The sequence below is a fragment of the Crinia signifera genome, chromosome 19 (assembly GCF_055691185.1).
Source record: "Crinia signifera chromosome 19, ASM5569118v1, whole genome shotgun sequence".
Classification (NCBI taxonomy): domain Eukaryota; kingdom Metazoa; phylum Chordata; class Amphibia; order Anura; family Myobatrachidae; genus Crinia; species Crinia signifera.
Genome location: NC_139226.1, coordinates 133,949,625 through 134,073,604, shown reverse-complemented (window position 1 = coordinate 134,073,604; position 123,980 = coordinate 133,949,625). Strand labels below are relative to the sequence as shown.

Here is a 123,980-nt window from a genome sequence, read left to right as displayed (position 1 = left end):
GCTGTGCTTTGAACTCGTGAAACAGCATCATGCTACGAAAGAAGATCAAGGATCGAAAACCGACAACCACCATTAACTTCGGCAGAGCAGAGCTGCAGGTGAAGGGAGAAGAAAAAATTAAGAGATCACCAGGAAAGAAGTTACGGGGCTCCAAATACTAGCCTGCAGAACTAAAATGGTGCGCCAGTTCTCCACAGCCGGGTCCCTTGAGAGGGCCACCAAAATGACCGAGGATGTATTTGTTAAATAGAGACGAAGCTGATGAGACCCCTCATGACCCAACCTTGGTCACAATGCAACCCAACACAGGCCCTTCACTGCTGTTAAAAAAGCAACCAGCAGTGTTGTCGCGCTACTCTGGCGCAAACAACAGTTCGCCAAGCTATTTCTAAACAATTCCTTTGGCCATGTGTGCGATCACCTCTGGCACAAGCGTGAACTGCGCAATTGCACCAACGATCACATTTGCGTACTAAGGGGTTTATTCAGGTTGATTCCACCAAACCCCGCCCGACGAACGACCACCCCCCCCCCCCCCCTGCCGCCCCCTCAAAGTGCGGCTTCGTCCGAACAGCTGCGAATGGATGTTTTGCATAAACACCCACATCCTCCGATGGTCACCGACCATCGAATGATATTTATTGTGCACGCATATATAAGTGACTTTTCAGTTACTTACATTTGCGTGCACGCTGGCGTGGATATGGGCGGGAGGCTGCCATCCGGTGATGTCAGCTACCCGCCCCCCACACCCGCGTCACTGCCTCATTACCATGGGAACGCCTATGGGGCAGCCCGGCGCCCCCACCCATCTCCGCCCCCCCCCCCCCCCCACGCTGGCATGTGTGCGTGCACCCGGCGACCTGAAAGGTCGCCGTGGGTGCACGCACTATACGCCTGCACATGCGCAGATACCGCCTGCGCACGCGCAGATGCGCAACATCGGTACTGCATGCGATCAGGCCCTAACTACGGTGTTTGGTGAGATGGAGTACAGAGCAAATGCAGAGGTTCTGGTCTACGGTACGTTCATGCGATCATTGTGACAAAAGAAATTGTCACCCATGTGCAAAGAGTTCGGCTTCAAGTATGCGCCAAAACTGACTCATCTGTCACAGCTCACCGCGGTGGAAGAGATTCTCATTTGTCCGCATCTTCCGTTTATGCAAATACGGGCTGTTGCTTTGCTGACTCAAAATGCCTACTACAATGGCAATACCTTGATCTATCTCACATTCACGCGCAATTTGGACATACAAGCTCATCGATATGTATCCTACCTTACTTATCACCGGCCAATTGTAAATACAGTAGGCTAGTTATTTCTGACAAATAAACTAATCATATATCAAACTATATGTTTCATTCATTATCTGATACCCTAACACAGCCTTTTTCAACTGGTGTGCCGCTTACCGCACGCGCCCCACAGACTCCCTGCCGCCAGCAAGACCGGTCAGGGCCTAGAGGAAACCTTCCACACACGATTCCGTTTGCTGCGGGAACTGGATACCGCTGTACATCGAGGTGGAAGTAGCCGCTTGTGCACTTCACCTGCGTTCCACCAACGAGGAAGGAGGCAGCGGCACACACCAAATAGCCAGAGCCGCAAGTCCCGGCTCAGCCAGCAGATTGCTGCTGCAAAAAGGTTGAAAATCACTGCCCTAACAAGACAGACATGTAATAAATGTTTGGTAGGTGTCACACATGGCATACCCTCCAACATGACCCATTCCATTAGGTACAAAATGCTCTGTTCCTGGACTTCCCTGCCAGTGGCAGATACAGAGGTTGCACTCCAGGACAGTCCAAAATTCAAAGGGGGGGGGGGGGGGGGGTCACATCAACTGCCAGTGAGTCCAGGACAGTGATGTTTGTAGTGACATTAGGTGTGGCTCCCCTTTAATATTGGACTGTGCTGCAGGCTCACATCTGAAGTCCAGAAAGAGAGCATGTTGGACCTAATGGAATGGGCCATGTTGGAGGGTATGCCATGGCAATCTACCAAGGGCCCTTTTTGCTATTAGGCAAGAAAGAAAATACAAAAACCTAGTGCACAGACAAGTCGGGGTTACGTTACTAAAATGAGAGTTCTCTTGAAGAGGGGATGTTATGTTGCCCATAGCAACCAAATCAGACTATTATCTTCTAGTTGGTGTTATAGTAGAATCTGATTGGTTGCTCTGGGCAACATCCCATCTTCAATAGCACTCCCATGTTAGTAAATTTACTCCGTAATGTCTTTTGTACACAATAAAAAAATAAGCATGCGGTATCCCACAGCAACGCAGAGTGAAGCAATGAGTATCAGAAAGATGTTCAATAGTTCTGGGTAAGGTCATCACCATCTGCCTATTGCACTCAGGGGCACCAAGAGGAAAGGAAAGCGGGTATATATTACCTGAGCCTACTGGAAGGGCTCGTTGGTAGCCAGGGCTAGCTGCTGAGGGGAACAATAGCATACCTCCCAACATGATCCATGCCAGGAGGGACAAGATGCTCTGTTTCTGGACTTCCATGCCAGAGGCAGTTGCAGAGTTGCAGGGCTGCAGCACAGTCCAAAATTCAGATAGGGGAGCCACACCAACTGCCACCCTAAACAGCACAGTCCGGACTCACTGGTAGGTGTAGCTCCCCTATTTGAATTTGCGACCGTGGTGCAGTCCCACCTCTGCAACTGCAACTGGCAAGGATGTCCAGGAACAGAGCTTTTTGTCCCTCCTGGAATGGGTCATGTTGGTATGTATGCAATAGTCACCCCTTTCCGAGTGCTGCGTGAGTGCATAGTATTTCCTATTTTTCCCATAGGTGGTGCAACCACACCTCGGGATTCTCCTTTTAGTACCTGGGCTGTGTGAATATCTAAACGGCTCTGTGTGCACCACCCACAAATAATACAGCTCAGTCATAAACGTGCCTTTTGCCCAGTGTGCATGTAGGCAGGACAGCATAAACATGGTGGTCTTGTGCAGTAGGCAGCCGCAGGAGTATGGGGAACTTGAAGTCCTGGATCTGGAACCACTAAGCCGGGTGTGGAGTCTGTAGACTCCCAGCCATTTCGGGAGGGTAGGCAACCCTGATTAAAAATAGATTGCATAAAAAAAACACTAAGTTATTTTTGCACTATAGTTATAATTAAATCTTAAGCAAACACACCCAATTCTTTGTAAACATTGAACTAAGAAAAGTAAACTTATGCTGGCCACAAAGCCCAGTTTTGTCAGGCGACTGAACTGCTGAGTATTAGGATTCTCTTCCATCTTGGGCCCTTCTAAACAATATCTAGCTGTCTTGTCTAGTGTGTATGGGACTTTAGGGCTGCAAGTTCAATCTGATCAGTTGGTGAAACTGGACCCAGACTCGTGTGCTCCGTAAATGAAAGAAAAAAGCTAGTTCTGCTTATTTGGAAGCAACATGGAATTAAGCTCGACCAAAACTAAAAAGTGATACTAGTGCTGTGAAAGGGTCAACACTGGTCGGAGTGCCGGTATTTAAGACCCGTGTTGACCCTTTCACACCAAAGAAAAACCCAGGTTTTTCATTAAATTCCAGGGTTGAAAATCTTTAACCAAGCAATTTGCTTCTGGTGTGAAAGGGGTATTCGAGGACAGTTCTTGGGGATAAAAATTAAATATGCAAAAGTGAAATATGCACACGTGAAACTCAAGTGCATCCTACATTGGCTTCTGGTGACGACAATTCTGCTTCAGTTCTAAATTGCTTCGCAAGCAGTTACATAGGAAAATATAGCAAATTACATTATGTTATCAAAGGAAGTGCTACAATATATTGTTTAGCGTCTGTGGCCTATGATTACCATCAGCAAAGACGTATTCATTTCTGAGGTCATAGATAGTTCCGTAATGAAGTGGAATTTCCATACACCTGTTTTCTTATCTAGATTTAAATCAAGAAAACATGTACTACAAATGGAGATACAAAACCGCAGCATGCCAGAAACTATTTCTTACTGTAAGTTACAAAACAGTAGCCCGTAGAGTATTGTTCTTTCATAAAAACATTACATATAGTAAAATGCCACAAACCGACAGGGGCTCCACTGCTTTTCTTAGCCAATAGGGGTTGACTAGACCTACAGGCCAACCATCAGGAGACATAGCACACCACAATATGATGCCCCCAATCAGCTGCATTCATGGTCCCAAGGAACGTAATCCAGACAATGTCTAGTTGGCCAGTCGATCGGTCACCACCAAAAGGTTGAGATGCACAAGACTGACACCGACAGAAGGTCAACAAGCAAAGAGGTCCACACAAGTTTTTTTTTAATTTTCTTTTACATACGATACCATACACACGGACTCGGATTGTGAAGTGTGCACATGCGGCACATTAGATCAAATTAATCAGTCTCCTACCAAAGCTACTAGCCAATAAATACCTACGTGTATCAGTGGTTTCGGACCACCTACTTATTAGATAGAATCCATAGGCTGGGTTCACACGGAGTTAGGATATATTATCCTTTTGAAATCACATTTGTGTTTCATGTGTGTCAATTGTGTGTCTAAACTTCGCTACTTTTTAATATATTTAATAAAAGTTCCATCTTAATAAAATTGTCCTCATCACATTGCGACATACTTTCTTTCTTGTGTTTCAATTCTAGTATTCACCTGCTCATAGTTGCAAACCAACCAGAATCACCACCTAATTTTTTGTAGCTATTTGTGATACAGCAGCTCTTCCGTGGGGTCAGATGGAAAGCCTCAAGGCTGCCAGGTCTGCCTTACTATGGTCAAAGAATGTCCAGTTTCATTTGGGACAGGTGGGAGACATTAACTTAGTCTAAGGAGAACTATATATATATATATATATATACACATATATATACATATATACATATATATATATACACATATATATATACATATATATACAGATTGTGGGTTGTCGGTCCGGCACTCGCTTCTCATAAGTCAGCTGCCCCCCGGTGCCCTCAGTAGATAATGGATAACGTGTAGAACAAGATAGCGGCAATTAAATCATCCTTCTAACAAGATACATAGACGATCTGTTTATGTTATGGGGGGGCAACGAACATGAATTAAATATCTTAGTTGACGACATTAACAGCAAACCCTCCCCAATTAAGCTTACCATGCAATGCTCCAATCAATCCATAAACTACCTCGATGTACTCATCACCCTGGAAGATGGCAAACTGAAAACATCACTGTACGTCAAGCCAACTGACAAAAACACTCTGCTGAAGGCAAACAGTTTCCATCCTATCCCGCTAAAAAAAGCTCTACCAAAGTCCCAAATGCTCAGGGCAGCAAGAATAGTGAGCAAACCGGAGGAACTTCCAGAGGTGCTAGATACATTTATCACCAAATTTGCTGTAAGGGGTTATGACAGAGCATTGCTAAAACAACAAAAAGAAGAGGTCCTACAACTGGACAGGAACACTTTACTCTCCCCTAGGAACAAAAAACAGAGAGGAGAGACGATTCCCTTGGTCACAAAGCTCAACGTTAGCAGTGCAATTGTGCCCAGAGCATCGAGAGCCTTATGGCCCATCATAAAAACTGACAAGAGTTTGCCTGGGCTCCTCAATAAAAGACCAATGCTCTGCTATAAGAGAGGAAGAAGCATAAAGGACCACATTGTCCATAGCGACATCACTGGCTTTGCAGACAGTAGACCCAAAGCGCACTTCCTATCCAAAGCACCCGGGTGTTACAAATGCCCGAAGTGCACCACATGCGAGCATATGCTGACAGGAAGGTCTTACACACATCCAGGCAACAACAAAGTCTACTATATCAACCATGTATTATCCTGCAGGTCAACACATATAGTGTATGTCATCCAGTGCCCCTGCCGGAAGATATACGTGGGCAAGACAGTGAGGCCCATGAGGGACAGGATGGCCCTACACAGGTCTGCCATAAAGGCAGCATTGGAGGGCAAGGACCAAGAACAACCTGTAGCAAAGCACTTTGCCTCCTACCACCACAAACTGAGTGACCTGAAACATATGGCCATCGATCATGTTCCGGAGTCCATCCGAGGAGGGGACAGAGGAGGTACTCTTCTGAGGCTGGAAACAAGATGGATCTTCAGACTTAATGCCACCAGCCCCAATGGCTTGAACGAGAGACTTCCACTGGGAACTTTACTATAACAGTCTACAACAAGTCGACACAGAAGAGTCGACACATGAACATGTTCCTAGTGAATCTGAGTTCATCCTCCATGAACACTAAGCAGCTAGCTTTATTAATTTAACTTTATAGACCTACAGCAGCTCTGAAAGCTCCGTAATAATTTAAGCAGTTATGCTCACGAATAATTTCCCCAAGTAGTTCCTAGGAACCGATATTATTAGCTACCAGCCAAACGTTTACCCTTGTTTTTTCTTGTTTTTTAACATTTCACGATTTGCATAGCCATTCCCAGCATCAATCCAACACAGTCTGTCTCACAGAGTGTCATTTGTGTTCACAGTTTTTTTCACTTCCCCATTTTTGATTACCCGTCACTCAATTAGCGGGAATGCGCCACAATAGATGCACTAGATTTAATAATTGTTTTATATGAGCTAATATTTATTATATATTAATTGTATTAAGCATCTTAATGTATACTGTTGTTCACATTAGTGCACTATGTACAGTGTGCCTCATCCCTATTCCGTTACTTGCAGGTCCCCTGCCAGCCGAGACGCCGTCAGTCACAAGAGAGAGGTCCCCATGGTGACCAGGAAGCTTGCGGTTCAAGCAAGTCTGTCCGGACGCTCTTCTTATGTCATTTCCGGGTAAGTCAGCCTCTGACTTCCGTTACACGGCACGCACGGCGGGCGGGGACCGGAGTGCGGCGCGGGAAGAAGGACACCCTATTTAAGGTAAGATACATTTGTATACCTTGTCTCACCTGTTCACTTTGAAAACGGGGCCACGAGCTCCGAAACGTCAGTCCACTTAAATATATTTTTTTGAAAGAAGACCCGTCTGAGTGCCGCTATCTTGTTCTACACGTTATACATATATATACATATATATATATACACATATATATACATATATATACATACACACACACACACATATATATATATACATACACACATTTAAAATGCATAAGTAATCGTAACACGCATCGCCAAAAAATGTAATTTAGTTATCCAACACTAAACATGTCACCATTTAACATGAATTAAAATAATCATGAACAGAAGTTCAATTAAGTTGTCCCCATTGGTAGACTCCATGTTGATGACATATTTCTTAAAGGTCCTTTGACAACAGGATTTATTCATCGACCCGGCGCTTCTGAGCGGGATTTTGCCTGATTATAGAATTGAATGAACACAAGTGAGAGGAGATGCGGGTATAGATGGTAGGTGAGTAAGAGAGCTGGGTACTTGTGTATTATAACAGCGCCCGTTAAGTACTTTATGTAGGGCCAGATTCTCTAAGCTTCAAACGTGATAAAATGGAGAGTGATAAACAGCCAACCAATCAGCTCCTACCTGCCACGTGTTTGAAAATTGTCAGACAGGAGCTGATTGGCTGGCTGTTTATCACTCTCCATTTTATCACGTTTGAAGCTTAGAGAATCTGGCCTGTAGAGTCCTAGTCATAAAATGTATATTAGGTACTTGTGTAGTTTCATGGCGGCACTGGGCTGGGATCGCATGCGATGCCATGGTACTTGTGTAGTTTCACGACGCCACTGCCCGCGGATCGTATCACAAGCATTTTGACTATCCACGTCATCACAAAGTGTGGCCTTGCGCAGCGAGCCCCACGAGGGGGACGCAGTACGCATCCTCCTGACCTGTTCATACCCCTACTATCCACGTCAGCGTGGTTGATTTTATAAAGTGTGGCGAGTGCAGCGAGCCCGAAGTGTGGCGAACGCAGAAAGGGGACGCGGAAAACAAGCCTGAAGCTTGGCGAGCGCAGCCAGAATACATGTCAAGTAATCCGCATCTGCTCGCCACGCTTCGGGCTCATTTTCTGCTGCGTTTGCTACGCTCGCCACACTTTATAAAATTAACTCCATGCCAATGTGGATAGTGGGAGTATGAACAAGTGGGGAGGACACGTACCGTGTCCGCTCGCCACGCTTCGGTGTGACGTGGATAGTGGGGGTGTGCTAAGTAGAGTGGCCAATCCCGGGATCAGATTTCAATCCCGAGATTAGCGTTTCCAATCCCAGGATTTCGGGATTAGACTGCGCATGCGCAGTCTAATGCCGGGCAGCGTCTGAGCATGTGCTCAGACGCTGCCCCGCTTCTCCCTTCCCCGGCCTTACGGTGTATGGTTAAACAAATTAAACTTGGGTGGACACATCACCCCATCGGATGCGCTGCACATCATATGGGATAATGATATATTGATACAGACATTCCTCACTTAATGACCTACCTGTTTATCGACCTCCCGGACTTACGACCCGGGCCTTCGTTTAGCGTCAGTGCTGTGACTCCTCGGATTTACGACCTACCCGCCTACCCTCTCGCAGTTATGACCTGCCCCGACTGTTTAGCGACCCGCGTCTCAGAAGTATTAGGCTCATTTAACGACCGGGTTGTAGGAACGGAACGAGGTCGTTAAGTGAGTTACATGCATAATGTCATGTTGTATCATTGTCCAGGTATGCCCCTAGATTAAGCCGTCTTTTGGGTGTTTGGAGAATTTTTAGGTCTAAAAACAATCTTTCACACAGCATTTCTTACACATCAGATGATCACATTTATTGATTGTAAACCGAATACATTTTATAGCACTGCACAAGTGTTGTAACTGCAGAATGACCAGATGAGTGACACGTTTACCTTGAACATAAAAATCTTTCAAAAAGAGCCCTACAGGTATAGATACTCCCTGAAAAATAAGCTCTACGCATAAAGAAAATACCATTGTAATAAACAGATTAATGAAAAGACAGCCACATAGGTCCTGCTCTGCCTCCAAAAACACTTTGAGGGGGGTATTTAATCCCCATGCCACTATTTCCGAAGGGGTAACATCCCGACGGTCGTGACCTGGGAGAATTTTTTATTGACAATGAGAACTACTGATAAATGCGTAGGTCTGTGTAACCTCACAGAGAAAAAAACTCATCATCAGAGAAATAACAGACCACGTCACAAAAACAGACTGCCAAGTCAGGCTCCGTACAACTACGACATGGAACAAATGACATGTTAAGTATGAAGAAATTTGGTATCATCTGGAATTTTGTTGAGTGCTGGTTTTGGATGAAGAGGACAGTCCTCGCACAAGTGAATTAACCAGTAAAACAGAACGAAAATTAAATACTGGGTTATTTTGGATTCTAGCCATTAATAAAAACAAATATTACATTTTTCACATAAGAAAATACAGAAACTTGTCATTTGGCATAATATTTCTCATCCTAAACATAATATGCTACAGCCATCCCTGCACAGATGACGAAACCCAGGACTGGCGTGAGTAAATATTGCATGATATAGTTTGTCATTAACAGCCAAGTTAGTAATATTCAATTCCGATCTTAATAAATACAAACGTATATACAGGAAGCAATGGTAATTGGTTCAACAATGCAGCTTTCCAACTACTCCATAAGCAATACACATTCATTTAGGATTATTTTAGTGTCACAGAAAGAAATCAATATCTATAAACCTCCTTCTTAAATTCTGATTTAACAAATATTTGGTACTCGTTTCCTAGCACGGCCACACCGATTTACATAGGGGTGGTCGTGTCGGAAAAATCGCGTCGATCGCATCGCACCCGATTTTTTGATTGAATCAAATGTGAATAGGGTCCCTGGGACCCGATTTTACATTGGATCCAATGTAAAATATTCCCTAGACCACCAAATTTTTCAACGTAAACCACACCCCATGATAGACGCCAACCCGAAGCGTGGCGAGCGCAGTGAGCCCGCGAGGGGCGGCGGTGCGCGTCCTCCGACCTTTTCATTCCCCTACTATCCACGTCGGCGTGGAGTTGAGAATATATAGTGTGGCGAGCGCAGCGAGCCCGAAGCGTGGCGAGAGCAGCGAGCCCGCGAGGGGACACGTATAACTTCACAGGTATACGCGTCCCCTCGCTGCGCTCGCCACACTATATATTCTCAACTCCACGCCGACGTGGATAGTAGGGGAATGAAAAGGTCGGAGGACGCGCACCGCCGGCGCTCGCCACGCTTCGGGTTGGCGTCTATCGTGGGGTGACAACGGGGCCATATATAATGTGAAATGGGTCATATTGTCCCATTTCACATTTTTTTCAATGTGAGATGGACTTAATCAAGTCCATCTCATCTTGTGCCATTATAATGGCACAAGACCGACGCGATGCTCACGATTTCAATGTTAAAAAATATTTTAACATTGAAGCCTATGGCAAAATGGACCTGATTTCAAAGGAAATCGGGTCCATCGTTGGGATCGTGTACCTTAACTTAAAGGTACACGATCCCAACGATTGTGGCCGTGCTAGGAAACAAGTACCAAATATTTTTCACAGAAGTTAAAACTGAATAAAAAAGAAGAGATTATGTATAAGTTTGTGTTTAGATTAGGGACTGCCGAAATCCATACGCGGCTACTAGCATGAGTCCACAATTAGCAGTGCAAGAAAAGCATTCAGTATTCAAGGCAATAATACAATACAATAGATAATACAAAAAAAAAACAACCAACAACTGCAATGCGGCCTGTAGCATACAAGCAACAATGCTACAGAGAGCATTTTCAGAGTGGGGGTATATATACACACGAGCGGACTGACAGTGGTATTCGCTCCATTCACAGAATGGTGAATGTATGTCAAGATTTTATTTGTGATCATTGGGCAAAATGATCATAAAATGCAATAACACAAAGCCTGTAATGACAATGCTTTCCCTTCCCACGCATACAGATGTAGCAGTTTCGCATGTTACCATTTTGGGGCGGATTCAGTTGAGCACAAAGCAAGGAAAAAAAAACAAAAAAAAAACGGCTGCAATGTAGAGGCCCCCATATACTATGCAACTTCTCTGTGGGGTGAAGTCGCTTAGGATGCCCCTGACCCCTACGATATATTGGGTGCCGGACAGGGTCCCGACAGGCATATACCCAACGTCGGGATCCTGACTGTCAAAATACCGACCGCCGGGTTCCCGACGGCCGTCGGCTATTTTCCCTCATGGGGGTCCATGACACCCATAGAGGGAGAATAGAATAGGTGGCTCATGTAGTCCCATCATGCCTTGCCGTAGTTTTAGCATCCCTTTATAGCGAAACTGTGGCAAGGCATGATGGGACTTGTAGTTTCACAACAGCTGGAGGACAATAGTTTGGACATGTCTGTTGTATGCGATCCCATTACCGGCTGCTGGGATAGGAGCAGAGTCGAAAGTTGGACATGCAGCAGGTCCGACCTGACGCGCGCGGTACTGCGCATCGGATCGGAAATCGAACACCTCCGATGTGGACACTTTTTACCCCTATTTCTTGGGCCAATCCATCGGAATACGGTGAAGGGAGGACAAATCCGACAAGTGTATGGTGGCCTTAAGAGGTGCAAATATAAAAGTGCTTTATTCACTGCTGCAGTATAATTATGGTCTGCACACACACTAATAATCCACAGTACTCTCCTAAACCAGCATAAATTTATACAGATAATAGCACGTCACGTAATGTGCAAAAAAAGGGATTTTAGAACATTAATTGACACAACTGGTAAATTAAACCTAGTTTCGTTTAGAGCCCTAACAAAACACTTTTTAGTCTACCATTGGAAAATGAAAAATGATAATATCTTGATATGTATATGAAAATAAATATAGAATCACAAATAAAAACAGACCAACTAAAATATATCCAAAAGTAAGAATCTCCTGTAATGTAAATGACCGTATAACCAGGATTTAGCATATTACCCATTGTGAGTGGAATTCACTATAGAATACAGTTTGTAGTTCGTAGACTGTTTCAAAATGAGAAAGCAGGGGAATAGCGCAGGGGTAAAACCATACTAAATACAGTGTGCAATGTCTTATACTGCTCCCTATTATAAATTACCATCTCAGAGATGCTCCTCAGAACGGGTGTGGTAACAACTGGGCGAGCACAAAGTAGCCTCTTGCGGGCTCAGTCGATCTCTGTGTTCACCACAGATTCCATTCTGCCTGTATGGGGGTCGTTGACCCCCATAAGGGAGAATAGTCCCTGTAATTTGAGCTCCCGACTGGCTTGTAACAGTTGGGATGTCATCCGGCGTCCCCTGAGAATAAAGTACAACAGAACATCTCGGAAATGACAGGCCCAGAAGCACTTATTCATTATTGGGGACATTTTGAACAATTATGACTTTTACATATTATACCTCATTGTTCATCACTACAGGTTTTAGACTTTTTGACGATGGTTAATAAAAGTTATATTTAAGCATCTTACAGTTTAGAATGTGTGCCCCAAATACAAGTATACTTCTCTCGTTTATAGGTGTTACGTTTGTTTATAAAACTAGCCAAGGATAATTTCTGCAATGTGGTCCTGCACCCAAACTTCCCCTCTGGGTTTATCCCAGGCACTGTCTATACTCTACATCTGGACTACTTTCAGGAAGTAAGCAAGTGAGAACCGGGAATCACAACGTGTAAAAACACAAGTTTTTCCTCTGGAGAGTTTCTGGTTACAAATATCAGAAAAAAAAAACCTGATGCACATTTTGTAAGACACCATGGACGTAATCAACTTTTTCCTCCTATTGACATTAACGTAGAATAAAACTAAGAAAAAAGGTGGATTTATTTTCACATTTTAAAATGCATTTCTGTTTACCAGAGAATATGGTGAACTCATTTAAAATATAAAACGGCGCCATGTGCAGATATGAGCTGTGATCTGTATTACTTGGACGTTGCGTTCTTTTAATAAATTTAACAGGTTATAATAGAAAAAAAAAAAAAATACATATAAAAAAATAGGTACTTGTTTCCTAGCACGGCACCCATCGGGGTTGATCGCATGCCTTAAGTTATGCCCCTTTCAGACCGCACTTTGTAAACGGCATATTGCCGTTTTTTTACCGTTTTAAAACGGTAATCTGTGCGGTCTGAAAGGTGCAGGACCCTTTAACCGTTTTACAAAAGCCGATTTTGCAAAACGGTTAAAATGGAGGGTCCTACCCGTTTCAGACCCAGTATTTTTGCATCAAAATCGGGTCTGAAACGGTATTTAGGACCCAGCCAATGAGCTGGGTCCTAAATTCAGAGCAGCGAATATTTAATGAGCACTCATTAAATATTCGCAGCACTGGAGCCACCCCCCGCCACGTGTCGCCCCCCACGCATGTGTCGACACCCCCCCACGCGGCGCGTGTGTCGACACCCGCCGTGCAGCCGGTACCTTCGTTGTGGATCCCGGCAGTGAAGTATGGTCGGGGAAGCACTTATGAAAAAAAAGCGTCTTTCAGAAAATGGCTGCCCCATAGGAAAACAAGTTTTAAAAAACTGTCTTTCGTATGGGGGCAGCCATTTTCCGAAAGTCACTTTTCTAGCATGCGATGGACGCGATTTTCTGTCAATTACCAGCTTTAATTGCCGGTAAAGAGAAAATCGACGCGACCGACACGATCAACACGATTTTCCCATAGAGAACAAAGTTAAAATCGGGTTGATCGCATGCCATTGTAATGGCATGCGATGCGATCAACGCGATTTTACATAGGGAACAATGTGAAAAGGGCCAATATGGCCAATTTCTCATTGTATATGCCCCCTCATGGGTATCAATTATGGTTAATGCCCCCCCATTGTTAATGCCACCCCACTATTGACGGCAACCTGAAGTGTGGGGAGTGGCAGCGGTACCCGTCCTCCGACCTTTTCATACCCCCACTATCCACGTCGGAGTGGAGTTTACTTTATATAGTGTGGCGAGCGCAGCGCGGCGAGCCCCGCGAGGGGACGCGTATACCTGTGAAGTTATCCGCGTCCGCTCACCACACTATATAAAATCAACTCCACGCCGACGTGGATAGTGGGGGTATGAAAAGGTCGGAGGACGCGTACTGCTGCGCTCGCCACGCTTTGGGTTGGCGTCAATAGTGGGGTGGCGTTAACAATGGAGGGCCATTTCACCCATCAGGGGGGTTTGCTATTAAAATGGGGGGGTTTGGGGCTTTTTACATTGAAATCAATGTAAAATTGGGTCTCAGGGACCATTTACATGGATTCCAATGTAAAAATCGCATGCGATTTGGTTGCCATGCGATGGACTAGATTTTTGCGGCCGCGGTCAATACAATTAAAATCGGTCGCGCCGTGCTAGGAAACAAGTACCAAAAAATAAAAAGACACCAATTGGTTGCTGCGGGTTATAGCAGATTCAGGCACAGTCTATTATGTTAATTAAGGAGTATTACTCAAATCCAGAGGGGATCCCCAGTTTATGAACTGAACCCCTCTTCTCTGGTACACACGAGTCAATCCAGTATTTGGACTGTTGCTATCACTAACCTATATTTTAGCAAATCTTATTTCGGTAATTGTGGGGTTAGATCTGCAGAAGATAGATCATGGGCACACAAGTTTCCGGATGTTGGGGTGACTTGTCCCGAAAGGTGTAACTAATAAAGTATTAATACGCACGCTGCATGACTAACTTTCTGCTAAACAACCAAATGTATGGATTAATAGATTTTATGCAGACAACTCATTATAAACTATATCCAAATATATTATAAAATATATATCATTTTTTTTAAATAATTTTTTTTATCACCAGTTGGTGCAGATTTATGCTGGGCGGATGAGTAACCAAATATTAATACGCAAACTTATGTGCAAACTTTGCCATGAAGGGTGTGTGCGCGCGCGTGTGTCTCTGTGTGTGTGTAGGAATGAATGTATGTGTGTATGTATGTGTATGAATGAATGAAAGTATGAATGAAAGAATGTAAGAATGAATGAATGTAAGTATGAATGAATGAATGAATGTAAGTATGAATGAATGAATGTAAGTATGAATGAATGAATGAATGTAAGTATGAATGAATGAATGAATGTAAGTATGAATGAATGTAAGTATGAATGAAAGAATGTAAGAATGAATGAATGTAAGTATGAATGAATGTAAGTATGAATGAATGAATGTAAGTATGAATGAATGAATGTAAGTATGAATGAATGAATGTAAGTATGAATGAATGAATGTAAGTATGAATGAATGAATGTAAGTATGAATGAATGTAAGTATGAATGAATGTATGTATTGGGTGAAAGGGTTCTATACCTTACACTTTACCGCACACTAAGAATACAGGGGCATAGTAGCAGCAAAACTGGTGTAGATCCTCACATTAAACTACAAGTCTCTTCGCCATGAGCACAAAACCTCCTCTGGTAAGGGGTGGAAAGGTTTGTCTGGATGAACAGAATACACGGGAGGGTCAGAATTCCTCGTGAACGTTCCGAGCGTAGTCCATCAGTTTGCTGCCGGTGAAATACTCGCTATATTTCAGGATCTCGTCTAACCCCAAGTGATGGTCCTGGTTTTCATCTGCCACTGCGATCATCTGTTTCGCTTCATTCAGGGCATTGTAATCATTCATCGGGTCCATGTACTCCTGGGGACACACAGGACAAGTTAGTGGCTTGTAGAAGGAAACACAGAAACAACCAAACACACCAATAATAATGTGCGGATTAGTTATATGAAACCAATCTCCTACATACAGTACAGTAGAAGTACCCCTGGCTTCTGAACACTCATTAGTCATTTCATTCAATGAGCTTTAATGTGTGGGTCCATCTGCCAGGTAACGTGCCCCAATGAGTGACCCATGAGAAAGCTGCGACGAGCCCCAATGTGCATTCAAGGCAGAATTCTTCTGCCGCTGCTGGAAGATGCCAGCAGAACTCATTCTTATTGTAAGTGATCGCCACAGGCCACAAATGAAATCGCATTGGAACATGAAGCTGTGTGGTACAGCCCACAGCAAACGGAATTATTATTATTTATTTATTAGCAGTTTCTTATATAGCGCACACAGAGAGAATATTTGCCCATTCACATCAACCTACCAACCTACCAGTATATTTTTGGATTGTGGGAGGAAACCGGAATACCCGGAGGAAACCCACACAAGCACAGGGAGAATATACAAACTCTGCACAGTTAGGGCCATGGTGGGAATTGAACCCATGACCTCAGTGCTGTGAGGCAGTAATGTAACCATTACACCATCCGTACTGCCCCGTATATATAACACATGGTGGGGATAGAACCCATGACCTCAGTGCTGTGAGGCAGTAATGCTAACCATTACACCGTCCGTACTGCCCCGTATATATAACACATGGTGGGGATAGAACCCATGACCTCAGTGCTGTGAGGCAGTAATGTAACCATTACACCGTCCGTACTGCCCCGTATATATAACACATGGTGGGAATAGAACCCATGACCTCAGCGCTGTGAGGCAGTAATGCTAACCATTACACCATCCGTACTGCCCCGTATATATAACACATGGTGGGGATAGAACCCATGACCTCAGTGCTGTGAGGCAGTAATGCTATAACCATTACACCAATCGTACTGCCCCGTATATATAACACATGGTGGGGATAGAACCCATGACCTCAGTGCTGTGAGGCAGTAATGCTATAACCATTACACCATCCGTACTGCCCCGTATATATAACACATGGTGAGGATAGAACCCATGACCTCAGTGCTGTGAGGCAGTAATGCTATAATCATTACACCATCCGTACTGCCCCATATATATAACACATGATGGGAATAGAACCCATGACCTCAGTGCTATGAGGCAGTAATACTAACCATTACACCATCCGTACTGCCCTGTATATATAACACATGGTGGGGATAGAACCCATGACCTCAGCGCTGTGAGGCAGTAATGCTAACCATTACACCGTCCGTACTGCCCCGTATATATAACACATGGTGGGGATAGAACCCATGACCTCAGTGCTGTGAGGCAGTAATGCTAACCACTACACCATCCGTGCTGCCCCAAATTCTCCTCTTTATTCATAGACTGAATATTGCCTCAAGGAACAAAGTTGCCACATCCACCGTGTGCAAGGAATCCACTTTAAAAGCAAAGCTGAGTGTAACAAATGAGAAATCAATGACTGTCCAGATTATTAAAATACATCTAGGTGGTGCAATCATATTAGCACTCTATAATAAGTTTACAGGCTTATATTGGGCCTCAAGTAATTTCAGCAAGAAGGTTCCATAATGCTGCAGTCTTTGCATGTGATTTGTGTATATACAGTAGGGGAACACAGGGTATGGAGCTTTGTATAGGACCTCTAATATTGTCCTGACTTCTCCTCAACTACATCACCCTGTCTGCCCTCTGCGCAGGTGTTAGATGCAGAGGGGTAGATGTATTACGCCTGGAAAAGTGATAATTAAGCAGGAATAAAGGTCAATAGCGCACCAGCCAATCAGCTGTGTTTGAAAAATGACATGGCAGACGGGCTGGTGCGTTATCACCTTCCACTGCCCCAAAGTGGGATATAAATAGCATGGACACTTATGACAGCACCCTTAAGGGCTTCTCCCAGTAAACCAACTTCAAACATACATCGTCCCTTAAGATGATAAGGTAGTGTGCAAAGTTTGAAGACCATTATTTAAACAGTTCAAGAGTTATCGTGGAACACACACACAAACATTGTCGGGGACAGAGAAACTATTGACCACTGACCAACTACCTACTAACATTATAAAATTATGGAGGCAAAGAGCCTGTTACAATAAAGCACAATAATTAGGATTTCCTAACTAGTGGATTCTTATTAATCACCGTCCGGTCTGTATAATCTATGTGTATTTTATTGACTGTAAATTTTATTTTTTTTCTGTCTACTTTTTTAAAATAAATTTATTTCTACGTTGTCGCGATTGGCTATTTTGAGTCTTTGTAACGGAACACCCAGTTTCGAGCGCTGGCTAATTACCCATTTTCCTCTGTTTTTTTACTACTGGGGATTAAGTACCCCAATCTAGACAGCATCTGAAAGGGGCCATATCCCCCTAGCGCTTAACATTTTTATATTGATTGTTCAGTTATACTCATGTAGATTTTATGATAGGAAATTCAATTGTTTCATCACCATGACCTCCACTAGATGGCGTCCAATGAAGAAACTCAATTGTTGTTCAGCTTTAGCCCTTTTACATGGCTAAACCCAGTCAGGCATTATTAACAACTAAATAGACACCTGTGTGTCACATTCTGGCATCCCAAGAAATAAATAAAATTATAATTTAAGTGCAGACTTTATTCTGAAACCTTTTCACAGCGTCTGTCTTTTTGCTGCTTTGGAAGAGAGGGGGGCAAAGGCCGGGGGAGGGGTGTACACATATAAGGTATCTAGAAATTTTAATTGCGTTTTCCTTTTCCAGAAATAAAATACTGAGAAAAATTCGAAAAAAAAATCAGTTTCTCTCTCTAAAGAGACCTGGTACCAGTAAATCCAAAAACAAATAAAAAATATTCAATATTTTCTTTGATCAATAAAAGCAAACACTGGAAATATTTATGTTGAGACTTATGGTGTGTACACACGCACCGTGTGTACACACCATAAGTCTTGACATAAATATTTCCAGATATGGCTTCCATATATGGCTTCCGATGTTGCCGATATAGTGAACATCGAAAGCCATATCGCATGCCGATTGTGTACTTTTTAGGGCTTGCGAGCCCGATGCGCTGCTGATGCGCGCTCCCGTGTGAGCGCAAATTGGCAGCGACATAGTGAGGGCAGGCAAGACTATATAGTGCAGATCTGCACTATATAGTCTTTGTGCCTTACATACGCACATAGCTCCAGCGGCCGGAGGGGCTTCTCCTAGGGCTGCAGGGCTGATGCGCAGTGACCCGGAAGTCCGCCATATAGAGGAGGGCGGGGTGTGTGGCCTCTAATGCATGCATGGGGGGGCTGGGGGAAGCTGTTGCTGTGCCGTGGCCCCGGGTGTCGCAGCACCCTGCCATCTGTGCCCCTGCCCGGCACCTAGTGACAGGTATCGTATGGTCCTCTCCTCTTCATGCCGTGCGATGCGAGTCCCGATGCGATCAGATCACATCGGGACTCGCATCGCACAGCATGTCGACCGTGTGTACACACCATAATGCGGGCATTGGTATTAGTTTTGTTGTTTTAAGGTTTCATTAAGAACACACTGATGGCGCCAAAATAATAAAGGATAATAATTACTGACCTCCAGCTCATCCATAGTGACAATTCCATCATGGTTGGAATCGATAACTTCTTCAAATTCTTTTTTCCTGTCACGGACCCATTCATCATCAATCTCCTGAGCCTGCTTGTTCTCCACGGTGCCCATGGGAAGAGAAATGAACTCAGACAGGGTCAGCTTTTTATCTCCGTCTTGGTCTGTGTGAAAGACAGGATAAGCTTAAATCAACACAATTCCTTTTGGATGTCTAGGACTTGGTTTCTACCATTCATTTCTATGGTTTTTCTTCTTTCTGTGCTACCCCCAACAGCCTTTTCCCCAGGTGCTCATCCAGAATCAATGGGTTTCCCTGCCTGTTAAAGGGCCTACGAGAAAAAAATCCAGCCTCCAGTAACCAGTGCGGTGTTCCTGCAGCTAGATGAATCGGGCCGCACCGGCAGATAGCTGTGGGCTAATCTTCATGGCTAACTGAAAATGGTTCCGGTTGTTAGGTCCACGGTGTCTAGGTGGACAGTAAACAGGTCAAGCACTATTGGTCGACAGGTAAAAGGTTGACTTGGTGAAGAGGTCAACATGCAGTTGGTCGACACAAGCAATAGGCTGTCGGCAATGGTCGACGCGTGAAAATGTCAACATGAGATTTTACAATTTTTTTTCTTTCAGATAACTTCATATTTTACAATCCAAGTGGACTACAATTGGGAACGGTAAAGCCGAAGCATGGTGACCATGTCCATGTCGACAGACATCAAAAATGTCTGTTGATCTTTCCATATGTAAACCACTTCCGTGTCAATTTAGTGCATGTTGATATTCTTCCTGTGTCGACCAACAATGTTCGACCTATATGCCTAAACTGCCTACAATACACATATTAGAGTTCGTTTAACCGACAACCTACTGACAAACCAGGCTTAGAGCATATACAACATACAAATAAGAACTAAAAGATTAGAAGTAACACTTATATTAAGTGCTCACAAATATTCTGCAAACCATAAGAGTGGAAAACCATACCAATACATTTACATGTACATACACAGAGCCAGAATATTCCGCAGCACTTAACAGCAGAGGACAACCAGTTATACATTTTCAACCTTGGTTGACTAAGGAAATATATTCACCTTGATCTATAAATCACCAGTAGAGGATTCAAGAGATTTATATAATAACTACACCCCTGATGAAGTCTCACTGAGACGAAACGCGTCGGGTACGTGCTTTCTTCTGTGAATTGAGAAACTCACTCCTATTACAAAGAACTGTTGAGACAACCGCTTTCATTTGTTTGACAGAAATGTTAATAAATGTGTTATACATGTGAAGTTCATCGATGTCTATTTAAAGTGTGGAAAGACAGAAATTATTATAATAGGGTGCTATAACACTGGTGGTAGAGTTAAAGTTAAGAGGGCCCACTAGTAGGGGATCAAGTGTTATCAGTGACCACTGTACTCTTTACTAGCACAATTTTAGAGATTTTGTGTGTGTGTAATTATATATATATATATATATATATATATATATATATATACATATACTTGGTGGGGATGGAGCGGCACTCTCAGCAGGAAGAAACGCAGGTACACGTTGTTAGATAGAGCTATATATAGATAGATAGATAGATAGATATATTTATTTATTTGATAGTCATTTTTAATTCACAAGAGTAACCATGTTTATATAGATAGCTTTGGGTGTTCCACCCAATTACTAGAATAGTGGATAGAGATATATATATATTTTATATATATATATATATATATAATACATACATACACACACACACACAGGTTGAGTATCCCCTATTCGAAATGCTCGGGACCACGAGCATTCCGGATAGGGGAATTTTTCGGTTTTTGGAAAAAAAATTTTAGGCATATTTACCTGTCCCCCTGATGGTGTCCGGTGGTCCCTCGGCGTCCACAGCAGGCCTCCGGCATCTTCTCTGGGTCTCCAGCGGTCCCAGGAATACATTGCGCGAGTGTGCGCGAGCGCCGGTGACGTCACCGGATCGCGCGCACACTTGCGCAATGCATTCCAGGGACCGCTGGAGACCCTGGAGAAGATGCCGGAGGCCTGCTGTGGACGCCAGGGGACTTGGTAAGTATGAAAAGAGGGTTAGGGGGGTTAAAAAAAAATAATTAATTGAATGATTCCAAAAACCACGGTTTTTGGAATAATTCGGATAAGGCATGTACGGATACAGGATACTCAACCTGTATATAGTCATTTTTTATTCACAGGAGTAACCATGTTTATACAGATAGCTTTGGGTGTTCCATTCAATAACTAGAATAGTGGTTATATATTTTTGAACTGGTCAATACTTAGCAGCTTTGTAAATGCATCACAAGAAACATTTAACCCTTAGCATGCGACCTCTCTAACACCTTATGTTAACTTTACCCAAACCTTCTTGAATTCCAGCTACCGTCAGCATTTTTGTCACCACTAGGCTGAACGTTTCCTATTGAGAAATTCAGCAGAAATAACTTGATGAATATATTGTGCTTACCAGTCATCACCGAGATCCGTTATGTGGTGGTGGACATCGTTTCACTTCTGCTTCTCCACATATTTTATGAGCAGTTTTCCTACCTATAGGAGTAGCCATTTGTTCCTGGACCACCAACTCGTGACACACCAGGGTACCACGGCAGCCAGTTTGTTTTGTATCATCTGGTTATATAGTGCATGATACAATCTGCACACCTCTGCATAGAGTAACACTTCCTTAGAAGTGACCACATGTTAGGTCTGTGTTGCAGTCAGAGGGTGGGAATATGCAGTGAGACAAACCACACAGACGCTAGAGGTTGCAGAATGTTATTGGTAAACAACAAAAGAGACTTTTCTGCCGCTTCATTCATACTCTCACCTAGATCGCGGATAATCTCTTTCACCATGAATTTGAGCATTCCTCGACTGTGCTCTGGGTGCAGGAAAGACAGGAATTCCTCTTCATTCAGAAGCTGGTCAGCAGGTGGGTTGTCGGCTTGGAACCAGCGGTCTTTGAGATTATCCAAAACTTCCTGTGCTGCAGGAGGTAAAAAACATAAATAAGAGTCTTGACATGGATCTGATATGGGTGCTGAGGGTATAATTCAGGGGGAGAAACAATTTACACCTAAGCCATAATATATTTTTCCATCAAAACATTCATAATGCAGGAACTATACGGTACTTGTGAGTTATCCGGGCTGCCGATTTTTTCATCGCGCCCGAAATCGTGGGCATCGCGTCGGTCGTGGCCGTTATAAGGGGCCGCGACGCGATGCCCGCGATTTCCCATAGACAGTAATGTTAAAAGACGCGATGGACCCGATTTCCCATAGAACGCAATGTTAAAATAAAATGACAATGTGAAATTGGCCAATATGGCCATTTCACATTGGATATGTTTTAAAAAAAAAAGGTTTCATGGCCCCCCACCACCGTTAACGCCACCCCGCTATTGAGACCAACCCGAAGCGTGGCGAGCGCAGCGAGCCCGCGAGGGGCGGCGGTACGCGTCCTCCGACCTTTTCATACCCCTACTATCCACTAGGGCGTGGAGTGAGAATAGAATAGTGTGGCGAGCGCAGCGAGCCACCGAGCCCGAAGCGTGGCGAGCCCCGCGAGGGGACGCGGACACCTGTGAAGCCCGCAAGGGGATGCGGATACCTGTGAAGGTATCCGCGTGCGCTCGCCACGCTTCGGGCCTCAGTGGCTCGCTGCGCTCGCCACACTATTCTATTCTCACTCCACGCCGACGTGGATAGTAGGGGTATGAAAAGGTCGGAGGACGCGTACCGCCGCCCCTCGCGGGCTCGCTGCGCTCCCCACGCTTCGGGTTGGTCTCAAAAGCGGGGTGGCGTTAACGGTGGTGGGGGGCCATGAAACCTTTTTGTTTTTTAAACATATCCAATGTGAAATGGCCATATTGGCCAATTTCACATTGTCATTTTATTTTAACATTGCTGTCTATGGGAAATCGGGTCCATGGCGTCTTTTAACATTACTGTCTATGGGAAATCGGGTCCATCGTGTCTTTTAACATTACTGTCTATGGGAAATCGGGTCCATCGTGTCTTTTAACATTACTGTCTATGGGAAATCGGGTCCATCGCGTCTTTTAACATTACTGTCTATGGGAAATCGGGTCCATCGCGTCTTTTAACATTACTGTCTATGGGAAATCGCGGGCATCGCGTCGCGGTCCCTTATAACGGCCACGACCGACGCGATGCCCCCGATTTGGGTCGGGTGTCCTTAAGTTAACTAAACTTAAGGACAAAATCGGCAGCCCGGATAACTCACAAGTACCAACTATACTTTACAATTTGACATTATTCACCCAGAAATTTTGTGTCATCTCTTGGTCCAGGCGACGTACAAACGAAGTGCTATAAACCAATGGCGCTGTGATGTTAATATGAACACATGCAAATGATGGGGAACATTTTAAGGCGGTCTACAAAGGTTTTCAAATGTAGTCAGATTTGATCATTTTGTGCCGTAATCTGCCCCCAATCCGACTGTGTGCAAAACCTACTTGGCAACAATTACACTGTGCAAACGGCCATTCAAAACATACAACAGGAATGACTGATCTCCTGGGCACGTTTTAATCCATCGCTTTGCTTTTGTGTTTCATAAACAACAAACATACAGATAGATATGATCCCTCCTCTACTATTACTATACAATATATCCGGTATCAGACAATTCGGAAGTTTGCACGGGGAGGGATGATGGGGTAGCATATACCTCATATATGCGATCAAGTCTGAATAACTCCTGTTATGGCGGACAGGGTAGGGAACACTTTTTTTTTTATAGTTATTTTTATTTATTTACTAGTTTCTTATATAGCGCACACATATTCCGCAGCGCTTTAAAGAGAACATTTGAACATTCACATCAGTCCTTGCCCCAGTGGAGCTTCTAGGGCATTCTAGGGTTAATTTTTTGGGGAGTCAGTTAGCCTATCAGTATATTTTTGGGATTGCGAGAAGAAGCCGGAGTACCCGGAGGAAACCCACGCAAGTACAGGGAGAATTTACAAGCTCTGCACAGTTAGAGCCATGAGCTAACCATTACACCATCCGCACTGCCCCGTATATATAACACATGGTGGGGATAGAACCCATGACCTCAGCGCTGTAAGGCAGTAATGCTAACCATTACACCATCCGTACTGCCCCGTATATAAAACACATGGTGGGGATAGAACCCATGACCTCAGCGCTGTGAGGCAGTAATACTAACTATTACACCGTCCGTACTGCCCCGTATATATAACACATGGTGGGGATAGAACCCATGACCTCAGTGATGTGAGGCAGTAATGCTAACCATTACACTATCCGTACTGCCCCGTATATATAACACATGGTGAGGATAGAACCCATGACCTCAGTGCTGTGAGGCAGTAATGTAACCATTACACCATCCGCACTGCCCCGTATATATAACACATGGTGGGGATAGAACCCATGACCTCAACGCTGTGAGGCAGTAATGCTATAACCATTACACCATCCGCACAGCCCCGTATATATAACACATGGTGGGGATAGAACCCATGACCTCAGTGCTGTGAGTCAGTAATGTAACCATTACACCGTCCGTACTGCCCCGTATATATAACACATGGTGGGGATAGAACCCATGACCTCAGTGATGTGAGGCAGTAATGCTAACTATTACACTATCCGTACTGCCCCGTATATATAACACATGGTGAGGATAGAACCCATGACCTCAGTGCTGTAAGGCAGTAATGCTAACCATTACACCATCCGTACTGCCCCGTATATATAACACATGGTGGGAATAGAACCCATGACCTTAGCGCTGTGAGGCAGTAATGCTAACCATTACACCGTCCGTACTGCCCCGTATATATAACACATGGTGGGGATAGAACCCATGACCTCAGTGCTGTGAGGCAGTAATGCTAACCATTACACCATCCGTACTGCCCTGTATATATAATACATGGTGGGGATAGAACCCATGACCTCAGTGCTGTGAGGCAGTAATGCTAACCATTACACCATCCGTACTGCCCCGTATATATAACACATGGTGGGGATAGAACCCATGACCTTAGCGCTGTGAGGCAGTAATGTTAACCATTACACCATCCGTACTGCCCCAAGTCACGAATATAAACATCCAAAAAAATGGCAGCAAATGAGATAAGTGCACTTGTAGCTGATATAGGATATGCAGAGAATGACCTACAGCCAGGACAAAGCTGCCAGGACACTGACAGCCAGGACAAAGCTGCCAGCTAAAATAAAACCACTATCATTGCTAACAGTTTTTATTGTAGTACCTTTAAAAGGTCCTTGGCTGACTACCTCGTAAAACCGGCATCCTGCAAAGTGTGACAAGTACATACAGCCCGCAGAACAATAACACACCTCCCACTTCATAGCAGAGAAGTGGAGGCCAGAAACAGTGTCCCAGCAATGAGGCTCTGCTGCAGTAGCGTCTGTATGAAGAAACCTACTGTAGAGGGAATGGAGGATAGAATCCTCTTTCCAGGCTAATACACAGGTTATCCGCTTCCAAAGGAAACTCCAAAGGGCATCCTATAAGTGAGGGAGACCACCCAGCGAGTAGCACCCATCATTCTGCCACATCTCTAAGCTTGCATGTAATGGCCATTGACATCTGGACAAACTAGGATGGGAGCCAAGCACGTCATTGCCAATCTGTCCTCCGATGACCCAGATCATACCACTACCATTCAGATCCAGTGACTGTGGACACTGCACCCAGGGAGCCAGGACACAGACCTCACTAGTTGTGGCGAGTCCCTTCAGAGGATCCCTCATTGCATGCAGGCTGCATAAAAACTATTGCAAGCTGCACCCAAGCTCCAGCGGAAATAAAATGGAGATCAAGTGGGGTACGGAAGAGGAGGATACATGGTTAAATTATTTGACTATGTGCTAGGCTTCACACATCTATACCCCAGCATACTCACATGTCTCCAGCGGATGAAATAGAAAAAGGGATTTAACAATACAAAGATGTGCTGCATTTAATGATACACATTTTAAAAAGATGAAATAAACCACAATAATCTAAAATTTCTACATAAACAAAACAAAAATGAAAGCAGACTATAAAGGAGGGCTGGATTTACAAATAAATAAAACTTACTTTCTTCATCAATCTTAAGCTCCTCATTGTTCTTCACCTTTTCAGCAACCTCCTTTTCATTGAAGCCCTTGCTCGCCAGGAACTTGATCTTGTACTCATCCCAGGACACGTGTCCTACAGTGAGAAGAACACGCCAGAAAGATGTAACAGAGCCCTTTGCAGTCAGAAAAACATCAACAGATTATATGTGGTGCATTTATCTAGGAGACTGCTTGTAGAGCATGACCATTTTTCCTCCAACTGTACAGCTGTCAAACGGAGCCACCTGGCCAAGGTTTGTTAAGAACCCGGCCAGACCGCTTATGAGAATCCACCAAGACAAACAGAGAATCTGCAGGTGTATCCCTAGTCTGGTTAACAGATGCGGAGAGCCAAGTCCATGTCCAAGGAGGCCTACCATGTTACAAGCAGTGTTTGAAAAAGATAGGAGCCGATTGGCTGGTAATTTATTCAAGGCTTAGTACATTTGCCCAGACAACGTGTTCAAACAGGGATGCAGGTTATACATCTGGAGCAGTAATTCAGTTCATCGCTCTATATGTATGGCTGATCAGCTTGCTGCCGCAGTCGCAAGCAACGTATTTGAGATTGAGGTGCTGCACATCAAACCTGAGGCTATTGATATTGTCCTGCAGAATGCTAATGAAGGAGGGACCATGATGGTTCTGTCCTTCATCAACATCGTTTTAGTGTGTATACAGAACTATCAGAACGATAGCCCGCCACTTCGGTGAGTAGCTAGCATTAGAAACAAATAACTAAGGGGCAGATTTATTACGCTCGGTGAAGTGATAAAGTGTCTGGTTTTTATCACCGGCCAATCAGCTCCTACCTGTGAAGTTACAGGTTTGGTTTGAAAAATGACAGGCAGGAGCTGATTGGCCGGTGATAAAAAAAGACAATTTATCACTTCACCGATCTTAATAAATCTACCCCTAAATCCCTACTTGGCATCAAGTGAATCTGTAATGGAGAAACACAGTACACACCAGACTGTAGCCATAAGCCTTTAGCCCTGGAGATACAAATGAAAATAGAGGAGTATCTAAAGTGGCACAACCATTTATAAATGAATGGGCTTGAATAACCTTCTTATTCTTACATAAGGCTCGTTCCGACATTTCAATATATAAAATAAACGTAGTTAAATTTAAAATGTACTGCTTTAAATACAGTATATATACATTTCTACTGTCATGAATTAGTCAGATTGCCAAACTGTTGAAACAAGTAAATGCAATTCGTACATATGTACTCGGACACAGACTAATTATTTTACCATCGCCATCTGGATCCACAGCTCGGAAGTGAAGTTTATTCTCCTTAAAGGCTTCCTGGAAATGCTCCTCAGTCTTCTCCATGATCCAGCGCTGCATTTCCTGTGCACTGACTTTCTTATCCTTATTACTGTCCACCCTAAAGAGGAGAGAAATCACCAGAAAACATGGATTTGAAAAAAAATGAAGGGTGGTATTCAACTGTTATATCATAACGGTATATCATGCCCGGTGTAAAGCGATGGCAGATCGAGAACCGGTATACCATTTATCTATGTTTTTGTGCATAATGCGCTCATTATTGTGAGGATTATCCCAGCAATTAGCACATTTCAGCTCACCACCCCCGGGGATTGTGAGTGGAAATGCTGGTAAAAGGCAATTAATTACTGCCCAATGTGTTATACTGAAGAACAGAATGCCAAGATGGTCACATAAGTACCAAACTAGGGTGGGTATGGGTCAAAAGGCCGACACAACTTAGGTCTACACATGAAATAGGTGGACATGCATTCGGTCGACATGAGTTTCATGTATGTTAAGTCGACATAGAGAACATAAAAGTGTACCGCTTTGCTTGCCGCGGATCGGGCTCGATACGCTCGACACACTACTATCCAAGTGGGCGTAGAGTGAGGATATAATAAAATATGAAAAACCACCTTAAAAAAAAACAACATGTCGACCTTTTTCATGCCAACCTAATGCTTGTGTTGACATAGCAACTGTCGACTTAATACTTGTAGACCTAGGGTACTGAGCCAATGACTGGAATCACAAGTGACACACCCGTATTTTCAGCAGGAATAATGGCTCTGGTGGGCACTTTGTACAATCCATCTAAAATGAGTGGTTCTCAAACTCGGTCCTCAGGACCCCGCACAATTCACGTTTTCCAGCTCACCCGACAGGTGCACTCATTACCGACGGACACATTTTAAAAAAGATCCACAGGTGGAGATAATAGGAATTTGGTACTCACCGATAATTCCCTTTCTCCGAATCTGAAGGGGACACTGAAGTACTACGCTGGGGATAGTGTGGTGTTATGGAGGAGTTGGCACTTTAAGAACTTGAAGTGTGGTGTGGCTCCTCCCCCTCTATCCCCCCCTCAGACTCCAGTCTTAGTTACTGTGCCCGAGAGGAGAAAAGAGACCAGGAAACCTCTGACAGAGAGAGAGAGAGAATGAAAACAAGACACCGAAACAAAAATAAGTCAAAAGAACTTACATACAGACCATCGCATGCAACACAACCTGGCCACATGCGACCTGTAAAAACCCCTCCCTTACCAGAAGACCAGTGCCGGGAGGGCGCTCAGTGTCCCCTTCAGATTCGGAGAAAGGGAATTATCGGTGAGTACCAAATTCCTATTTTCTCCTTCATCCTCTGGGGACACTGAAGTACTACGCTGGGGACGTCCCAAAGCCATCCCCACGGGCGGGAAGGCGCTGGGCATCCTGAAGCACCGCGCGGCCAAACCTAGTAGAGGATGCCGCGAAGGTGTCAAACCTATAAAACTTAATAAAGGTATTGGGCCCAGACCAAGTGGCTGCCCTACATACCTGAGAAAGAGACACCCCCCTGGCCGCCGCCCAAGAAGGTCCCACCGAACGGGTGGAATGAGCCGAAACTCTAGTAGGCGGAGGCCGGGAGGCCTGAACATAAGCTTGTTTAATGGTTAGACAAATCCACCTGGCCAAAGTTTACTTGGTAGCCGGCCAACCACGTTTTGCGGAACAGTATAGGACAAACAGAGAATCCGACTTCCTGAGATCCTTGGTTCTGTCCACATAAACCTGCAAAGTTCTGACCACATCCAGTAAAGCGAACTCTCCTGTCAAGGCCGGAACCACGATTGGCTGATTAAGATGATAAGCCGTCACCACCTTTGGCAAGTAATCCAATCTAGTCCGGAGTTCCGCCCTATCTGAGTGGAACACCAAATACGGAGAACGACATGAGAGAGCACTGAGGTCAGACACTCGTCTAGCCGATGCCAAAGCCAGTAAGATCACCGTCTTCCAGGTAAGTAAACGTAAATCAATAGATTCTAAAGGCTCAAACACCTCCGACTTGAGATAGTCCAGCACCAAAGGAAGATCCCAAGGTTCTTCCGGAGGTCTTACCGGAGGCTGCAGCCTTAGAACCCCATTCAAAAATGTTTGTATTTCCGGCATCAAGGCTAATCGCCTATGAAAGAAAACCGACAAGGCGGACACCTGGACCTTAAGGGACCCTAAACGAAGGCCCGCCTCAAACCCTGATTGCAGAAACCTCAACAATCGGGACAAAGAAAAAACAGCTGTAGGGCACTTGTGTCGTTCACACCACGACACATAAGCCTTCCAAATCCTGTAATAATGCCGGGAAGTAACCTCCTTCCTGGCTCTCATCATTGTGGGAATGACCTCTTTAGGTACCCCACGCCTACTCAGCAGCTCGGCCTCAACAGCCACGCCGTCAAACGCAGCTGCCTTAATTCTTGGTAGACGAATGGTCCCTGTTGCAATAGATCCTCTCTTTGAGGCAGTAGCCAGGGTTGATCTATCAGGAGCCCCTGAAGATCGGCAAACCAAGGCCGACGAGGCCAATTTGGAGCTATGAAAATCACCGTTGCCTTCTCGCGCTTGATCCGTTTGAGTACTAACTGAATCAAGGGTAACGGAGGGAACACATAGATTAGATGGTAATTCCACTCTGCGGTCAGAGCATCCGTCGCCACTGCCTCCGGATCTCGTGACCTGGAACAATACTGAGCCACCTTGCAATTCCGTTTGGATGCCATCATGTCTATCTGAGGTAACCCCCAACGATTGACAATCTGGCCAAACACCTCCGGATGCAGTGCCCACTCCCCTGGGTGCACATCCTGGCGACTTAAGTAGTCCGCTTCCCAATTGTCCACCCCTGGAATGAACACCGCCGAGAAGGCCAGAGAATTCCTCTCCGCCCATTGAAGGATCGGGCGTACCTCCTGCATAGCTGCCCGACTGCGCGATCCACCCTGTCTGTTGATATATGCCACAGCCGTGGCATTGTCCGACTGAATTCGGATCGGCTTCCCTCTGATGAACAGGTCCGCCTTGAGAAGAGCCAGACGGATAGCCCGAATCTCCAGAATATTTATCGGCAGCCTTGATTCCTGCGGAGACCAACGGCCCTGAAAGTGACGTCCCATCACAACCGCCCCCCAGCCCCTCAGGCTGGCATCCGTCGTGATGATAGTCCACTCCCAGACTCCGAACCGACGCCCCTCCAACAGATTGGCCGTGTGAAGCCACCAGTGAAGGGACAGCCGACTGCAGGGTGAAAGAATTACCATCCTGTGCATGTGGACATGCGAACCCGACCACTGTCTCAACAGATCGAGTTGAAAAGTTCTGGAGTGGAAACGGCCGAAAGGCAGAGCCTCGAAGGAGGCGACCATCTTGCCAAGCAACCGAATGCAAAGGTGCACCGACACCCTCCGAGGACGAAGCACCTGCTTCACCAAGTCCTGAATCGAGGCAATTTTCTCCAAGGGAAGGAAGACCCGCTGTACTTCTGTGTCCAGAATCAGTCCAAGAAACAAAATCCTTTGGGAAGGTACCATCTGGGATTTGCCATAGTTTAGAATCCAGCCATGCCGAATCAAGGTCTGACAAGTCACGTGAAGAGCCTGTTCCAGCTGACTCCTGGATCCGGCTTTTATCAACAAATCGTCCAGATACGGAACAATCTTGACTCCTAGTGTGTGGAGAAAGGCAACCATGACTGCCATTACCTTGGTGAAAAGGCGAGGCGCCGATGACAGGCCAAAGGGCAGAGCCCGAAATTGAAAATGTTGGTCCTTGATTGCGAACCGAAGGAACCTCTGGTGTAAGTCGTAAATGGGAATATGTAGATAGGCATCCTTGACGTCCAAGGATGCCAAATATTCCCCCGGTTCCAGACCTGCCACCACCGAGCGAAGCGACTCCATTTTGAATCTGTGGTACATAATGTACTCGTTCAGCTTCTTTAAATTTAAGATCGGCCTTACCGACCCGTCTGGTTTTGGAACCAGGAAAAGAGGAGAATAAAACCCCTCTTTGCGTTGATCGGTTGGGACATGCATTACCACGCCGGCTGATAACAACCGCTGAACTGCTTGGAGTAGTAACTGGGAGTCTTTTTCCGCATGCGGAAGACCCATCGTAAAAAACTGTTGAGGAGGAGAACCGGCAAACTCTAGTTTGTATCCCCGAGACACGACTGAGAGAACCCACTTGTCCTTGCAGGATTCTTCCCAGACCTGCCGGAAATCCAGAAGCCGCGCTCCTACTCTGGGATCCCCCAGGTAGGAGGGGAGGGCGTCATGCCGCGGGCTTTTCTGGCTGCTTGGCGTCTGCACGCCGGGAGCCAGGGTTCGCGGCGGAGGTGGCGGCACCAAAGCCTCTACCTCTACCACGGCCCGAGGTAAAGGAACCTCTGGACTTACCTCTAAATTTCGGGGCCCCTCGAAAGGAGCGAAAAGCCGGACCCTGGTAAGGTTTTTTCGGAGGAGGCGCTGAGGAAGGGAGGAAGGTAGATTTACCCCCTGTCGCCTGAGCAATTAATCTATCCAGCTCTGGGCCAAAAAGAACATCCCCCGTAAAGGGAAGAGCTTCCACTGCTTTTTTTATATCCACCTCCGCCTGCCAAGACTTAAGCCACAAAGACCGTCTGGCTGTAATAGACAGAGCCGAGATCCTTGCCACCAGTGAAGCCGAATCCCTGGCCGCCTCTCCAATATATACCGCGGATTCCCGCATTTGATCAGCCAACTGAGCTAACTCCTCAGGAGGCCTCTGCTCCTCCAAGCCCCTGGACAAATCCTCTGCCCATTTCTCCATGGCCCTGCTGACCCAGGAGATAACAAAAATAGGACGCAAAGAGACCCCAGCCGTAGAAAAGATGTGCTTAAGCCCCGCCTCCAAACGCCTATCTGGCGCCTCCTTCAGGGCCACCGCTCCCGGAATGGGAAGCGCTGCCTTCTTTGAAAGCTTAGAGACGGAAGCGTCCGCTAACGGCGGGTTCTCCCATTTCGCCCTGGCTTCCGGGGCAAAAGGGTAAGACGCCTTAAAGCGCCTGGATAACAAACTTTTTCTCAGGCACTTTCCAAATGTCCAACAGAGGCTTCTCCAACTCTATGGACTCAGGAAAAGTTACCGCAGCTTTAACAGGACGGCCAAAAATAGAAACCGGAGCAGGAGGTTCTTGCTCAGCAACATTAAGAGTCACCTTAATAGCCTGAATCAAGGCCTCTAAACCTTGAGCCTCATCCTGAACACCCTGCTCTTCATCCACAGGTGCAAAGGTATCATCCAACACCTGACACTCCCCCTCCTCTAGAGGGTTAACTTCCTCCTCATCAGAGGTATCAATCCTCAAAACCAAAGGAGCACCCCTTTTTTTAGGTGGAGGGGGGGCGCTGGACTGTGTAGGCATAACGGTGGATTGTACCAGCGAATCCACTGACCTAATCAACTCTCTGGCCCATGAAGGCTCAGCAGAAGACATAGTAGACAGATGAGAATGTAAAATCTCCCTGTCCCTACGAGATGCTGCCAGCTCAGAAGCTAAGGTAGCTAACACACTTGTAACCCCTTCAGCATTAAGGAGAGCAGCTTGCTGTTGAACAGCCCCTCCTTTATAGCAATCCTTACACAGTGACACACCTTTCACATGTTGTGTAAATTGCTGATTACACTGAGTGCAGGTGAACAGCTTCTGAGAAGCCTTAGAGCCAGAAGCTTTTGTTGCCATAATGCAATCCAATACAAACACTTCCTTCACTCAGCACACTCTAACACAGCCACACAGATAGCAGTGTAAACCCAGCAGTGTAAAAGAAGGAAATACAATAGGGGGAGAGGAGCTCACCTTCCCCGAATTAGCCCACCTGAATACTCCAAGCGGGGACTCCTAAAAAGGAGAACCCCTTCACTCACCCAGCGCAGTGACACAGTCTGTCCAGTCTGGGATGAAAAACGCTTTGCTGTCCTGAAGCAGAAGGGCTCTGAAGAGGCACAACAAACAGAGGAAGGCAGCGTGGGCTTTAGGAAGGCAGCGTTTGCTGCACTGAGGATTTTTAACCTGGAGGAGACGCCCATGACACGCCTCCTCCTTCCTCCGTCCCAGCGCGCGCTGAGGACAGCGGCTCTGAGACACAGTCTGCCCCTCAGCTGGACCAGCGCGTGACTCTGATCCAGCAGTCACCCGGCGCCCAGCGCCCCAGTCCTGATCTCTCCGGCGGGTGACTAGCCAACGGAGCAGTAACACAAGCCGCGAGCGGCTGTGGCTGCTTCCCCACACCTAGAGTGCAGGCGGCTGAGGTCAGCAGCGTGCACCGCACGCAGTGCCGCTCTGACCTCCCAGAGAGCTTTATACACACTGCAGGCAGCCAGTCTAACACTCAGGCTGCCTGCACACTTCTATATAAAACAAAAAACGGACAACCAGAGACCCCTGCGGGAGCCTCTTGCCCAGGGATCCTACTCCTCCGGGCACTAAACTAAGACTGGAGTCTGAGGGGGGGATAGAGGGGGAGGAGCCACACCACACTTCAAGTTCTTAAAGTGCCAACTCCTCCATAACACCACACTATCCCCAGCGTAGTACTTCAGTGTCCCCAGAGGATGAAGGAGAAAATTATTTCACTTGTGATTATGTGAGGAGACCTGGAAAACATGCACCGTGTGGGGTCCCGAGGACCAAGTTTGAGAACCTGTCATCAAAATCATGTAATGTGGCAAAAACGAGTTAGGCTGAAAGGGCGATTTAAAACGCACAGGCAGCTTTAGCGTTAGGGATGGACATGCGCTAGATCCTCTCATAATCACACGGCATAAATGAAGCGGCCCACTACAATACACGGATAAACTGCTAGTCGCCCCGCAGACAAAAAGAGTTTTTGTCCATTTGAACATTTGCCCCCAGAGTGTATTCCAGTAAAAAATTTACAAGAAAAAAAAAAAACCTATGAACTGCATTTGAGTATTACTGGAGGAACCTTCAAACTTGGACATGACCTCCGCTACGCCAACATAGCAGGTCACAATTCCTCTGAGCTAGAACTTCTGTTTTTCCTACAGAAGCTGACATTCTGTGACATTTGGAGGGAGTACAAGCTTCCGCATCCACAGCTCACAAACATAGATCACAGCGTGTGGGCACAGGCTACAAGAGTCATTTTCCTTGTTCAGATATCCACTTGGCAGGAAGAAATACCAGCGGTTATTGTTCTGTCTGACTTTACATAAAGCGCAAGTAAAACTTACCACTGACTATAAAAGGCCCGCATACCTTAATGCCACTTCTACGAAGAGAGAAGTCTCCCACAATCCCCCTTCCGCAGTCCTTTTACATACAATGTATTGTATGGGAGCCTCAGCTAAGCCTGCCAGGAGGCTTGGCTGGGCGAATCATCTAACCCACAGCCCATGTGATCGTCAGGCTCCTACGCGATGCGCACGGAACAGCACAGATGTCAAACACATCAGATTTGGCCACTTTTCACCCAATTTCTTATCCCGATATGTTGGAATCGGGTAAAAAGTGGCCAAATCGCACTAGTCTAGTCCAGCTTTATTACAAAAATAATGTAACAACCCCACCTCAAGGTAAGTGGCTGCTCCCGGCTTTACTCCAGTACAGTGGTTCCCAACCCTGGTCCTCAAGTACCCCCAACAGTGCACGTTTTCCAGGTCACCCGGCAGGTTCACTCATTATTCAGACACATTTTAAAAGATCCACAGGTGGAGCTAATTATTTCACATGTGATTCTGTGTGGAGACCTGGAAAATGTGCACTGTTGGGGGTACTTGAGGACCAGGGTTGGGAACCACTGTACTAGTATAAATGGTGTGCAATCACAACATTTTTGCTGGACCATGTTGTGTTGTGTAACAATGAAAATTAAAGTTAACAGGTGAAAAGATCATTAACCTTCACGATAAATGTATTTTAAATGTTCATCCGCTACGTAAAACCAAGTTCGGCAAAAACACCTTGATCAGCAAAGTGTAAAGTATCCGAAAGCCGCAGGTTTCTACCTGTGCGTGGGAGAACATTCTGTAACCCATGCACAGTCTCAGAAAACCTCAACGCTCAGTCACGTCTCCGGCGTCTGGGCTGCCACAATGATAAAAGGTGTGATTTCTTGTAAAGGTACCACAAGAAACAGCACTTCCAACATGAAGAGTCAACGTTCTATTACCGGCTATGTAGGCTCAGCTTTCTCAGAATGAATCTACTTTCTGTGCAATGGAACGTGCAAATGCAATCAGATATATGGGTTTTACCATAAGACAATGATTTCACATATTCTCATGCATGGGTCATGGAATAAATGTATTCGAAATCTGGTAAAATAGTAAGTACACTTAAGGGATGGATGGGATAGGCATGTGAATAGCCTTAAAAATAACTTTTTTTAAATAAAAGGGATTACATAAGACTTTGTTCAAAGTGCTCAGTGAATATGACTATCCCATTGCACACAGCGATGATCGCCATCATCACTGAGGGGAAAGCCGCTCAGTACATACACACTGAGCGGCTTTCCCCCAGCCCGGCGCCGTCAGCGGGGGTGGACAGCTTTGCATAGTGCAGCCCTGTGCAAAGCCGCTCTTCTGATGGTAATTCCAGCAGACTTTCCTGGCAATGATGCGGGTCATGACTGCTCATGCACACTTGAGCGGCTTAAAATCGCCCAGTGTGTGTGGGCCTTTAGGCAGCTAATCCACCAGCAAGGGAATTTACCCACTGCCCTGGAAACACTTATATCAGGAGTGCACAGGTGCTGCTTATCACACAACCCTACTAATGCTACTGGCTTCCAAAGCCTGGTCTGGATCCTCCACATTAAGCTGGATATATATCTACCAGATTTATTGTCAGATCTGGCTGGTTGGAACAAAAACCTGGTAATATCTGAATGACAGTTTTTGGCAGTTTTCCAGGACTTCAAAGCAAATGGTCAACTGTCATTTGCTCTCATCCTTTTGTTCCAACCAGCCAGATCAGACAATAATCTGTAGATCTATGACCAGCTGTTCTCCCATGTGGAGATATGCTCGCTCTGCCACAATATATAGGATCATTTTTTTTTTTTTTTTAGAGTAGGTTACTGCTCCCTTAGCAGTCAAAGTGGCAAGCAATATCAATTTCTGCAGCCACTTATGTTGGCAACACACTGACCAAACCGGACACACCACTGTAAAGAAAAAGATCCGGTTTGTCTACACGCAGTAGTGATCAAGTGATCCTAGAGTTGAATCACAAAAGTGCCAGCAACATAACGCTTGTACAAGCCACTACTGACAAATGTGTAGTTCACTACTTGTCAATATCAGCACATACACTGCAGTAATGAGAAGTTTTAAGAACAGCTACATTTAAGAAGTGCTTTTTTGTCAATTTGATGGGAGAATGTTTTGTGTAAATGACTAAATATTGCCAGGAATAGGCCCCACTACTGGCATTGATGTGAGGAGGATGACGGTTGTTGGAATGCGGAGTTTAAATAAATTGTTGTAGAGGAACTATAGTAGATCAGTCCATGGAAAATACAGGTTCCCTAATACATCAAAGTGCTTCAAAGTGTCCCTGCTGCCAGAGCATTGCACCATAGGTCTAAAGGTCGATGCACTAAAACCAGAAACAGTCAGCAACAGCCTATTGGCAGTGCTCACTTAATACACAGGAAGAGAGGTAATATACAGCACCTGATTAACCAGTAGGCGGATTAAGGAGCCAAGCCAGGACTGGAGGGGGCACAGCTGAGGAATAAAATGAATGTCCAAATTATTCCATTCTTGCTAGCCATTACCCATCCGGATGTACTGTGTGTGTGTGTGTGTGTGTGTGTGTGTGTGTGTGTGTGTGTGTGTGTGTGTGTGTGTGTGTGTGTGTGTGTGTGTGTGTGTGTGTGTGTGTGTGGGGGGGGGGGGGGGGGGGGGGTGAACTTCTTTAGGTGACTGTCAGATGGCAGAAGTCTCCCTCACATGCCACAAGCATTAGATCCTACATGCCAGTTCTATAACCTGTTACATGGACAGAATGTCCAGGATACGGTCATTTGGTCTACAGTATGATGGTTGGTAAGAATTAGGTCGACACCATTAAGTCAACATGGGACTAGATCAACAGGTCATTAAGTCGACATGGCATTAGGTCGACATGGTATGGTCTACAGTCAAAAGGTCGACATGTGTGTTTTTTTTTACTGTTTCTGGAGCCGACAGGCAGTATTTCATGCCCTACATCCATTAGGGCGTGGAGGGAGAATAAAACAGTGTGCCGAGTGCAGCGAGTCCCCCTGCCCAAAGCATGGTGAGCGTAGCTACATCGCACCTGTCGACCTAGACCCATGTTGACCTTTCAGCATGTCGACCAAATGATCCATACCCGAATGTCCATGAGCGCCCATACACATGTTACCAGGGGCGCCACATGTGAATTAGCCTTTATTCAGGCCCTGGTCATATAAATACAGTGGGTGGATGGGAGGTCATTAGAATGGATTTTGTCCACCCATAAACAAAATATAAGACGCAAACAGTTACCAAAAATCCAGGAAGTGAGTTATGAAATGACTGCACAAAGTGCAAGTGAGTCAGATACAGGTCACATCAGTCTAGCACATTACATTACTCAGTACACGAACAGTTCCAGGAGTTGTAACCATCACTACGACAGTTATAACACAGTGTACAAGGAACTCGTGGGAAATATCAGTATTGAATTTCTGTTTTCAGAACGATCATTAATTCCATAGGAAACTTTATATAACACGGACATAGCGCCAACACCAGTTTGACTTCTGAATCAGTTGAAGTGCTCTGTTTTGCTACTAGTATAGTACAGGCTGAGTCTCCCTTATCCGTATAGAAGCCGTGGTTCTTCAGAATATTTTGCTTGTTTGTTCCCCCCCTTTTTCAATACTTCCCTTGTCCCCCAGTGTCCACGGTGGCCATCGATCCCAAGGATGCATTGCAATGCACCCCTGGGAATGTGGTAAGTATGGAAAAAAAAAAATTCTAAAGCCGCAAAAAAATCCCTTATCCAAAATGAAAATTGTTCTGAGCATTTCAGATGCTCACTAAATGACCATGTCCAAAATGTCTCAAAAACAGTGGCGGCCGATTGAGGTGTTTTTCGGCACTGCTAAAGTTTTCCCCTTTGTGAAAAATCAGTCCTTTATTTCACCTAAGCCTAGGCTAATAATCGTTCCTAATTGAATACCCTTTTTATTGTGTTTCACACTTGGTTGGATAACTGCATTGCAAAGCTCTGACTGCAAGGGAAAAATGGTAGTCCGTATATATTTCCTTTCCCACTCATTTAGGCGCTCAGAGGGCAAATCAAACTAGGTACCATGTACATAAAATGGAGGAGTCAAAATTGTTCCTCCACTGGGGCATCCAATAGCTAAGGGAGAGAGGTCTTATTGCCGACTCCTGAGGCAGCAAATAGAAATGTGCGAGAAGTCTCTGGTTTGTCATCCTATGTTCCATTTGGGTGCACTAACCAGGGATTGTCCCCTCTTCTCAGCTAAACCTGACATATGGGTGCTTAAAGAATGAGCGCCCAATCAGAGTAACAACTGACTTGCTCTGATGAGCTCACAAAACAATATATGAATCAACCCCAAAGTACATGCCAACACAAATCACCTGAATCCGCCTGTGGGAAAAGTTGTGGTTTAATGATCACCACCAGTAAATATACGATGTGCATATCCGCAGAAGTGTCCGGCAAGTGCGCAACAGTAATGAACAAGGAGGGTGTTGCAAGAATACACCCCCGAGGGGCACATTTCCTTTTCGGCTATGTGTGCACCTTTGCACGTACAGAAGTTCCCCTTTTTCATGACAACACTATGTCCACTGTTCACCCAAGGTTGAACACTATCAAAGTGAAATTGATCATCAATTGTTTCAATGCAAAAAGCAAAAATAAGGGGACAAAACAAGCTCCCAAACTGAGCACTTGCAGGGGTGCTTTAGACTGGCGGTCCATGACCAATATTTATGCGTTACGGGCAATGTAATAGGCAAAACCAAAGCTGGTAGCTGCCAATCATAAAATATTTGGTCAAACAGAAGCACATCTGGTCCCTCACCACAAAATAAAACCTAAGGATGACATATAAACACAATTTGCTTAATTTCCTCTTTTTTTTTCTAAATTTCTCAACAATAACTTTTTAACCTAGGGGTGCAGTGAAAGATATTGTGATACTCTAAGACGGCATGATTCAAAATCGTTTGGTTATCGCTGACGTCAGCCAATTTTGTAATTTTCATTAGTAATTAGAAAAGTTCTTCCTGGTCCACAATAAAATGAAAGTTTTGACTGCACGCAATTTAACTCAATCATTGTTAATTTCCTGGGCACTAACTAGTCAAATTAATTGAATTAGATTCTGTTATACTATTGTGTGCAAACATTGAACTTTGGGTCAGTCAGTAAAGAAAAAAAGCAAGAACTATGGGTGAAATGTAATAGGATGAGAGATTCAGAAAGTGAGAGATTTGGTAAGAAATCTCCAGTTTTTTTAAAGCGGCAATCATTTACACTGCAAAACCAGTTTGATTTTGCAGTGTAAATGATTGCCGCTTTAAAAAACCTGGAGATTTCTTACCAAATCTCTTACTTTCTGAATCTCTCATTCTATTAAATATCCCCCTATGGGTCTGAAAAAAATGATGTTGCTACATATTGTTTCTGTGCGTGGTAAATACTTTATTTTACATGGAGCCCACACAGGTTAGACAGCTTTATATTTACACTGCCATTTAAATTTCAAATTGAACACCCAAATCTAATCTCTCTCTGAACAGGTTATACCTGCCTCACCTACACATGGATTTGTCCGTGAAGGAGCCCATACAGGCTCCGATCCCGGCGGTGCGATGTGTGCTTTGAGGTGCGCGCTCTAGCGGCACATACTTTTTGTACTTGCTTTTCATCACATCGCATGCACAAGGCATGCAATGCGATGTGATGGATGCTATTTTAGCCCAGAACGCATGCCGGGATCGGAGCGTGTATGGGCACCTTTAGTTCCAAAGCCTTTGAGCTTAGTCTGATACTCTCATTTGTAGATATGGACTTACTTTGAAAAGATGGCGACCAGCTTCCTCCTATTCTTACGGGGTTCTGAATCTTCATCAAATTCTTCAATCTCTTTACCTAGGAAAACCTCTTGATGGAACTCCTTGTTAAGGTGACCGTCCATTTCCATCTTTACACCATTAAGGTGATCTGGTGGCATAATCTCATTCTCCTCTCTATTGTCCAAGGGCTTTTCTTTTAAGGCAGAATTGTTTGCAGGCCTGGCATAAACATCCATAAGGAGAAATACAAACAAGAGGGATAGGTAGAGGGAACCTAGACTGAATAGGAATGCTTGCTTAGATACCATTGTTCTTTGCCAAATCACCAACAAGGTGATACCGTAGAGAATAGTTTTCTCCCTGAAATAATAAAATCATAGTAAACAAAAAGGTTTCTATAACACACACAAACCTATAATATATAACTCATTTACCCGACGTCGGGATCCCAACTGTTAAAACGCCAACAGCCAGGTTCCCGACGGCCACTGGCTATTCTCCCTCATGGGGGTCCACGACCCCCATAGAATAGGTGGAGAGCAACTGCACCCGCAGCAAGCACGCAAGGGGCTTTGTTGCGTTCGCCATGCTGTCTGAGACCGGCCAGACGGGATCCCGACGTCGGGCTAATGACTGTCGGGATCTCGACTGTCAGAACCATATACCACACCCGGGCTGATTAAGGTAAGGTTAATAGTGTTCTTTCTAGGAACCAAATGGGACAGGGCGCTGGAGGGGTGGATCGGGCACGCCAACGTCACTAAAAGGGGCGTGCCCGGGTCGCCGCATCACAAATGGGGGCGTGCCCGGGTAGCCGCATCACAAATGGGGGCATGCCCGGGCCGCCGCGTCACTGAAGGGGGCGTTCCTTGGGCCGCCGCATCACTGAAGGGGGCGTGCCCGGGACGCCGCATCACTGAAGGGGGCGTGCCCAGCCGTAACTACGTCCCCGAGCTGCCCGGAAAGCGCCGTAATCTATGGCGGTGCTGGGCCTCACCGGTGCACTCAGGCGGGCAGGCAGCAGGCTGTTTTAGTGGGGCGCTGCTAGAGGGGCAGGGCGCATTCTGCCCTTTAAAAATCGGGCAGGGCACAGCGCCCCGCTAAAACAGCCTAGCGGGAACACTAGGTTAATATAGGGTACATACCACATTCCCAGCATTAGATCAGCAATAAGCAGCATTATAATTCTTATTAGCCAGTGTACCAACTATAATGTGTGTGCACATGTTAAACACAATTCATTATTTAAAAATAAAAAATGCATAAGTTCCAATGACAGTAACAAGGGGTTCCACAAGTGAATGGCATAATAAAATATCTCTTTTCATGTTTTCGGTCCGTAAAACACTTCCACTTCTTGTGCATTACATAATATTAAATAAAACCACTAGGGTAGGTAAATGCCATTATATATGCATTATCTATGCTTACACCATATACTTAATGAAATGTCATCAGTGACAGCCATTTCTTGACGATACTGGGAGGAAATAGACAAGTGACAGTCGGGATCCATCGCCACCAGTCATGCGTGTACCACACCCGGGAAGAAACCCACAACGGTAGTAGATGCCTATTTACTACGACAGGAGCACAACACGTTTCCTCCATCTCCTGCCACTGTCCGCTGTCTAACACAAACTCACACTCCACACACACATCCCTGCAGCCATTACCTGCACAGCCAGCCACTGCCACCGGTTCCCGGCACCTGCGCGGCGACCCACCGGAAATAGGAAGTAATGAGGCTCTGGGGGAAAGTTGAACGCAGGACACGCCGGTGACGAGAAAAATGCGTTCCGCCTCCGTCTTGTGTCCTGTCTGTGCCTGTGGTTGGGCTGAGAGCATCGTGGTGGTAGCTGCTGCTGCCGCCTGTGTACAGAAAGAGGTTAAGCAGGTTTTTGTGCATCGCTGAGTTTGTTTGTGACACAACAGTGATTCTAAAACTCGGTCCTCAGGACCCCACACAGTTCACATTTCCAGGTCACTGCAGGTGCACAGGTGTTCTTATTACTCACTGACACATTTGAAAAGATCCACTGGTGGAGCTAATTCAGGGTTGCCTACCCTTCCGGGAGGGTCCGGCCCCCCCAGAAAGGTGGACAAACCTCCCGCTCACCCCCACCGGGTGTTTGTGGCTTCCTCCCCCCTGACCGCGGCGTTTAGTTAACCTGATTGAGTTTGAAGAAACTCAGGGAGCCCGAGGTGTGCTCCCACCACCACCAGTGCTGTGCCTAAACACGTGCAAAGGGGGCAGCCGTACAAACGTGTGGACCCTCTCCCAAAGGAGAAAGGCCACATGGTTCCCCTAACCCCCCTCAACCATAAGGCCGAGGAAGGGAAAAAAGGGATCGGTGGGTCCTCTTCGCCGAAGCTCAGAGAGACCCGCGTTTCCTCCACCCCCGGAAGGGTTTTGGTTAGTTAACCTGATTTGCCGATCTGCAGGAGGGGGTGGGGCTAAAGTATCCCTGGGGATACGTGGTCTTCAACCTAAAGATCCAACCTGCTTCAGATTGAAGCAATTTAGTGTCTCTGTCGCCTCCTCTTAGTTGCGCTGGGATGTGTTCAATAATAAGGTGTCTGAGATCATTAAGGGAATGGTCTGTCTCGGCAAAATGCCTGGCCACTGGATGTTCAGATGTTTTGCCTTTGGTCTTGTAGATCAGTGTAGCTTTTATTGTGGAACGATGCATTGCTGCCCGCTCCCTAAATGGCCTAATGGTTTTACCCACGTATCCTTTGTTGCAGGGGCATGTTAATAAGTACACCACATAAGCTGTGGTACATGTGACAAATTGGTTGATTCTGAATGTTCCTGTGGCAGATGGTAGTGAAAATGATGCTCCAGTCCTCATATATTGGCATGTTGTGCATTGAACACATTTGTAGCATCCTGGAACCTTGGTGAGGAAAGTGCTGCCCTTCTGAGCCCGTTGGATGTCTGCCGCAAAACCTGTTATGTCGGTGTGGACAACTAGGTCTTTTATACTTTTGTTTCTGGTGAAACATGTCATGGGCCTCTTGTCTTTGAAACATGGGAGCCCGCTGTCCGTACTAACAATAGGCCAGAGTGCCCGTGTTGCCCTTGGTATTACCGGGCTAGTGGTCGAGTACCTATTGGTCCAGGGAATAACCTTGGAGCTTGGCTTGGTATGGCCTTCTAGTAGAGTTTGCCTGGGGGTGTTCAGTACTTCTTGTTTCTGCTTGTCCAGTGTCTTACCATCATAACCCTTAACAATGAATTTTTGAACCACAAGGTCCAGGGCCTCCTCGGTCTTATCAGGGTTGCTGGTAATTCTGGCACTGCGAATTAATTGTGATTTTGATAAACCAATCTTCAAAGCCCTGGGATGGTGACTTGAAGCTTTGAGCAGTGTGTTTTTGCTAGTGGGCTTATAGTAGACTGTGGTGTCCAGCAGTCCATTTCTTTTAGTTACAAGGACATCCAAGTAATTGATCGCTGTGTCCTCAATTTGTGAGGTGACCCTAATCGGAGAGTCTCTTGTGTTGATGAATTGGATCAGCTCCTCTAGACTAGCCTTCCCACCCTGCCACAGTAGGAAGACATCGTCTATGTAGCGACAATATAGATCGATGTTGGATGCCCAAGTGGTTTTGGAGAAGAACATGCTTTGCTCTTCTTGCTGCATGAACACATTCGCGTACGATGGGGAGACATTGCTCCCCATCGCACACCCACTGACCTGTAAGTAATACAGGCCATCGAAGAGGAAATAATTCCTTTTTAGAATTAGTTCCAGCAAACACAAAAATAGATCGATGTCTACAGAGAGACTGGGTTCGTTAGTTAGAAATCTCCTCATGGCCAGTAGCCCCTCATCATGAGGGATAGCCGTGTAGAGGCTACAGATGTCCATGGTACATAGCCAGGTATCCTCTTTAATTGTAGAACAGCTCTGTACTCTCTTCAGGAAACTTGTAGTGTCCTTAATGTGGTTTGGTTGTTTTAGTATAAGTGGCTGCAGGATCCCGTCTAGGAAGGCTGAGATAGGATGATATAGGCCATTCCTGGCCGATATAATAGGCCTACCGGGCGGGTGTTCACTGTTCTTGTGCATCTTGGGCACTGTGAAGAACACCGGACAAATGGGGAAGTCCTGTTTAAGGGCTGCTGCTAATTTACAAGATATTTTTTTATTCTTGCAGGCTTCATCCAATATGCTGTCCCGTTCGCCCTTGTATTCCTTAGTAGGGTCCTTAGAGAGCTTCTGGTAGGTTTTTGTGTCGTTCAATTGTAGGAGGGCCTCATTGCGGTAATCTTCGGTATTCAAAATGACGATGCCCCCCCCCTTTATCCGCTGGATGTATAACGACACTTTTGTTGTTGCCCAGCTTACGAATGGCTAGACGCTCTTCATTGGACATATTGGAATGGGTGACTTTGTTAGCTTCTGTATATTTGGTTACTGAATCGCCAAGGAGCCTCATGAATGTTTTGATGGATGGGTTCGTGGAAGGAGGGTCAAAGTTGGAGTGTTTTCTGGAATTAATGAATGCTTGATGGTTGTCGACCATGGCTGAAGTTTCAGAGTGTTGAAAGTATTCGCCTAGTCTTAATTTGCGACCCAATTTGTAGGAGTCGATGCCCCATTGAAGGTCATTGTGCTTGCTCGTGGGTATAAATGACAACCCTCTCTCTAGGGCAGATTTTTCAGCTGGGGACAAAACATGAGATGATAAATTGTAGATTACCGATTCCTCGGCGTGGATCTTATTGGCGTGCCTTTTATTTTGCCCGCCCCGGCGGGTGGCCTGCCTCTTCCTCTTGGGGTGGGAGTGGGTATGTGCTGTTCGTTCCCTAAAGGGACAGCCATTGAGGACTCTGGAATTGTATCCATATCATTATATGCAAATTCGCTGTCGCTGTTGGATGTGGCGGCTTCACGTCCTTGGCCCTCTCGTCGCCTACGCCAATGGTGTTTGGCCCTGGCGTTATATGGGCGTTGCGTAGATTGTTCGCCCCCCATGGCCCAACGGTATACTTTGTTTGTATCGTAGTCTTCCGTTACTGTGGCGTGTTTTGACCTTTTGAATTTGATCAGCTTGCGATGGTATTTATCGACCTGAAGTTGTAACTTGTTAAGCCATTGCTGGCTAGGGTCCTCCTGTGCTGCTGTCTTAAAGATAGGTTCGACCTGGCTGATTTTATCTCTGGTCAACGCTAATTCGCGTCCTGCCTCCTCTATGACGAGGAGGACCAGGTCCAGGCTGCAGCGATTTAATATCCCCACACAGAATTCAGGGTTGTAACGCCCGATGGTCGGGACGTTACGAATCCTGAATCCCCTGGGAATCATTTTTTCTCTAAAGTAATCCGACAAGGCTATGCCATGCAGTAGGAAGTCGGACTCCCTCTTCTTAAGGCGTAGCAGTTGTTGAAATAGGTCCTCAGCACCCTTATTATCTTCTTGTGCTGATAACTGATCAGAAAATAGGACTTTGGATATTTCATCCTCTGAGAATCCGTATGTGAAGCCCCTGGATAACTGAATGTTGGTGTAACCCCTTGTGTCACTTGGTTGCTGCATGTTGATAGATGTTGACAGTCGACACCAAACGATGGATAGTGTGGACTGGTAAATCCGAGGGTGCAGGTACTACTTTGCTGAATGGTACAGCCAGATGATGCGAGAATCCGGGACGCTGCTGGTGTCCGTGAGTGAGTGGAAGGGAGAATAATCCTTTATCCAATGGTGCTGCCGGTGTGTCGACTGGTGCTGTCGACTTCCACCGCGTGGTGAACAGGTGCAGGTTAAAAGGTTGCTCCGTTCTCTGCCTTGGAAATACTTAAGAAATAAGATGGTCGGGGTGCCTTGTCCCAAGCGGAGACCCTGGAAGGGGGATCCAATCTGTACACGTGTGGGGCGGACCGGCACTCAACTCCTAAGTGCATGTAATGTGCTGCGGTGCCTTCCGATACATAGCATAGCATTCAGAAAGACAATGGCGGCACTCGTAGACTTGGTGGAAAAAATATTTTATCAAAGCATTTAGTTGTGCAAAAAGATAACCGACGTTTCGGGGATCAACCCCGTTTTCAAGGTGCAGGAAAAAACAACAACGATAAAACGTGTAAGATCTCTTACCTAATACCCCTTTCACATCGCACTTTTAAAACGGTAAATTGCCGTTTTTTTCCCTTTTTAAAACGTTTAAGCCTGCACTGTGAATGCACCACAGCCGATTTACCGTTTAAAGTTAACTGGCATTTCGAACCGTGTAAAAAGCAGAGTCCTACACGGTTCCTTGCCGTTTTTTGTGCAATGTGAATGTGTACATCACAGTGCAGGCTTAAACGTTTTAAAAAGGGAAAAAAAAAAACCCGTCCCCCATGTACCTGGAAGTGTCGCTGCCCGTGGCTGCCGGGGATTAACATGGAAGCCCCTGAAATGAATTGAATAATAGTTAAGCAGACACTGTGTAGGGCAGTGGTCGGTGAGTGTCCTTTGTCTGGCTGCTCGCACTGGTTCTGCAGAGTGAGTGAGACATTGCGGTCTCTCATCACACGACGCGTTCCCAGATGGTTTCCCCTTCCCTCTCTCAACACAGAGACTCCAGACACCGAACAGCAAAAGCTGCTTAATCGTTCCGCTTGCACTTTCACAGCTGGTTTTATCCGGAATGATCGCTGCCATCGGCGGCTGCACAAATGACGCATGTAATCGCAATTATTTGTGTTACAGGGATGAAGTCTCTGAGCTGCATGTTGTTGGGTTTCCGTGCGCTGCAGCAGGCTGCTGGGGATCTGGGTGCGCTGCCGCAGTTTGCTGGGGATCTGGGTGCGCTGCCACAGTTTGTTGTGGATCTGACACTCTGCATGAACCTTTCCTCAAAACGTAAAAGTAGTAAGCACTGAAATGGATTGGCCCAGTCGTAGAATCAGCACATACAACCCCCAATTGTATTAAGCTTCAAAAAAAAAAAAAAAAAAAAAAAAAAAGGGGAAAAAAAAACGGCAATTTACCGTTTTAAAAGTGCGGTGTGAAAGGGGTATAAACCGGTATTTAAAACGGTAATCTGCAGCAATGTTAAGGCTCTGACCCGTTTTAATTACCGTTTTAAATACCGGTTTTTAAAACGTGTCGGCGATGTGAAAGTGGTATAAGTAGGCTGAGAGAAGACTGAGGCGGGAGCCTGTCCCCCACGTCCGTGGCCGGCGTCTCACAGGAAGTCGCTGGTGTTGCGCTTCCGGTTCTTCCGCCGGACAACGCGACAAAATGCCTGGCCACTGGATGTTCAGATGTTTTGCTTTTGGTCTTATTGATCAGTGCAGCTTTTATTGTGGAACGATGCATTGCTGCCCGCTCCCTAAATGGCCTAATGGTTTTACCCACGTATCCTTTGTTGCAGGGGCATGTTAATAAGTACACCACATAAGCTGTGGTACATGTGACAAATTGGTTGATTCTGAATGTTCCTGTGGCAGATGGTAGTGAAAATGATGCTCCAGTCCTCATATATTGGCATGTTGTGCATTGAACACATTTGTAGCATCCTGGAACCTTGGTGAGGAAAGTGCTGCCCTTCTGAGCCCGTTGGATGTCTGCCGCAAAACCTGTTATGTCGGTGTGGACAACTAGGTCTTTTATACTTTTGTTTCTGGTGAAACATGTCATGGGCCTCTTGTCTTTGAAACATGGGAGCCCGCTGTCCGTACTAACAATAGGCCAGAGTGCCCGTGTTGCCCTTGGTATTACCGGGCTAGTGGTCGAGTACCTATTGGTCCAGGGAATAACCTTGGAGCTTGGCTTGGTATGGCCTTCTAGTAGAGTTTGCCTGGGGGTGTTCAGTACTTCTTGTTTCTGCTTGTCCAGTGTCTTACCATCATAACCCTTAACAATGAATTTTTGAACCACAAGGTCCAGGGCCTCCTCGGTCTTATCAGGGTTGCTGGTAATCCTGGCACTGCGAATTAATTGTGAATTTGATAAACCAATCTTCAAAGCCCTGGGATGGTGACTTGAAGCTTTGAGCAGTGTGTTTTTGCTAGTGGGCTTATAGTAGACTGTGGTGTCCAGCAGTCCATTTCTTTTAGTTACAAGGACATCCAAGTAATTGATCGCTGTGTCCTCAATTTGTGAGGTGACCCTAATCGGAGAGTCTCTTGTGTTGATAAATTGGATCAGCTCCTCTAGACTAGCCTTCCCACCCTGCCACAGTAGGAAGACATAGTCTATGTAGCGACAATATAGATCGATGTTGGATGCCCAAGTGGTTTTGGAGAAGAACATGCTTTGCTCTTCTTGCTGCATGAACACATTCGCGTACGATGGGGAGACATTTAGGGAGCGGGCAGCAATGCATCGTTCCACAATAAAAGCTGCACTGATCAATTAAACCAAAGGCAAAACATCTGAACATCCAGTGGCCAGGCATTTTGCCGAGACAGACCATTCCCTTAATGATCTCAGACACCTTATTATTGAACACATCCCAGCGCAACTAAGAGGAGGCGACAGAGACACTAAATTGCTTCAATCTGAAGCAGGTTGGATCTTTAGGTTGAAGACCACGTATCCCCAGGGGCTTAATGAAAGAATGCCGTGGAACGTGTTTCTTAAATGAAACAACACAAGTTGACATCCCCAGCCAATTTCTGGACTATCCCCTCTACACACCCAGCGATTTGTGACCAATTGTGTCCCCATTAGTTCACCTTATTTGCTGGACATTATCTTATCCACAGATATTTCCCTGCCCATTAACAATTACATTGCTTTCCTATCCGATGGGGATTCAGTTACAGATGCAGGACTCTCTTGTCATAGAGGCGCAGCGCGCCGCATGCACCTATAATGTGTGTACTCAGCCATTAATAAGCAGATTATGCAGCATCTTGCGAACGCTGCTGTTTTAATTTTTTCTTCACTGCAACATGATTATGTTTCACTGTCACTAATTGTGTATATGTTTACGCAGGTTGCCTAGGGAACCCTAGTCGCGTTGTCCGGCGGAAGAACCGGAAGCGCAACACCAGCGACTTCCTGTGAGACGCCGGCCACGGACGTGGGGGACAGGCTCCCGCCTCAGTCTTCTCTCAGCCTACTTAGGTAAGAGATCTTACACGTTTTATCGTTGTTGTTTTTTCCCGCACCTTGAAAACGGGGTTGATCCCCGAAACGTCGGTTATCTTTTTACACAACTAAATGCTTTGATAAAATATTTTTTCCACCAAGTCTACGAGTGCCGCCATTGTCTTTCTGAATGCTATGCTATGTATCGGAAGGCACTATGTATCGGAAGGCACCGCAGCACATTACATGCACTTAGGAGTTGAGTGCCGGTCCGCCCCACACGTGTATATATATATATATATATATATATATATATATATATATATATATATATATATATATATATAGTGTGTATACAGTGTGTATATATATTTATATATATATATATATATATATATATATATATAAAAATCTGTGAGTTTTTGGGTACTTATGTAATATCTGGGCTCCCGTTTTTCTTATGAGACCGCGTCCCCTCGCGGGGCTCGCCACGCTTCGGGCATGGTGGCTCGCTGCGCTCGCCACACTATATAAAATATACTCCATGCGTAGTTGGATAGTAGGGGTATGAAAAAATGGGGTGCATTTAACATGGGAGTCCAGATAATACATAAGTACCAGTTTTTGTTTCCCTGAGGGGAAGGAAAGATGGCATGGTACTGCAGTGTGGTAAGGTAAATTAAGTGTAATTGTATTAAGGGTCTCAACGTTTCGGGGCTGATATATTCCTCGTCTTCAGTAGAGGAAAGAAGAAGTAAGTAGTGCAGTTTGCCTATAAACATGGAGAAGAAAGCAGGAGTGTGCAGCATGTGTCTTCTGGGTCACGTGACGATGGCAGTGGCGCGCGGTGAGATAAGTGGTTGGTGAGGCACTGGCTTTGTGGAGCCGGCGCTGACAGGCTCTGTGGGGAGTGCTGGGTCTGGGTTGCTTCTGCGCTGACAGGCAGGTGTGGGAGCTGCCTCCTGCCTGAGCAGCAGAGCTTATGGCAGAACAGCTCCTGTCTGTCGCACTTCTCGCAGACCCTGTCGGTGCTGGCCTTACCAAGCCGTCACCTGGTCTGCCAGTTATTCCGTCATTGTGTCCAATCACATCTGCCTCAGTGACAGGGGCGTGCTATTATATAGGCAGTAAGCATGTCCCTGTCACTGAGGCACTTCTAATAGTGCCGCTTATACACCTTTTTGGGAATGGGCATTTACAGATTGCTGCTTGGCTCCGCCCCACTGCACATCCCCTGTTCTGGTACTTTAATATTGACAGTGGGAGTTACCGCTCTTGGTGCTTGCAAAACCAATTAAAAAAAATATGGGGTAAGAATGATTAGAACAATATAAAGCTGGGGTAGCCAACCCTAGTCCTCGAGAGCTACCAACAGTACATGTTTTGCAGGTCTCCTCACAGAATCACAAGTGAGCTAATTAGCTCCATCTGTGGATCTTTTAAAATGTGTCAGTGATTACTGAGTGCAGCTGTGCAGCAGCTAGGTTGTCTGGAAAATGTGAACTGTTGGTAGCTCTCGAGGGCTAGGGTTGGCTACCACTGATATAAAGCATATACTTATGACACATAATATGTGTCAAAAGTACTTTCTCTGAATTTTATTATGTTAATTAATGACAGGGGAGCACTGCCTCCCCTGCCTGCACATCCCTGTGGGAACTGGATGATGTCCATCCCCAGAAAGCTTAGCGTACTTTGCTGTGCCGTGTGTCGCCGCTAGAGGTCATTCTCCCTGTATGTTGCTGTGCCATGTGCTGCAGCTAGAGGTCAGTCTCCATGTGTGTTGCTGTGTCGTATGCTGCCACCAGAGGTCAGTCTCCACGTGTGTTGCTGTGCCGTGTGCTGCCGCTAGAGGTCCGTCTCCCTGTATGTTGCTGTGCCGTGTGCTACCGCTAGAGGTCTGTCTCCCTGTACGTTGCTGTGCCGTGTGCTACCGCTAGAGGTCAGTCTCCCTGTACATTGCTGTGCCGTGTGCTGCCGCTAGAGGTCAGTCTCCCTGTATGTTGCTGTGCCATGTGCTGCCGCTAGAGGTCATTCCTTCTGTATGTGGCTGTGCCATGTGCTGCCGCTAGAGGTCATTCTCCCTGTATGAGGCTGTGCCGTGTGCTGCCGCTACAGGTCAGTCTCCACGTGTGTTGCTGTGCCATGTGCTGCCGCTAGAGGTCAATCTCCCTGTATGTTGCTGTGCCATGTGCAGCCGCTAGAGGTCAGTCTCCACGTGTGTTGCTGTGCCGTGTGCCGCCGCTAGAAGTTATTCTCCCTGTGTGTTGCTGTGCCGTGTGTCGCCGCTAGAAGTCATTCTCCCTGTATGTTGCTGTGCCGTATGCTGCCGCTAGAAGTCAGTCTCCCTGTCTGTTGCTGTGCCATGTCCTGCCGCTAGAGGTAGGTCTCCCTGTATGTTGCTGTGTTGTATGCTGCCGCTAGAAGTCAGTCTCCCTGTCTGTTGCTGTGCCATGTCCTGCCGCTAGAGGTCAGTCTCCCTGTCTGTTGCTGTGCCATGTCCTGCCGCTAGAGGTCAGCCTCCACGTGTGTTGTTGTTGGTCCGGCGGTTGCCGCTAGGCAGCGGCTAGTGTTCCCGGACATCCATCCTCACTGCTGGCACTTGGTTACGGGCCGGCGTCGCTATGGAGGACACCATCTGTGGGAGCCGGGGATATTCGGTGAGTACCCGCTGAGCAAAGTCTACATGAAGGGGACCAGGTTTGGACCTCCGCCAGCCCCCGGGCGCTGCAGCCAGTTCGGGTGTGCAGTCACTCCAGTCCCCGGCTTGTGGAGAGGGAGCAGGCCCATGCCAGGTTATCTGAGCCCTACACGCACACTATATATGTAGTTTGGGGGGCTTTAAACCCGTGATGTGACAGCAGGTCTCCCAGGCGCGATGTGCTGCAGGGTGAGAGTGCAGGGTACTTATATACTACTTGTGTAGTTAGTAACATGCTGCTTGTCTAGGTGCATACATGACCACATACAGGCACCAGCTCTTTGTCCTGGGTCTGTATTGTAGCTTGTACCCTGTAAGCGAATCGCATGCAACTAGTGGTGCCCCCACTGCTGCTCCAGTCTTTCATAAATGCACTCTTTAATCCCCCCCATAATGAAGTTGTAGTGTGGTGGGAAATGTGCTTTATGCAGACTTATTGCCACTTGCCAATGAGGTCAGTGTTATGTAATGTGTGTACTGATAATTATACTCTACATTATCTATACTTTGGCCACACAGTAGAAGCTCTTCCGCTTTCCTGTTTGCTAAGTAGTCCGTACTGACAGTATGAGTGGATGGATGGGGTGTCTGCATTATTATTACAACTCCATGTTTATCTTAGGATTAGTTACTGGTTGTGTGCTGGTTCTTCTAGCTCTTGCTGTAAATAGTGTAATAGTGTGTACACATGGTACAATTTGCCTTACGATGTTGACGATATAGTCAACATTGTGTCAGCATCGCATGCAGATCACAAGGGGTTTAACCCTTGCGATCCCGATGTGCGTTCACGTATCGTAAGACAGATAGTCTTGGCTGCATTGACTATATAGTGCAGATCTGCACTGTATAGTCAAAATTGTGCCATTACATGCGTGCGATGCGATCAGATCGCATCGGGAATCGCACGGCACATCTCACCGTGTGTACGCACCACAAGGCTCTGTATTCATCTCCTTCCCGGCCGGACAGACCTTTCTGCAAAACAAACATAACTTCTGATGAACCGTTTCTTGAGGCCTGTGTATTAATAGTCATGGTACTGCCCCAGTGCCAGTGTAGGGGTGCTCAGTGACCCCTGCAACCTATACGTTTCAGTCCTTCCTCCCATATTTAGAGTGCGCTTGGCAGTGAGTGGACTGTCCCACGGTGCCCGGTCAGCACTGCTCACTCCGATCATGTCACCCTAGTCCCACTCACTCGTATCATCTCACCCTAGTCCCGCTCACTCGTATCATCTCGCCCTAGTCCCGCTCAGCACCGCTCACTCCGGTCATCTCACCCTAGTCCCGCTCAGCACCGATCACTCCGGTCATCTCACCCTAGTCCCGCTCAGCACCGCTCACTCCGGTCATCTCACCCTAGTCCCGCTCAGCACCGCTCACTCCGGTCATCTCACCCTAGTCCCGCTCAGCACCGCTCACTCCGGTCATCTCACCCTAGTCCCGCTCAGCACCGCTCACTCCGGTCATCTCACCCTAGTCCCGCTCAGCACCGCTCACTCCGGTCATCTCACCCTAGTCCCGCTCAGCACCGCTCACTCCGGTCATCTCACCCTAGTCCCGCTCAGCACCGATCACTCCGGTCATCTCACCCTAGTCCCGCTCAGCACCGATCACTCCGGTCATCTCACCCTAGTCCCGCTCAGCACCGATCACTCCGGTCATCTCACCCTAGTCCCGCTCAGCACCGATCACTCCGGTCATCTCACCCTAGTCCCGCTCAGCACCGATCACTCCGGTCATCTCACCCTAGTCCCGCTCACTCTGGTCATCTCGCCCTAGTCCCGCTCAGCACCGATCACTCCGGTCATCTCACCCTAGTCCCGCTCAGCACCGCTCACTCCGGTCATCTCACCCTAGTCCCGCTCACTCTGGTCATCTCACCCTAGTCCCGCTCAGCACCGATCACTCCGGTCATCTCACCCTAGTCCCGCTCAGCACCGCTCACTCCGGTCATCTCACCCTAGTCCGACTCACTCTGGTCATCTCACCCTAGTCCCGCTCACTCGTATCATGTCATCCTAGTCCCGCTCAGCACCGCTCACTCCGGTCATCTCACCCTAGTCCCGCTCAGCACCGCTCACTCCGGTCATCTCACCCTAGTCCCGCTCACTCCGGTCATCTCACCCTAGTCCCGCTCACTCCGGTCATCTCACCCTAGTCCCGCTCACTCCGGTCATCTCACCCTAGTCCCGCTCAGCACCGCTCACTCCGGTCATCTCACCCTAGTCCCGCTCACTCCGGTCATCTCACCCTAGTCCCGCTCACTCCGGTCATCTCACCCTAGTCCCGCTCAGCACCGCTCACTCCGGTCATCTCACCCTAGTCCCGCTCAGCACCGCTCACTCCGGTCATCTCACCCTAGTCCCGCTCAGCACCGATCACTCCGGTCATCTCACCCTAGTCCCGCTCACTCTGGTCATCTCACCCTAGTCCCGCTCAGCACCGATCACTCCGGTCATCTCACCCTAGTCCCGCTCAGCACCGCTCACTCCGGTCATCTCACCCTAGTCCGACTCACTCTGGTCATCTCACCCTAGTCCCGCTCACTCCGGTCATCTCACCCTAGTCCCGCTCACTCCGGTCATCTCACCCTAGTCCCGCTCAGCACCGATCACTCCGGTCATCTCACCCTAGTCCCGCTCAGCACCGATCACTCCGGTCATCTCACCCTAGTCCCGCTCACTCGTATCATCTCACCCTAGTCCCGCTCACTTGTATCATCTCACCCTAGTCCCGCTCACTTGTATCATCTCACCCTAGTCCCGCTCACTCGTATCATCTCACCCTAGTCCCGCTCACTCCGGTCATCTCACCCTAGTCCCGCTCACTCCGGTCATCTCACCCTAGTCCCGCTCAGCACCGATCACTCCGGTCATCTCACCCTAGTCCCGCTCAGCACCGATCACTCCGGTCATCTCACCCTAGTCCCGGTCAGCACTGCTCACTCCGATCATGTCACCCTAGTCCCGCTCACTCGTATCATCTCACCCTAGTCCCGCTCACTCGTATCATCTCACCCTAGTCCCGCTCACTCGTATCATCTCACCCTAGTCCCGCTCACTCCGGTCATCTCACCCTAGTCCCGCTCACTCCGGTCATCTCACCCTAGTCCCGCTCACTCTGGTCATCTCACCCTAGTCCCGCTCAGCACCGATCACTCCGGTCATCTCACCCTAGTCCCGCTCAGCACAGCTCACTCCGGTCATCTCACCCTAGTCCGACTCACTCTGGTCATCTCACCCTAGTCCCGCTCACTCCGATCATCTCACCCTAGTCCCGCTCACTCCGGTCATCTCACCCTAGTCCCGCTCAGCACCGATCACTCCGGTCATCTCACCCTAGTCCCGCTCAGCACCGATCACTCCGGTCATCTCACCCTAGTCCCGCTCACTCGTATCATCTCACCCTAGTCCCGCTCACTCGTATCATCTCACCCTAGTCCCGCTCACTTGTATCATCTCACCCTAGTCCCGCTCACTCGTATCATCTCACCCTAGTCCCGCTCACTCCGGTCATCTCACCCTAGTCCCGCTCACTCCGGTCATCTCACCCTAGTCCCGCTCAGCACCGATCACTCCGGTCATCTCACCCTAGTCCCGCTCAGCACCGATCACTCCGGTCATCTCACCCTAGTCCCGGTCAGCACTGCTCACTCCGATCATGTCACCCTAGTCCCGCTCACTCGTATCATCTCACCCTAGTCCCGCTCACTCGTATCATCTCACCCTAGTCCCGCTCACTCGTATCATCTCACCCTAGTCCCGCTCAGCACCGCTCACTCCGGTTATCTCACCCTAGTCCCGCTCAGCACCGATCACTCCGGTCATCTCACCCTAGTCCCGGTCAGCACCGCTCACTCCGGTCATCTCACCCTAGTCCCGCTCACTCTGGTCATCTCACCCTAGTCCCGGTCAGCACCGCTCACTCTGGTCATCTCACCCTAGTCCCGCTCAGCACCGCTCACTCCGGTCATCTCACCCTAGTCCCACACACTCCGGTCATCTCGCCCTAGTCCCGCTCAGCACTGCTCACTCCGGTCATCTCACCCTGGTGTGGCCGGCATACACCTGTCTGTGGGGGTCTCCCTGATCTGACCACAGTTTTTTTTTTTTTTTTATTAACTCATATCTTGCATCCCGGACCCACTTTGTGTAGTGGCCTGGACCCGTTTCTGGGCACCAGGGACCCTCAAGGGTTTGCTAGGGGTGTCTTACGCTCTCAGTATTTTTTCCATATTGTAAGTGATATGTGTACCAAGTTTGGTGTAAATCGCCCCAGGCATTACAGAGTTATATTTAGGGGGAGGGACTCTTTCCCCGTTTTCTCTCCAGACTCCCCCCCCCCTTCATTCCTCCAGTTCAGCCTTGGCATTCTGTTATTCAAGTGATTGCAAGAAACATGGTTTTGGATGTTGTAGGTGAAAGCTATAGACTAGGGCAGGCTTTCCCAACCACGGTCCTCAAGGCACACCAACAGTGCAGGTTTTAGTGATATCCAGGCTTCAGCACAGCGGGATTAATCAGAATCACTCAGATACTAATTAAGTCACCTGTGCTCAAGTCTGGATATCACTAAAACCTGCACTGTTGGTGTGCCTTGAGGACCGTGGTTGGGAATGCCTGGACTAGGGAATCCATTTTTTGTGTGTGTTTAATCCTTTGAGTGCCGATGTCTCTCACATGTGTTATATAAATTCAAATAAAAAATGTGGTTTAAAAAAAAAAAATATTTCTTATGTAAGGTAAACATTACAGGTTGTTATGATGAATAAAAAAATATCTCCCAACCTCACAAGATCTACGCCTTTACCCATCGCTGATGGGTAAAAATGCCCAGTGTGTATGCACCTGTGGTTTTGATGGGCCAGGACAAACTTGAGCAATACTCACCACTCAAGGGCAGCTGCTGCAGCGGCCAGTCCCAGCTCCCCACTAGCTCCAGAGCTCCCCAGGTGCTGCCCCGGCCACCATTTGCACCAGTGACCAGACGGCAGTGACAGAACTCCTGAGTGCTCCCGAGTTGCGAATGGCGTAGAGGACGGGAGCTCGGCGGAGGTGAGGAATGGGGGGGGGGAGGGGGTGTGACATGAGGGGTAGCAATGACAGCGGGGTGCCCATAGAGGTGATGTGCCAGTGGTGCACAGCCAGGGCAGGCGACAGGGGGGGTCAAGGGGGACACTCGTACCGGGCCCCGACCAGTTGAGGGGCCCCAAGGCTTTGAGGGACTCAGGGGCTGTAAACATGGCTGCATAGTCACCTGTCTGGCTACTCGTACTAATGAATTTAGTAGGTACTTGTGCCGTGCTACTTCCGGGTTCTACGCTCGCCACAAACTATGTTAAAAAAAGTCACTTAACTCCATGCCAACATGGATAGTTCATACCCCCACTATCCATGTTGGCATGGAGTTGATTTTAAATAGCGTGGACTGGCGCCGTGAAACTACACAAGTACCATTTAGTAATATCACCCAATGCGCAAAACCACATGATGCACAATTCTGTGCTCTCTCATCTGCCCTTCCCTATTATATTGCATAGTAAACATTAATTATCTGTTTCTAATAATAAAATAATATATTAAATATGCAATGTAAAAAAATACATGTGAGGTGTTGGGGGGCCCCAGAGATATCAGTGTTCTGGGCCCCAAGAATTCTACTGCTGGCCCTGTGCACAGCTGGAGGCACCACTGGCACACACCTCCTTATCAATGGTATGCCTAGAAATTTCCCGGGAGAACCCGCTCCTGTGCAGGTAATTTTCCGGGCGTACCACCGAAGTGGTTAATGTGGATAAACCCAGACTGTTTGGGTGGGATCTGCACATTACCAAATAAAAAAGATTGAATATCGCCCCCTCATTACTTTAGATTGGTACAATAAAACAAATTACCACTTGAGTTCATGTGAACGGAGTCATAATGTTTTGTGGGGGTTTTGAGTACATTATATAAACTTATTTGAGCTTTTTTGGCTTCTTCGCTAACAGAATCTTTAGTGTAAAATCACATTTTGTATTATGCTAGTGTTTGATCTGATCTGTTCTCTTATGACCTATATCACTGCCCTACTCTATTGTGAAATGTATCCTTGTTTATTGTTCACAGAACTGAACATATCTTGTCTGGAATTGTTATGTTACTTTGCATTTTTTACGTGGTCTGAAGTTTGGATATTTGAGCTGCAGTTGATCTAAAAGAAGCTGATGGTACTGTACAGATAAAGTACAGTTAATTATGCTGGATACACATTACCCAGCGATGGGCGTGATGCATCACGCCAGCTGTACACAATGCAAGAGGCAGATTTACCAGCACGTTGACATTCATTGGGCCGTATGCAATTCTTATTGCACCTGATCTTCCATCTAAAGTGGCCGAAAATCGATGCGCGATATGTTTGTTTTTGCGCTAATCGTGCTTAACGGGCGCCCTCTAGTGGCTGGTGCAAACATTTGAATCCAGACCATTATATGTTGCCATCTGCTGTTCGAGCAGATGGGACAGTGCGATGATCAGACACCCAGCAGTGCATATGGTTTTGCACATTTGCTAACAAACTGCGCTGCGATCAGCTTTGAGTTAGGCCTTTAACATTGGATGGAGATTTAGGGGCAGATTTATTAAGCTTGGAGAGATAAACTGGAGATAAAGCGGAGAAAAGGTAAAAGGAGATAAAGCACCAGCCAATCAGCTGTGTTTGAAAAAGACAGTTGGGAGCTGATTGGCTGGTGCTTTATCTCCTTTTACCTTTTCTCTGCTTTATCTCCAGTTTATCTCTTCTCCAAGCTTAATAAATCTGCCCCTAAGTATCAGACAATCTGCTCTTAACTGTGTTTTTTAAAACACCGCTTTCGGCATGGCAGTTAGGAGCTGATTGACTTGGTACTTTATCTCCGCCCCCTAGAATCATAGACAAGTACCACTTGGCCCATCTATTCTTCCCCTCTCTCTTGTTTTTAACATTCAACCGTCCTCAACCCTATATGATTGTAGGTTCTTCGGAAGAACATTCATATCTATCCCAAACATGTATACTTCACTTCATCTGAAGAATGTCTTGATATATATCTACGTTTTTATCATATCTCCCCTCCCCCCTTTCCCTTCTCTGCTCCAAGCTGTACATATAGGAATATTTTAGTCTTTCTGGGTAAGTTTTGTTTGTTTTACCTTCCGCAAATAATGTTGAGTCTGTCCTGTGTCCTCACTGTATTTATTGATTTACAAATTCTTATATAGCGCAGCAAATTCCGTAGTGTATTTTATAGGATGGTAAGTGATCTGTCTATTATTTGTGAATTAATCCTCTGTCTTGTTCTATAATACCATTGAAGTCACAGCCTAAGATAACATGATCTTTTTGTAAGTTTCGGAAACTTGTCAAACAGGTAAATAGATTGTGACCTAGTGTACATTGGGTGTGTACTTGTTTATGAACTCGAGTTTTATGTTTACTTCAGTCAGTGGCAATGTGAGGACGGGGGTACTAAATGCCCGGGCTGGTTGGAGGGGCCTGGTGAGGGCCGTTCTGCATTACTTCTCAGCCAGCCCAGCCGGTGGGTATTGGGAGGCTGTTGCTGTAAGTGCACCAGTTTCCTTTGCCTGTGGATAGTTTTTAGTGATCTGTGCCCCGCTCTGGATCTTCCCCCGCTAAGGGAGTATATGGTTCCGCCCCCCCCCCCCCCCCCATGCAGTGCACCGTTTGTGGAGTAAGTTGATGATCGGCATGGCAACCGTTACATTTGCCACAATTAGATGTATAACAGACCCTTAAATCCACTGTATTAGTAGTCATAAAGGGGAGTGAGGGTCTGTATTTCCTGTTTAGTGTTTAGAAATATGATAAAAGCAAAATTTGACTTTCAGGCCCTCACATACCTCCCAACAGTCCCGATTTTAGCGGGACAGTCCCGATTATAAGGGCCTGTCCCGCTGTCCCACCCGCGGGTGGCAGTGTCCCGCGGTGTGGGGGGGCTGTTGGGAGTCCCCCCTGTCAGCTGCTAAGCAGCGGGGAATAAACGCACAGCGTCTATTCCCGCAGCCAGGGGGCTGGGGGCATGGCTAGAGGCTCACAGAGCCTCTGGGTCATGCCCCCATAGCGGCAAAATGGGGGCGTGGCCTCGCGGGAGAGCCGCGAGTATAGGCCACGCCCCAAATTAGGCCACGCCCCCACCTACGGCGCGCAGCAGCAGCGTCCCGCCTGCTGTAATGGCTAAGTTGGGAGGTATGCCCTCATGTTTACCTTTAATAATTGCAACTTTAAAAGGAGATGATATAGATCTTGCAAAGTGCTATTTTGACAGATGTGAAGTGGTTATTTCTGCTCCAGGTTCTCTGTTTATGTTGGGGGTTGAGCTGTCACTGGAGAGGCTGATTGCACAGCCTCAGGGCCCTGTATGTTTTGGCAGTAGAATTATAGAATGACTTGACTATGTACGGAACATAGCGGGTCCAGAAACACAGGATCTCAAAGTTTACACCGCATATGGTGTGTACACACGGTGAGATTCCCTTGCTATTCGACTTAAGATTTGAGTGCTATACAATCTTTGCTATCTCTGTACTATCTACATACAATTCATGTAATGTACATTCGATTTGCAATATGTAGTCATTGCTGCCCTGTCTATCCGTATTTCGATTTGTGCTGTCACGGGAGCGAGCATCGGGATCGCAAGGTAAAAAACCTGAGCGATCTGCTTGCGATCCCGATGAGATTTTGACTATATAGTCAAAATCTCATGCTGATTGTACCCGTGTGTACACACCACATCGTCCTAGGTATTTTTTATAGATAAATTGTTGACTCGCGGAACCAAAAATGATGTTGCTGTTTTGTGTGTGCGCATCTGAATTTGTTCATTGAAAGGTTTTTGTTATTATTGCAAAGTCATAAATGATCTCGTTGTAATAGTAAGATACAGTTTTTATCAGTTTGGGGGACTTCAAATGTTTGGCTGCCCAAAGGAATTACCAGATTTTCATTCCAATTAGAAAGTGATGTTACAGATTTACACACAATATCACAGGATCCGCTAAGTGATTTTAGGCGAAATGCACTAAAGCAAAAATGTAGTAAAATCCCCATTATCAGGGTTTTTACCGCATTTTGGAAAGCACTTAAACTTGATTAGCAGCTTACCGTGACAAGGGGCATCGGCTGCAAAACCTGGCAATACCCCATAGAAACCTATGAGCTTCTTATCACGACCCATCGCCCCTCCTCACCTGTGTCCGGGCAGCCTCCTGCTGTGCTGACCAGACCAGTGACCACCTCCTCCCTAGCCCCATACTTTCACTTCCAGTGCAAGAGTAGGAGGAGCCGGTGGAGTCCCTGGCCCTGCAGCAGCCGGGCAAGGGAGAAAGGCGAGAGCCGCTGGTGACGCGCTGCCACATCGCCGGGTGCATCACAAAAGGTAGCTCTTAAGAAAAGAGCTGTTCTTTGCAATAATAATCACATATGTTAGTGCATAGGTGATAATTATCTATGTGGTTGCCGGCGATGTGCGGTGGAGAGGGGCTGCATCCCACCCTGTCTCTTTGTTTACGCAGCGCCTATGCAGCACCGTAAGGCCCCATACACCAGAATGAGATTGTACCCAAGGATACAGTTTCGAGGGGTTGTAAGTTTGATTGTGTGCAATGCATGGTCCCGCGGGTCGAATGGTTGGTCCTCTGATTAGACGTGCTGCAAGTCTTATCAGTCATTCAACGGTTACAAAGCCACCTTCCCCTGGCCACCTCCACCTTCCCTTGGTAGGGTAGTATAATCTGGCTGGAAGACTATTCCACATATTGCCCACATGCTGCTTCTCTATGCTGAGACACTGTACACTTCTGCACTCTGCAGCTACCCTTCTGCTATGTTCCCACTGTCCCAACTGTGCCATACTACTTATAGATGGGGAGGGATTTGGTACTGTGACTACAACAGTAACGTAAGCTCAGTGTGACTGCAAGTTGGTGCACGAGGGCATGTAAAGACAAGGGTGGGGCGCCCCTGAAATTTATTCTGGAGACAACACTTTAATATTAGAGGAATAATCATCAAGTTTTGGGGTTTTTTTCCCAGTAAAAAAATAATTCAATATAGTACCACATGACCGTGCCGGCACCCTTAGGTGTTCCTGTCAGAAAGCAATGAGGGTGTAGCACTGGGAACATTCCAATTTGGTGAGTTGTATTTAAATATACCGTTCCAGATCACTGTACAGTACTTGACATATTGTTCTCTGTAGAGCTTATACTGTACAGTGACCGTCTTTTCGATTAAGCACCAGAACTCCTTTATCTATGAGTACAACTCAGGGTTATGGGACACACCAATGTAAGTATTCTAAAAGCAGATGTGGCCTCAAGCATTTTGGGGGTACATTTGACTGCAATGTTTAATAGTGCTGGGCGTGATTGCCCCGAGCCATTCAGTTGACTGCATTGTAAACCCATGACTACAGGATCTCTGTTTGCACCCTACTGAGGTACAAGCTGAAGCCCAACAAAACTAATGCTGCAGTTCCAGTTGGGTGCTTACCGTGTGTGCTTACAGCGTACCGGCTATTTAGTAATGAAATTGACATTTACTTTGTCTAAGATCCTGGCCTTAAGCCTGGTAAACTGCATTTCCCAACTTAAGTGGCAAGTGCAATACAAATAATTAAATAACATGTGTCTTCATACATCTAGCCCCAGTATGCCATGCAGCGTGAATTGCTTGGCACAAGTAAGCTTCTAGATCAGTGGTGGAGCACAGGACATCTAGGCGGGGCTTAGTCAGTCTTGGGCACCAGTCTCCTAGTCAGTCTTATGCAACGTTTCATGGTATAATACGGTGACATGTACATCTTCATATACGAAGAACGCCAACAGCTGCTGGGCTGAAAAGGGGGCTGCTGGGGACTGTTTTATCATGCCAGCAGCTTATGGTAGGCTGCTCCGTACCTTTCTGTTGTGGGGTGGAGTAAGTGGGGGTAGTGCTACGAGCACTGCTGTGGGTATTGCTGTGCTGATGTGTGGGTTTGGAAAGTTTTGGTTAGGTAAATAGAAGGGAAGGTTAGGTTTTGGCAGTAGGGAAGATTAGGTTTGTTCTACAGGGTAGAGAGAGAGGTGGGGGGGGGGGGGGGTGGTTCTTCACTCTTAGAAGACCCCTGTCGGGAATTCCTTCTTCGGGGTACTGGCATTTCAGCTTGTATGAGCCTTCAGTCCTATTGGAAAAAGAGCGCTGTATTAATAAATATATTTTTTATTCAAAAAAGAACACTTGCCACCTACCTACAACTTTTGCACAGTATTGTACATTGCGGGATTAAGAATTGATTTGGTTTTACACTTTATAAGAGAGAATGATATGCAAAGCAACTTGCATTTGGTTGAATCTCCCTCAAAGAGGGGAATTGATGGGTAGATTATTAAGCTCAGTGGAGTGATAAAGTGTCTGGGTTTTTATCACCAGCCAATCAGATCCTACCTGTCATTTTTCAAACCAAGCCTGTAACTTCACAGTTATGAGCTGATTGGCCGGTGATAAAAAAAAAAACACTCTTTGTCAATTCACCGAGCTTAATACAGCTGCCCCTCAGTCCTGTAACTTTAGCATGATGTACTGTACCTGGATGGTAGGTGGCATCCTGCCTTCATCGCACACTTCCTTCACGCCCCATACGGGTATGAAGTGAAAACGTGATGTTGGCACTACCAGAAATGGCTGATATCTGCTCAGTCAATCATCTTGGCAATGCTTTGGAGCACATTGCTTTCAATTGAATTCCCCACAGTCTTCATTCAAACAGCGCCCCTTGGTTAAATGGAAATTTCCTGAGTCGCCAAGCAGTATATGTATCACAAACTTTTTGCTGCTTAGACAGTACAGTACAGTTATTAAATTCATGATAAGGTCAACAAAGTCCGTTTAGCAATGGTTACAGTACTTTTTGCTGGGTGCAGTCTGACCCCCTTTCACACATAGCAGCAAATTACCGGGTCAATAGCTGTCAACCCAGTAATTTGATGAAAACACGGGTTATTTGTGTAATGTGAAAGGGTCTACCCGGGTCACAAATCCCTGGTTGACGACACAGGTTACTGGGTCACATTACTGGGTAAAACTGCTTCACCCGGTAATTTGCTGTTATGTCTGACCAATGCTCAGGAGGGTGTGAGCAGAATACATACTTGCTAGCTGCTAGCTGGCAACATCTGCCTGGGAAAACAATCGAATCACCCCAATGTAGACAACTCCCACACCTTGTTGGCCCATGGAAAGAAGCAGCTTCCTTTTTGTTAGCATACAAATTTCCCACTCATTGACCCCACCTTCTCCCACATACTAAATACTGCATATACCATCATATACAGGAGTGAGCGCATACCATCATATACAGGAGTGAGCGCGTACCATCATATACAGGAGTGAGCGCGTACCATCATATACAGGAGTGAGTGCGTGCCATCCTATACAGGAGTGAGCGCATACCATCATATACAGGAGTGAGCGCGTACCATCATATACAGGAGTGAGCGCGTACCATCATATACAGGAGTGAGCGCGTACCATCATATACAGGAGTGAGCGCGTACCATCATATACAGGAGTGAACGTGTTTCTTCGAATTCCAGAAGGTTTGCTCTAGTTCCAGTGAAATAGCTTTTTTTTTTCTTTTTTTTTTTACTGTACATACAGGGTCTTCTCATGTGTATATACCACAGAAACCCATTTAACATAATAAATCACGGTTTATTTTCAAGTTGCGTTGAATTCTTTTATCTCCAGTTTTTGAACCTTAATATATTTGCAGATTGTACTCTTTCCTGGAATTTACACCATTTTCTCACCACTTTAAATCTGCAAAATTAGGTTAGACTATTACTTTTCATAGTAGTTCAAAACATATTGGGGGAAATCCATATCCTACGGTAATTTACCACAAGCTTGACCCCTAGGGCTATCTAAATAGCCCAGAAGACAGCCCAATACCAGCCTTTATTGGGGTCCTGCAAAAAACTTTTACGCTATTTTTACACATTTTCGTGATTGCCGCCATTATCACATAGCTTCATTAACTTCTCACCGACCCTGTTGGTTTTTCTACATAAACAAGTAATAAAAATAGGCTGTAATTGGATTGCCAGCAATACATAATTGCAGATAAAACTGCCCCAAGCATTACAACAGGTCATTTTTCGAGTTAACACGTGTCCTTATTTGCCATCCCTGTTGCTTTAGCAGTTTCTTTACGGACATATAGCGGTGGCCATGCTCACAAATACTGTAATGCGTCAGTGTGGGCATATGCATAACTGTATGCTAAGCCTAGTGAAGAAGGTATACCAAACCGATATTCACATAACCTTCATTGGGGAAAATTTGAGGACACTCCATGTTTGTTATTAAATAAACAAATCACTTATTAGTTTATTTTTGTCTCGTGGTTCGGAAACAAGTTTTAGGTCACCAGGATGTGAACCTTGTTACATTTTATTATAGCTCCCTAAATTGGTGAGTAAGAGATCTGTTCCACCAGGCATATATTTGTAACAGACAAATAGTATAAATTACCTTCTAGTGATGCCTAGGTACATCTGTAATAGCGTCCCGGCTTTGCTGATGATGCTGGCCGAATCGTGACATTAATTGTTTACAAGGCACGGTTCCGCTAAGTAAAAAAACATACACGTTCAGCCATCACCCCACACCGCCGGCTAAAGCGGACACTATTACATATACTCCTTAGTCCCTAAATCAGTACCCTGAATGTGTCCTCACACCACCAACCAGTGCTTAAGTCACTGTGCCTTCCATCACATTTGGTAGTTGTGTCCAAAAATGATACGGTTTTGGGGCTGCACCAGAACAAAAAGTGTTCACTGACACACAAGTAACTAAAACTAGTGTACTAAGTATGAGGACCTGTATATTTTCCTCACCATGCATTTATAATACATATGTTTGAGGTTTTTATCATGGTTCTCCTAGGCTAATTCTCAGCATTCAGTATTGCAGTGAAAACTAATGCTTGATTTAGTTGCCATTTTAATGTTTTATCATCTCTATATATACTGTACAGTATGTCTTGGTGTTCCCTCTAGGATTTTTTTTTTATGGCAGGGTGCTGACATTTTTTTAATTAGGAGGGCACTTCAAACTGGCAACAAATTTATAAACACCGCCCCCCCCCTCCCACACACACAGTAGCGCCACACACACAGTAGCGCCCTGGACAAAATACCCGAAGTAGCGTCCTAGGCAATATACCACCAGTAGGGCCATGCTGATCGTTCTTCTCCCACCACTGACCCAGTTGCCATTTGAGATACGGAGCTAGCTCGTGAGCCTGGTAGCTAATCACTGATCCCGGATTCTGGCACCCGTGCTCCAATTGGTGGATGGTGCCGCAGAGCACCAGTCAGAGCAGATGCCAGTCCGGCCCTGCTGAGCCACTCTCCGCAGAGAGGATGGTACCAGGCTGACACACCGCTGAGGTCTCTGAGTATACAATATGGGTTGGGATTGGCACTGGCAGGGTAATGTTGGTGATAATAATTAGTAATTTACTGTACCAACGTAAATACCGCTTACACTAAAATGATCTGCGGTGTCTGGTGAGTGGTGCACCCAAATTGTGCAAACCTTAAAAAGTAAGTTACAAAGGTGACAAAAAAAGGAAGAACACAAAAAAGGTTTACAAACGGTAATTTGAAGAATTTTAAAACATAACTTTTATTGAGTAGTTTAGCTAAAATAGTGGTGCGCGTAGCGAGGTTCATTCATAAAGTAAGTCGCAAGAAATAGAAAATAAAACTGTCACAGTGTTATGTTCGAGAGCGAAGTAATCAAGAAAGACAATTACTCAGTAAGTCACGTATAATGGTGTTCACAGAAAATTAATTGATCATAATAACCACAAGAATAACATTGTTTTGACCATGAAGTGAGTATGATGTTAAATGACGCATGACACGGAGTCCCCTGCTAGTTCAATACAGTATAAATCCCTTACGTCAAATGCATCATATAATGCAGTCCTCTTGGTTGTTCAATGGTAATCCTGGTACCGGGTAACAGAGGGTAGATGGAAGAGGGGGATTGGGATTATCAGGGAAAGGGCTCCCTCAGCCAGACAGAGGTGTATCTGCTGTCTGAGTCTGTTACAGCTCCGGGTATTCCCTGTTGGTCACCCAGACAGGTACTGGCCCGCCCAGTCACTGCTTAGCTTCTGAGTTCGGAATGGAATTCAGGCGGATCAGTGATGCGTGGCAGTAATTTTACTATTGGATGAGAGTACACCACTGTCCTTAGTAAGGAGCCAAGGCGTGCTTCTGCTTTTTGTCCTGTATAATTTCCGCCTCCCAGTTGCTAATTTGCATTGCAGAGAAGGTCAGGAATAGCACGGCAGATGAGAGTCATAGAAAAATAGTGCTAAGAAAAGGTGGATGGGTATCTGAGCACCCCCCTTCTACTATCCACCATCTACCATAGGTATCGAATGGTGGATGAGAGTAAGGGTCAACGAATTGCCCACCAGGAAAGAGAGACTTTGGAATATGAAAAAATGTACCCAGGTCTCCAATAAGGAGTCGTACAAGTGGTGTCAGCACTAATGTCACTGAGCACCAGTCCGTACTCGAGGGATAATATTCTCAAAAACAGTGCTCAATATCCTTGTGAGACATACACAGTAATGTGTGCCGTATGTGGCTCCTCAGTTTAGACCGGCAAAGGATGGGTTAATTCAACACTTCCTGCTAGGTTAGAATCTATTTGTTATTAGGCAACTACAGAATATACAGTGATATGTAGACATAATAACATAGTAATTATCATCAGCTGAGAGAGACACATTCACATTGACGATGATAATTATATTCTCAGATTGCCTGTAGTACTGCTGGTGTGCCCATGTTGCGGCACAGTGTAAAGTGACCTGCAGGAAACTGGAGTGGATACCGATCGTGGCAGCCGCAGCAGGTAGTGCAGGGTCAGCCAATGGTCATTGGGTCCCGACCGCCGTGCAGTCTTATCTGACCGGCGGGGAGTTGGGTTGAATCACACTCTTGGCGGCACCCACGATGGGACAGTGCCGGAGCGTCTGGAGGAGTTGAGCCGGAGACACTGGGTCATGGCTGGAAGGAGGAGCTGCATCGTGATCGAAGGGGGGAGTGTCAGAGGTGTACATGACACGTGTTTCGCTACTACTTGTTCACAATGACGCGTATCTGTGGGATTCCCCCGGTCTGTCTGTAAGGTTATGCTGTCCAATGAGGATTCCCATTTTTTGATTGACACGGACGTCAGCCTATGGTAGTAGCATACTAGGATAAGGTGAAAGTGTATCTATCTACAGTGTATGTTATATATCCCCTGTTAGAGCAGAGTTACAGCTCATGAAGGGAAAATACATTAAAAGGACAAGCAGATAAAATAAATTACATCATGTATTTAAGATGGAATGGCTAGAAGCATCCCTGAAAAAAGACATAGATACTGGGACATTTTTCAACACATGGGAAAGTTTTATATTAATACTCAACCCAATACTTTAAAAGATCAGATTTGGAAATGCTTTTGGAACACATGTTGGTACGAAACACGTATGAATGCACAAGACCCACCGATCTTTTTCGGGTGAGGAATAAATAATGCCAAGGGTTGAGATTGGGTTTACCAAGTTGTGGGGAAATTGAATGGAAATATATAACCGGAACCCCCATGCCATGCAGTGACACTTGATCGATTATTTTTGTTTTTTCTCTTTTTTTCTTTTTATCCTGTGTTTGTAATTTGTAACGTGTGTATAAACTAATTGTAATTAATGCTTTTTTGTAAAGCGCTTCAATAAAAGAAAGTAAAAGAAAAAAAAGGACAAGCAGAATACTTGTAAATGTCTACACAACAGTGGAAGTAGTATACCAAAATTAAATATAGAAAATATATTTATTGTGTATATAATAATGTATATTATAAATATAATACTGATGTACATGCTGCCATTGGAGGCATACGTCCTCAAAGTGGATTCGATTTCCCTGGGTATATGGGTACTATAGAGAGATGCTATTTATGATACCTTTGAAATTACAGCTAACTAGTTGGTGTTTAGATATATAAGTAATGATTATATAGGTGTACACAAATACCCATATGTGCAAGGCCTGTATCTACAGGATTGGCACCCGTGTTGGGGCATAGCAGTCTCTGAGTGGTGGGGCATTCGTAAGAGCTGACAGTTGCTGTTAACAGCGGCTGTCAGCTCTTCCAGGTACCCCCTGCCGCACTGACTCGCCGCTGATTCCCCCTGCTGAGTGTGGCTGTCAGCTATTCCAGCTGGCTCAGAACAGCCGCTGCTACCCCATCTCCCACAGGTCGTGCCCCCCTCCGGCCGCTGAAGTCCCTGTATTGGGGGGTGGTGGGGCAGTGTGCTCACCATTAATGTGAGCAGGCCTTTTGATGTCAGGGGCAGGCCCAGCCATCACCGTCACTGTTTGGTGTGGGCCCAGCACCTACGGAGATGCTGGGCTTCCTTCCTTCCCCCAAGCTCTCCCTGCTTGCATTGACAGTGACACTGCACACGGCGGAGGGGACGGACAGGCCTGGGCCAGCTGTTTTAGCAAGGCACTGCTAAAAGTGCAGGGCGTGATTTGCCCTTTAAAAATAGGACAGGGCACTGCTAAAACAGCCTAGCGGGAACACTATGTCTAGTGTCTGTGTGTCTCGGAAACACTGCCATCTGTTGGCAGCGGGTGAAATTACATCTTTCTCTCTCACACATGCACAAACACAGAGGCAATCACACATTAGCAGACTAGCTTTCGAAGCATTTGCTTCAAACGGGCTTACTAGTATATGTATAACTCAGTAGTAAAATACTTTTAATAAGAGTAGTCTTATGAACCGTGATTTAGCTGTGTGTATTTGTGTGTGTGTGATGGATGTTTACATTGCGGGAGTGCACATCATAATTCTGGCATGGGATTTGGGCTTTCCTTGCTAAGTAAAGTGATGTGATCTTGGCTTGTCAGGGAACAGTCGAGTCTGTTACTTGGTTATTGTCTTAATAGCGCTGTGACCACAGACTGAGTGCTGGCACAGGTGAGCTTGGAGGGACATTGATAAATCAGGCCGTCTGTTAGTTTATAATATCACAGTTAAACTTGTTGCACACTTAGCCGAGAGCTACAGCTTATCGTGTTTAGTTACTTTTTAGGTTGCTTTCTTGTTGTTTTGCCATATGCCAATTCTAAAATCATTGTGCTGCCTATGATACAAGCATGTGTGGGCTTGATTGCTTACCGGGAGGATTAAGACCTGCATCCCGTTTCCTAAATTACAAACTACAGAATACTTGTAAGACTTGGCAGAGTTTGCGGTGGCTCTGATTCTACTGTAAAACGTGGCAGCAATGCGCAGATTAAACAGCAGTAGCTGCATAGAAATGCAATTGGTGTCCACAGAACACTTCATTTAAGGCAAGTTTTTATTTATTGGTGTGAAGTGCACTTTATATTTGATGTGATCGGAAATGTTTTCTAGGCGACCGATGAATGCTTTGTAACATATGGTAATTTCCATGTCTGATCAGTGTACTCTGACAGTCCAGACTCATCCTGATAGTGACTGTTCTTGTTTGTCCCCTCCGCTGGGGTTTCCAGTGGTCATCTGTAACAAAGAAGATTGTTTTTTTTAATGTTTGATTAAACTATATGGTTGCTATTTATTTGCATTAATTTAGCCTTTATAATGATTCTAATTTAGCAGAGGGGTACACTTCAGAAAAACTACTTACAGTATATTAGTGATGATCACAGAATGATAAAATAGTAACCAGGTATGATGCAGTCATACAGAAACCCTTATGTCATTTAATCTACAAGTTTTGGGGTTTTGTACATGATTGACTTAAGCCGGATTCACAATCTAAAATGATCTGTCCAAACTATTTGGTTGGAACGAAAATCTGGTAATGTATGGTGCAAATGAAATTCTCAGACTGTAAAAATAGACGTTCAAACAAATTGGTTAACTTCATTTGATTTGAACAATTTATCCGAACATTTATTATTATTATATATATTTAAATGAATTCCATATAAACACTAGTGCAGAAGTGTTTCTCCATTCCCTTTCCCCACAATAACGGCATGGACTGCAGGGGACCTGGTGATGTCACGGAACGAGGTCTGTAACCGTCTCGTTTGACCAGCGGCACCACCGATATAGATAACTTTATTGGCGCTGTCATTAGTTTGCTAGTGTGTACGGGGATTTATAGTGTGTAGCCAGCATAAGAATGTCATTTTCCTGTTTGTATATCTTGGACATGTATCGGTGTGCTGTTTGGGAGCATTTTTCCCTGGAGCGGTGACGTGCTTGGGAACAACCCCCCTGGAGGGATACTCTGTTTCAGAGGATTTCCCCCTCAAAGCAGTGTGCTGTTTGGGAATGTGACTTTGGTCATGGCAAAAACATGATGCACTGCATGCTGGGACAACTTCAGTGTAAGCATAAAGCTGTCCAGAATTTGTTAGCAACATGTAAAAGCATCCAGTATTTACCCTGCATGCAAAATAAATAAATGTATGCCTGGTTTGATCCAGTTGCAAAGTTACTATCTTTATTTCTTTGTGCCCAACGCAGAAATACCCCCAATGTGCATTAACCCCTTCCCGCCGCAGCCTGTTTTTGCCTTCCTGACAGAGCCCTTTTTTTCAAATCTGACAGGTATCACTTAAGTGGGGATAACTTTTTTTTGCTTTTACTTATCCCAGTGATTTTGAGATTGTTTTCTCGTGACACATTGTACTTCAAGTTAGTGGTAAATTTGGGTCGATACAGTCTGTGTTTTTTTGTGAAAAATACCAAAATGTCGTAAAAAAAATGGAAAATTTTGCAATTTTCAAAATGTTAAATTTTCTGCTTGTGAGACAAATAATCATACCACTCAAAATAGTTATTAACTAACATAGACCATATGTCTACTTTATGTTGCCATCATTATTTCAACCTCCTTTTAATTTTTTTGGACACTAGGAGGCTTAAAATATGAATAGCAAATTCTCAAATTTTCAAGAAAATTTCAAACACTGATTTTTTTAGGGACCAGTTCAGTTCTGATGTGACTTTGAGGGACTTGGATGTGAGACACCCCCATAAATGATGCCATTTCAAAAACTGCACCCCTCACAGTATTCAAAACAGCATTTTGGAAGTTTGTTAACCCTTTAGGTGTTTCACAGGAATTAAAACAAAGTGTAGGTGAAGTTTCAAAATTTCATTTTTTTTGCAGATTTGCAATTTTAATACATTTTTCTAAGGAACACAGTAGATTTTACTAGAGAAATGTGACTAAAAATTGATTCCCCCAATTCTTTTGTTTTCATAAATATCCTATATGTGGCCCTAGTGTGCACGTTGACCAAACCACAGGCTTCATAATAGAAGGAGCACCTACTTGATTTTGGAGCCTCCTTTTTATGAGATTATTTTTTAGGCACCATAAGATGCTAAAAGTTAGGAACCCCCCCACAAGTGACCCCATTTTGCAAACTACACCCCTCAGGGAATTCATCTAGGGGTATAATGTACATTTCAAACCCCCAGGGGTTTCACCAATTGTGGTACAACTGGGCAGTGAAAATGAAAAATTACAATTTTTTACACAAAAATGCAGTTCTGGCTCAAAATTTTTCATTTTCACAAGGAATGAAGGAGACAAAGCACCCCAAAATCTGTGCCCCAATTTCTCCCGAGTACGGCAATGCCTCACATGTGACCAAAAAATACCATTTGGGTGCATGGCAGGACTCAGAAGGGAAGGAGTGATTTTTGGATTTTGCAGCTCAGATTCTGGTGGAATTTTGGTGGGTGCTATGTCGCATTAGCAAGACCCCCAAAGCACCAATACAGTGGAACCCCCCCACAAGTGACCCCATTTTGCAAACTACACCCCTCAGGGAATTCATCTAGGGGTATAGTGTACATTTCAAACCCCCAGGGGTTTCACCAATTTTGATACAACTGGGCTGTGCAAATGAAAAATTACATTTTTGTACACAAAAATGCAGTTCTGGCTCAAAATTTTTCATTTTCATAAGGTATGAAGGAGAAAAAGCACCCCAAAATCTGTGCCCCAATTTCTCCCGAGTACGGCAATGCCTCACATGTGACCAAAAAATACCAGTTGGGTGCATGGCAGGACTCAGAAGGGAAGGAGTGATTTTTGGATTTTGCGGCTCAGATTCTGGTGGAATGAATGGTGGGTGCTATGTGGCATTAGCAAGACCCCCGAAGCACGGTGAAATGATGAACCTAATAATCCATAGATGTGTGGTATATTTTAAAACACTCCTTTATACATAGGCCGGGTTTGTCGGGGCAAGTGTCACACTGGAAAATAGTTTGCTTTCTTATTCCCTTTTTATAGCAAACTTTGCACCTTTTTTGTGTCCTGCCCTTTTTTCCAGTGGAGGGGATTTCATCAGGAAAATGCTGCCCTGGTACAATACGGGGGCCAGTACTAGAAGTACTGGGGCCCTCTGCCTGCTGGTTCCCAAATATTAGGCTCTTTATGACTTCCTCTTGAAAGTGCATAAATGTCCCCCTCTGGCTGGTAGAACGGAATAGCACGTAAGCGTTATACAGTGCCATCTGGATGATATACACGGCCAGCTTCTTGTACCAGATTTTTGTTTTCCGCAGGGCGCTGTACGGCTTCAGTACCTGATCTGAAAGATCCACTCCGCCCATGTACTTATTGTAATCCAGGATACAATTAGGTTTTGAGGTGTGGGTACTGGTACCTCGTACAGGGACGGAGGTGGTACTGTCTCCGTGAATTGTTGTCAGTATAAGGACATCCCTCTTGTCCTTATATTTGACCAACAACATATTTTCGGTGGATTGTGCCCTGCTTTCACCCCTTCTCATTACTTGGGCAATGTGCGTTTTTGGGAGGCCTCTTTGGTTCTTGCGCACAGTACCGCAAGCTGCTGTACCTCTTGAACCAAGGGCCTTAAACAGGGGGATGCTAGTGTAAAAGTTATCCACATAGAGGTGATAACCTTTATCCAGGAAGGGGTGCACTAAATCCCAGACAATTTTTCCACTTACACCTACGAAGGAGGGGGGGCATTCTGGCGGTTCAATTCTTGAATCCTTCCCTTCATATACCCTAAACCTGTGAGTGTACCCTGAGGTGCTTTCACACAGCTTATATATTTTTATGCCATACCTTGCCCTCTTATTGGGAAGGTACTGGCGGAATTTAACCCTTCCTTTAAAATGTATAAGGGACTCGTCTATGCAAATGAATTTATCTGGGATGTACATCTCTTCAAATTTGGCACTGAAATGATCAATGACCGGCCTGACTTTGAATAGCCGGTCAAAGGTGGGATCATCTCTGGGTGGGCACTGTGCATTATCGTTGTAATGCAAAAATTTAAGGATTAACACAAAACGAGTCCGGGTCATGGCCATACGGTAAAGTGGGGTGCTGTACAGAACATCTGTACTCCAATATTGCCTAATTTCTGGCTTTTTTACTATGCCCATATGAAACACCAGACCCCAAAACGTCATCATCTCTACTGCATCTACAGGGGTCCACCTAGCAAATGATGACGTGGGGTTTTGAGCAATAAACTGCTGGGCATATAAATTAGTTTGGTCCACCATTAAATTTATAAAATCATCAGAGAAAAATAATTTGAAAAAGTCAATTTCTCTGAGACCTGTGGAATCAAATTGGATTCCTGGGATGGCCAAAAACTCAGGAACCTGGGGCTCAAAATTGTCTGGTGGTGGGGTCCATACGAGATCAATTATTGGGGGGGGGGTCTCAGCTGCTCTACGGGGGCGTCTTTGAGGGGTCCCTCATCACTAGAGGAGGAAGAGGAGCTTAAGATGAATCCTTCAAATTCCCCGCTTGCCTCACTGGCTGTGTCAGAGTCAGAGGCAAGCATGGCATATGCCTCCTCCGCTGAATACATTCTTCTGGATGACTGGGATGACATTTGGGATGCCATTTTTATTTTTGTGTTTCTGGTAGTGAAATGTTTCAACACGTGTATAGTGTAGGGGGGGTACAAACTTTATTTCAATCCGGGGGGGTATGTAGTGTGTAGTGTGTATGTAGTGCAAAAAAAAAAAAAAACAGGTCCTGCGCCAAAAATTGAGCACAGATGTTGGTCAGTAACGTCCGTCACTGAACAGCGCTCAAAGGCAACAGGAATTTGATCAAAAAAAAAAAAAAATAGATCAACCCTGTGCCGAAAAAGCTGATCAGTGATGTACGTCACTGATCAGCGCACAGTGGCCACAGGACACCCACAAAATCACAGTGTGTGTAAAAAAAAAAATTTAAAAAAAGACCCCACAGCACCCTCAAAAAAAAAAAAAAAAGGTGATCACTGATGCGACTGATTACGTGAGGGGCAGCAGGTGCACAACCTTTGGTGCAACTGGCAGCAACTGACAGGTATATATAAAAAAAAAAAACCCTGCACCCCCAAAAAGTTGCTTATCAGCACAGATATACTGATCAGCACAAAAGGGGGGGTAGCAGACACAAAATATAGCACTCACTATCACTCTCTGTCACTATCTCTCACTATCTATCACTATCTATCACTCTATGACACTGCAGCAGCAGCACTGACAGTTATATATATAAAAAAAACCCTGCACCCCCAAAAAGGGGGGATAGCAGACACAAAATATAGAACTCTCTATCACTCTGTCACTATCTCTCTCTATCTCTCTCTATCTCTCACTATCTATCACTATCTATCACTCTATGACACTGCAGCAGCAGCACTGACAGTTATATATATAAAAAAAAAACCTGCACCCCCAAAAAGGGGGGGTAGCAGACACAAAATATAGCACTCTCTATCACTCTCTGTCACTATCTCTCTCTATCTCTCTATCTCTCACTATCTATCACTATCTATCACTCTATGACACTGCAGCAGCAGCAGCAGCACTGACAGTTATATATATTAAAAAAAAAACAATCGTCCAGGTCACCTCTTCTCGAGCAGGTCCCTAACACTATGGGGGTCACCACCTGGGACGGAGGGAACCCCGAAACATGATGCAGCTAAGGATAATTTTTAAACCGTTAACCTTTGTAAAAATGCTGTATACATGAATTTATCTCTGAATTACACTATCGGCACATTTCAGTGGGCAGTAACTAAAGCTGTTCATCTGTCCTCCCATCATGCTTTGCAACCTCAGCTGTATGAGTCGTATGTGTCTCATTGACCATGTTAGTGTCAACTCTTTCCCAGCTCCCCATCTATAGTAATTACTAGTGGGCGGCTTTTAACGTATATTCTGTGTTTGCCAACAGCGCTCTTTCTGAGTATTTTTTGTTGTACAGCCATAAAAAGATTAGTATTATTAGCAAGATAGCAGTGTTAATCGCTGTGCTGTTCACAAACCAGAATTCATTTGAAGCTTGTATGGTAGGTTGTGGTTGGTTTCCTCTGTATTATACAATACAAACAAGACAGTGATATATAACCAGATGCAACAGGAAATTAATGGGCTCAACGCTATAGAAACATAGCTATAATGTATATAGAAACATTCTATAATGTAGAAACATAGAATTTGACGGCAGATAAGAACCACTTGGCCCATCTAGTCTTTCCCTTTTTTAAACATGTTACCTCGAACCATATTTGATCCTTATTTTTTTTTAAGAATATCAATATGCCTAATATGACACCCCTGCCTGGGGTGTCACTGTCTGCTGTAGTGCTTCTAGCACAGTGTGGGCTGTATATCAACACTGATATGCAAACCAGACCTGTGCTAGAAACAACACAGCAGACAGTGCCACCCCAGGCAGGGAAGAGGAACTGCATGCGTTTTCAAAGATAGCGGGTGCTAGAATGAACACTATATATAGTGTTAATATTCTATAACCCCCTTCTGTCTAACCCTCCCCTTTAGAATGTAAGCTCTCACGGGCAGGGCCCTCCTCTCCTCATGTGCCTTTTTTAGAATAAATTAATATCTGCCACCCTGATGATTGCTTCAGTGTCCTGTCCCCTGATGTAACTATCCATATTAACCATGTACTTGTCCTAAACTGTCTTGTACTGTAATTCGTTATCGGTTTTCGGTCATTTGTGTATTGTTAGGCACCGCAGAACCTTTGTGGCGCCATATAAATAAACGATAATAATAACAATAATAACCCTGAATCTTCCAAAACCGATGCAGTTCCTCTTCACTGCCTGGGGTGTTGCTCTGTACTGTGTGCTTCTAGCACAGGTCTGATTGGCACATCAGTGCTGAAATACAGACCACTGTGCTAGAAGCATCACAGAAGAGTGTGACACCCCAGGCAGGGAAGATGAATGGAATTTGAAACGTGCGTCCTTTGTTCCTCACATTCTTAGCAGGTTTTCCCTGCCCCCTAGCTCTTCTTCTTTGGCTTTATAATGTTATCCACTGTCTAATATATATATATTTGTGTTAAATACTATAACCATTTTTTCCCTTCCCTTTTAGGGTGCGAAGCATAGTTTATAAAGCACTCATCAAAGGGTGATACCATGGGAGCCGCTGGAGAACGAATAAACCTGAACTGAGCGGTGCCTCCCGGGAGCTGTGAATTTACAGATGAAACACATAGCCACGTTGTGACTATCAAGATGCCGTCTGGTAACTCACAAGCCCCAGAGGACTCTAAAGCCCTCTTATCTCCGGATAAGCTGAAGGGGAAAACACCATTTCATGCTGCAACTCTGTTCCCCCATCGAGCGGAGAAGATTGTAATCACACGCAGTGATAGCGTTCCGGAGGAGAATGTGCTGCAGATCACCATCACCGAGACCACGATTATCGAGTCAGACCGAGGAGTTTGCAACTCTCGAGCGCTCACCTACCTCTCACTGTGGTTTTTCTTCAGCTTCTGTACTCTATTTCTCAATAAATATATCCTCACCTTGCTGGAGGGGGAGCCGAGCATGTTGGGTAAGGTTTATCAGAATTCTCTCTCTAAGAAACATCGGGGGAAATTTATACTAAGATGGGAATTTACTGGAAGGGTTTGCTATAAGCAAAATGGGTACTCGGCGCTTGCTAATGATGAGGGATAATAAAGGAGGACGTGGATCGCTCCCCACGTAGCGGGCCCGGTGCCTCGCTATGCTCGGCACACTCATTTATTTTCCCTCTATGGGTGTCGTGGACACCCACAGAGGGACAAAGTGCCGGCATTGCGGCGGTCAGGATTTTGACCGCCGGGAAACTGACTGCATCCCATGATAATCTTGTATGGAAGTTTTAATGAATATGAAAAATGCACCCAGATTTATTTACAGATTAGATAATTGTGCGCAGTCATTATGTGTCGTTTGTACCACTATACAGTACTTTTCAGGTTTTTTTGTTAATTCTAAAATATAGGCAATAGGACACTCCTTTTACTAACATGGTCATTTTCCAAAATAAAGCTGTAATGCCGGAGATCGCTATTAACACATGTCCTGACAACTCGGGGCTGGGATGGCTAATGGGGTGCCAGATGGGATCCCGACCAGCATTTACCCGACGTCGGGATCCCGACTGTCAAAACACCGACAGCCGGGTTCCCGACACCCACCGGCTATTTTCCCTCATGGGGATCCACGACCCCCATAGAGGGAGAATAGAATAGGTGGCGAGCGCAGCGAGCCACCGTGCCCGCAGCATGGAGAGTACAGCGAGCCCGCAAGGGGCTTTGTTGTGCTCACCATGCTGTCCGGCCAGTCGGGATCCCGATATCGGGCTAATGACGCCAAAATCCCGGCACTTTCTCCCCCCGTGGGTGTCCACGACACCCATAGAGGGAGAATAAATTAGTGTGCCGAGCGTAGCAATGCACCGGGCCCGCAGGGGGGGGGGGGGGGGGGGCGATCCACGCCCTCCCCTTGTTGGGATTTCGGCGGTCGGGATTCCGGCATCGGGATTTTGAATGCCGGGATTCCAACCACCAGGATTTAGAACCAATCTCATTCTGATTTGTGTCTCATGGCTGTACATGAAAAGAAGTGGAGATGTTTGTTAAAGATCCCATCCTACAGTGTAATGTAATTACTCTGACTTTCAACTTGGGAAGGAATGCTGAACACTCAGACCAACATAACCAGATAAACCGGAAGGGGTTGCTGTTCTAGAAATGAGCTCTTTTTGTCTGTGATGTTAAAAGTACATTAACATACAGTAGGGGCAATGTTAATAGTGCCAAGAAGGAGGTCCCAGAGCTTATTTGTCAACGCCATGCACTTAGTCAGGAGATGCCTGTTTCTGAGCCTTAAACCAGGATAGTGATTTTTTCACATCAATAATGATTTTATTAAAGAACTATCAAATATATATTTTTAATGGGGAAAGGGTACAGAAATAGAGCGGGTGGGAAAAAAATTATAATGATTAAATACCCCCCATAGTCGCCGACAATATTTGGAACAAGAAGACCAAAATGTATGCAATCTATCCGGAGTTAAATCTAGCCTATGAAGTAACTTTATGTGCACTTCAGAATGACATTTAAAGGCCAATGTCACTCTACACTTGGGCACCAGATTTAGTGGAAGGGTGCCCATACACTAGTAAGATTTATCTGCAGATCTGGCTGGTTGGAACAAAAACATGGTTATGGATGAGTGACAGTTTTCCAGCATTTCCAAGCAAATGGTCAACTGTCATTTGCTCTCATCCATAACCATGTTTTTGTTCCAACCAGACAGATCTGCAGATAAATCTGCGTGTGTATGGCTTTCCGCACGCATCATATAAGGATAGGTCTACATTTATAAAGATCCTTTTAAGGAACTGTATAGGGCATTGTGTAAAAAGATACCTCATTTTTGGAAAGAGGAACGTCTTAAAGGCTGCGAGACAGACCAGCCAAGAGATTTCAAAAGATAACCAAGGCGACGTCAGAGCCAAGAGTCAGTCAATAAGAGGGGGAAACTGCAAAAACCAAATCAGTGGATTGATTGGATTTTTTTTAACCACTTTGCTGCTGAAGGTTTTCTCAGTCCCATTTTATATGTCCGTGCCCGTCACAGTACAAATTGTAATATTATAATAACATGTAAAGGTATTGTAGTGAGGGTAATATTGGGCATCTTGATCACAAGCAATAAAAACTATGGGAACGACTAGATATAAAGACAGGACTCTACTCTTCCAGATGAGAAGTCCCTTATCTTTCTAGGTACAGTTATGGGCGGGCAATGGAGGGAATTAATTTCCCCATTATGTAACTTTCTTTCACAAAAAAGGGGAGAACAACAATGGCACTTTTGTTTGTCTTCCCTGCTGCAGATGAGTTACCATTGGTCATCTGGGCTTGTTGAGAAAAGTAATGGTCTTTTTTTTTTTTTAATATATATATTTTATGTTTACAGCTTTCTCCTTGTGGTCCACAATGTTAAAAAACGTAACTGGTACCTAAATGTTTTTGAAATAATAATTTATTTTAATAATTAATGACTATTTCAAAACAATATTACTATACATCTTAGTAACCATTATGTAGCAAGACCCATGGGGTGTGGTTTTAGACCCCTGTTAACATTACTTCACCCCATACACTATAGAGCAGTTGTAAAAGACCACCTCTATAATATTACGCTCTAGGGGCTCGACTCCCCTGTAATCTCTACCCAAATCTCACCTCTTCCATGTATAAAGGGAGCAGCATAGTGTATTTTACAGGGGACTTGCCCAGTCCACCTGCTGAGCTCAGCACTCAGATGTCTGATGATGACCCCAGCAACGTAGTTCTAAAAGGAATATCAGTCCCCCTCTAAGTAAGACCAAGTTTGGGACCAAAGACATTTGTAGAACGGACACGCAGAACAGATTTCCTTTCTACATTTCAATGGCCAGAGGGGGGAGGCTGTGGCCATATGGGATCCAACCTTGTCAGTAAAATACTAAATAATGGGATCCCATGAGATGTGCCTGTACTAGGTAAGTACTTATGATGAGGTGAAGAGTCCCACTCATCCATGGCAAAGGGATTACTAAACTGGACAATACCCAGTCTGAGGATGCTCGTTCCATGCCATTTCCATCATATTGCTGGAAAATGTGTATATTTTATATTTGACTGTTTTATGAAGTTATTAAATATGAAGTTTCTTATATAGTGCTGTTGTGCTTTATCATTTGGTACAACAGTGACCAAACAAAACTGGGTAATAATAGACAGACACCGAGGTACAGTAGGACGGCCCTGCTTGCAAGCTTACAATGTATGAGGAAATATGCACTATGACCTATGTTCTGTGGTTTTGTTTATCTTGGTAAACCAGATACTAAGCCTTTCCCGCCTTTATTGTGATCAGTGAAATGAGATTATATGTGAACTCAACATTCGCTGACCAGTTTTAGCTCTTAAAATGAAAGTCCGCTTTCTTGTTTCTTGGAGGTGCTGATGGTACACATTGTGGGACACCAGGGAACCTGGAAACTGTGATATTTTAGATTTGTTTATGTACCTCTTCTTTTTTAGGTGCTGTCCAAATGTTGACAACCACTTTTATTGGCTGCATCAAGATGTTCATTCCCTGTTGTCTGTACCAGCACAAAACACGCCTCAGTTACCCTCCAAACTTCATCATGATAATGCTGTTTGTGGGAATCATGAGGTAATCTTTTGGCCACTGTTGGAATTATTGGTGTCATTTCTGTGGGGGGAATTTAATTGGTTTAGAACTCCCACAGCTCCCATCTAAAGTGACTGTTACTATTCAGTTGTTTGTGCTGATGAGGGCAAGTTACGCATTATGGCCCTTATTCTGGTTCACTCGCAAATGCAAATTCCTTCTCAAATGGATAAAACCATGTGCACTGCAGGTGGGCCGATGTAACATGTGCAGAGAGAATTAGATTTGGGTGAGTTATTTTGTTTCTGTGCAGGGTAAATACTGGCTGCTTTATTTTTACACTGCAATATAGATCTCACTTTGAAGTAAAACCCCACCAAATCGAACTCTCTCTGCACATGTTACATCTGCCCCACCTGCAGTGCACATGGTTTTGTCCATTTGAGAATTTGCCTTTGCAAGTGAACCACAATAAGAACCTAGTGTTCCTTCTAGCACCCGCCATATTTGAAAACCCATGCAGTTCCTCTTCCCTGCCTGGGGTGTCACTGTCTGCTGTAGTGCTTCTAGCACAGTGGGGTCTGTATATCAGCACTGATATGCAAACCAGACCTGTGCTAGAAACACCAGAGCAGACAGTGACACCCCAGACAGGGAAGAGGAACTGCATGGGTTTTCAAATATAGCGGGTGCTAGAATGAACACTAAGAACCTATGTCAACTCTCACCATCCCGAGGTGGCGAGCAGAAGTCTGCCCAAAAAGTGGATTGTGGTAGCTCAAATTACACTTTAACTAGATTGAATGTAAATTTGACCGATAATTGAAGATTTTTTGACTGTCTGAAATGTCGGCAGTTATTGACTAAAAAAAGCAATTCAATTCCCCCCTGTAAATAATATTTTAAGTATTTAATCAATTGATCGAATAATATGACATCCTCCTAAGCTTATAAACATGCAGAGCTATTGTTTTTCTGGGTAAAGGTTTGAGATCATGCACCCTATGCCGGCCACACATCAGACCAACTTTCCTCCAACCATCCAACTAGTTGCTTGGATGGGATAAAAATCTGGTACTGGATTGGAGCAAATGTAATATTTTCTTCAGAAATTTGCTCCCAAAATCTGGAAAAGGACAAAAACTGTGGCTCAGACACGGTACTGTAGTTGAACCTGTTTGATTCAAACAATTTGACTGAATGTTTTTGTCCATTTTCCTGGGTTTGTGAGCACATTTCTCATTGTCCTTAGCTCCCATCCAGCACCAGATCTTTATTCCATCCAAGCAACTAGTTGGCTGGTTAGAGGAAAGTTGGTCTGATGTGTGGCCGGCATAGTCTCTAACATATGAAAGCATATGAGACCTCATATTGAGCTTTCACGGTTTTAAGGCCCCCATACACTAGCCGATTTTGGCCAGATCAGTCGGATCTGGGTGAAATCGGACCAAAATCGGCTAGTTTTGATGTCCCCTCAGATCCGATGCGCGGTCCCTTGCGCATCGGATCTGCGTCGGGTGGTCGGACCTGCTGCACGTCCGACCACCCGACTTGGGACCTAGTGGGGCGGCGGTGGAGGGAGCGGGGGACGCTGCGGGACGCTGGGCATGCAGCGGCTGGGGACGCTGCGGGACGCTGGGTACGCAGCGGCTGGGGACGCTGCGGGGGACACAGGCGGCATAGAGCCGGGCAGGGGGAGCCGGGAGCTGTTAGCACTGAATAAAAAAAAAAAGCCCATACAATGAATGGGCGGCCTGTGATTGGCTGAGCGCTCTCTCAGCCAGTCAGCAATTGGCTGAGAGAGCGCTCAGCCAATCACAGGCTGCCCATTCATTGTATAGGCTTTTTTTCTAGCACTGACAGCGCCCGGCTCTATGTGCCGCCTGTGTCTCTATGTGCCGCCTGTGTCCCCCGCAGCGTCCCCAGCCCCCCCCCCTGCTCCCACCAGCAGCCCTGCTCTGAAGCCCCCCCCCCCCCCCCCCCCTGCTCCCCGGGTTTTTTACATGTGATAAATCGAGACGATTTATCACATGTAAAAAATGGCACATCAAGTGCCAATCTAATCAAGCTCCCCCGGGGAGCAGCAGGGGAAGCTCAGGGGGAAGTCAGGGGCGACTTGTCCTAAGGACAAGTCGCCCTAGTGTATGGGGGCCTTTAGATGCGGTGTGAAAGGCGTTAGTGATTCGTTGGCTATGTAATGGAAAACTACAATTCATTAGAAGTACATCGTTGTTTTTTTGTTGTTGTTGTATCAATATGAATGTGAATACAGACTGTCCATTTATTGTGAATTGGTGACACACATAAGCATGCGTTTGTATTTTTTTTTTCTCAGAGAAGGGACTAGAGTTCCTTTGATCATTCATACAGTAACATAGTAATAGGAACGGAACACACAGTACCGATGTCCTTGTGTACGGCAGAGGCCTTGCAGGCCTGTTTCACTAAAATTGTTTGCGTATTTTTCATACTGAAGATTAATGAAAAGGTTGCATATTGCAGAACATATCGAAGATAAATGCTCTTTAAACTGATGATCATTTTGAGTTTTTTACTTTTCCAGGTTTTCCACTGTGGTTCTTGGGTTGGTCAGCTTGAAAAATGTGGCTGTCTCCTTTGCAGAAACTGTTAAAAGCTCAGCACCTATTTTTACAGTCATTATGTCTAGACTTATATTAGGAGAGTACACTGGTGAGTATTCGTTGGCCGTGCCTCCAAGTCCCTCGTCCCTTTTCACCTTGTTTTGTATTGTGAGCTTTTGTACTGTATTCCGTTTGTGTACTGTAATATATGGTTTATGTTAGTTGTGTTTGGACGTCTACTATGGTATATTTTCCTGTAGTGAGAATGAAATTAAGATGGAAGTAAAAAATTTTGAATCGTTACTCCTGAGAATACAGAATATAGAGAGCAGTGCAGTTTAGAAAGTACAGTAGAAACATATGACACAGGGTTGCCGACTTTCAAATGCTCCTCTCCGGGAGAAGACCGGAGAGGAGAGTTTCCTTACCCGTTCAGGGGGCGGGGCTTGAGTGTGACATCATTAAGCCCCACCCCCCATTAGGGAAATAGTCGAAATCACTGATCTCCATGGAGGGGGCGGGGCTAAAATGACACGAGTGACATTTTAGCTCCGCCCCTCCTCTGAGACCCGCGGATTGCGGCATTTATATGCCACGATCGGGGGGCTCAGTGGGGGTCCCCCTGATTCCTGGAGGGTTGCCCACCCTTCCGGGGGGGCCCCGAGGGGGACCCCATTTTCGGGAGACTCCCGGTAATTCTGGGAGGGTCGGCAACCCTGATACGACATCATTTCTTTGTTTCTAGTGATTATCTAGAACATATGGTATTATAAGGGGGTATTCAAGTAAATTTTTTGGCTAGCCCAAAAAATGGCACTAATTGCAGTTTTTTAGGTTGAATTTGTATACAGCTTATTCAATCAAAGTGATGATTTTTCTACTATTCAAAAAGCTACTCGCTGATCCGTGCGTTTTCGGTGAAATTCGCTTGTTATTTTAGTAATTTTCCACGAATGCCAATTCGACAAAGAAAAAGTGAATCTGCGTCGGCGGAAAAAAAAGACTGAAAATTTAGCAAAGTCTCCCATAAATGAATGCTCCGCATGGGAAACGCCCCTTCTATTCGGCTAAACTTAATTGAATACCCCCTAAGACTATTATGTAGATGCTTGGAGGTAAAACAATTATCATATCACTATCTGATTTTCAAGGGGTAGTCCTTTTACTGGGGTATGGGTCATTAGGTCCGACCACTAATGGTCGACATGGGAAATATCGACTTGAATTTTTCACTTTTTTTGTTGTGTCCTTGTCGGCAGAAGTCGACATGGTCACAAAATAAGTGAACTGTTCTATGACAAGTAATCAAACTTTCCTGAGTCGTGTTTTGAAAAAGCAAAAAAAGAAAAACTGTTGGTACTTGTGTAGTTTCACAGCAGCATCTTACGCTGCGCTGTCAGCGTAGCCCAACGGCAGCCTAGCGTACTTAGTATAGTGTCCCCGTCAGGCAGCGTAGCCCAGCAGCAGCCTAGCGTACTTAGTGTAGTGTCCCCATCAGGCAGCGTAGCCCAGCGACAGCCTAGCGTACTTAGTGTAGTGTCCCCGTCAGTCAGCGTAGCCCAGCAGCAGCCTAGCGTACTTAGTGTAGTGTCCCCGTCAGGCAGCGTAGCCCAGCAGCAGCCTAGCGTACTTAGTGTAGTGTCCCCATCAGGCAGCGTAGCCCAGCGACAGCCTAGCGTACTTAGTGTAGTGTCCCCGTCAGTCAGCGTAGCCCAGCAGCAGCCTAGCGTACTTAGTGTAGTGTCCCCGTCAGGCAGCGTAGCCCAGCAGCAGCCTAGCGTACTTAGTGTAGTGTCCCCATCAGGCAGCGTAGCCCAGCGACTGCCTAGCGTACTTAGTGTAGTGTCCCCATCAGGCAGCGTAGCCCAGCGACTGCCTAGCGTACTTAGTGTAGTGTCCCCGTCAGTCAGCGTAGCCCAGCGGCAGCCTAGCGTACTTAGTGTAGTGTCCCCATCAGGCAGCGTAGCCCAACTGCAGCCTAGCGTACTTAGTGTAGTGTCTCCATCAGGCAGCGTAGCCCAGCGGCAGCCTATCGTACTTAGTGTAGTGTCCCCGTCAGGCAGCGTAGCCCAACGGCAGCCTAGCGTACTTAGTGTAGTGTCCCCGTCAGGCAGCGTAGCCCAGCGACAGCCTAGCGTACTTAGTGTAGTGTCCCCGTCAGTCAGCGTAGCCCAGCGGCAGCCTAGCGTACTTAGTGTAGTGTCCCCGTCAGTCAGCGTAGCCCAGCAGCAGCCTAGCGTACTTAGTGTAGTGTAGCCCAGCAGCAGCCTAGCGTACTTAGTGTAGTGTCCCCGTCAGGCAGCGTAGCCCAGCGACAGCCTAGCGTACTTAGTGTAGTGTCCCCGTCAGTCAGCGTAGCCCAGCGGCAGCCTAGCGTACTTAGTGTAGTGTCCCCGTCAGTCAGCGTAGCCCAGCAGCAGCCTAGCGTACTTAGTGTAGTGTCCCCGTCAGGCAGCGTAGCCCAGCAGCAGCCTAGCGTACTTAGTGTAGTGTCCCCATCAGGCAGCGTAGCCCAGCGACTGCCTAGCGTACTTAGTGTAGTGTCCCCATCAGGCAGCGTAGCCCAGCGACTGCCTAGCGTACTTAGTGTAGTGTCCCCGTCAGTCAGCGTAGCCCAGCGGCAGCCTAGCGTACTTAGTGTAGTGTCCCCATCAGGCAGCGTAGCCCAACTGCAGCCTAGCGTACTTAGTGTAGTGTCCCCATCAGGCAGCGTAGCCCAGCGGCAGCCTATCGTACTTAGTGTAGTGTCCCCGTCAGGCAGCGTAGCCCAACGGCAGCCTAGCGTACTTAGTGTAGTGTCCCCGTCAGGCAGCGTAGCCCAGCGACAGCCTAGCGTACTTAGTGTAGTGTCCCCGTCAGTCAGCGTAGCCCAGCAGCAGCCTAGCGTACTTAGTGTAGTGTCCCCGTCAGGCAGCGTAGCCCAGCAGCAGCCTAGCGTACTTAGTGTAGTGTCCCCGTCAGGCAGCGTAGCCCAGCGACAGCCTAGCGTACTTAGTGTAGTGTCCCCGTCAGTCAGCGTAGCCCAGCGGCAGCCTAGCGTACTTAGTGTAGTGTCCCCATCAGGCAGCGTAGCCCAACGGCAGCCTAATGTACTTAGTGTATTGTCCCTGTCAGGCAGCGTAGCCCAGCGGCAGCCTAGCGTACTTAGTGTAGTGTCCCCGTCAGGCAGCGTAGCCCAACTGCAGCCTAGCGTACTTAGTGTAGTGTCCCCGTCAGACAGCGTAGGCCAACAGCAGCCTAGCGTACTTAGTGTAGTGTCCCCGTCAGGCAGCGTAGCCCAGCGGCAGCCTAGCGTACTTAGTCCCCGTCAGGCAGCGTAGCCAATCGTACTTAGTGTAGTGTCCCCATCAGGCAGCGCAGCCCAGCGTACTTAGTGTAGTGTCCCCGTCAGGCAGCGTAGCCCAGCGTACTTAGTGTAGTGTCCCCATCAGGCAGCGTAGCCCAGCGGCAGCCTAGCGTACTTAGTGTAGTGTCCCCGTCAGGCAGCGTAGCCCAGCGGCAGCGTACTTAGTGTAGTGTCCCCATCAGGCAGCGCAGCCCAGCGTACTTAGTGTAGTGTCCCCGTCAGGCAGCGTAGCCCAGCGTACTTAGTGTAGTGTCCCCATCAGGCTGCGTAGCCCAGCGGCAGCCTAGCGTACTTAGTGTAGTGTCCCCGTCAGGCAGCGTAGCCCAGCGGCAGTCTAGCGTACTTAGTGTAGTGTCCCCGTCAGGCAGCGTAGCCCAGCGTACTTAGTGTAGTGTCCCCATCAGGCAGCGTAGCCCAGCGGCAGCCTAGCGTACTTAGTGTAGTGTCCCCATCAGGCAGCGTAGCCCAGCGGCAGCCTAATGTACTTAGTGTAGTGTCCCCGTCAGGCAGCGTAGCCCAGCGACAGCCTAGCATACTTAGTGTAGTGTCCCCGTCAGGCAGCGTAGCCCAGCGACAGCCTAGCGTACTTAGTGTAGTGTCCCCGTCAGTCAGCGTAGCCCAGCGGCAGCCTAGCGTACTTAGTGTAGTGTCCCCATCAGGCAGCGTAGCCCAACGGCAGCCTAGCGTACTTAGTGTAGTGTCCCCATCAGGCAGCGTAGCCTAGCGTAGTTAGTGTAGTGTCCCCATCAGGCAGCGTAGCCCAGCGGCAGTCTAGCGTACTTAGTGTAGTGTCCCCATCAGGCAGCGTAGCCTAGCGTAGTTAGTGTAGTGTCCCCATCAGGCAGCGTAGCCCAGCGGCAGCCTAATGTACTTAGTGTAGTGTCCCCGTCAGGCAGCGTAGCCCAGCGACAGCCTAGCGTACTTAGTGTAGTGTCCCCGTCAGTCAGCGTAGCCCAGCGGCAGCCTAGCGTACTTAGTGTAGTGTCCCCATCAGGCAGCGTAGCCCAACGGCAGCCTAATGTACTTAGTGTATTGTCCCTGTCAGGCAGCGTAGCCCAGCGGCAGCCTAGCGTACTTAGTGTAGTGTCCCCATCAGGCAGCGTAGCCTAGCGTAGTTAGTGTAGTGTCCCCATCAGGCAGCGTAGCCCAGCGGCAGTCTAGCGTACTTAGTGTAGTGTCCCCATCAGGCAGCGTAGCCTAGCGTAGTTAGTGTAGTGTCCCCATCAGGCAGCGTAGCCCAGCGGCAGCCTAATGTACTTAGTGTAGTGTCCCCGTCAGGCAGCGTAGCCCAGCGACAGCCTAGCGTACTTAGTGTAGTGTCCCCGTCAGTCAGCGTAGCCCAGCGGCAGCCTAGCGTACTTAGTGTAGTGTCCCCATCAGGCAGCGTAGCCCAACGGCAGCCTAATGTACTTAGTGTATTGTCCCTGTCAGGCAGCGTAGCCCAGCGGCAGCCTAGCGTACTTAGTGTAGTGTCCCCATCAGGCAGCGTAGCCTAGCGTAGTTAGTGTAGTGTCCCCATCAGGCAGCATAGCCCAGCGGCAGCCTAGCGTACTTAGTGTAGTGTCCCCATCAGGCAGCGTAGTCACTGCACTGCCTCCACGTAGTCGCAGCTCTGTCCCTGGGGTCCCTGGCAAGCCTAGTGAGCGCCTCTCACACAGCGCCATACACCGGCAGATCCCCTGCACTGGCAGAGAGGCAAACATGCGGGCGCTGGCGGAGAGGCGCTCCATCTGCCTGAGACGCACGAGCGTCTCATACGCTTGTGCGTCTCAGTAATTTGTGCGGCAGGCTACGGCAACCCTGGCCGTGTCCGCTTCAGGGTTAGGGGGTTCGGTAGTGCGTCCGTCTGTCTTGTGCACAAAGAGGGGGGGGGGGGGGGGTGCGGTGCGCAAGTTCGTCTCATGCACACTAATGGACGCATTTGCCAGTGCTCCATGTTACATACTGGCAAATGCCTCCATTTCAAACCCCCACTATCCACGTCAGCCCGAAGCGTCCCGAGGTGGTACACGTCCTCCCAACCTGTTCATACCCCCTCCATCCACGTCGGCGTGGAGTTGACTTTATAATAAAAAGTGTGGCGAGCCACCGAGCCTGAAGCAGGGCGAGTGGATGCGTAAAACGAGCCCGAAGCGCTTCGAGTGGATGCGAAATACACGTCAAACAATCCCCTCACGGGGCTCGCTGCGCTCGCAACACTTTATAAAATCAACTCCACGCCGACGTGGATAGTGGGGGTATGAACAGGTCGGGAGGACGCTTACTTGGGCAGCCAATCAGAATCTACTTATTTATTTAGCACCTTCTAGAACAGGCATGTCCAACCTGCGGCCCTCCAGCTGTTGTGAAACTACACATCCCAGCATGCCTTGCCTTAGGTTTAGCATTCCCTAACTGTGGCATGATGGGACTTGTTACACAACAGCTGGAGAGCTGCAGGTTGGACACGCCTGTTCTAGAAGAGAATATATATTATTTGATTGGTTGCCCACAGCAACAGCCCATGGGAAATAGAAATCCCATCTTAGTAAATGTCCCCCATTGTGTGTTATCTTAGAGCAGTGATTTTCAACCTTTTTAACCTTGCGGCGCACTAAATAAGATTTTAAAATTGGCAAGGCACACCATGAGATCCCCACAGGGCAAAATACATTGGCCCCCATATTAAATAAACTAATGGGCTGCATGATGAACAAATACATAGGAAAGTTGGGTCACCTAATGCTCTCTCATATGCAATTTGTATTCAGTAGTCCACACTAGAAGCATGCTGTACTAGCTGTGTACGCGCGAGTACACCTGGAATATACAGCTGTGTATAAGCGTTTATGTAGATGTGAGAGGAAGACTTGCTGATTCTTGCTAATGTCATGTTTCTTAGGAATGATGGTGAACCTGTCCCTGCTGCCAGTGATGTGTGGACTTGCCCTTTGCACTGCAACCGAGCTCAGTTTTAATGTTCTCGGCTTTTCTGCAGCGTTATCCACAAACATCATGGACTGGTAAGTCCGGGAGTTCGTCTGGGTTCTAGAATTGTCATTTTGCATTCAGCATTGAGGTTCAAATTCTGTGTACATAGCCTCTATCCCCCCAAGTACAAATACATATATAAAGGTAGCGAGTATAGCCTTCAACCAGTGCGAATGACAGAAGAAACTAATTGCTTTCCTTAATGCACTCAAACCTACTACCTCCGATTGATTTTGAAGATCCACCCTATCCGTTGTTAGCTCATGAATAGGGGTACAATTGGATAGAAACAAAAAAAAAATTGCAAAAACGTAATACAGTTTAATAATACACACTGAAATATAACATAGGCACATTAGCGCAAATTAATGAGGACAGTGAGAAGTGGGGAGAATTACCGAGTCAGACGGAACTGCATGCAAACAGAAGTTCAGTGAGCGCATGTGTTGTAAAATACCAGATGGCAGCCCGAGTAGCGGCTGGTTATGCTTCTTTGTTGGGTAAATGGCCTCCTTGCGGTCTCTGAACCCCAACTCTTCTGACGCGTTTCTGCCACAATTTGAGGTCTTTGCAGCCTTCTGCCCCCACCATGTCTTTGCAGCCTTCTGCCCCCACCATGTCTTTGCAGCCTTCTGCCCCCACCATGTCTTTGCAGCCTTCTGCCCCCACCATGTCTTTGCAGCCTTCTGCCCCCACCATGTCTTTGCAGCCTTCTGCCCCCACCATGTCTTTGCAGCCTTCTGCCCCCACCATGTCTTTGCAGCCTTCTGCCCCCACCATGTCTTTGCAGCCTTCTGCCCCCACCATGTCTTTGCAGCCTTCTGCCCCCACCATGTCTTTGCAGCCTTCTGCCCCCACCAGGGTCTTTGCAGCCTTCTGCCCCCACCATGTCTTTGCAGCCTTCTGCCCCCACCATATCTTTGCAGCCTTCTGCCCCCACCATGTCTTTGCAGCCTTCTGCCCCCACCATGTCTTTTGCAGCCTTCTGCCCCCACCATGTCTTTGCAGCCTTCTGCCCCCACCATGTCTTTGCAGCCTTCTGCCCCCACCATGTCTTTGCAGCCTTCTGCCCCCCACCATGTCTTTGCAGCCTTCTGCCCCCACCATGTCTTTGCAGCCTTCTGCCCCCCACCATGTCTTTGCAGCCTTCTGCCCCCCACCATGTCTTTGCAGCCTTCTGCCCCCCACCATGTCTTTGCAGCCTTCTGCCCCCACCATGTCTTTGCAGCCTTCTGCCCCCACCATGTCTTTGCAGCCTTCTGCCCCCACCATGTCTTTGCAGCCTTCTGCCCCCACCATGTCTTTGCAGCCTTCTGCCCCCACCATGTCTTTGCAGCCTTCTGCCCCCACCATGTCTTTGCAGCCTTCTGCCCCCACCATGTCTTTGCAGCCTTCTGCTCCCACCATGTCTCTGCAGCCTTCTGCCCCCCACCATGTCTTTGCAGCCTTCTGCCCCCACCATGTCTCTGCAGCCTTCTGCCCCACCATGTCTCTGCAGCCTTCTGCCCCCCCTCCTGTCTTTGCAGCCTCCTGTCCCTCATTTCTTCTCAGCCTCCTGACACACCCACCTTTGCTTCCTCCTGTCCCTCCCCCTAACAGGAGAGTTATCAGCCCCCCCCTCTTTACCCCGCTCCTCATAGGTCTCCCCCTTCCCCTATAGCAGTGTCATTAGCCCCCACTCCCCCAAATTCCCTATAGATTTCTCTACTCTACCCCCATAGCATACGTTTCCCCACCCCGTAGCATTGTCATTGGCCTCCTTTTCCCCCACTCTCCATAGGTCTCCCCATAGCAGTGTCATTAACCCCCTTCCCCCCCACAGCAGTGTCACTAGCTCTCTCCCCCCAGTTTTATTTTATTTTGGCTCCATTGATTTATTCTTCTTTACACCTTAACTGTGGACTCTTTTCTCTCCTTCTGTAGTGAATACTGAGCAAAATTATTGGTACTCTTTACCTAGCACGGCGCCCACGATTTTGATCGCGGGCATTGAATGCACTAAAAATCGGGTGCGACGCGACCCACGCGATGCCCGCGATTTCCCTTAGGGAACAATGTTAAATGTCTCAATTGACCCGATTTTCATGTTCAATGCCTCAATTGACCCGATTTTTCCATAGGAAACAATGTTAAATGGCCCACAGAGGCCAAATAGCCACCCTGAAGTGTGAAATGGCCCCCACAATTGTTAACGCCACCCCACGATCAACGTCAACCCGAAGCGTGGCGAGCGCAGCGAGCCCGCGTCCTACGACCTTTTCATACCCCCACTATCCACGTCGGCGTGGAGTTGAGAATAGAATAGTGTGGCGAGCGCAGCGAGCCACCGAGCCCGAAGCGTGGCGAGCGGACGCGGATACCTTCACAGGTAAACGCGTCCCTTCGCGGGCTTCACAGGTGTCCGCGTCCCCTCACAGGGCTCGCTGCGCTCGCCACGCTTCGGGCTCGGTGGCTCGCTGCGCTCGCCACACTATTCTATTCTCAACTCCACGCCGACGTGGATAGTGGGGGTATGAAAAGGTCGTAGGACGCGTACCGCCGCCCCTCGCAGGCTCGCTGCGCTCGCCGCGCTTCGGGTTCACGTTGATCGTGGGGTGGCGTTAACAATTGTGGGGGCCATTTCACACTTCAGGGTGCCTATTTGGCCTCTGTGGCCCATTTAACATTGTTTCCTATGGAAAAATCGGGTCAATTGAGGCATTGAACAGGAAAATCGGGTCAATTGAGACATTTAACATTGTTCCCTATGGGAAATCGCGGGTATCGCGTCAGTTGCGTCGCACCCGATTTTTTTAGTGCATTCAATGGCCGCGATGGGCGCCGTTATAAGTAAAGAGTACCAAATTATTATTTCAATCTGCTACTGCTTTGTCTCTCTTGATCAGACTCTCTCTGTCTTAAAGCCATTTTTTTTCCAGATTTCTTTCACTTATATACCTAATAAAACCACTTTACCTTCTGATGGGGGCATGGATTATGTGTAATAAGAAATCTGCACATATAGAAATCTACAAAGTACAATGCTCCTCTGGTGGGCAAAATTATACCTATTGGTAATAATTGTTTTCAAATGGCGAATTTTAATTAACCTTAAAATACTTGCTTAACATTGATTATAAAATCCTTATCAAGATTTTAGTTGAGCACCTTAAAGTCTTGCTAACTTCGCTCATTCACCGGGTTCAGGCGGGTTTTCTAAAGGGCAGAAACCCTTTCACTAATATTAGATGGGTCTTGGCTGCTATTTTGGATTATCAGTGCACCAGGTCGAACTGTAATCGGGCTATATTATCTTTTGATGGGCCTTCAATATGGTGCACTGGGACCATCAATATGGTGCACTTGGTGTAATATTTCTGAACAAAATTCAGTGGCCCATTCTGTCCCAATTTGTGAGTACAGGTTGAGTATCCCTTATCCAAATATCTGTTATCCAAATAGTTCTGAAAACCACACTCTACATCTGTAGCTGGTATGACTGTGGAAATAGCATGTAGCTGGCACTACATATGTGTAAGAAAATGATTTCTTGGCATTCAAATTCAGTATCTGAGATTGTACACAGACATTGTTTCATGTTTGTGTGTATTCATGTGGTTGATGCGCTTATACAACCTAAATGCAAAATACCTCAAGATACAGCATTGAAATATAAAAATATTTCAAAATACTAAATAATCCGTTATCCAACGTTCTTCTGGTCCTGAGCATTTTGTATAAGAGATACTCTACCTGTATTAAGCCTAAAATAGCATCTTTTGCAAGTAGTCTTTGGTTGATTGATAATCCCTGCTAGGAGAAAGAAAATACTGACTACACTGTATTATTTACAAAGTCACATTTTTCCCCCAATTAATGACTTGTTACTGCACTCATTAAATAGCACCCGACTGTCCTGGGAGCAGGGTGCGTAGTACTGTGTATAGACTCTTTCCCAGGCAGAGCAAGCATAGAGACACAATGCACTAAAATGAATGATGTTAGGCATTGTCACTAGGGTGGAGTGACCTATAAAATACTCGTCGCTACATAAATTCCATTCATTGAAATGTACAAAGTGGCCTCGTTATTCTTCAAATAATGAATACTCTTACAGTATATAATTTGGTACTTGTTTCCTAGCACGGCGCCCATGATATTAAGTTGTATGACATCGCATCGCATGCCATATGCGGTATGAAAAGGTCGGAGGACGCGTACCGCTGCGCTCGCCACGCTTTGGGTTGGCGTTGATAGTGGGGGTGCTTTTAACATTGTAAGCACCCATTACGGTGCTTATACAATTAATTATCTTATAGGGGCCGCATTTAACATTGAAAACAACCATTAGGGTGCTTTATACAATTTTAAATCGTATACCATTGTATATGGCATAGAATGCGATGGTATACAATTTAAAATTGTATTAAATCGGCTGCCATCGTATAACATCGCATCGCATACCATCGTATGCCTTATGGTATGCGATGCGATGGGCGCGGTGCTAGAAAACAAGTACCTATAATTTTACTAAACTTGGATAATCGGAACTATTTAGATTCAGCTATCATAGTTTAACATGAATCATACATACATACATACATACATACATACATACATACATTCATTTGTGAATAATATATAATATAGTTCCCAGGGGACCGGCACTCAGCTTAAACAGGTATAATTTCCCGGTGCCTTCACATAAAGTAGTATGTAGAATACAGATGGTGCAGCACTCAGAAATAAAGACACACTCTGCATCATAGCGTTTCAACGTTTCAATCTTTGTTTGATTTTCGTCAGGAATATATATATATATATATATATATATATATATATATATATATATATATATATATATATATATATATATATATATAATTTTGGAGGGAGCACTCATGACGATTTTCAATCTTAATCAATGTATGAAAGAAGCAGTCGCACACAAATAGGTGCTGTAAATTGACGTTTCGGGTGGTTACCCTTTATCAAGACATAACAGGAACATATAACATTACTTGCATATATAGATGTTCAAAGTGATTAACCCCGTGCCGTGAGTTCCACTCCACGCTGCAGCCGGGAGCCGGGTGACGTCATAGAGGCGCGGCCGCGCAGACGGTTCCGGACTCCCTGGGTGGGCGTATCTAGGAGTGACAGTGTACCCGTAACCTAGGTGATAATACAAACAATACATAATTAAAAATGGAGGCTTGCTCCAATGCAACTTGGTAAGCTTATATGTTCCTGTTATGTCTTGATAAAGGGTAACCACCCGAAACGTCGATTTACAGCACCTATTTGTGTGCGACTGCTTCTTTCATACATTGATTAAGATTGAAAATCGTCATGAGTGCTCCCTCCAAAATTGTATTTATATTTCCCTGTTGGGATTAAGGAGGCACCGGACAAGCTGATACAGTCAGGAGAGTGCCAGGCGCTTCTACAAATATAATATATATATATATATATATAGCATAGGATAGATCAGGCGGCACTCAAGGATTTCAATGCAAAAACAGGTGTTTATTCCTCCGACATGTTTCGGGCTATTGCCCGTCCTCAGGGATCAACATCACACATAAAGTGAACATAATATATACCACACTCCACAAAAAAGCACGCCCCCCCTCCTAGTGCAACTTCCTGTAATCAGGTACTCACCTGCGGACATCTGGCCAGGCTCTTTCCCGCCGTCGCTTCCACGCCATGCTACTGCAGGAGACGCTGAGTGCAGGGACACCTTCACTTCCGGCTTCCCCCTCTGACGTGCCACCTGCGTTTCACATTACGCTCTCGACTTCCGGGTTCCAAGCCTCGCTTTCAATGCCGCTGGGAGCATTATAAACAAATTTAAAATCTGAAAAACATTAATTATAAAATATATTTTATAATTGGCCAGATGTCCGCAGGTGAGTACCTGATTACAGGAAGTTGCACTAGGAGGGGGGGCGTGCTTTTTTGTGGAGTGTGGTATATATTATGTTCACTTTATGTGTGATGTTGATCCCTGAGGACGGGCAATAGCCCGAAACATGTCGGAGGAATAAACACCTGTTTTTGCATTGAAATCCTTGAGTGCCGCCTGATCTATCCTATGCTGTATTGGGACATCACGGTCCCGTGAGGAAGGCACCAGGTACTATACTGCTTATGATCGTGGAGTGCCGGGCAACATTGGAGATATATATATATATATATATATATATATATATATATATATATATATATATATATATATATATATATATATATATATATATATATATATATATATATATATATATATATTTCTCTTTCTTTCTCTCTCTTTCTCTCTCTTTCTCTCTCTTTCTCTCTCTTTCTCTCTCTTTCTCTCTCTCTCTTTCTCTCTCTCTCTTTCTCTCTCTCTCTTTCTCTCTCTCTCTCTCTTTTTCTCTTTCTTTTTCTTTCTTTCTCTTTCTTTCTTTCTCTTTCTTTCTCTTTCTTTCTTTCTTTCTTTCTCTTTCTTTCTTTCTTTCTCTTTCTTACTTACTTTCTCTTTCTTTCTTACTTTCTCTTTCTTACTCACTTTCTCTTTCTTTCTTACTTTCTCTTTCTTTCTTACTTTCTCTTTCTTTCTTACTTTCTCTTTCTTTCTTACTTTTTCTTTCTTTCTTACTTTTTCTTTCTTTCTTACTTTTTCTTTCTTTCTTTCTCTCTTTCTCTTTCTTTCTTTCTCTTTCCTAACAGTAATAAACAGATTTAAAGGCCCATACACACTGGAAGATTATCTTTCCAATCTGGCTGGTTGGAATGAAAATCTGAAAATTTCTAGGAACAAATTACAATCAACCATCATTTGCATAAGTTGATTTAACCAATTTTTGGACCAATTTGTGCCTGTTTTCCATGCTTAGGAGCAAATGGTCAATTGTCATTTGCTTCCAAAAATGTCCAGATTTTCATCCCAACCAGCCAGATTGGAAAGATAATCTTCTAGTGCAGTGGTGTCAAACTCGAGGCCCTCCAGGTGTTGTGGAACTACACGTCCCAGCATGCCCTGCCACAGTTTTAGCAATCCATTATATAAAATCTGTGGCATGGCATGCTGGGATGTGCAGTTCCACAACACCTGGACGGCCATGAGTTTGACACCACTGCTCTAGTGTGTATGGGCTGTTGGTTCATGTATTGATGAATGCATTTAAGCCTGCAGCCCCCTTCACGAGAATGGCGTTGAGTAGCAGGAATTATATGGACCACAGCCACAATTGTTATTCTATGATCTCACGTATCAATTGTTCCCTGTATCTTTTAGAAAACTTAACCCCTTCCCGACATTTGACGTACATTTACGTCATGGTCGGGAAGTACTTCCCGACACATGGCGTAAATGTACGTCATGGCTTGTAACTGTCACCGCGTCTATAGACGCGGTGACAGTTTCAACATGTCTGCTGTCCCTGACAGCAGACATGTCCCTGCATGCCCAGGGGGGGCTGCGATGCCGCCCCCCCGTCGGCGATCGCTGTGATTGGCTGTTCAGTGTGAACAGCCATTCACAGCGTTTTCTGTGTCACCGGCGAATAACGTTCGCCGGTGACACGCGATCGGAGGTGATTGGTGCTGTAAAGTACAGCACCAATCACCGCGGGGTGTAAGGGTGACACTGGTGTCACCCCACCTCACCCCGCCCGCCCGCAAAGACCGTGATTGGTTCGTCGGACCGACGGACCAATCACAGCCAAGGAGGGGGATTTAAACTAACGGTGACTGCACTGCAGACGCCATTCCGGTCTGGAATTGCGTGCAGTGCGGTCACCGTGCCTAGCTGCCGCAGTATACTGACCTGAACCGAGCAAAATACTTACCTGATCACTGCTTCATCACTGCTTGTAGTGTGCTGGATGCTTCCTGGATCCTGTTACTACTTGTGACTTCCTGTGTTGTGAACTTGTGCTGCTGCAGTGTAATAGCGTTAGATAGAGAGAGATAGATAGAGAGAGATAGTGTCAGAGAGTGCTATATTTTGTGCTGCTGCAGTGTGATATAGTTATAGATAGAGAGATAGTGACAGATTGTGCTATATATTTTTTATATAACTGACTGCTGCCCCCCCTTTTGTGCTGATCAGTATAAATTAACTGATCAGCAACTTTTTGGGGGCGCAGGTTTTTTTTATATATATATATATATATATATATATATATATATATACCTGTCAGTGCTGCTGCTGCAGTGTCATAGAGTGATAGATAGTGAGAGATAGAGAGAGATAGTGACAGAGAGTGATAGAGACTGCTATATTTTGTGTCTGCTGCCCCCCTTTTGTGCACCCCCAGCAACTTTTTGGGGGTGCAGGGGTTATTTTTCATATATATAACTGTCAGTGCTGCTGCTGCAGTGTCATAGAGTGATAGATAGTGAGAGATAGAGAGAGATAGTGACAGAGAGTGATAGAGAGTGCTAAATTTTGTGTCTGCTGCCCCCGCCTTTTGTGCTGATCACTATATCTGAGGTGATCAGCAACTTTTTTGGGGTGCAGAGGTTTTTTTTTTTTTATATATACCTGTCAGTTGCTGCCAGTTGCACTGTCAGTTGCACCAAAGGTTGTGCACCTGCTGCCCCTCACTGGTAATCAGTGTCGCATCACTGATCACCTTTTTTTTTTTGTGGGTGCTGTGGGGTCTTTTTTTAATTTTTTTTTTACACACACTGTGATTTTGTGGGTGTCCTGTGGCCACTGTGCGCTGATCAGTGACGTACATCACTGATCAGCTTTTTCGGCACAGGGTTGATCTATTTTTTTTTTTTATCAAATTCCTTTTGCCTTTGAGCGCTGTTCAGTGACGGACGTTACTGACCAACATCTGTGCTCAATTTTTGGCGCAGGACCTTTTTTTTTTTTAACCCCTTCAATTTTTTTTTTTTTTTAACCCCTTCAATTTTTTTTTTTTTTTAACCCCTTCAATTTTTTTTTTTTGTATAAAGTATTTTTTTTTTCTGCACTACATACACACTACACACTACATACCCCCCAGGTTGAAATAAAGTTTGTACCCCCCCCCTACACTATACACGTGTTGAAACATTTCACTACCAGTAACACAAAAATAAAAATGGCATCCCAAATGTCATCCCAAATGTCATCCCAGTCATCCAGAAGAATGTATTCAGCGGAGGAGGCATATGCCATGCTTGCCTCTGACTCTGACACAGCCAGTGATGCAAGCGGGGAATTTGAAGGATTCGTCTTAAGCTCCTCTTCCTCCTCTGGTGATGAGGGACCCCCTCAGACGCCCCCGTAGAGCAGCTGAGACCCCCCCCCCCCCAATAATTGATCTCGTATGGACCCCACCACCAGACAATTTTGAGCCCCAGGTTCCTGAGTTTTTGGCCATGCCAGGAATCCAATTTGATTCCACAGGTCTCAGAGAAATTGACTTTTTCAAATTATTTTTCTCTGATGATTTTATAAATTTAATGGTGGACCAAACTAATTTATATGCCCAGCAGTTTATTGCTCAAAACCCCACGTCATCATTTGCTAGGTGGACCCCTGTAGATGCAGTAGAGATGATGACGTTTTGGGGTCTGGTGTTTCATATGGGCATAGTAAAAAAGCCAGAAATTAGGCAATATTGGAGTACAGATGTTCTGTACAGCACCCCATTTTACCGTATGGCCATGCCCCGGGCTCGATTTGAGACGATCCTTAAATTTTTGCATTACAACGATAATGCACAGTGCCCACCCAGAGATGATCCCACCTTTGACCGGCTATTCAAAGTCAGGCCGGTCATTGATCATTTCAGTGCCAAATTTGAAGAGATGTACATCCCAGATAAATTCATTTGCATAGACGAGTCCCTTATACATTTTTAAGGAAGGGTTAAATTCCGCCAGTACCTTCCCAGTAAGAGGGCAAGGTATGGCATAAAAATGTATAAGCTGTGTGAAAGCACCTCAGGGTACACTCACAGGTTTAGGGTATATGAAGGGAAGGATTCAAGAATTGAACCGCCAGAATGCCCCCCCTCCCTCGTAGGTGTTAGTGGAAAAATTGTCTGGGATTTAGTGCACCCCTTCCTGGATAAAGGTTATCACCTCTATGTGGATAACTTTTACACTAGCATCCCCCTGTTTAAGGCCCTTGGTTCAAGAGGTACAGCAGCTTGCGGTACTGTGCGCAAGAACCAAAGAGGCCTCCCAAAAACGCACATTGCCCAAGTAATGAGAAGGGGTGAAAGCAGGGCACAATCCACCGAAAATATGTTCAAATAGAAAACAAAATGGAAAAAGTCCCAAGGCGCCACCAAACACCTTCAGCCAGGCCTTCAAAAGTAGGACCACCAACAAGTCCTTTTATCGGGAAATTGTAAAAAGAAATCAGGCATGCGGCGATGATGCTTTGTTCTTCCACCGTTAATGGATTTTTGATGGGGTTCTCTCGTAATCAATGGGATGTAATGTGGAGAGAAACAGAAAAGAGGGGGATATAGTGTCTATAGATTCTTTTTAGAGCACATTCATGAATACAGTTCAAGGGCCACAGAATGCGTACCCTCACTCACATGGAGAAAAGTAGATACCCGTGTATAAAGGTTTCTTTATAAATGCCACTCCGTATTATTCGTGTAGTTTACCCTCCACCCGGTAAGTTTGTGAACGTACCGTACTCACATCAAGTGTGCTTTCAATACTCATATATAGGTATCTTTAAATAACCAACGATCTTTCTAATCAAGTTCTTATGAGGACGAAGCTCCAATATGGTTTCAAAAGAAGACGTCAGATGGATATGTCGAGGGAAAACAAAGATTGCAATGTGTAGAGGGTTTTTAGGCCTGTTGTAAGGTAATCTAGGGGGGACCCAGAATGCGTACCTTCACTCACATGCAATAGAGAGATACCTCGTGTGTAAAGGTTTCTTTTTATCGGGATCACGCTTCGTGATAGGAAGAAAAGTAATTCCCTCCACCGGTAAACTTAGAAACGTACCATACTCACATGTAGTGCTTATGGATAACACATATAAGGGTATCTTTAGGGGTGCACGCTTGTCTTTTCAATATGCAAAAACTCAAGCACATGGACTCCGGTATAGAATTATAAAATAAAGAGAGGGTAGCTCTCAGTATCAAAAATTTATTTGTGCATAAAACAGGTGCATAAAAACAACAAAGTAGTGACTGAAAGATGGAAAAAATGAATGGCAGTACCTAGATCCGTGCAGTGGCCACATGCACCGGAACTCCACCATCCAGTTCAGTCACAAAGTACAATGGTTGGCACCTCTCTCCACCGACGCGTTTCGATAGGTCCTCCTATCTTTTTCAAGGCCATTCATGAATGTGCTCTAAAAAGAATCTATAGACACTATATCCCCCTCTTTTCTGTTTCTCTCCACATTACATCCCATTGATTACGAGAGAACCCCATCAAAAATCCATTAACGGTGGAAGAACAAAGCATCATCGCCGCATGCCTGATTTCTTTTTACACCGAAAATATGTTGTTGGTCAAATATAAGGACAAGAGGGATGTCCTTATACTGACAACAATTCACGGAGACAGTACCACCTCCGTCCCTGTACGAGGTACCAGTACCCACACCTCAAAACCTAATTGTATCCTGGATTACAATAGGTACATGGGTGGAGTGGATCTTTCAGATCAGGTACTGAAGCCGTACAGTGCCCTGCGGAAAACAAAAATCTGGTACAAGAAGCTGGCCGTGTATATCATCCAGATGGCACTGTATAACGCTTACGTGCTATTCCGTTCTACCGGCCAGAGGGGGACATTTATGCACTTTCAAGAGGAAGTCATAAAGGGCCTAATATTTGGGAACCAGCAGGCAGAGGGCCCCAGTACTTCTAGTACTGGCCCCCGTATTGTACCAGGGCAGCATTTTCCTGATGAAATCCCCTCCACTGGAAAAAAGGGCAGGACACAAAAAAGGTGCAAAGTTTGCTATAAAAAGGGAATAAGAAAGCAAACTATTTTCCAGTGTGACACTTGCCCCGACAAACCCGGCCTATGTATAAAGGAGTGTTTTAAATTATACCACACATCTATGGATTATTAGGTTCATAATTTCACCGTGCTTCGGGGGTCTTGCTAATGCCACATAGCACCCACCATTCATTCCACCAGAATCTGAGCCGCAAAATCCAAAAATCACTCCTTCCCTTCTGAGTCCTGCCATGCACCCAACTGGTATTTTTTGGTCACATGTGAGGCATTGCCGTACTCGGGAGAAATTGGGGCACAGATTTTGGGGTGCTTTTTCTCCTTCATACCTTCTGAAAATGAAAAATTTTGAGCCAGAACTGCATTTTTGTGTAAAAAAATGTAATTTTTCATTTTCACTGCCCAGTTGTATCAAAATTGGTGAAACCCCTGGGGGTTTGAAATGTACACTATACCCCTAGATGAATTCCCTGAGGGGTGTAGTTTGCAAAATGGGGTCACTTGTGGGGGGGTTCCACTGTATTGGTGCTTAGGGGTTTTGCTAATGCGACATAGCACCCACCAAAATTCCACCAGAATCTGAGCTGCAAAATCCAAAAATCACTCCTTCCCTTCTGAGTCCTGCCATGCACCCAAATGGTATTTTTTGGTCACATGTGAGGCATTGCCGTACTCGGGAGAAATTGGGGCACAGATTTTGGGGTGCTTTTTCTCCTTCATACCTTCTGAAAATGAAAAATTTTGAGCCAGAACTGCATTTTTGTGTAAAAAAATGTAATTTTTAATTTTCACTGCCCAGTTGTATCAAAATTGGTGAAACCCCTGGGGGTTTGAAATGTACACTATACCCCTAGATGAATTCCCTGAGGGGTGTAGTTTGCAAAATGGGGTCACTTGTGGGGGGGTTCCACTGTATTGGTGCTTGGGGGGTCTTGGTAATGCGACATAGCACCCACCAAAATTCCACCAGAATCTGAGCTGCAAAATCCAAAAATCACTCCTTCCCTTCTGAGTCCTGCCATGCACCCAAATGGTATTTTTTGGTCACATGTGAGGCATTGCCGTACTCGGGAGAAATTGGGGCACAGATTTTGGGGTGCTTTGTCTCCTTCATTCCTTGTGAAAATGAAAATTTTTTAGCCAGAACTGCATTTTTGTGTAAAAAATGTAATTTTGCATTTGCACAGCCCAGTTGTATCAAAATTGGTGAAACCCCTGGGGGTTTGAAATGTACACTATACCCCTAGATGAATTCCCTGAGGGGTGTAGTTTGCAAAATGGGGTCACTTGTGGGGGGGTTCCTAAATTTTAGCATCTTATGGTGCCTAGAAACCTACATGGTGCCTAAAAAATAATCTCATAAAAAGGAGGCTCCAAAATCAAGTAGGTGCTCCTTCTATTATGAAGCCTGTGGTTTGGTCAACGTGCACACTAGGGCCACATATAGGATATTTATGAAAACAAAAGAATTGGGGGAATCAATTTTTAGTCACATTTCTCTAGTAAAATGTACTGTGTTCCTTAGAAAAATGTATTAAAATTGAAACTCTGCAAAAAAAAAGAAATTTTGAAATTTCACCTACACTTTGTTTTAATTCCTGTGAAACACCTAAAGGGTTAACAAACTTCCAAAATGCTGTTTTGAATACTGTGAGGGGTGCAGTTTTTGAAATGGTATCATTTATGGGGGTGTCTCACATACAAGTCCCTCAAAGTCACATCAGAACTGAACTGGTCCCTAAAAAAATCAGTGTTTGAAATTTTCTTGAAAATTTGAGAATTTGCTATTCATATTGTAAGCCTCCTAGTGTCCAAAAAAATGAAAAGGAAGTTGAAATAATGATGGAAACATAAAGTAGACATATGGTCTATGTTAGTTATTAACTATTTTGAGTGGTATGATTATTTGTCTCACAAGCAGAAAATTTAACATTTTGCAAATTGCTAAATTTTCCATTTTTTTACGACATTTTGGTATTTTTCACAAAAAAACACAGACTGTATCGACCCAAATTTACCACTAATTTGAAGTACAATGTGTCACGAAAAAACAATCTCAAAATCACTGGGATAAGTAAAAGCAAAAAAAAGTTATCCCCACTTAAGTGATACATGCCAGATTTGAAAAAAAGGGCTCTGTCAGGAACGCAAAAACTGGCTCTGTCTGGAAGGGGTTAAATTCAATTTGACCTTTTATGTTATTTCGGTCATAATCCCAGCGTTATTTTTTTGCCATTTTATAAATAAATGTTGATTATTATTAAAATTGGTAATTAATTTATGTGATTTATTGCAGCCTACAGAATGTCTTCTCCAAGAAACTTCTCAGTGGAGATAAATACAAATTTTCGTAAGTATATTGAAAGGTGTGTGTGTCTTATTGAGAACTGTCACATCACAAAGATCAGTCTAAAGGAGCCCATACACGGTCCGTTGTGTATGGCTCCGTTCTGTACTATGCGATGCGCGCTCCCGCGCATCACATAGTACGGTACAAAAAGTATGTGCTGCACATACTTTTTGTACTAGCTATACATCGGATCGGATTGCAGTGCATGCACACTGCATGCACGATTAACGGACCGTGTATGGGGGGCATAACGGAAAAGCACACAGAGCTGTATACACCACTATGAGTGCTTCTAAGTATTTTATTTCTGTTTTGTAGTGTAGGTGCAACTGCTAAAGTAATTAATGACCTATTTGCTTAAGTAGATGTGTGCTCAGGTGTGTCATGAAACAGACAAGAGGAGGTGTTTGCTGAAAGATTGCTCACAGCAAAGAATTGTCAGTTGAGAAGTAGTAACAGGATTCCTACTATAACATCAGTAATGACAATTACAGTGATGCACAGTGAAAAGATAACCAAGACTAAGGGGGGTATTTTGGTTCACTCTTTCTGACAAATTCATTCTTAGATGGACAAAACCATGTGCACTGCAGGTGGGGCAGATGTTACTTGTGCAGAGAGATTTAGATTTGGGTGGGAGTTTTCTTCAAAGTGAAATCTATATTGCAGTGTAAAAATAAAGCAGCCAGTATTTACCCTGCACAGAAACAAAATAACTCACCCAAATCTAACTCTCTGCACATGTTACATCTGCCCCACTTGCAGTGCACATGGTTTTTTCCATCTAAGAAGGAATTTGTCAGAAAGAGTGAACCAAGATAACCCCCTAAATTAGAAAACCATGAATGAACTGTGAAGTTGGCCACACGTCTAAAGTTTTTTTTTTTTTTTTTTTTTTTAAGCCAGCCAACTAGTTCACTGGTTGGAACAAAAATATATTAATGTATGGGAGCAAATGTCACACCCAACTAATGGGCTACAGTAGTTGGAAAAATAATCATTTGGTGTGTGGCCAGTTTACGTTTTTGCTCCATCATCTAGACCAGTGGTTCTAAACTCTAGATCTCTGTGCCCACAACTGGTCACAGTTCTTATGGATTTCTTTAATCATGCACAGTTGAGTAAATCAACTGGCTTCACAGAAAGAAACCCTGAAAACATGACCTGTTTGACCTACTGGTATAATAAAGTTGATTACCACGGACCTAGACAGTGGAACAGCCATTTTGTTAGCTGAACCAATATGCATGAGTATATTGGAATGGTTTTGATTTCAGCATGAGGGGAGAGTTAGAGTTGGGGGGAGGGGTTTTAGGGTTAGGCTGTGGGGAGGAAGGGTTAGGTTTAGGCTATGGAAGGAGAGAGTTAGGGGGAGAGGGTAAGAATACTAACCCCCTGCCCCTGTCGGGATTCTGTTTAGCAGAATAGTGTTACCGATCTTCTGACCACCAGAATTCCACCCGCCAGTCACCCATATGGACACACATACGTGTGGCCAAATGGATCAGGGTCTTCTGGACACTGAGGTTATTTTACGAATACAATAGACCTCTTCTGCGCGACTCTTGTCTGTCACATTGCATGTAAAATATTATTTAAATTTCTTTTAAAGAAAATAAAAACCTCTCTGTCTAAACTTAACTTCAGTTCGCTGTTCAGTTTAACTCTTAAAGAACCCCCACATCCAATACACAGTGATTCACCCAAGTGTGTGTCGGCTGCACTGAATATCAATACCGGATAGAAGCAAGAGGGTTCCTAAGCAGTATGGCATACAATGATGTGTGAAGATGTCAGTTGGTCTGTGCTAATAAATCAATTACTTTGACATGGTTATACACTGAGGATACATTTGCATGTGATCGGATATAGTATTTGTTGCTGACCATATACTTTCTATAGTTGCGGTTGTAAACCCTACACTTATATTTATTTTACTTTTAATAAAATAAACCACGAATCCTAGTTATTTCTCCAGAATAAAATAATTTCTTTCTGCAGACCACCGGAGCTCCAGTTCTACACCAGTGCGTCTGCCGTCATCATGTTAATCCCAATGTGGATTTTTTTGATGGTGAGTATTCACAATCTTACACTTACCCCAGGCAATGACACGTCTCTGGAAACACTGGGAAATCTGTGGGAGCAATGACTATTTTTACCCTTGAAGGTCTTTATCTTAAATTATACCTAGCATGGAAGACCTCATATCTATCTGTGTCTGTCTTTCTGTCTGTCTTCCTGCCTGCCATGGAAGTCAGCCAAGATTTCTCTCCTAAAAATGTCTGACAAAATGTTACATTAACTCCTTCTGAATTCCACGTGTTTTGCATCATGATAACTAAACCGATTCACAGTTGTAGTTTTCTTATTTATGACGCACATTTTTACAACGTACTTAATAAATTCCACCTGTTTTATATCTTATTAAAATGATTATAGTCTAAATTGAAGTATGATTCAAAGATGACAGTAAAATAGATAGCGAGTGGCATGGGTTCTAGGCCAAGTAGTGGGATGGTAGATTCCTTAGTGGTTTCTTCATAAATATATACAATTGGCTGAAACAATACCAACAACATTAAACGTTTGTACAGTGTGAGATCACATTTTACAATAGTAGTAGGCCTCAATGTTGGTTTTTAGTTGTCTTTTCTCCCTTTCTTTCCTCCACGTGGGATTGAACATGTGAAAGTAACAAAAAGGGAGTAATATAGTGTAGTAGGTCATGAACTATATCTTGTTTAAAAAAAAAAAAGCCCCTTTGATGAAATTACTTTAGGTTATGGGGTAGTGAGTAGGCTCCTTACAGCAGGGGTGGACAAACCTGTCCTCAAGATCTACCAACGGTGCATGTTTTCCAGGCAACCTGTGGATCTATAGTAGGAATGAATGCAGCAGGTTTGAAAATGTGACAGTTAGTAATGACTGCAGCTGTGCAGCAGCTAGGTGATCTGGAAAACCTGGACCTTTGTTAGATCTCGAGGACCGGTTTGGCTAGCCCTGCCTTACAGGGTCACCGTCTGTTCAGAGAAGGTGTTAACAGATGCTTACATTCATCTCATGTATGAAAAACATCTAAAGTTATACAACAAACCAGTAGCTCACATGTACTGTATGTTTACTTTTTCCGACGTCCCATCTGTAGCTGATACCCAGCACAGTGATTGTGGCTGGACTCCGTGACTGAGCTTCTACAATGTTTATTAGTCATTGCCTTTTCTGTCAAATGTTGGCACTGAAAGCCTGACTGATGTGGGTCCAATAAGTTGTGCGAGTTAAGAAAGTGTGTGGGGAAAGTCCCAATGTATGGGTTCTTGGCACACTAAGCAAAACCTTAATTAATGCCCCTTCCCCCATGCCACACTGCCAACAATACCCACATTCCAGACCCTCATGTGGAAGTGGCATCTTAACCGTTCAACAGCTCCCAACCAACAAGGATGTCTGCCTCATTGGCAGCTGCAATTTTGTGATAGTCAGAATAGAGATGTGCAGGCTCTCATTTACTCTGATTTCAAAGCAGGATCTTATTGGCTATCCGAAATAACATGACAGTTGTTGATAGTTGACAGCCAATAAGATTCTGCTTTGAAATCAGAGTAAATCAGAGCCTGCACATCTCTAAAGCTGTGTACACACGGGGGCGATAGGAGCTGAAATCACTGGAAATATGGTCGTTCTAATAGCTGGTCACAGGAGCTTGCTGCTGTGACCAGCTGATTATTTCTGCGGCACCGCCCGGCAGAGGTTCCCTTTAATCAGAGACCATCTCTGGTCGCTGATGAAGAGTAGAAACTTAGCAATATATCTCCCCCGTGTGTACGGGGCTTAAGTCAGAACCAGCGGCGCTGAGTGTGCCTGATTGTAGAGCTATTGCTGAGGTAGATCGGAGGGACATAGGAGCTCCGAGATGGGTAATTTGAGAGAGAGGTTTTTTATCACTGCATGCAACAGTGAAGGAAAGATACCAGGGTACTTGTGAGTTATCTGGGCGCCCGATATTGAAATTGTGTGCCAGTACCCTAAGCATGCGATTTGATGCGATTTCCCTTGAAATTCCCTTGAAGAGAAAATCGCGTTGCATTGTATGCTATTGTATTGCATGTGATGCGATTTGATGCGATTTTAATATGTACAGGCACCCAGATGCCTGTTTCATATGTGAAATGGCCCCCCAGACCCCATTTTTAATTGTATACCCACCCTGATGGCTAAATGACCCCTATTGTTAAAGCCACCCCACTATCAACGCCAACCCGAAGCGTGGCGAGCGCAGCGGTACGCGTCCTCCGACCTTTTCATACCCCCACTATCCACGTCGGCGTGGAGTTGATTTTATATAGTGTGGCGAGCGCAGCGAGCCACCGAGCCCGAAGCGTGGCGAGCGGACATGGATACCTTCACAGCTATACGCGTCCCCTCGCGGGCTTCACAGGTATCCGCATCCCCTTGCAGGGCTCGCTGCGCTCGCCACGCTTCGGGCTCGCCACACTATATACAATCAACTCTACGCCGACGTGTATAGTGGGGGTATGAAAAGGTCGGAGGATGCGTACCGCCATCCCTCGCGGGCTCGCTGCGCTCGCCACGCTTCGGGTTGGCGTTGATAGTGGGGTGGCGTTAACAATGGGGGGCATTTAGCCATCAGGGTGGGTATACAATTAAAAATGGGGTCTGGGGGCCATTTCACATATGAAACAGGCATCTGGGTGCCTTCACATATTAAAATCGCGGCAAATCGCGTCAAATCGCATCGCATGCAATCTGATTGTATGCGATGCGATTTTTAGGTGCGATGAAGAAAATCGGGCGCCTAGATAAGTCACAAGTACGGCTACCAGTAGTTTTGTCAGTTTCATATTTAAATTAAAAGACAGAAGTCAGTATGTTATCAAATGATGATCTTTCTTATCGCTGTACTTTAGGACATGCCATTGATTGGAAAAAGTGGGAAGGGATTCAGTTACAACTGGGACGTCATTGCATTACTCCTTATCGATGGTGTCTTGTTCCATCTACAAAGCGTCACAGCATACGCTCTCATGGGGAGGATTTCACCAGTAACTTTCAGGTACTGTCAATTTTAGATTATATACGTCATAATTGTTTCATCTGCAACACTTTTACAAAATTGACTTAAGTCTGTATAAGAAGCTTAAATACAGCTTTTTATGCACCTGTGATAAATATACTATATATAGTAGCCTAGCCCTCCCCGCTAGTACCTATCCCTTACCATCATACCCCGCTACCTAAATCTAACACTCTCCCTGCAGCCTAACGACCCCTACCTGCGGCCTAACCCTCAGTCCTCAGCTAGTGCTAAACCTAAGCCTCTCCCCTCACACCCCGACCTAACGCTACCACTTACATGGATGTTGGTGTTGAGGTTCGGATGGGAGCAGCACCATCCTCATCGGTCTCCTATCGGTAGTCACAATGCCGGCGTCTGTATTGTGACTGTCTGCATTCCATATATGTAATACTCCTTTCACACCAGCCTATATTCCCGGGTTGGGCCCAGGAACACCCCTGCGACTAACGCTGGTGGGAAAGGTTCCGGGGACCAATGTCCCAGGATTTCAACCCTGTTAGCCAGGGACTAGGCTGGTGTGAAACCTTTAGAACCAAGTTTGTGAACCACAGGTGTACAGAATGTTGTGTTGCTGGGTGATACATGTACCATTGCTTATTCATCAGAACTCTATCTTTTTCCACTCATGTAGAATATTGTGAGTGTTAAACATATGACTAGGCTGCTGTTTTGATTGCTGGATGAATTGTGGCATTCCCTTCACCTGTAGATTTTCTGTAATTTCAGCGTTGCCAGCACTGTGAAACATGCACTTTCAATCTGGCTCAGTATTATTGTCTTTGGTAATAAAATTACCATCGTTTCTGCCATTGGGACTGTTCTAGTAATTATCGGTGTCCTACTTTACAACAAAGCAAGACGGCACCAGAGGGAAACCTTCCGCATACTGACTGCTACAGCAAACACCGAGAAATCCGAACCATTAACCGGACAAGACCAAAAATCACACGACAAATAGCGGATTATCTTGTGATCAATGTAACTTTATTCTGCCACTGAAATTAAAGGTACTGTTCTGCTGCTAGGTATCCGGAAGCCATCCATAAAAGGGACAAGCTCACAAGAAGATCCACAAATGAATAAAGGTTTTATTAACCAAAAACAATGGGACCAGTGGGATTTGTAATGAAGTATCAAATAAGTTTAAAGCACCATTAGCAATTATTACTTTGTGTTGCACAGAATGCAGGAGACACACTGGCAATCATTCCCATAAAGGACTCTAGTGCCCATGCAAAACCTCAGACTCTGGTAACCTGTAGTTAGTACGGTCATCAGACAAATGCCTTCTGATTAAGATGCAAAAAAAACTTACATATGAATGGGACCGGATTAAATATACAGTCAGAGAAAAGTATTACATAATATTCTGAGCCAGTGGCCACAGAGTAGATAAACCAATTTAATTGATTTGTCAATTCAGAATGATCTGGAATATATAAGACCAGCAATAGTTACAATGGGGCAGATGTATTCAGACTGGCGAAGAGATGCAGTGGAAGGAGATAACGCACCAGCCAATCAACTCCCAACTGTCCTATTTCAAACACAGCTGATTGGCTGGTGCATTATCTCCTTCCACTTCCAGTTTATCGCTTAGTTAGGCTTAATACATCTGCCCCATTGTTTGTTAGTTCACAGCGAAGCCTCTATTGTGGTTTACTTGCAAGAGCAGATTTTTCCGGTTAATGTCATATGCCACCCACAATGCATTGTTTAATATTAGAAGTTATGTTACTGTGAACCTAACCTCTAGTAACCACTAACTTATTCATACAGACATCAGATTGTAAGAGAACCAACACCATTCACAAATACGTGTGTATTAGGAGGACTATCAGAACTGAAGTTGTTTCATAATGATGTGTTTATATTTCTTATGCCTTATGATGATGGAAGTATCATTACTACTTTTTTGACCATGGTCACACTGTACAATAAAAGTGGACACGTAGAACAATATTTTGAAAATAGCAAATGGACTAAATATTGTATATTTTCTTGTCAACCATTCCAACTTATTAAATAGCGTTACCATTCTCAGACATTTCTCTTCAGTTCAGATAATCTTCACTTTTACATATAGATTTGTAAATGTATTTACAGTTGCTTTTTTGTGTGTGTGTGTGTGTTATTGTTAATCCACGTGTATCTTTGTCCATTCCACTGAAGAAATAGCTATTTGGCACTCAGACATATATGATCAGTTTACGGTAATTATCCAGCCACCTTTTTAGACTTTGCCGATCCACAAGTTAAAGACCTACTTGCCTTCTCTCCTGGAACGGCCAAGAGAAGGCCCAAAATCAGGTGGTCCTCCTGGTTCATGGGACAGCATGGAACTATCCCGCATCGCAGACTACTCCCCTCACAGCTGCGCCCTGGTAACCCTTCGAAGTGGGTGGGTGATGATGAGATTCAAGCTAAATTGTGTCATTGTTGCCCCGCTACCTCTTTATACTGTTAGTTATGTCAGAATTATACAGCGCGGGAAATTACAAAGAAGTCTCTCGGCCCCCAGGACCGCATCATCCGTACCCCCTGCTCATGATTACAATGCCATCCGGTTTGGTCTTGTTTTGTCCACGCTTTATCGCACATCTCACTTGACAATCTCAACAGATATCGGTAAAATAAAAATGAATAATAAAAAAAAAAGTAATTTTCTGAGGCCAAACTTTATGTTGGTAATCATAACAGATTATGTTGAGTTTAGATTACATACAGGGTTTACATAATTATTTGTTTTATACTTTTTGGCTGTAAAATATTACTCGTGTGTCTTTTATGTGTTCCGTTACCTTTTGCTTGTTAGGATGTCCTAGTGAACTTCCTGGTTCTCTTCCATTCTCTCCATATGTCATAGCTTTGCAGGATTATTTTGTGGCCCTGAAATTGAGCTTGTGACACCCTTCAAGGTAAAGAAGTATGGACTATTGTTTGCAGATAAAATACAGCCTTTTCTTAAGTCATATCGCCAATGGCCATGTAATTTGCACCTGTGGATTGTATAGAAATTGATATATTTTTATGATATGTGGTTAAAACCTTTTGTAGAAGACTTACATTCCTAAACTGTGGTCGTGTTTATTGTTGTATTGCATTTTACCTTGACAGTGCAGTGTTTGCCTTGTAGGAGAGAATGTAATTACTTGAATTGTGATGCTATTAGTATTTAATTGCTAATATATTTTGCTAACTGCCCCAGCTGCCCCTTCTAGGATTTATGATTCTGCCTGTCCTCTACACTGGGAGAAGCTATTTTGTGGACTGATAACGGGGCATCATTGGGGGGGGGAGGCGCACTCTGCCTCAGTGATGTCACTAAATGTCTTCCTCCTCTATATGTCATGCTTTACGTCATTCTGCTTTCAGTGAACCCAAAACCTTGAAGTATATTTATGTAAAAATGAAGAGTGGAAGCGGTGAGACAACGTGTTTGGCCAATGTAAGCCTATTGCGCATAACCACTAACAGAGCAGCGATCCTACTTGCCAGTGAGCATTAAAACAAGATTGCTGAATTTTATCTAACAAGTAACAACCTTTGAATAATGTATACATTGTATAAGACGCATGACTGTCGTTGTTAATGCTAACAAGTCACTTGATAGTAATGTGAATTACAGTATGTTGCCCTTCTTCACATATGCCCAAGTTGCCTTAAAGTACATGACCTTTAAGATGACCTTTCAGATCTTTAAGAAGCAGCAGTCCACTGGCAGCGATTGTCCATATCGGCAGTCAGTTTGAACAGAAATTCCATCCAGCTCTGCTAGTGTTTACTCGAAGGCCAGTCTATATACCTAATCTGTATTGCCATACAGCACCTATTGATGCGTCACCAAGGGTAGACGAAATAAGCAGTGCGTCTGTTCGACTTGGGGGCATTTTATTGAACGGTTTCAGTTGCAAGCCAATCTAATGGAATTGACCGGTGCAGTATCTAATGTCAAAAAACATTTGTGGTTTCTACATGTGGAAAGCTTTCATTTATTGACTTGTGCCCTACAACAGCTTTTAATAAAATCATTTTTATCTTTCATGCATTCAATAAGGCCTTTGTTATCTAGGGTGAATTTGTTTTATTTACTTTGTTCATGAATATGTTAAATCTTTCTGGATCCAACTGTACTCAATGCGGGGAACTGGGAGCTTATGTTGAGTCAAAAAGGGCAATTAATAAAATGCAGCTGCCACACAGGCTACTGATGGGCTCGTGGTATTGGTTACTTTGTCCTATACTGAAGGGAGTCTGATCAAATCCATCAGATCTTTGTTGGACATGTTAGTACATATGGTTAGAAGCTTCCGGTCTGTTTGCCCCAACTTTTCCAATCATACTTACAGGCCCTAGTAAATCTATAGCACATTTTCACAGAAGGATAAGATGTTGTGCAAAATCTTAAACTGTTTCAAGGGGCAATCATTTACAATGCAAAACCATGCCTTGTAAATGATAGTCCCTTTTAAAAACATTTTGAGTTCTGGTCAGCATTCGACTTCATTACTAACAGCCCCTTGTGTAAAACGATGTGTGTGTGCAAGGACAATCGGTACTTGTTTCCTAGCACGGCGCCAGCCATAAAAATTGTGTCCATCGGGACCCCCCGAAATCACGTCGATCGCATTGCATGCAACCAAATCGCATGCGATGTGATCAACGCGATTTTTACATTGGAATCAATGTAAAATGGTCCCTGAGACCCGATTTTACATTGGCCCCAATGTTAAATGGCCCACAGACCCCAATTTTTATTGTTTCCCAACCCTGATGGGTGAAATGCCCCCCCATTGTTAACGCCACCCCACGATCAATGCCAACCCAAAGCGTGGCGAGCGGCGGCGGTACGCCGCCGTGGATAGTGGGGGTATGAACAGGTTGGAGGATGCGTACCGCTGCGCTCGCCACTCTTCGGGTTGACGTTCATCGTGGGGTGGCGTTAACAATGGGGGGGGGGGCATTTCTCATAAGGGTGGGTATACAATTAAAAATCGGGTCCATTGGCCCATTTAACATTGTTCCCTATGTAAAATCGCGTCCATCGGTCGCATCGCATGCCTTAACGCGATTTTTTAATTGTCGGGGAAAAGGCTAAAAATTGTTGTGAATCCCAACATCTGCACCTGTAGAGCCATCCCAATCATTCATTCAATTCATTTTTCATATAAAAAAAAAAACTACTAGTGTTCCTTTTATGGGCAGGGTGGCACTGCACGGGGGCAGCGTCAAGGGGGCGGAATGGGCCCGCCGACGTCACTGTTCTGGCTGGTCCCTGGCCGCCGACGTCACAAAAAGGGCGTGCCCGGGCCGCACCATGACGAAAAGGGGCGGGCCCGGCCACAGCCATCACTGAAGGGGCAGGCCCGGCTGCCCGAAGGCTCTGCACTGCCGGGGATGCGCCGGGCATCGCTATATACTGTGGCGCCGTGCTTCCCCAGTACCACCAGAGGAGTAGGAGGCAAGCTGTTTTAGCGGGGCGCTGCCAGAGGGGCAGGGCACATTTTGACCTTTAAAAATCGGGCAGGGCCAGCACCCCGCTAAAACAGCCTAGCGGGAACACTACCTACCTAGTTTATCCTCATTTATGACTTTTTGTTTATGAGATCTAGGGGATATTGTGGACAGTCTTCATTACATTTGGCATTTTTATGTGTCTTAAGATTTTATATTTATATTGGGCAGCTGCACCGAGAAATGTGCTTTTTTTAGTGAACTAGAAGTTGCCAAATGTCAGGACATCGGTCAGCTCAGAACTGATGCAAGATGTTTTCTGTAGACTGGAAATGGCAATGCGGTTTCCACAAAGCAGACCGCACACTCTAGAAATGCGCCTTCTGCAACCATTTATGTAATCAAAATACTCTTGCTTTGTAAAATGCCTTGCAAACCTAATCCGGTGTGCCTACTTAATTTTAGTAAGGAACGCTATCAATTCACTAACTTGTATTATCAACAAGTAAATGTCTACAACAAACACAATCCTCGTTATGCACTTAAGTAGTATTCTAGGCGGCGCAGTTCATGTGTTGCTCTGTTAAGTGGCCTGTTAGCCACAAGAGAGAATTCTTATAGACTCCCAGCAAGTGGCAGCAAAATGTTAGAATGTTCCGGACCACAAAAGGTTTTCTCCACATTACGTAAGCAAGGAGTACATTGTAAAACTGCCATTGGGTAATGATGATAAAAAAAAGAGATTTATTTGTTCATGTCCGTATGTGAAAAGTGCTTCACATGACTTAATCTTTGTCTTGTTGCTTTTATCTCACACGTCCATAATCTGTTACACTTTAATTTGTTTCATTTGTTATGTTTTTTTAGTACTTTTTGAAGACTGTAGCTGAGATGCCTGATATTGTGCAGATAAAATTTTTTACAAATGACACATTTTACCAAAATGATCCAACTGTTCTTGAACAATAGCCTTTCTTTTTTTTTTTTACTTTTAAACAATATTTTCTCCATTAAAAATGTGTGTGTGTGTATGCTGTGAAGGCTTACCACACAAGTTAGCCATTAAATGTCAAGCATAAAGACTTAATGACCAAATATGTGATACATATTACAATGTCAGGCAATTGTTTCTTTTCACTGACCTGGAATCATTCTGTTTGCTATAATGTGAGCACAATAGATTATCTGCCAAGTGGTTCATTTAAAGATGTGTCCTAGTCAAGGGGGTAAGATCATAAGGAGAGCTTGGAAACAATACTGCATTTGTGGCCACCATATATGCTATATCCCTTAATCTTATAAAGCTTGACATCTATACCCTGCACCTCTAATTCAGACCCTGCACCTCTTACCCCAACACCTCTAACTTGCTGGACTTCTCACACCCACATTAATTGCTTTCTTCTTGCATGGGTCAACCAGGAGACAGGGCAACAGGAAAGAAAAAGCCATGGAGGGAGAAATGGCAAAGGAGGAGAATAATACAGAGACGTGAAAGCATGTTGAGGGGGGAGGTTCCCCAAAGGTAGGCAACCACACAGAAACAGCAGGGGTCACTTAGGACTGCAGGGAAGCACAATAATAAGAGAGGAGGCTAAAAGCTGCAGCAGTTGTGACAAGGGGGTGGCACACAAATGCATCACCAAGGCACAAATGCACCACCAAGAGGTGGGTGCTGCTGGCCAAGCCAGGATAGATATGGGGGGGGAGATAATGAAAATGGAAGTAATTACCCTGCTGCAGTCCCAGATGGTGGTCTGACTCCCTAATCCTCTATAAAAGCCTTTTTGGAGCTAGTGTGATGACACTGCAGTAGGAGGTGCAGACTGCAGCAGGCACTGTGGTGGGGGGTGGTTGTTGCTGAATTCCAGCAACCTATCCCCCAACTGCCTCTGATTCCCAGGCTCTTGCAGCAGAGTTGGGGATGGAGGGAGACCGTTCCAGGGCACGCCACCCGTGAGGTGCAGATCTGCTGCAGACTCTCTCCGCCCACTCAGAGTCTGATGCGAGGTGTGCCTCTGCAGCGGGTGTTCCCTTATGCATCAGACTCGATTGGCGCAGCCAGCAGCTGTGCTGCTTGTGTACCTGCTCCACCTACAGCCATCCCTCCCGCTGCAAGCTTTGCTGTGAGGTGCTCTCTATGCCCCCCTCACGGCTTGCACCCGGTGGGCAAATGTCTCCATTGCCTCCGGGAGTTACGCCACTGTTCCTATTGCACCTCATTGTTGGACTGTACCACTAATAGCAGTATAATATAGCAGCAACCAAACCGATTACTCCTGGTATAGTTTAATGGTTTTTGGTCCACTGAAAAGGAGTGTATCTATTACACTAGATTCCATACAAAGTAATAGTTTTTTATAGACTGTATGAGAAAGTTTTTCCCAACTCCAGTCCTCAGGGACCCATAATACAGTAGGGCATATTTTACACTGTTCCTGGCTGGTTTACAGGTGTATTCGTTACTGGTTTAAGGGGTGTACACATGGGCAGGCTGATCCGTGCACTACGCAATTTTGGCTGTGTGTTTATTTTGCCGTAGGCTTGACTTACCAGTACTGTTTGTATCGCCGGGACACAGTGACGCCACAGTGTACACACTGGGTGATTCTGGCTTACTTGCTAGGAGATTTTGACGCAGAATGCATTGTGTGTACATGGCTTTAGGCAGGTACACTGATTATTATTGTTTATTTTGAACTAATTATTTAAATTGTGATATTTAGGAGATCTGTAGAACATGCACTGTAAGAGGAATGAAGTTTAGAAACGCTGGCATACATCCTTTTCAGACTAAGGGGGTTATTCTGGTTCACTCGGAAAGGTACAATTACTCTCTAATGGACAAAACCATATGTACTGCAGGTGGGGCTGATGTAACGTGCAGAGAGAATTAAGGTGCCCATACACTGCTGCGATCTCTCGCAGCAGTGTTCGGACACCCGATACCCTGCAGCCGCCGGGACCTTCCCAGTGGCAGGGACGCATGTGATCCGTTGTGATGGATCGCATGTGTCCCTGCTTCCCGCCTCCAGGAGGGAGGTCCCGGGACAGTGGGCGGACAGGCAGCAGGTCCGACCACCCGGTCGGGGCCGATGCGCACGCGACCGCGCATCGGACCCGACGGCATGTCAGAGATAGGCAATTTGGTCTGATTTAATGGGCCGATTGGTCGCAATTGGACCAAATCGCCTCAGTGTATGGGCACCTTTTAGATTTGGTTGGGAGGGTGTGCTTCAAACTGATATCTATATTGCAGTGTAAATATAAAGCAGTCAGTATTTTCCCTGCACAGAAACAATATAACTCGCCCAAATCTAATTCTTTGCACATTTTACAGCTGCCCCTCCTGCAGTGCATATGGTTTGTCCATTAGAGCAGTGGTTCCCAAACTGTGCGCCTAGGCTCCCTGGGGGGCCTCGGAGCTTGCAGGGGGGCCTCAGGTTGGTGGTCCAGAACCAATTCAAATTATTTATGGTCAATGAAATAGGCAAAATCAGTGCTTGGGGCTTCCAATCTCCTATATATTTGGCTACATCTGTCACTCAAAGTGGGTGTCTGTGTCTATAACGCTCTGTTCCTGGACTTTCCTCTTAATGTGTGATTGCCTTCATCTGTGCTGAACACCTTTCTGAGAAATTAACCTGTTTAAAACAGGTGATGGCAATCATACATTAAGGGGAAGTCTAGAAACAGAGCATTGTGTCCCTCCTGGAGAGGGTCATGTTGGGAGGTATGTGACAGAGAACCAGCCCAGTGAGCCCACAGACAGTGCCAGACACCCACTGCCTTCCCATGTTGCCCAGCACTGCTACTCCACAGCCACCAGGTGAGCGCCCCCCTCCCGCGATTTGCGGCAAAAAAAAACCCCCGCGCCCCCCCCCCCTCCCGCGATTCGCGGCAAAAACACCCCCGCGACCCCCCTCCCGCGATTCGCTGCAAAAAGAACCCCCCCACGACCCCTCCTGCAATTCGCGGCATAACCACCACCCCGCGACCCCCCCTCCCGCGAATCGCGGCAAACCCTCCCCCCGTGACCCCCCCCCCCCCGATTTGCGGAAAAAACACCCCCCGCGACCTCCCTCCCGCGATTCGCGGCAAAAAGAACCCCCCCGCGACCCCCCCTTGCACGATTGGCGGCACCCCCCCTGCGACCCCCCTCCCGCGATTCGCGCCACCCCCCCCCGCAATTTGCAGCAGCCCCAGGATTAAATGGCACATGCAAAACACTGACATGGCTATGGTCGACAATGAAAAAGGTTGACATGAGTTTTTGAAGATTTATTTTTAATTTTTTTAATTTTTTCATATTCATTGTCATGTGTCGACATGGACACCAATGAAGTGGCACACTTATGTCAACATTTACATGTGTTGACCTTTCTGTGTTGATTTTTTCTTGTGGCGATTCGTGTCACACCCCCCCCCCACTCCCGCGATTCACGGCACACATACACACACCTCCCCCGCGATTCTCGGCACCCCACCCCGTGACCCCCCCTCCCGTGATTCACGGCACCCCCCGTGACCCCCCACCTCCCGCAATTCGTGGCAACCCCCCACCGGAACCCCTGTGAACCCCGCCCTCCCGCGATTCGCGGCACCCACCCCCGCGACCCCCCCTCCCGCAATTCGCGGCACCCCCCCGTGATTCGCGGCAGCTCCAGAATTAAATTGCACATGGAAAACACTGACATGGCTATGGTCGACAATGAAAAAGGTTGACATGAGTTTTTGAAGTTTTTTTGTCATTTTTTGAATATTTTAATTCTCATGTGTCGACATGGACACCAATGAAGTGCCACACTTATGTCAACATTTACATGTGTTGACCTTTCTGTGTTGATTTTTTTCTTGTGGCGATTCGCGTCACACCCCCCGCAACCCCCCCTCCGGCGATTCGCGGCACCCCGGCACCCCCCCGCGACCCCCCCCCTCCCGCAATTCGCGGCAACCCCCCACCGGAACCCCCATGAACCCCGCTCTCCCGCGATTCACGGAACCCACCCCCCGCAACCCCCCCCCCTCCCGCAAATCGCGGCACCCCCCGCGATTCGCGGCAGCCCCAGGATTAAATGGCACATGCAAAACACTGGCACGGCTATGGTCGACAATGAAAAAGGTTGACATGAGTTTTGGAAGATTTAATTCATTTTTTGAATGTTTTCATATTCATTGTCATGTGTCAACATGGACACCAATGAAGTGGCACACTTATGTCAACATTTACATGTGTTGACCTTTCTGTGTTGATTTTTTTCTTGTGGCGATTTGCGTCACACCCCCCCCCACCCCCCCCCCCACAACCCCCACTCCCGCGATTCACGGCACACACACACACACACCTCCCCCGCGATTCTCGGCACCCCACCCTGTGACCCCCCCTCCCGTGATTCACGGCACACCCCCGCGACCCCCCCTCCCATGATTCGCCGCAACCCCCGCCCCGTAACCCCCCCTCCCGCGATTTGCGGCACCCACCCCTGCGACCCCCCCTCCCGCAATTCGCGGCACCCCCCCGCGATTCGCGGCAGCTCCAGAATTAAATTGCACATGGAAAACACTGACATGGCTATGGTCGACAATGAAAAAGGTTGACATGAGTTTTTGAAGTTTTTTTTTTTCATTTTTTTAATGTTTTCATATTCATTCTCGTGTCAACATGGACACCAATGAAGTGCCACACTTATGTCAACATTTACATGTGTTGACCTTTCTGTGTTGATTTTTTCTTGTGGCGATTCGAGTCACACCCTCCCCACCCCCCCGCAACCCCCACTCCCGCGATTCACGGCACACACACACCCCCCCGCGATTCTCGACACCCCACCCCGTGACCCCCCCCTCCCGTGATTCACGGCACACCCCCCGCGACCCCCCCTACCATGATTCGCCGCAACCCCCGCCCCCGTAACCCCCCTCCCGCGATTTGCGGCAACCCACCCCGCGACCCCCCTCCCGCGATTCTCTGCAATCCCTCCCCTCCCGCGATTCGCAGCATCCATCCCCCCACAACCCCCCCTCCTGCAATCCGCGACCCCCCCTCCTGCAATTCGCGGCACCCTCCGCGACCCCCCCTCCCGCGATTCGCGGACACCTAAGTTGCAATACAGGGCATCTTTCATACAATTCTAACCATATTTCTCATATACAAACGTTCACAAATTAAGGGGGCGCAGCCCCTTACGACGGTGTGAAGAGCGCCCGTAGGGCGCGATGAATCACCTAGTAATTAAATATTTGGGTAAACAGAAGTGAATCATGTTCCTCACCACATAACTGGACCGAGGGATAAAATTTAATCGCAACTTATTTAACTTAATATTTCTTTCTGAAATTCTCAGTAAAAAACTTTTGGCCTAGGGGTGCCGTGAAAAAAATTCTGATACTGTAGGGTGCCGTGATTCAGAAAGTTTGGGAACTACTGCATTAGAGTAATTGTGCCTTTCCGAGTGAATCCGAATAACCCCCTAAATCCGGGCTCCAACCCAGCATTTTACCCGATTACTGAACACTGTTTAGAACCCTGCACCTGGGTCTTGTGTAATAGGTATATACTGTATGTCTGTATGTTATTTGGGGAAGTGGTTATTTGTGCATGGCCCTGGAAAAGTAGGACCTAGTAACTTCTTCCCAGATTTACCTGGAAATGTTCCGGCTGAACATCTCTGTCTGAAGGGGGTATTAAAAGCGCTCCAAAATGATATGAACTCAAAGCCGGTTCACTGGATTGCAATAAGAACACACTATGCACACCGTAATTGTACTCAAGGGAGATAATGGAGGAGAAACACATTTACCAGTATGAGTTCTTATTTGTCTTACCTGCATACATTTTGAGGAATCACTAATGACTAGGACATGACTTTGCAAATTAATGTCTACATTTGTTAGAAAATAAGATTTTTGTTTCATTTAAAATAAAAAATCCTCCAGTTTTTTAGCGTTTCAATGATACAATTTGTACCTTTTTGTTTTAAATGTATTTTGTTTGTGTAAATGTTTATGTTGCTAATCTGCTGTACACCAAACGGTTCAGACCTTTGCGTCTCAATGTTCAAGTTCTGCATTTTCCCAGTAATTTCAAATAAACTGACATTGACCTGTTTTTGTTTTTTGCATTTTTTTATTTAGAGATTTTGAGAAACATTTTGACTGACAATATCGTATATTTACCAAAATGATGACAATCTCATCTATAGCCATTTAAATTATGTAGATCTTCCTTTTATACATGGGAATCCTGGCCTTCGACATAACACTCCTGGTGCATGACTGAGGCTCCTGCAACACTTTGGAAGATACAAATTATTCTGCATAATCTATATAATGCTGCTTTCACATTGCCTAAACGTTTGAGACCCGGTATTTTGAAACGGTATTTTAAACAATATGTTACCGTTTTAAACCCCTTTCACACCGCACATAAATACTGGGTCTCAATCAGGTTTGCAGTGTGAAAGCAGGACAGACAGTAGCTATAAGACAGCGTAGTGCATATGTAATGAGCCGCTCATTACATATGCACATATGTAATGAGCCCAGTACAAATGAATGAGCCGCTCCTTACATATGCACATATGTAATAAACGGCTCATTACATATGCACTGCACTCACTACATATGTAATGAGCGGCTTATTACATATGCACTGCACTCATTACATATGTGCATATGTAATGAGCGGCTCATTACATACGGCCTGTGCTGTCATAGCTACTGCCTGAGTCCTATGTACCGGTTCAGAGCCGTTCACACTGCATAAAAAACGGCTCTGAACCGTGTAGGACTCTGCTTTTTACCCGTTTGCAAATACCGGCTATTTGTAACCGGTAAATGCAGACTGGAGCTTTCACACTGCAGCTCTAAATGTTTTTAAATCGGCAATATACCAGTTAAGAGCTGCAGTGTGAAAGGGGTATAAAAGAATACGAACCATTGAAATTATGTTTTAAAAAAGTGACGAGGATGTAGAAAATTTTCAGTCAATCATAAAAGGTGGAGATGCGTATAATAAAAAAAGTTCTATACATGCTTTATTAATGAATGGAAAGATACCAGTAGAGAGAGAGAGAGACCTATTTTAATCAAGGTTGGGATTGGCACAAAACTGCTTCA

At 45.6% G+C, this 123,980-nt stretch overlaps 2 protein-coding genes across 3 annotated transcripts; one reads left to right on the top strand and one right to left on the bottom strand.

Annotated features, from left to right (window-relative positions):
• Positions 1–12,754: 12,754 nt before the first annotated feature.
• Positions 12,755–42,711, bottom strand: SDF4 (stromal cell derived factor 4). Of its 2 annotated transcripts, none has more exons than XM_083163417.1 (7): positions 42,464–42,711; positions 40,788–41,147; positions 27,663–27,799; positions 26,384–26,497; positions 22,101–22,259; positions 19,238–19,413; positions 12,755–15,593 (listed from the first exon to the last, which is right to left on the bottom strand). In XM_083163417.1, the coding sequence occupies exons 1-7, from the start codon at positions 42,694–42,696 to the stop codon at positions 15,417–15,419; spliced, it is 1,356 nt and encodes a 451-aa protein (XP_083019543.1). In that variant the 5' UTR covers positions 42,697–42,711; the 3' UTR covers positions 12,755–15,416. The 2 variants fall into 2 exon arrangements, with proteins under 2 accessions (XP_083019543.1, XP_083019544.1); XM_083163418.1 differs by lacking the exon at positions 42,464–42,711 and adding an exon at positions 42,219–42,239.
• A 9,607-nt stretch (positions 42,712–52,318) lies between these two features.
• SLC35E2B (solute carrier family 35 member E2B) lies at positions 52,319–114,450 on the top strand. The gene is made up of 9 exons (XM_083163416.1): positions 52,319–52,482; positions 78,050–78,514; positions 82,050–82,185; positions 84,707–84,834; positions 90,953–91,073; positions 105,257–105,310; positions 107,312–107,384; positions 110,239–110,384; positions 111,135–114,450. Exons 2-9 carry the CDS (start codon positions 78,193–78,195, stop codon positions 111,364–111,366), a joined length of 1,212 nt encoding a protein of 403 aa, XP_083019542.1. The 5' UTR covers positions 52,319–52,482; positions 78,050–78,192; the 3' UTR covers positions 111,367–114,450.
• Positions 114,451–123,980: the final 9,530 nt, after the last annotated feature.

Excerpts from the sequence above, each read along its gene's own strand:
- SDF4 (XM_083163417.1), bottom strand. The coding sequence starts at position 42,696 with ATGCACAAAAACCTGCTTAACCTCTTTCTGTACACAGGCGGCAGCAGC. Across the intron at positions 26,498-27,662 it reads TGTGGATCCAGATGGCGATG|GACACGTGTCCTGGGATGAG; the intron begins GTAAAATAATTA and ends TTCTCACTGTAG. Across the intron at positions 22,260-26,383 it reads GCTTAAGATTGATGAAGAAA|CACAGGAAGTTTTGGATAAT; the intron begins GTAAGTTTTATT and ends TACCTCCTGCAG.
- SLC35E2B (XM_083163416.1), top strand. The coding sequence starts at position 78,193 with ATGCCGTCTGGTAACTCACAAGCCCCAGAGGACTCTAAAGCCCTCTTA. Across the intron at positions 82,186-84,706 it reads CTGTTTGTGGGAATCATGAG|GTTTTCCACTGTGGTTCTTG; the intron begins GTAATCTTTTGG and ends TTACTTTTCCAG. Across the intron at positions 91,074-105,256 it reads TCCACAAACATCATGGACTG|CCTACAGAATGTCTTCTCCA; the intron begins GTAAGTCCGGGA and ends GATTTATTGCAG.